The sequence below is a fragment of the Sarcophilus harrisii genome, chromosome 5 (assembly GCF_902635505.1).
Source record: "Sarcophilus harrisii chromosome 5, mSarHar1.11, whole genome shotgun sequence".
In the NCBI taxonomy this organism is placed as follows: domain Eukaryota; kingdom Metazoa; phylum Chordata; class Mammalia; order Dasyuromorphia; family Dasyuridae; genus Sarcophilus; species Sarcophilus harrisii.
The window spans coordinates 74233093-74377271 of record NC_045430.1 but is presented as its reverse complement, the minus strand read 5'-3'; the positions used below and the strand labels follow the sequence as shown (position 1 = coordinate 74377271).

At 35.0% G+C, this 144179-nt stretch overlaps 1 protein-coding gene across 1 annotated transcript; it reads right to left on the bottom strand.

The window, feature by feature from the left end:
- Nucleotides 1-26719: 26719 nt before the first annotated feature.
- WIF1 (WNT inhibitory factor 1) lies at nucleotides 26720-133032 on the bottom strand. Its single transcript, XM_031940883.1, has 11 exons — nucleotides 132863-133032; nucleotides 131870-132190; nucleotides 131320-131459; nucleotides 75197-75305; nucleotides 66367-66507; nucleotides 61329-61424; nucleotides 59729-59824; nucleotides 51190-51285; nucleotides 35187-35282; nucleotides 34134-34229; nucleotides 26720-27419 (listed from the first exon to the last, which is right to left on the bottom strand). The coding sequence occupies exons 2-11, from the start codon at nucleotides 132015-132017 to the stop codon at nucleotides 27298-27300; spliced, it is 1140 nt and encodes a 379-aa protein (XP_031796743.1). The 5' UTR covers nucleotides 132018-132190; nucleotides 132863-133032; the 3' UTR covers nucleotides 26720-27297.
- Between the last annotated feature and the right edge of the window lie 11147 nt (nucleotides 133033-144179).

The window sequence follows — 144179 nt, the reverse complement described above, 5'->3', positions numbered from 1 at the left end:
TAAAGTGGAGTGTTTGATCCAGGAGATTTGGGCTAGGAGTGTCAGTTATTTTTTGAGTTTGCTTCCAAGGAAAGGATTCCATCTGTTTCTCTTCTTCCAGCCCTTGACCAAAATATCCATTGTTGTAGTGCCAAGACCTAGAACAGTACATTGAACATAGTAGCTATTTCATAAATATTTGTTATATTTAACTGAATTGAAGTTTGCCCTGACTCATAGAGACCATACTTGGGGCCACCTTGGGTCTGCTATGTTTCCTGAAATAGGAAGTTTTCTGGGTAACAGAAACTGTTGACCACATACTCAGTTTTGCCTGACATCAACTTGTTGGTTTCACTGTTCAGTGACCAAGAAAAAAACCAATGGAACATATGAGATTATGTGTGCGAATTGCTCTGAATTCACCTCTTTCATTGAAAGGCTTTGTACCTGTGACCTTATTTATTTTTACAACACCCCAAAGAGGTAAAGGGCCAGGTGGATGGTGTATACATTGTCTTTCTTTGATAGATGGAAAAATTGAAGCAGACTAGGTTAAATCCCTTGTATGAATCCATGAATCCAGTCACATGGAATGAGAGCAAAAATCTGTCTCCTATTTACTAGGCTTTTGCCCCCTGAGCAGAATATGGGATCCTAGATTTGGAACTGGAATGTCCCTTACTTCAAAGCCTTCATTTTATGGGTAAAGAAAAGGAAAATCAGAGAGGTAGCTTGCTCAAAGTCACAAAATAAATAAGAGATTAGGTATGTCAACTCAAACCCTCTGGTTCTAAATTCAGCCTTCTTTCTCCCTTGTTACATTCCTTGCCAATCAAATCCAATTAGACTCATGGGACTTATTCTGGCTCATTTTAATTCAATATAAATACCCTGTATTTTCCATCATGTGCTTACTCAAACATCACTAAATAGATTCGTTTTCCTTCACATTCCAAAATAGAATAGATTACCCAACTGAAGTTGTGACTTGCTCAGAATCATACAGAGATAGTGTATCTGAGGTCAGATTTGAACTCTTATCTTATTGATGTCCAGGGCTCTATCCACTGAGTCACCATGCTGCCTCATATAAATAGCACTCAATTCATGCTCTGTTGCAAAGTTTCTCTATTTTCTACTTTTAAGGGATGATTTATATTCCCTGTCTGCCAACAGGGAATGGAGTTTCAATTTCTCAGAAATTTCTCTGAATTTCCTTCATTGACTGTATTTATAAGTGAGCTATTTATAGTTATTTCCCATTTATTGATATTTTCTAATCCATTCATATTATATATGTTCTAGTCATCAAGTGGTATTTAGTATCAAGAAGAAACCAGTCTAACTTTATGTCCCCAATATAGTATGGAACTTAGAGAAAACATTTTAGGAAAAGAGGTATAGACCAAAATTTAGTTGGATTGAGAAAAGAAGAAATAGGAGAAAGTTGCAGACACATTTGATTGGGGAAAATATGCTTATTTACATATCTTAAAGAAAACAAAGGAAACCTCTATAATAGATAGTACTTGGAAAAACTAGCTTATGGGAATGTACCTGACCTGGTTTGTAAAATAGTTCAATTCTTCAGTGAAGATTGTAGAACTGGAAGAGTGATCCCTATAGTAACTTTAACAGGACAAAGTGAAAAAGTAGTTACCTAGCATAATTACCTGTTAAAGATTATCTAATAATATCATCTAGTAAAATCATCTCTGTCCAGAAATATGATAACAAAATTCACAAAACAAGGATTAACTTATTATTATTATTATTACAATGGAGGTGGAACAAGACAATGGGAGAAATAGCTGGTATTTTAAAAAAATTTGAACATGTGAAAGAATAGTAAATAGAGATAGGAACAGGAAGCATGGGAAGTGGATGAGTGATGGGGGTGGTAATGGACATGGGGCTAGATAGAGCATGCTATGTGAGATTTAATTGATTAAAACTGTTTTAATAACTGGAAACTACTCAGCCTTTAGGAACACTCTGTGTATACATATATATGTATATATGTATATGTTCATATATATACATAATACATATCTATATTATCCATCTATGACTATCTCTATCTGTTCCATGTAACATCAATCTATCATCTCTTTATATATCAATCTATTATCTATCAACCAACTATAAATCTATCATCTATCTATTATCAATCTATCCATCTTTCATCTATCTAACTATCATCTTCTATCTTCTTTCTTTCTATATCGTCGAGAGAGAAAATATCACTAGACAATGAAAATTGAGTCTAGAATTAAGCAAGAGGAAGGGAAAGTAACTAGATAGTCTTTGAGAAATTATAAAGTTCCTTTAATGGCTCCAAACTTCTTTTTAAAACAATGACCCATCCTTTTAATACCAAAATTCTACTATTGTTCTTTTATGAATGTGAGACATAGAACACAATACATCTCTGAAGATTGAAAAATGCATATAATTTAGAGAGCAATTCAAGGCACAAATAGATAGGAGCAGGTGACAACACAACAAATGAGGAAATAAAAGATATATTACAAAGAAAAATCATTATAATTTGGGTGGGATGCAACAAGAACAGCAACAAGGGTATATGAGAGTAGTCATGGAAATATTATAAATGGAGAGGCAGAATGGTTTAGTGGCTAGAGAACTGGACCTTCATATGACTCCTGCTTTCCCAGGAAATTCACCTCACCTCTCTAAGCCTCAGATTTCTCATTAGTAAGATAGTGATTATTAAAATAATAACTAGCATTTATATCACACTTTAGGGTTTACAAAGCCCTTTAAACATTTAATGCATCTTATGTTCACAACAACTCTACAAAGTAGGTGCTATTATTATCCCCATTTTACAAATCAGGAGACAGAAAAGGTAAGGAGTTGAGAAGATAAGTGGCTTTCCCAGATTCATACAACTAGGTAAGAGTTTAAATTTGAGACAGGATTTGAACTCTCTCCAAGTCCTGGTCTTCCTCTCTCCAGGTCCAACCTTTTATTCCTTTCCTCACTTACCTCACAGGTTATGGATTAAATAAGATAATAGATATCAAATGTTTTGCAAACTTTAAAGTGCTATTAAGCTATTACCATAAGGATGAATTAATGAAATTCTGAATTCTTTTGGCCTAGGAAACACTCCGAAGAAGAGTACCCAAACCCTTCTCGTCAGTCACACTTATATAAGCATTACGTCAGTTTTCTACTCCCCCACAAGTGACTGGTTTTTTTTTTTTTTACTTAAAACATGGAAAGGAATTTATGGGGAGAAAATAATAGGAGGCTTGTGAACTTTGGAAAAATCAATCAGGCAAGTAATAACTCCATTCAGAGTTGTACTCAGCAATGCAAAGCCTCCCTACTTTCCTCCCACACTGTTGGGTCTACAGTAACTCATTAATTCAGCATATCACCAACCTTTGCTTTAGAACACTACTTCAAAGGGCCCCCAGTGAGCATCTTATTTCTGTCCAAGCTTCTTATTAGGCACCATTTAGAGCAGGGTATTGAGTTTAAGACTAATTCAACCTCATGCAGTAGGTATGGTACTTTCTTATTTTTGTGGTTATTTGTTTTGTTTCCCCTTTACTGGTACCACGTTGAATAAAAGATTGCAGTTTCCTAGGTCAGAATTACTGCTGTGTATTCCCTCTAGATTTCAATTCCTTGTTTGGATGGCTAATCAGCATGGATGCCCTTGGTACCCAGAGCAGCACCTTAGTAACTAGGATAGACAATTAGCAAGACCTGACAAAGCTTTCTGCTTTAGGGCACACCACATGTCTTGTTCTGTGTGATCACAACACAGACTAATACAATGAGGACTGTAGTTAGGAAAGGAAAAAAAACAACAATCCCTTGCACTCATTCCTTTCTTTACAAAAAAGAAATTTTTAATAGTTACCATTTTGTAAAGGAGGCCAGGAAAACTGGAGAGAATATTTCCTTCAGATGCTGATTGAGTTGGAGTGCCATGGCTTGGTCAGACCTAGTCTAATCTGACTAGCCTAGCCTAATCTGGCACATGCATACTCTTTCTGTGTCTCCATACTTCCTGCTAAAAGAAATGATGACAGCATTATAGGCACCTAGGGGTGGGAGGAATCAGTCATACCCCAGATCAAAGTCCTGCTGCCTGGAGAAACATGCACTAACACTGGGAGAATCAGGCTTCAGGGATAGGAATTGAAGGAGACTTGCCCCAAAGCATCTTGGAAATAAATAGTAGATTAGTGACATTACTGTAATTAGAACCCATAGATGGATTTTTTTTAGTCCTGGAAACAAATCAGCCTGGGGCCTTGAGAAAAGAAAAAAAGAAAAAAAAACCCTCCAATTTATAAACAAAGAGAGAACAATTAAATTAGTAAAAACAGGATAGAGCGCCAGCAAAAATCTGAGCATGAATTTTGTAGGCACAAGAACAGACAGAATATTGGCTTCTTCTTTCTCTTTTTTTAAACCACCTCCCACATAATTCTGAACTCTTCAGTCTTTGAAATATAGCTAAAGAAGAGCAAAAAGTCATGACTGGAAGAATCAGTGAAGTAAAGAGGAATACAACATTCAGATTTTAGTAGCTTGGATTCATCCCATGATCAGGGTAATGAGAGTAGGTAGTGGACAGAAGAAGCTATGAATTTACTCTTCATGCCTCATGGGAAAAAACTTCTTAAGATTCAGTTATGGAGAGCAATCAGTCTTTGTGATCATCACTCTGGTGACAAAGACATTTCCCTTTTATTCCTTCAGACTTTGTCCCTGAAGAAGATGGGGGAGAGAAAAGAGAACACAGAACATGTTAGAGGGAGAAAAGATTTCAAACAGACCATAAAGCACCAAGAAAGATTAATGTCTTCCAAGAAGTTTTGACACTTCCAAATAAGTCCCAGAAGCTGAACTGAATGTATCATTCATAATTTAAAGTGGGAAAGGAGATGATGCTAAGAGCTTCACTTTAAATTACTTTCCAGGGGACAGAAAGAGGTTCTGATGGATATTTGTGAAATATGTTGGATACTTATTCATAGGTTCTGATATTTATGAGTTAAAGTGGATGCTTGTTCTGTTCTGCTGCTGTTTTGTCATTTGTCTTTAAAGAGGACTGATCAGAGACATACAAGTGACTTGTATGTAAGTGAGGGAGTGCTATGCAAGGTCACCTCCCTCACTTTCTCTTCCAGAGTCATCTGGATCCAGTGGCCAGATACAAATCAGGACAACTGATAACGGTGGTTCCTTAAGGATAGGTTCCAATGGATAGTTATGATATATGGTGGATTCTTATGAGGATAATAGTATCTCACAATTACATAAAATTATTAAAGACTTATGAGTACTCTCCAAAGACTTACGGATTCTCTTCCTCCATGACCCTATGAACTAAGTAATAGAATTTACCATTTGCAGGCCATTTTGCATATTTGGAAACTAATACTTAATAATATTTTGATTCATGTTTAGATGCCAAGAATCAACTTCATGTGGTGGAGAATTCTTGAAGAGTCAGAACACCTGGATTTAAATCTGAACTCTATTACTTAACGCCTCTGTGAATTCAAACAACCTGGTTAACTTCTTGGGTCTCAGTTTCCTTCTGTGTAAAATAAAAGCATTGGCCATGATGGTCTCTAAAATACCATCTAACTACAAATCTCTGATCCTGTAGTTAAGTGTCAGGGCTAGAATACAAATCCAGCTTTTGCACTCCAAGTTCAGTGACGTTTCTATGAACTTTTTATTTCCTTCGGATGTTGCAGCATGCTGTTTATGTAGTGGGTCCAGGGATTCACTCGTCTAGAGTTATAGTGGAAAGGGAACTCTGAATATTAGTTTGAATGCTGGTTCTAACATTTAATGGCTGAGTGACCATGAGTAAACTACTTAAGCTCTCTGAAATCCAGTTTATCTGCCTATAAAATTGGATTAATGATACTTGTAAGTAACACTTGTACCTTTCAGGGCTGTTGCTAGGAAAATGCTTTGTAAGCCTGCTCTCTCACAGATTTCATCAAAGAGTAGAAGAATAAGAGACCTTAGAAATCATTTTATGAGATTATTTCACATCATAGACTAGGAAACTGAGTCCCTATTAGTCAGAATGTGACTCAAAGTCACACAGTTGGTATTGTGATCCAAGGCTTTTGACTCTTAGCCTTGTATTCTTTCTGTTATTACAAGCCCATGATTTTCCAATATTTTGGCAACATATCATGAATCTTCTCTCCAACCCAGCTCTAATGTCCTAAAAATGGGTGTGAAGTTCTCATTGTTCCACCCTCTGTAATCATAAAGAGTCTATATGTGCTCTGAGAGGGTTCATGATATCTTTGGGTCTATGAGCTATGGAGCAAAGTTAGAAGACTAGTTTTCATGTGTGGCTGAGGGAACATTAACAAGCTGGAAAGTCTATAGAAAAGGGAAATAACATGGTGAAGGACATCAAGATCAAGCCATATGCCAATCAGCTGAAGGATCTGGGGAAAGCTTGGAGAATATATGACACTGGGTGGGAGCTCAAAGAAAGAGACATAGTAGTTGTATTCAAAAGTTTTGAAGATTATCTTGTGGGAAAGGGTCTTAATCTTCTTGGCCCCAGAAAGGAATGACTTTGCAGAAATAGATTTAATTTCTCTCTTCCCCTCTCTTCCTTTCCTTCTGGCTCCATTTCCAGGTTAGTCCAGTTCCCATCTCACCTTTACTCCTTAGATTTTACCATATTGGTACTGGACTTAATGTGAATGTCTGATTGGCTTTACCTTTACTGTCCCTCAGAAATTCATGAACTTAAGTGACCCACCAGCCTCAGCCTCCCTAAATGTAGAGAATGATCACCACATCCCCACCACACCTGGCAAATTGAATCTCAATGTAGGGGATGAGGCAGAGCCAAGATGTATAGTGAAGGCAGGAATTCACCTGAATTCTCCCCCAAATCCTTCCAAACATCTTTAAATAACGACTCTAAACAAATTTTAGAATGTCAATGTAGAAAAACCTTTGTGGTTGAGTCATTTTTTTCAGTTGTATCCAACTCTTCATGACACCATTTGGGGTTTTCTTGGCAAAGTTCCTGCAGTGGTTTGCCATTTCCTTCTCCAAAGAAAAACCTTACTAGCTGTTAAAAGTGTCCCTAAGTGGAATAGGTTTCTTTATTAGTAATGGAACATCATCTTCCCTCACTAGAAGACTTCAAGCAAAAGCTGAGTGACCAATTTGGGGCTTTGTTAAAGAGGCATTTTTTATATTGGCATTGGTTGGACTAGGTGGCTTGTGAGATTCCTTCCAACTCTGAGACTGACATTTTAATGTCCTAGTATAAACTATTCATTTTACAGACGAGGAAACTGAAATGGCCCTTTATTATTTCTCAGTACTTTTTAAATAAAGGATGATTGTGGGGTGTTAGTGTCGGTGTTTTGTAGAGCTGGCTCAGTCCAGTTCAAGTTTGCCTTTCTTACCCACTTCCCACTCCCCATTGACTAGACCCCCTGGATATGCCCCTAACCACACCCTTAGCCACTTATTTTAAAGACTTTTTCTCCTCATGTAAGATGGCTCCATGTGTGGTCTTATTTTTAACTTTTAATTTTACTAGAAGCATATGGGGTAACACTGTCTGAAATTCATTGCTCTCTCCACAAACCGCCCTCCTTTCTTAACCCTGCTCTCATGTGTTTTCTCTCTCTCTTTCTCTCTTTCCCCATGTTGTTGTTCCCTTTCTTCTAAGCCTTTTTGGAATAGGTATAATGACCACTTCTTCTAGGCTGCATAAGTGTGGTTGACCCTAAAACCCCTTTTACATAGAGAACAGAGTTGTCAGTTCTCACAAAGGCACTCAGTGTGCAATACGGGACAAATTTACTCTCCCTCACAAGAAAAAGAACAGTGAATATGCCAAGAACTCAGTGGTGCTCAAGAATTAACTCCTGAAACAGCCTATCTCAAATAACCTATCAGTTTCCTCTAGACCAGTCAAGTCCCAGGGACAGCTTCTCTTACTCTTTTTTTAAGGTTGAGAGGGAGAGGAAACAGCTGGATTGACCTAAATGGCATCTTGCACTAGAAGGAATTTTGGGTAGAGATGCTCAGATAAGAATTGGGAGGTGTGGGATGGAAACACGCATTTATATAACCCCTATTATGTATCTGGCACAATGCTAAATGTTTTACAAATATTATCTCATTTGATCCTTACAACAATCTTGAGCGGTATTACCCCCATTCTACAGTTGAAGAAACTGAGGCAAACCACGGCTAAGTGATTGCCTAGGGTTAAATAGCTAGGGAATGTCTGAACCTGGATTGTACTTAGATCCTATCCATTGCGTCACTTAGATAGCAAAAGAAAGGAAGCAAAAACAAAACAAGACACTCCAAGGACAACAAAACAAGACACTCTAAGGACAGCCCCATCATGGGGACTCACATTTAGCAGAGAGAAGGAATATGAACCAGCAAAGGAGAGCAAAAAGGAACAATCAGCAAAGAAAACAGTTGTGGAACTTAAAAATATCAAGAAATAGGAGGTGGACGATAAATACTGTCAAATACTACAGTGAATTTAAGGAGGCTAAGAACTTAAAAAGAAAAAAAAAGTCACTAGTTTTGTCCATAAGGAACTTCTTAGTGATCTCAGAGGGAATATTTTAGAAGAGTGATAGAGACAAAAGTCAGATTCCAAGGACTTGCTGGAGAGTGAATAGGTTATCAGAAAGTGGCAGCAGAAAATGTAGATCATTCTTTCTAAATGTTTGGTTTTGGCAACTGGCTTGACATTTAAAGAGTGATTTACCAGTCATTTCTTCAATATGGGGGGACTTCCTACAGTTAGAGAGAATACAAAATTTAGAAGGAAAGTCCTAGTACATTTCTTGAATCGTATATAATTTTAAAATTTCCAAATCCAGTGACTTTTTCTCAGTTCTCCTTTTTCTTCATCTACGTAGTCTTTGATACTGTCAATCACCCTCTTCTTTTCGATGTTCTTTTCGCTCTAAATTTTCAAGACATTACCTTTTCCTGGTTTTTGTCCTATCCTTTAGAACACTCCTTTGCTAGATGCAGGTTATGCTCTCTAACTATAGATATCCTATAGCATTCTGTCCTGAATCTTCTTCTCTTTTTCCTTTATCCTACTCTTTGCTTGATGGTTTCATCATCTCCTTTGAATTTAATTTTCATCTCTATGATAATTATTCTTAAATCTATAAATCCTGTTTTAATTTCTCTGTTGATCTCCAATCTCACATATCCAACTGCCTTTTAGTCATCTCAAATTGGATGTCCTGTTAAACGGCTTAAATTCAACATGTCCAAAACTGAATTCATTATCTTTTTCCCTAACCTGTCTCTCCTACCAATATCCCTATTATCAAAAGCATCAATATCCTCCCAGTTTCCCAGGCTCACAATCTAAGCATTATCCTAAATTTCTTACTCTCTCTTATCCAGTTTTTGTCGGTTGTCCTCATCTTTACAATAATGTAACAATAATGATGATAGCTAAAATTTATATAGAGCTTACTATGCTCAAGACAGTGCTAAGAGTTTTACAATTATTATCTCATTTGATCCTCACATAAACCTGGGCATTAGATGCTATTATTATCCCTATTTTACAGATAAAGAAACTGAGGCAAACAGTGTTTGAGTGGCTTGGCCAGGATCACACAGCTAATATGTGTCTAAGGCTAGATTGAACTCAGGTCTTCTTGACTCCTGGTCCATTACTTTACCCACTGTCACCACCTTGGTGTATGTCCTTATTACCTCATCCTTGTACTATTACAATATTTTGCTAGTGAGCCTGCCAGCTTCAATTCCTCCCTGCTCCATTCCATTCTTCATTTAGCCAATAAAGTGATTTTTCTAGAACATAAGTCCAACCACATCATCCCCCTACTCACAATCTACTTATCCCCTTCAGGAGAAAATACAAAACATTTGTTTAGCATTAAAAGCCCTTCATAACCTTGCTTCCTGGCCCCTCCCTCAGCTTTCCAATATTTTTGCACCTTATTCCCCACCATGCATTCTTTGATGACCCAGTGACACCAGCCTCCTTGTTCCATGAACAAGGTACTCCAACTCTGGGCTCCCAGAATTGTTTCTAGCTATATCCCTTCTCAGGAATACTCTCCTTATCTCTGATTACTGGCTTCCCTGGCTTTCTTCAAGTGCCAGTTAAATTCTGGCTTTCACAGGAGCCTTTCCCAATCCCTCTTAATTCAAGAGCCTTCACCCATTAATTATTTCCTAAAACATACACACACATATATGCACATATGTAGAATATAGAATGTATGTATGTAGAATGAGAAAGAGGAACAGAGACAGAAACAGACAGACAGATACACAGAAAGAGAGAGAGTGCTGTTGATATATATTCTTGTTTCCTATATTAGAATGTGAGTTCCTGGAGATCAGGGACTATCTTTTTTGTTTGTTTGGGGTTTTTTTTATCCTTAGAGCTCAGCACAGTGTATATTGTTGGTACTTAAAAAATGCTTATTGACTACGTGATATAGAAATTAAGAAGGCCATACCATAATAGATGCCAGAGGCTGGGTTGCTAATTATCCATAATCCTGAATTAATTCTTTTTATGTGCTTATTAGGGTAGAGGGCAAAGACTGTATTAATGTTTGTAACTAAGCAACAACTTCAATTACCTAGATCTTCTGATTCCAAAATGACTGTTCTTTCTATCATATTCTTATTATTCTATATTAATATATATGTATATATATGTACATATGTATCTTATACTATATATTATTCTATTATACTATTTTAGTCTAAATAGACATTCAGTGAAGTTTGATTTCCAAGTATATTAAATTTTGTGTTCTCTTTATATATGTTCCTGCTAAACCTTGTAAATGTTTCTGTTTAGCTGTTCCAAAAAGAATGATTTCTTTTTCCAATAGAAAAGGCACTCTTCAATGCAAAATTGCTACTCTCTGCCCCAGTTAACCACACCTAAGAGTAATATGACTGTTACAACCACTCAAGGCACAAGAAAGATGTCATCAAGCTCCCTGTCCCCAGAGCCTAAGAAGCCTCTCAAAGGCTACTGGGAAATGCCAGAATCAGGTTCAAAACAAGCAAAGGTCATTCACAGAGAAGTGTGAAGGAGATTAACCCAAAGTCCAAAGGGAAAGGAAGGATCAAAAGGCAATGACAGCTCTAAAGGCTTTGACACTAATGTGCGAAGTAGAGCCAGCAAGTCAGGGTCAAGAAAACATCGGATTCAGGTACAAGCAGAGTTCAGACCAGAACACAATGAATTTACACACTGACGTTGGCGCTTTTTTGCTCACTGGAGACCCCTGGCTTCTGTGCTGTTTTATCAGTGTTCCTATCCCGTTGGAACCTGGTTTTGAATTGTCTCCCAACCAAAACACAAGGAATCACTTTTCACCTTTGGAGAATTTGCCTTAGCTGCAAACAAAGAAGCCTTGAGGAAATCACACCTTCAGAGGGCTGGTTTTATGAACTGAAGAAAGGGAGAAAAGGAGGAGTGAGGGAAGGGAGGGAGAAAGAGAAGGAGAAAGGGAAAGGAGAAAGGAGGAAAGAAGGAAGGGAGGAAGAGAGAGAGGGAAGGAGGAAGGAAGGAAAAGAGAAAGGAAGGAAAGGAAGAAGGAAGGTAGATAGGAAGGAAGAGAAAAAGGAAGGAAATCAGATAGGCAGATACGAAAGAAGGAAGAAAGTAAGGAAGGAAGGAAATAAAGAGGGAAAGAAATAAGGAAGTAGGAAGGAAAGATTTAGGAGGGAAGGAAGGAAAGAAGGAGGGAAGGGAGGAAAGAGACTGAGGGAGGGAAGGAAAATAAGAGGGAGGGAGACAGAAGGAGGGAGGGAGGAAAGAAGGGAAGGAGTCAGAGAGGAAGAAGAAAAAGAAGGCAAGAATGAGAAGAAAAAAGGGAGAGAGGAAGGAATGAAAGAAGAAAGGGAGGCAAGAAATGGAGAGAGGAAGGGAGGAAAGAAATAAACAAACTCTTATGCCAATAAAATGTTCTGGAAAGTTACCTAAACAATGACAAGAAAATAAGTTTTCCTCCATGATAAAGATAGTTGATCTCATAGTTCCATACTGTAGACTGAATTCCTTTTGCACAGTAGACTCTGAAGGATATTCAGAGAACTGTTTCTTGTTGGAAGAAATTCTGCTCCTCAAGCATTAGTTAATATGTTGATATGCACTTATTAAGCAATAGGCTTGGAATCAGGAAGACTTGAATTAAAAAAAAAAAAACCTCAGGCATATATTAGCTGTTTAACTTTGGGCAAATCACTTAATTTTTGGCTATCTCAGTTTCCTCATCTGTAAAATGGGGATGATAATACTAGCACCTACAGTACTCCAGGGTTGTTATGAGGATCAAAAGAGATAATATTTGTAAAGTACTTAGCTTAGTGCCTAGCACATAGTAGGTACTATATAAACACTAGCTATCAATATTGTTATATGCTGGGAGAGGGAGGAAGGGGAAGATAACAAGCATTTATTAATTGCTTACTATGTGCCAGGCACAGAGCTAAGCATTTTACAAATATTATCTTATTTGATTCTCACACTACCCTATGAGGTAGATGATGTTTTTATCCCCATTTTACAGTTGTGGAAACCAAGGCAGATGGAGATTATATGACTTGCCCAAAGTCACACAGATCTGAGGCTATCTTTGAACTCAAGTTCTCCTATCTCCAATACCAGTCTATGGCACCATCGTGAAGGTAAGGCTCTCTCTTTTCAAGGGACTAAGTTCAACTACCAAAATGGAAGTTAGAATGAGATGCTGGAGAAGTGAGATACAAGAGTCATGAAATTCTATTTCTAAGACAGGTGGGACGAAAGTCCTGCTTGACTTTGCTTTGCCAGAAATTTTCCTGAACACGTTGCTAAAATAAAATATTCCCCTTGTTGTTTGTGGGGGCATTCTTGTATAATGTAACCTTCTCAACCTTTTATAGAGATTTGGGAAGTTGGATTAGGCAACTTTTCTCTTCAATCATTTCAATAATCAGATTTCTATTGGACAGATTGTTTCCATCATCCAATTAGGAATTCTTCTGTCATGATTCTAGCTGATTATTGTTAGAGACTATTGGCAACAGTCACATTGATAAACCACAGGATGGATGCTGCCAAACTCACCCAGCAAATATCAGTACCTTTCCTTTCTCCTTGAGCCCTCAAAGCTCATAATTTTGTTGGATCAAGATATTCACTGACATTCACCTTAAAAGTAATTTGGAATCGCCCATGAGAATTGGCAACCTAGACTAACCTAAAATCCCACAAGATTATTTCTGATAGGAGGCGTCCTATCAAAGGACTGTATTGGGAGAGCACAAACTTCCTACTAAAAGACTCATGAAATACAATTTCTTAAAGAAGTTGTCACACAGACTGTCTTCATGTTAATCTTGGCAAGAAATCCAAGGCTATTGGTAGATTCCTTTGTGAATAACAGGTTATTGAAAATGATGTGTATATTTGTATGGGCTCTCTGGGATAATGCTCCCTGCCCCTCTGAGGACATTTAGTCTCCTGAAAGAATCTAGTTTTACTGGATTAATAAATTCTGCTTGTTGGGAACTGGAAAAAGGCAAAAAGGGATGCTTTTTTGGAAGCAGATGGATGCTGGAGACTAGAATTTTAAGGGGAATGGGCTTTCATTTTCCTTCAAGCATTTAATATCTATTGAACATGTAATATTGTATTAAGCCTTAGGACACAGAGCAGTTTGAAGGGTGGGAATAAATAAAAGATAAACTTTTCTCCTCAAGGAGTTCATACTTGGAACCTCTTCAAAGACTATTGCTTATTTCAGATGAATTTCCTGACTCCCAAATGTCTTTGTTTTATAACTTTATGATATTCCTGTCATGTAAACTTGAAATATTCCTCAACAGTTGTTGGCTCAAATAAGAAATGATGAGCAGACAGATTTCAGAAAAAATCTAGACAGATTTATATGGACTGATGCAAAGTGAAATGAGCAGAAGCATGAAAACATTGTACATAGCAACAACCACATCGTGTGACAATATACTATGAAAGAGTTGGACCAGCAATACAGTGGTCCAGGACATTACAAAAGATTTATGATAAATATTTTATCCACATCCAGATAAAGAACTGATGGACTCTGAACACATACTGTTTTCTTTTTACTGTTTTTTTAAAAATTTTTGTCTGTTTCTTCTTTTACAACTGTGACTAATATGGAAATGTGTTATATATGATTGCACATAATCTATATCAAATTGCTTATCATTTTAGGAAGAAAGAGGGAGAAAAAATTAGAACTCAAAATCTTGTAAAAATAAATGCTAAAATTATCTTTTCATATAATTGTAAAAATAATATTAAAAATTTTTAAAATCATACCATAAAAAAAGAATTGATGACTCAGAAAACTAAGGATTCAGACTGTGGTGTCATTTCATCACTTGAGAATAAAGTAGTTGAGGACAGTTATTTGGCTGCTGGATCAGAATGAGATATTCCCTTAATTGAATTAATTCAAAGGGATCTTAATCTTGTCTTTTTCAAATATCCTTCTCCACTCAGGCCTACCCTGAATCAAGAAAAAAAAAGTTTTAAAAATTTCTGTTTTTCTACCTGGGTGCTAGAAATCGAATATTGAACCTATAGAAGAACCCCATAAACCTTTAAATCCTAATTTTAAGTTTTTTAAAAGACCTTTTTTTGTTTAAAAATGCACCAGGCTTATAGACATATCTACAAGAGAATAGACAACAAAATACTTTTTATTATTGAATTTTTTTCTTATTTATTAATTGATAAGAATTTTAAGAGGAAATTTTAATCATTATTATATTTATATTGTATATTTTTTGCTTTTGGAAATCATAATAAAAAGTGTTTGATAAATGGTAGTGAAAGATTTTAGCTTTTTCATTTTGTGCAACTTGAATGAGCTTGGAGAAGTTATTTATTTTTGTTTTACTTTTGTTTTTAGGTTTCATTTATTTATTTATTTCATTTATTTATGTTTCAGTTTCATCTATCATGTATGCAGACTGGACTAGAAGACCTTTAAGTCCTCATCTTTAAGGGTTCTTCCAGCACCAAATATAAGATCCTAATACTCATACTCCTCATAATAAGGCATAACCATAGTGATTTCACCTCTCCAATAACACAAGTTGCATTTCTTTCCATTATAGAATCTCATTATTTCATTTCCTTATTCTTTGCAACAAAATTTGAGGACCAGAAATCAGTATTGTGTGAAGAAAGAATGTTAAATTTTGAGTATGAAGATCAAAGTTCAAATCCCAATTTTGTTATTTTCTACCTGTGTGATCATGAACAAGTCAACCTCTATGAGACTCAGTTTCCTTCTTCAGTAAAAGGATGAGGTCGGATAAATAATTTTTATTGTCACTAAAAGGTCTAAAACCAGGATCTTATGGAGATGAAGACCTCATTCCTCTGCAGTAGCAGTATTGCCTGCTTAGAACACCCTGGATCTTTATTGAGTTAATTAATGTGGGCTTCTTAACAAGTGACTAGTCTATAATTCATATATTTTATGGGTATTGTTAGTTTTTGCTTAGATAAAACTGAAGGAGTAAATCATGTTTTAGATGAGAAAATATCTATAAATACCAGGTTATTTTTTAAATGACTAACACTCAGATCAATAAGAATCTATTCAGATCAAGTTGGGAAACAGAAAAAGGAAAAAATCAAGTAGTTGAAACTATAGAATCATGATAGGATCATAGATTTAGATCTAGAATGAAACTTAGATCTCATCCAGTCCAACAGCTTCATTTTACAGATAAGGAAAGGAAGACTTAAGTCAGTTGATTTATTTCAAAAGGAAAAAAAAAATACAAACATTGTTATGTAAACCAGAAATTCTTCCTGTTGTCTATTTAAAAAAATTTTTTTTGAAAGCTATAAAAAGGTATAAGGCTTATCATTTATCAGTACATTTAGTTATTTTATTTTGTTCCAGTTAATTTGTATATCATGAAATACGATACTAAGTGAGATAGACACTAGTCCTTGAATTAGGCTGAGAATCCTTCAATTCCCAGAGAAGCAATTAATATCTTACACTTGTATAAAAGTAAAACACTTTCCCAAATGTTGCCCTATGTTATTATCAGAACAACTATGTAAGGTAGGCAAAGCAGGCATTTTTATCTCTACTCTACGAGTCTGAAAGGGGACAAGTACTTTCCCCAAAGTTACAATTAAAGATGATATCTGGATCCTAGTTTGAAACTTGGATCATATGTCCAGGGATTCATTCATCCATTTATTCATTTCAGCCCCTATTATATGTCAGGCTTGTAGATCCTTACAGAGCCTTGTAATCCCAGTCATGTCTGCTCCATTTTGACTGCAGAATCAATAAGAGATCTCATTTTACAGATGAGGAAAGTGAGACTGAAGTCATTTGATTGCCTTTTCTCTCATCACTCCAACTACAGTTCCCATCCTGCCTCTTTAATCAAGGTTTTGGGCATGCCCAGTTTGGCTAAATGCCAGATTTAGCTGTAATGCACTCCCTAACCTCATAGATATCAGATGCCTTAGGAAATCCTAAATTGGCATCCCTACAGTTAAACTGAAAGTATTAGAAATGAGCTTTTAAACAATTTTCCACCTTAGTTATTTGAGCATTTGGTCCTGGCTTGGTATTACATATTACCTTATTTCTGAACCAAAACCAGACAGAAGAGGCAATGGAGTAGTAATGAGGTGTGTTTTAATGTAACTGCCAACCTGGCTCCAAGGGGGACAAATAGAATTCTAGTAATCTATTTTCTCTCTCTCTCTCCTTCTCTCTCTCTCTCCCTGTCTCTCTCTTTCTGTCTGTGTCTGTGTCTGTGTCTGTGTCTGTGTCTGTCTGTCTGTCTGTCTCTCTCTCTCCTTCTGTCTCTGTCTGTCTGTGTCTGTCTGTCAGTCTCTTCTCATTGCCCCTGATTGGCAGTGAGCAAAATCTTCCTTGGAGAAAGCTAGATCAAGGAGACTTGAGATATCTATTTACGCTTCCCTGTGAGCCACCTCTGGACATATTCATATAGACATATGTAGCCTACCTGGATAAAAACAAATAAAAACATACCCCCTACTATAAGAAGTACTATAAGAAATACGTCTCTTGGAAAAAGCTACGATTTTAATTTGTTTTCTTGTCTTGTCTCTTAATCATAGATTCATGGATCTAGACCTCATTCTTATGATTGTAATAGCAGTATTGCATTCCTAGAATACCCTAGCTCTTTGATGAGGGAATTACATGAGTTTCCTAATCAGTGACTATTTCTTAATTAATTTATGAATTTTGTTTGCCTATACTTAGGTGAAACTGAAGGAGTAAATTATGATCTAAATGAGAAAATTTTTATAAAAATTAGGTTGTTTTTAAATGAACTAACATTTAGACATTTAGGGGTTTATTGGAATCAAATTGAGTAAGAATTTTTAGGTTTGAAATAAAATCTTGATTACTGTGTCTTAATATGGGAGTGCCCCACGCTATATATATATATATACATATAAACATATATACATGTCTATTATCTATCTATATCCAAGGGATTCCCTTTCCAACAAAAACCAGTTCCACAAAGAACATACTTAGCAAATAGCAAATGACGTCACTTGTCCAAGTTAACAGCAAACCAGAAATCAGAGAAGGTATCATACATATGAGAATATGCCAGATAATATATAGTGAATAAACTCTACAATTGGGAGCAAGATAGCTTAACCAAGAGAGAAAAGTTCCAAATTTAAACCAAGGGGAACTTCTCCAAAATCTATTGTAGTAATCTATGGATAGAGACATTATTAAACTGCCATCTTCTCTAGTTGGCTTCTTCTGAGAGTCTTTCTCTTTCTTTGGGTACTTGAAAAGAATCTGGAAACCTGTGTCTTCTCTCTGAAAACTAGAAACTACAAGAACTAGGAATTTCCCTTTCCCAAGCTCTTGTTCACTTCACCCCTGACAAAGGTGTGGAGAACTAAATATCCAGTTTCTACCAAGGCAAATAAACTTTAAGCAACAGATTACTGGTGGGAAATAACATGTACAACTAAATAAATACAAAAAATATAAAATAAATACTGTGTAAATTTTTGAGAGAATGGAGGAGAGAATTAGCAAAAGAAGGGATTCGTCCCCCAAAAACTGAGCCTTAAAGGAACTTGGGATCTCTAAGAAGAAATGAAGAATAAATTTGCAAGTGAAACCTCACAAAATGAATGTCAACTACACTTCTAGTGTCCTTACTAATATGCTCATCTAGTCATAGATTTAGAGCTGGAGAAGGCTCTAGAAGTTAGTGATTATATAATTTAACCTGTCACTTTACAAGTGATAAAACTGATCCTAGAAGAAATGCAGGATCCAATACACTTTGTAACCCTCAACCATTACTACAAAAGGTAATAACCTCAGTTTCCTCATCTAAAAATTTAAAGTATTGGACTAGGTGACCTCTATGATTCTTTTCTACACTAAATCTATGATAAAGGGAAGAAGAAATAAAAGTTTTGAATCCAGTTATCATTAAGTAAAAGCCATCACCTCAAAAATCTAATTATCCTTCCTTGGTAGCCATGATTTTTGCCTTGCTCACTCTTACTATATTGTTGGATAAGGCAAACCCAGCGCAACAATTGCTTCCATTTCAAGTCAATCATCTTTTCAAATTTTCTGCCCCAAAGAGCAATCACTTCAGGAATTCCAGACTGTATACTTTTAGCTCCCACTCTGAGACAGTATGTCATAGAATGACCTATTTTTTTTTTTTTGCCAACCAGTCTAAGTGTGGCATAAAGCTGGAGCCTGGGTGGTTGTTACATTAAGACACTTCATTACCGTGCCATTGCCTCCTCTGTCTGGTTTTGGTTCAGAAATAAGGTAATATGTAAGACTAAACCAGGAGCGGATTTTCAAATGACTAAAGAGGAAAATCATTTAAAAGCTCATTTCTAATACTTTTATTTTTAGCACTGGGGATGCCAGCTAAGGATTTCTGGAGGCATCTAATATCTATGAGGTTAGGAAGCATATTACAGTTAAACTGGATATCTCAGCACTAGTTTTAGTTTAACCACACTGAGCATGCTCAGTTACACAGGCAGGATGGGAATTGTGGTCAGAGCTTCGAGAGAGGCAATCAAATGAAGCAATTTTGGCCATTTCTTCCTCTACCCCCAGTCAAGCTGCACCATGATGAATGTAGAGTTAAGATGGGAGCTTTCAAGTCCTTGATAATCTCCTAGGAAGTTATAGGAAAGATAATCTAAGCTCTAGAAATATTCTCTATCACTCTTTTAAAAAGTCTCAAGGATTGAGGGTGGATTTGATTATAAGTCCCTCAGAGGTATTAAAAAATTATACCTTTTGTGTAGAATGCAGCAGATGTTTGATTACTTGATTCTCTTTCTTGTTCCTTATACTGTTTCATTTCTTAATTAAATTCTTTTACTACTGGATTTATGAATTTCAGGTGTGGCCTGGCAATAAAGTTATAAACATTTACTAGCAAACCTCTGCTTATAGCATATTTAGAAATGGATAACTATAGTGGTGAGAAAGCTCACAACCCTGTCATGTCATTTTTTAAAAAGACATGGAACTATTTATATCTTGGAGAAGAGATAACTTACTAGGGCCATGTGAGTTAGCTGTCTTCAAGTATTTGATGGAAAATGGAAAAATCAATCAACAACCATTTGTGAAGTGCTTACTATGTGTTTAATGGGGCAGTTGCCAGCACAGTGGATAAAGTGCTAGCCCTGAAGTGAGGAGGACCTGAGTTCAAATGTGACCTCAGACACTTACTAATTATTTGATCCTGGGCAAGTCATTTAACCCTGTTTGCCTCTATTTTCTCATCTGTGAAATGAGCTGGAGAAGGCAATGATAAATCATTCCAGTATCTTTGCCAAGGAAACCCCAAGGGTGTCATGAAGAGTCAAATCTGACTAATTGAGTAAACAGCAAAAATGTGTTTAATATGTAGTAAGCTTCATGCCATACTGTAGGAATACAAAGACAAAAATGAGATAATCCCTTCCTTCAAGGAGCTTATGTGCTACCAGAGGAGACATACATACAAATACAAAGGAATTTCCATCTTTGTGGATCATGCACATCATTATGGCTTGCTTGTATATAGCTCTGGCTGCTTGGAGATCTATAGTGTTTGCTGTTCTTGGAGATTAGAATTGGGGAGAGAAAGGATCCCAATGCTTCATTCCCTTGCATGCCTTTGTGTATAAGCACATATATAAGTATATATATACATATATATATGTGTGTGTGTGTGTGACACACATATATGTACTTATATATGTGCTTATATATATGTATATATATACACACACACATATATATATTACATTGCTATATAAATATTACATTTTTGCTGATTTTGAGTATCTAGTGTCAGTCACTCAGAAATCTCCATTTTCCTGTTACAAAATTGCTTTTCTTCTTCCTATTATTAGCTAGTACAGTGGGGAAAGCTCTGTATCTAGAAGAACTAGGTGAAAATCCTATTTTTGATACACTACTTATGTGATCTAGGTATAACCTTCCACTATATGAGGAAGTGACGTGGCTGGGAAGGTCTAGCCTTGAGGTCTATGAAAAGCCCATGGAAGTGCTTTATCTCCTTGCCCCTCTACTTGCTGTTTACCATAATCCTGTTCTTTGTTCCTCATACCTGCCTACTGGTATTTGGAAAAGCTAGTGAACCCTTGATATAAAATTATGACTGATCATAATTTCTTTGTGACTCGTGTTTGTTCTTAATTTTAAACAGCAAGTCTGCAAGAGTGAGCCAATGAATGATTCGTGGCACAGAGATTAAACAGGACAGATTTTGGACTCTCAGTCCAAAACACTTGGGTTTGTTTTTCCCTAGCTTGGGGGCAAAGCTGATTAAGAGAAAAACTTATGGCTTTGATTTTATTAATAAGTCTTATAAGCTCCTCAATAACAAAGGAGATTAATCATAGAACTGGGAACTATTTAATCCTGGCTTTTGCAGAAGTTCTGGGTAAAGAACCTTTTAGCAGATGAGGTAAAAGTTGAGCTTTTCTCTGAGGCCAGTAGCTTTAGGAGCAATTTATTCTCATCATTCCTTTCCTTCAGAAGCAGGTCTGTGCCTGATGAGGGATAGGCCACTGGAAAGCAGCCTTTCCCATTATTTTCTCCCTAGGAGAGGAAGTTGACTAGGAAGTAGATTGGGGGGAGGGGAGGGAGGGAAAGGTGCAGTTTGAGAAGTGACCATTCCTACATTCCAAAATGGGAGCTGGAGGAGAGAGTGAGAAGCTATCTCCATTTCATTTTTATTTCCTAATTTAAACTTCTGTATCCTGTTAGAAAGGGCCACCATCCTGTTTATATAGATCTGAAACTTGGACATCACCAAATCAGTAAATTGTGGATGGCTCAATTGACAATCATTCTAGTATTTCTAGCATCAATAAGTGATTTTACAAGGTGAACCAGGGATTGAATTCCAAGAATATCAATGGAATGAATTAGGTTTTTAGACAATATTTTTGAAGTATCCACTGAACATCATTCTAGGAAAAGGAAATTAGATGTAAATTCAATGCTTATATGTCTAATTACACTTTACTTTCTATACCTTGGGAACTAGGCCTAAGATTATATTCTGTTGGGAAGATCAATATTGAGGTAACCACCTGCTCTCTCTTTTTTTCACCACTTATCTTAACCATTGCTTCATATCATCCCTTAGAAACATACTCAGGGATGTCCTATTTTAATGAGAGAAGCTCTGAATCCCTTGTTTTTAACTAGTGCCTATATAAACATCTCAATTATCTATGGGGGGATCAATCACTTTGTAGATGAACTGTGACAATTTATCTTCCCATTCTGAATTTTCCCTGATACCCAGTATATTTTTTGGCTTTTTGCCTTCTATTGGTTATGTGTGTTCTCAGGGTATGAAAAATAATTGTAATATCTACTTAGGCAAAACACAATTAGGAAACTATTTTTTTCTATCTCACAATGCAAAGGACAAATAGAATTGAATTTTATTAACTTGTGGTTTTAATTGTTCATGACACTAATATAGATGCTTACCACTGATGATGATTTTGTACTCAGTTATTATCACACAAAGGCAAGAAATATAAAGGAAAGCCTCTAGAGTACTGGATGAACAAGCCATGGAGCATTTGGGGGAGGAATTACACAGTTTTGGAATACAGATAGATTATAATCTGCTACAATAGGAAATATCCATATCATAGAAACAGCCAAAGAAAGATCAAAAAGGGATGGATAAAATGCATGTGAATGTACTCATAAAGAGGCATGCTATGAGCTCCTTCTTGCCATGCAGAGTTTATTATAAGCATTTACTTATTTGCATAAAGATTTCAGCTTTATTAGTATTTTACTGAACATGACTACCGCTTATGGTATAGTATGTTTCCTACATAGGGTTTCTATTATATCTGATGCATTTTTGCAAATATTTACTCAATGTATTTATTCAACATTGATGTTTAGGCCATCTGTATGAGGGATTTGACTTTCTCTGCTTATGGTGATAAGACACCACATTTTTATAGCATCATTTGATTATTTTATTCTTTTTTTGCATTTCTATCTAGTCTCTTAACTTCATACAGACACACACACACACATATACACTCACACATAGAGATTGAATAAGAAAGCTACAATTTGAACCCAGATCCTCTGAAGAGAGAACACTTTACATACCATGCTGACTAAAAAAAGAATAAATGACAATTGAAGACTTCCCACCAAGTCATGGGTCAGTCACAAATTGAGGAACCTATTTCTTTGCCTCTGAATTTACTCCAGGGCTTTCTCTCCTGCTCTGGATACTGTTTCCAGATCAGATTCACCTTGAATTCCAACTTCTTCTTTCTGTTTGCTCCTCCACCCCCAAGCCATATCTTCATTTGTTCCTCTTTGTTTATGAGATGGGCCTCTTGAGTCTCCAAAGGTACCTTATCATTACCTTCCTTGAATAATCTAATCATCTGTCTCCCTTAACGGACCTTTTTTCAACCACTAATTTGCTCCCTGTATCTATTCTGGGATCATTAACACACTTGGACTCCCTCATGCTTCCCCATCCTAGGGATTCTGAACCAATCATTTTAGACTTATTCCCCCTTCCATTGTCCCCTATGGAACGAGAATTCTATAATTAACAAACTTGTTTTCCTTTTAAACCTTTCTTTGTCAGTCCTTTCATCTTCTAGCTTTCACTGAGTCTTGACTCTTTTTTTTTCTTTTTTTCTGTTTTTTGCTGAGGCAATTGGGGTTGTGACTTGCTCAGGGTCACACAGCTAGGAAGTGTTACGGGTCTGAGGTCACATTAGAACTCAGGTCCTCCTGACTTCAGGACTGATGCTCTGTCCATTGCAGCACTTAGCTGCCCCTCTTGGCTCTTTCTTAATAATTCTTCACCCCAGTCATGCTTTCCAGTAACAGTTGAACCATCACTCATATTTCTGTCACTGTTCTTACTGAGGGAATTAAAATAGTATTTATTCACCATTGCCATTCCCAACTTATTCCTCTTCCCAGTAACTTCTCTTCCTTTGAGGTTCATTAAATCCAAACATATCATATCTACTCAAGATTCTGGTAGCTTAGTTTAGTAATCCTCAGGACACTGTCCTTCCACCCTAAATGGAGTTAGTCCCTGATTCACAGACTTTTTCCCCCCCATGCCAATTCTTGCCCTTCTACCAGGAATAGTTCTTATGATTACTCTTCTGTTCTACTTCAGCTAAACAGAGATGTTCATACCCCTGACCTTGCCATCACCTTCAAGTGTACTTCCATGCCCATGAACTCTGAAATTCCTTTATTTGATTAGTGTTTTCTCATTCCATCTTCTCCTCTGCCTTACCACCCAGTAACCACGCTCTTTATCTTCATTGTGACTTCTAACTTCTACAAACTTCAGTTCTTTCCCAACATGTTGCTCAGTCTTGCCATTTCTATCTTTAGAGTACCTCTCACATTTATTCCTTTCTCTCCACTTGCAAAATGGTCATGTTGTTGCAGTTCCTACCCCTCACCCTTATTATCCCTCTGGAATACTGTTCTCCCCAAGTTTCCCAAGTCTCTCCTCAGTTGACCTATCCTACAGCTGCCAAAATGACTGTCCTCAAATGCAGGTCTGACTGTGTCAACCTCCTGTTTCAAATATAAAACCCTCTATTTGAATTCCTTCAGAACCTGACCTTTTCCCTACCTTTCTAAATTTCCACATTTCTTACACTTTACCACCCTCCACCTGTTATTAGAAGCACTACCACCAGCATTCTTTTTGTTCCTGAAACACAATATTCTAACTTTTATTTCTATACCTTTTTGCTGGCTGTCCCACCTGCCTAATATTCCCCCTCAATTCTCTCTCCTGGCTTTACTGGATTCCTTCAACTCTTACCTCTAATCCCACCTTCTGAAGGAGAACTTTCCCAATTCCCTCCACTGAAATGCCTTCTCTCAGAGCCCACACTCCATCTACTTCGTATGTGGGACAACTAGGTGATACAGTGGATAGAGAAGACTCATCTTCCTGAGTTTAAATGTAGCTTTAGACACTTACTAGCTGGGTACTCCTAGGTAGGTCACTTAACTCTGTTTGCCTTAGTTTCCTTATATGTAAAACAAGGTAGAGAAGGGAATGGCAAATCATTCCACTATTTTTGCCATGAAAACCCCAAATGGAGCCAGGCACAAGTGAAACAACCCAACAAAACTCTGGATGTATCTACTGTGTATGTACAAAGTTATTTACATGTTGCCTTCTCTTTCACAGACTGTGAGTTCCTTGAGGGGAGGGTCTACATTTTGGTTTTTCTTTGTATCCCCAGTGTTTAGCATATCATAAACACTTAATAAATGTTTATTGGGTACTTGTATGATGGAAGACAGAAGCTAGGGTGTGGAATTTTACAGAATAAATGAGTAGATAATAAGGAATTGGATCTAGAGGAGAATGCCTGGAAGTCTGGCAGTAAAGGGAATCATTATGGGCACACTGCTGGACATTGTGCTGGAACCTCCGGTGCCCTAAGCACTGTACCACCAGCTGCCTTGATGGTATTCTAGCATAGTAGTCAGTACAAACAGAGATCTGTCTTACAATGCTATAATGGGTGGGGTGATTGCAGGTAGCAACAAGTGTACTTAGTCTCCTTAGGAAGAAGTAATTGAAGTCCGAAGTCCCACCAGGTGGCACACTCCTACCTGGCAGCTGCCTCCCAGGTAAACTGTGCTCAGCTCTGTCTTGTCCTCCACAGTGATTTCCATTTAGATTGGCCAATGTCCCACAATCTTTGTCCTCCCCCAAGAGGGCTCTATTTTCTCAGATCGTTTCTTCCCAAATGAATTTTTCTTTAAAAGCTGATTTTGGGAAACATTTCATGCTGCTTGTCCCATAGAGACCAAAATTGCTAACTACAGCTCTTCTATAAGTTCCTATATATAAAGCAGTTTATTCCTGGATGGCTATTATAATGTTTTTCTTCTTAAAACACAGTTTAAAGACAGCGTGTTCTTTTATCCTGGAGGGATTTGCTATAACATTTTAAGCTAGAGGTTTAGTTAATCAGTGTACCCATGTCTTTAGTTTCAATTTTTAATACTGAGAATTCAGGAAAAATAGGAAAATCAAAACATTGTGCTGAGATTTTAAAAATTTTCATTCATTTTCCCCTTTTTTCTTCATTCACTCATTTTTCTTTAAAAAGTAATAGTTTTGAATGTCTTGAGTCTGGCATGAGTCTTGAGATAGAGCAAAATCAAGAGCTAAAGTTTCTTTTATCTACATGATATCAAAATAAATGTCTCCTATTGCTCATACATCCAATTTTTAAAATTTGTTTTTATTAATATCTTTTTTTACCTTTATTTCTAAATATATTGCTCCCCATTTTCCTCTTCAGCCAGTCATCCCCTGAAACAATTTTTTTTTTTAAAGAAAAAAAGCAATTCGGCAAAACCCACTGATACAAAAGCTGTTTCTAACAGTGTTTGCTGTATTCAGGGGTGAGCTGAAGCCAGCTCATATCAGCTTGCAAAGATCAGTTGTTAAATTTCCAGTGCTAGTGCTTACACCTAGGAAATTGGCAAATGCTATAAGTCAGAGATTAATTTATTATTTTGTTGTTTGTCTAGACTTATGAAAATGATGAAGTGTTAGTAATTCAGGTTAAACTTAAATGTGTTGTTGGTACATTCCCCCTTCCAGATCTGATTGTTTACCAACACATTGATGAGTATATTCTGTATCTACAGTCTCCAACTTCTATTAAGAAAAGAGAGTAGCTATTTATAATTCTTATAATTCTAACATATAAAATTCTTACACATGAGACTAATTATAACATATAAAGTATATAAACATATAAATATATAATTACAACATATAAAAACCACATCATGCAACCTCTGAGAAAATTAAAGCCTCATCTTTATTTTATACATATCAGTCAGTATACAGTTTATTACACGAGTTGTGCTTTGTTTACAATATATTATATTGCTTCAAGCCAATGCAAAAATTCATACATTATATTTCTAGTTTGCTGTATACAATATATTATATTGTATAAATGTGACTTAAAAGAATGTTTTTTATACTGAGAATTCAGGAAAAACAGGAAAATCAAAACATTGTGCTGAGATTTTTAAAAATTTCATTCATTTTTCCCCTTTTTTCTTCATTCACTCATTTTTCTTTAAAAAGTAACATAGCTTTAAATGTCTAATGTTTAGATCTAAATATCTGATTTTTAGATTTAAATAACTGACATTTAAATCTATATCTAAATAATAAAGAGGTTTTTTGTTTTAAAGAGCAAAACATAGTAGCCAATCATAGCAATCATTGCCTTGCCCAATCTATCTCTATGATGTGTGTGTGTTTTAAGTCAAGGGTGCCCCTCTATAATGTGCCCCCAATCTCCTAGCTTATCTTTGCATTTTCAGTTTTGGAAAATCATCTGCAGCTAAGTTTAACCTGGTCAATGGACTTTCTAACAGAAATGTCGTTAAAAAGAATCTAAATGAGACCTATACCATCATGCTAAAGAAGCACATAGAAGACTTAAAAGGAAAATCAGCTTGGTGATTTATAATGAAGCTAATAAAATTCAGGCCAGTATTCTTCCCTGTAATGAACAGCATTTTAACATTCAACACATGAAAGGTTAACAAAGGCTATGAACTTGGTGTAACTTAAAACGTTTCAGATGCTGGGGGTTCACCAGATGTAATTGGATTCAGGTGGAACATGCTTCTCTTCGGCCTTTTTAAGTAAAGGCGGGTGCTGTCTGTGCTTGATAACTGGTGGCTTTAGGGCATGCATGAGGCTGGCTCCGTACCCTGAAAAATTAACCACAGTTTAAGAGAAAAGAAACTACAAAACCAGACCCTTCAGGTTCATGGGGAACCATTCTGATGGGATCCATTTTCCCTTTCTGGCCCAACTGGCCTGGCCACAAAAACCACAATGTGGAGCTACCTGAGTGAGGACTGTGGGAACAGTTTTGAATTGAAGGATGTCAGAGGTCATCTGGTAAAAGGGTTCTTAGCCTGGGGTCCATGAAGTTAAAAAAAATATGTATATATATATATATATATATTTTTTTTTTTTTGATGGCTGTATTTCAATATAATTGGTTTAGTTTGTAATCCTATGTATTTTTATTTTATGAATTTAAAGACATCCTTCTGAGGAGAGTTATCACCAGACTGCCAAAGGGTTCCATGAGACTAAAAAAAAAAAGGTTAAGAACTTATTTATGATCTAGTCCAAATATTTCACCTTACAGATAGATGATGAGGAGACTGAGGTCCAAAGAAGTGATTTGCCTAATGTTACATAGGTACGTACAAGTTCACAGGAGTTCTTTGATTTGTGATGTGATTTGATTGTATCAAATCAGATTTATCTTTATACAAAGTCCCTGCCAGAGTAACATAATTTTGATAAGCAAAATGTTGGATTGGATATTCTAGGAATTCTTATCAATGTCAAGGGCAATTATGAGGTTGAAAAGAAATGCGTATTTTTCAACCAAGGGCCATTAAATTCATAATGTTGATTTACAAAAAGAAAATGTTAACCTCTGCAATCTGAGCATAGCCTTTCTTTTGCTCCACTTGATAATCAATTTAAGCTAAAGTGATAAGAATTATTTTATACTCCTTCCTTCCCCTCTGCTCCCAAATGACTAGATCTATCTTGCTGTTCACTTGCATGACCCTGTTTGGAGGTTTTTCTTGGCAGATACTGGAATGGTTTGCCATTTCTTCCTCAAGCTCCTTTTACAGGTGAGGAAATTGAGTCAGGAAGGGTTTAGTGGCTCATCCAGGGTCACACAGCTAGTATCTGAGGTCAAATTTGAATTCAGGTCTTTCTGATTCTAGATCTGATGATCTATCCACTATACCACCTAGCTGCCCCTGGGTCTATCTACTAGAGCCATAGAAATAACCAAAATGAAAAACAGAAATAATCCTAGATGAATTTAGTGCTTATTTACCAGTAGAGTTAAAAAGATAATTCTAAAGAGTTTATTCTCAATAATGACTTTCATGCTCATGGAAATAAGGGTGGGGATGGGGTAAGGATTGTATCTGTTTGGGAATTTCCTTCCCACCAGCCCAGGCCAGGAGTGCAGTGATATTGATATATTGGGAACCAATTGGTGCCATGGAAAACCTGCTAGATGAGAAGCAATTTAGTTGTATGACCCTGAGAGCACTTAATCTTTTTTTTTATTATTATTATAGCTTTTTTATTTACAAGTTATATGCATGGGTAATAGAGCACTTAATCTTTTTAAGCCTTAGTTTTTCTTTCTGTAAAATGGGGAAGATAATGTCATCTACTTCATGAAGTTCTTATGAGGCTCAAATAATTTCATCTTCGGGAAGTGCTTTGCAAGCCTTAATTTGCTATATAAATGTCAGATATTCAGCTATTACTATTTCAAGTAGTTCGACTTGCTCCAATTCTGTCTGTGAATTCTCAGAGTGAATTCTCTCAGTATAGGGAGGCAGGATATTTCAGATGAAAGACTGCTGAGTTTGGAGTCAAAGAATGAGGGTTCAAATATTTGCCCTGGAACCTTGTGACCTTGTCAAGTCATGACCTTGCTGGGTCTGTTTTGTCATGTGTAAAATAAAGAACTTGATCTAGATGATCTAGGAGATCTCTTTCAACTCTATGCTTACAATTGTATGACTTGTGCTTAGCTTGATATCAGTTCTTAATTCTAATTCAATTCACTAAATGGATTTCCTCCAAATCTAAAAAATCCGGCTCTGCCAGCAACATCTTCCTGTATAGTAACCAATTTTGTTTTACTTTAATGATCTTTCTTTTGCAAGCAACGAAATGTCATTTAATAAATTTTATATTTTTTGATGGAAAAAAAGTTTAAAGATACACTAGTGAAGGCTTATTAAAAATGAAAAAACAAACAAGACAAAAGTAAGTTTATGCCACCAATCAGAATTGGTATCTTGTTTGGCAGTTTTGACTTTCTAGTGTACATAAAATCCAAAGTTAAAAACAAAGTCTGCCACCTGAAATCTACCCACTTCCCTCTGAGAAAAGGATGACCCTGGGCAAAGTTATGAAGTAGATTACATTGTCAGGGTTCTCCTGTTCCCATCCAGGTGCCCAGTATTCTCATGCTTCTGTCTATATGGCCAGAACCTATTCCGGTTTTGCTTTACTGAGATCTCCCCTTCCTTGATAGCACTACGTATCCCAAAATTTCTCTATCACTCTCTACCCCCAAATCAAAATTTGCCTATGCCCTGTTTCCTCAGGGCCTGAGGAAGTGTTGAAGGACTGATGTGCTAGCATAATTGGATTACTTAGTTGATTTTTAATAGTGTTCTGGGTACACAATGTCTTATCCCCAAAGAATGACTTCTAATGGAGGGAATTTCAGATATGTCATAACAATGAGTGGAGGAGACTATGGATGGGACTATTTGGAATATTCTTTGCCAGTTTTTTCAGCCAGTTTTTTTCAGTCAATTCAGAATATTTCAGTCCTGATCAAATCATCCTATTTGATGATTTCTTGGTGATGCTTTCTTCCTTTTTTCTCATAGTTTGGAGTAGGTAAACTATCCTCTGACTTGGGAACTCAGAGATGTGAAAGTATTAATCACATCAAGGTGAATAACATTTCTTACTGTCTCCTTCAGCAATCATGAAAATCATGTTTTCTTATATATAAATGGAAGATGGGTCCATATCATTGAGGTAAAAATATTGGAAAGACTGAATGACACAGGGGACAGAGTATTGGAGAAGAAACTAAGTTAAAATTCTATGTCTAACTCTGTCACTCTGGACTAGTCACTTAAGTACTTCTAAGATCAGTTATTTTTTTTTCAGTCTTTAAAAGAGGGGAAATACTATGGATAAATGATCAAAGGATATGTACAAAATTTTCAAATGATGAAATTAAAGTCATCTATATGAAACATGCTCTAAATGACTATTAATTTGAGAAGTGCAAATTAAAACAACTCTGAGGTACCACCTCCTACCTCTCAGATTGGTTAAGATGACAGAAAAAGATGTCAAATTGGAGGGGATGTGGGAAAACTGGGACATTAATGCATTGTTGGTGGAGTTGGGAACTACTCAAATTATTCTGGAGAACAATTTGGAACTACGCCCAAAGGGATTTCAAACTGTTCATATCCTTTGACCCAGCAGTGTCATTACTGGGTCTGGATCCTAAGGAAATCATAAAGGAGGGAAAAGGACCCACATGTACAAAAATGTTTGTAGCAGCTATTTTTGTGGTGAAAAAGAATTGGAAAATGAGTAAATGCCCATCAATTAAAGAATGGCTGAATAAGTTATAATATATGAAAATAATGGAATATTATTGTTTTACAAAAAATGATAATCTGATTTTAGAAAGGCCTGGAAAGATTTACAGGAACTGATACTGAGCAAAACAAGTAGAACCAATAATACATTGTACACAATAACAGCAAGAATGTGTGATGATCAACTATGAAAGACTTGGTTCTTTTCAGTGTTTTCGTATCTAAAAGTAATCCCAATAGACTTTAGACAGAAAATGCCATCTGCATCCAAAAAAGGAACTAAGGAGACTGAATATAAATCAACACATACAATTTTACTTCATTTTTCTGTTTTATTTTTTAAATCTCTCCCATGTTTTTCTCCCTTTTGCTCTGCTTTTTCTCTCCCAACATGATTCATTAAGTAATGTGTATTAAAAATAAATAAATTTGTTAGAAAAAATAAAATAAAATAGGGGAAATAGTAACAACTACTTCACAGAGTTGTGAAAATAAAATTAACTAGTACATGTCTAGTACTTTGCAAATCATAGAGTTCATCAAACTGTGAACTCCTCAAGGATTATTTTTGCCTTTCTTTGTGTTCTCATTCTTTAGTTCAGTACCTGGTACATAGTCAATGTTTAATAAATGCCAGTGGATGGAGTGTCATGACTGAAGCCAGAGAGATCTGAATTTAAATCTGACCTTGGACATTTACTAGCTGTGTGATTAGCAAGTCATTAATGCTGTTGGTAAATCACTCTTGTATCTTTGCTAAGAATACCCCAAAAGTGGTCACAGAGAGTCAGCCATGATTGAAATGACTGTACAAAAAGAAGTATAGAAATATGAATTATATAGTTAGAGTAATGCGATGGGAAAGCCACAGAATTATAACCAGAGAATCTCAGTTAAAATTCCAAGTCAATCAGCATTGAGTTTTAATTTATTTAAAGTCTATCATTGATTTGTTATATGGTCTGGTATAATTGACACAAGTTCTCTAGGTCTCATCTTGATCATCTGCAAAGGGATTTAGCTGGTATGTTGGCCATCTGTAATCCCTAAGGCTAAGAGGCTGAGATTAGCAATCTCTTGAGATGGAAATTTAGGAGATGCTCTAAACTAAACCAATTGGGCATGGGGAGAATCTGTTTAAATCTAATATGGAGCAGGTCAAAGCTCCTATGCAGATAAGACTAGCTAGTGAGTGGCTACTGTGCTTCCAACCTAATAGAGGGAGGGAATATCCAGTGTGTATTTATTTCTGTCTTTTCTTTTTCTTTTTTATTTATCCAGTTTATTTCTTAAAGTAATATTTTCTCTAATTATATGTAAAACAATTTTTAACATTTTTTTTTTTAGTTCTGAGTTCCAAATTCTATCCTTCCCTTTCTCTCTTACCCTCTCTCTGAGATGTTAAAGCAATCTGATACAGGATATTGTGTGTGTGTTTTTTAAAAGGGTGGGGGGGATAGGGGTTTGATGGAACGCATTATTGATGAATTTGGAGTCCCAGGACTTGACTTAGAAACCTAGCTTTGTGATCTTGGGCAAGTCACCTAACTTTTCCAAGCTTTCTATGCTTTTTTTTTTTTTAACCTGTAAAGCAAAGTGGTTGTACTAGTTCAGAGATGTCTCTCTATGTGCCTCTCTGTCTGTCTGTCTCTGTCTGTTTGTCTGTCTGTCTGTCTGTCTCTCTCTCTCTCTCTCACACACACACACACACACACACACACATGCGCGCGCGCGAACTCCCAAATACTCACAATTGCAGTTAAACCAGATTAAAATGTAATTGGGAAATATTTAGCAAAATAAATGAAAATACAATATTGCTAATATTCCATTTTAAACTGTCAATATGGGGGCTACAAGGATCCTCTTGTATAGATTGGTGGCCCTTTGTACTTGCTTTTGATATCATTGTACTAGATCAAAACTTCTTAAGCTGTAGGTTGTGACTTTGTGTGGGGGTCATATAACTGAGTGTGAGGGTTGTAAAAAATTTGACCACAGTAAAAGGTGTCAAATATTCTGCTAGGATTTCATTCTTTATGTCAAAAAAAAAAAACCCCAAGCACATCCATCTCATTAGTATGCAAATTTGCTTTCAATTAACAAAAGGGAAAAATTATATGTATAACAAAGAATAGTTTTAAAATGAATTTCTTTATGATTTATTATCAATAAATGTTTTATTTTATATCTATTATATGTTTGTGTATGCGTAATACACATATATTTATTATATTCAGAGTCATGTAAAAATTTCTCGATTGAAAAGGTTGTTAGTAGGAAAAAAAATACCTTTCAATGCACTCTAAACCTAAAGTCCTAGGACTCAATAACTGCTGAATTCACCTTTTAGTCTAAATCTATGATTATTCCAGATTGGCTCTAAATATCCAGGCTTACTAGTCCTTAGTGATCCTTTAAACAAAGGACTTCTGGGATATCTGTTTGATTTTGAGCCTACTAAAATTACCTGCATAGACTTTCCCAAATTTCATTTTTCCCTCAGTGGGTTCACTCAAACACTACCAAATGAGTAGGTGAAAGGGGGGATGTGCTTCTCCCCCCACCCTCTGTGATCTAGAAAATCCATGTAAAATTTTTTTGTCCATCCCTTCATACCAGAGAATTTTTCTTTTTTCTTTTATGGGATACTTACAGTACCTTATTATAAAATTTGGGTTATTATTATATAATACCATGCATATATGTTATTCATTTCTGAGTTGCCAAAATTTTGTTGTGTTGTCTGATGACTTCTGTGTGTTATTTGTGGCTTCTGCAAAATTCCCCTCAAATTTAATTTTTTTATGCCAACCCACAGTATATTGAAACCAAGATGGGGAAAGTCGAGATGTGGAAGTGATAACTGTATCTTTGACCCTACCTACAACTTTTCATAAATTCTCTATTAAAGTTGCTAAATCCATTGTACAATATCTCAGTGTTCCATGGGCACAATGTCATTTTAAAATTCCAGAGAAGACCTTTATGCTAAAGAGTCAAGACCATTGGAATGCCAATTTCAAATTTGATTTAAATAGATCTAAATTATGACTGACAAGTATTTCATCATTTGCAATCTGCTGCATCAGTGAGTCAAAAGTTACTTTAACCGGAGGCAGTTTTTAATTACAAGATAGCCTCACCTCTGGAGCTAGTGGAATGCAAGTGACAGAAAGTTAAGGGAAATTCTGGGGCACACGCTAACATATATCAGTTCCCACTCACTTTTGTTGCAATGTCGTCCGTGCCAGCCTTCCCTACACTGGCATTTATTGGGCTCCTGGCAGGTCCCATGTGCTCCACAACCAGGCTCACAGACAGCTAGAATCAGAGAATAGCACAAAGAAAGCTTTCTGAATGTTTGTTTTTGGTCTAAATTACACAGTTACTTTTCCTGCTGCTCTGTACAATGTGTTAGTTTTGGCCTAATCCCTCTCACTTGAGTGAGGAGAGGTGTTTTTTTCTTATGTCATTCTCTGGTAGAATTAGCACCCAGTCCTCTCAGTTCCCTAAGAGATTAAACTGTGCATGATGCCGTGTGGCCACAAAAGGTGACTCAGTGCCCAGTGCAGGACAGTGACACATGATTATCTTTTAGGAAGTTTATTATCTTTAGAAAGTTTTGTATGTACTTTCCCCCTTTCTCTCCCTTCCCTCTTTTGCTCTCTTCCTTCCCCCTCTCTCTCTCCATCCCCCCTTTCCTTCCTTATTCCATTGCCTCCTTCTCTCCTTTCCCTCCCTCTCTCCATTCCCCCTATGCCTTCCCTCCTTCCCTCTCTCCCTTCCCCCTCTTTCCCTTCCATCTCTGTCTTCCTTCCCTCCGTCTCTTCTTTGCCTCCTTCTCTCTGTTCCCTCCCTCTTTTTCTTTCCTCCCTTTTCTCTTCCCTCCCTTTCTCCCTTCCTTCCCTATTTTCCTTTTTTACCTTCTCTCCTCTCTCTTCCTCTACTCTTTTTTCTTTTCTCCTTTTCTTCTCTCTTCTTTTTTTCCTTTCTCTCCCCTTTGTCCTTCCTCCTTATCCCTTTTCTTTTTTTCTTCCCAATTCCCTTTCCTCTTTCTTCTCCTCTCCCCTGTTTTTCTTTTCTCTCCTCTCCTCTTCTTTATAAGCTTGGAATTTACCTAACTCTAAGAACCCACATAAATAAAACTGACACATTAGTGAAAACAAATTAAAATGCTATAAGTGTAGCAATAACATATAGCAAATACAAAAGTGATATTCCAAGAGACATCCTTAATTTACCCCTTTACCAAGTGGATTAAGTGTATCAGGTACTCACGTTTAGAACAGAGATCTCCTTGGTAGCCTTTGGAACATTTGCATTTATTTTTACCAATACATTTACCACCATTTCTACAGGTTTGCTGACATTTGCCTAAAAGAGAAAACCATATATTAAAAGGAATCTAGTATAGCTAGGCCTAGACTTTAGATCAGTTCTTGCCATGGGCATAACTCGCATGATCCTAGGCAAATCAATTAAAGTTGTGAACTGATCCAATCATTCTGGAGAGCAATTTGGAACTATGCCCAAAGGGCTGTCAAACTGTGCATACCCCTTTGATCCAGCAGTGTTACCACTGGGCTTGTAATCCAAAGAGATCATTAAAAAGGGAAAATGTTTGTGGCAGCCCTTTTTGCAGTGTCAAGGAACTGGAAACTAAATGAATGCCCATCAGTTGGAGAATGGCTTAATAAGTTAAGGCATATGAATGTTGTGGATTATTATTGTTCTATAAGGAATGATCAGCAGGATGATTGCAGAAAGGCCTGGAGAGACTTACATGAACTGATGCTAAGTAGAACCAGGAGATCATTGAACATGACAACAGCAAGATTATATGATGATCAATTCTGAGGGATGTGGCTCTTTTCAATAATGGATGATTCAGGCCAGTTCCAATAGACTTGTGATGGAGAGAACCATCTGTACCCAGAGACAGAACTATGGGGACTGAATGTGGATCGCAGCATAGTATTTTTGCCTTTTTTGTTGTTGTTTGCTGGCTTTCCTCCCCACTTTCTTCCTTTTTTGAGCTGATTTTTCTTGTGCAGTATAATAAATGTGGAAATTTGTATAGAAGAAATGCACATCCTTTAACCTGTATTGGATTATTTGCTATCTAGGGGACAGAAGTGAAAGGAAGGGAGGGAGAAAAATCTCAAACACAAGGTTTTGCAAGGATGAATGTTGAAAGCTATTTTTGCATGAAGTTTGAAAATAAAATAGAAAATTTATTAGAATAAAAATTCCCTGAGAACAGGACTTTCCTTACCCAGCTTATTTGTTGCTAGAGGTCTTTGTTGGTTTCTGCATTATGGTAATCATTGCTATTATTATTACTATAATTATGATTTCTTGTTCTTCCTTCATTTTTGAAGAGAATCACATGGTGTCAAAGTGATTTAAATGAGGTAGAGTTGCACAAAGTTGTCAGTGGCAAGATAAAAATCAAAAAGCTATAATTAAAAATAAAAGTAGTTTATGTCTATCAAAGTCTTGCAAACTGAATCAAAGAAGTTAGAAGTTGGAAGAGATCTCAGTGGACATACAGTCCATCCAGTATCGGAAAAAGAATCTTTTCTTTATAATAATAACCAATCTTTGTCTGGCCTTTGCTTAGGACAAAGAACCCAACACCTCTTAAGGTAGCCCATTTCCCTTTGGGAGAATTCTAATCATCAGGAAATATGTTTCTGACATGACACTTAAAATTTGCTTCTTTGCAATATCAAATCATTATTCTTAGTTTCATGTCTTAGAACAAGTCTTATCCCATTTCTATGAAAAAGCCTTTCCAGTACTTGAAGACAGTTTTTATGTTCCCCTTGAGCTTTCTCATCTCCAGAATAAACATTCACAGTTTTTTCAGTTGGCATAGACTCCACTCCAGTTGACGTATCTCCATTCTAGTTGCTCTCTGGTTTATAAATGTTCTTTCTAAACTGTGGTACTCAAAACTGAAGATAATACTCCAAATGTAGATTGACCAAGACTTAGTATTGTCACCTCCTTATACCTCTCTTAATGCAGCACAAAATTGCATTGGCTTTTTTGTCTGTTATATCACCCTACTAATTCTTATTGAGCTTGCAGTCCACTAAAACCCAAGATCTTTTTCATATAGACAATTTAACTATGTCATCACTTTTTTATACTTTTGAAATTGATTTCTTTTGGGGGGGAGAGGAGGGGCTTTTAAAGTAGATTTCTTGAACATAAGCATAAAAATATAAGTTTTTGTTCCTAATAAATTTAATAAACTCGTATCCCTTCATAAATTTCAAAGTGGAACTCACTTTAAATCTCTCTAGACCTTCTTTTCCTGGGCTGAAGCTGGCTCATTCACCTTGCCTGAATCCAGGCTGGCAATTTAGGATGTTTCCTCAAAAGGGATGGCTATGCTACTAACGCTCACTCTTAGGGCCAGGTTTTCCCCTATTAGATATAAATTCCTTGAGAACAGGACTTGCCTTATCCAACTTATCTCTTGTTAGAACTCTTTGTTGGTTTTTTGCTTTGTTGGTTTTTTGCATTATGGTTATCATTGCTATTATTATAACTACGATTTTTCATCTTCCTTCATTTTTGAAGACAACCAAAGATGACATAATGATTTTAAATGAAGCAGAGTTGCCCAGAGTTGTCAATGACAAGATAAAAATCAAAATGATTGGCAATTGCCCAATATACAGTAAATGACTTTGGCAACTTTAACATTTCATCAAGTTCTAGGTACTCCATACAACCTGTTTCAGGCACCTTTATGGCCATAAGAACAAAGTTGTTCTTATCTGCCCTTTCTGTTGGATCATATATTAGGATAGACATGCCCCTAACTCACTGATAGGTTTAAGGCCTACTACCAGTTATCTTTATTACTGTAATTATTAGTAATGATCATCATAAATCTCTCTGTCCTCTTTCTGTACAAATTCTATGTCAAAAATCACAAATAAATTTCACAATTTGATTTTTAAAATTATTTTGAGCTTAGCACTATTCTTAGCACATCATAAAAGGTTAGCAATTATCTTCACTTATTCAATCACATGCCACTACAGCCTTAATTCCAATGAACATCAAACAATTAATGATGAATTTTTTATTCTAGTCATCTCATTTTGGTTGTACTAAGAGAACGCACTTTTTACAAGATCCATGTAACCAATACTTTTTTTTCAAAGATGAAGGTTTTTTTTTAAGAAAATAAATATTTCAAATTTCCTAAATTTCAATGTATATCAAATTTTCTTAAAATAGGACACAATTATATTTGAAGAAATCTGTATAGTCCTCTGAATGATCCAGGTTTCTCATCACACATCTATCTTCTTTTTAAGCCAAACAGGTTTTTCTGGAATTCTCATAAATTGTAGCCTCATAGAACTTTGAATTGAGAAGATACTTTAGATATCATAATGATATGCTGATTTTTTTCCTCTCTGGAATTTACTTTAACCATTCTGTGGCAGAATTTTTCAAGAGAGAAGAGGGAGATTAAGCCCAGTATAGACCATTCAGATTGGATACCACATCAAGGAACTTGGAGGAAAAAATTTCAGAAGGATTTACCAATTATTAGCTTTTCATAGCTCAAGGCTTGAAATATATTATTTCCCCCCCACACACCTTTTTTTTTTTTGTTTAATATTCATTGAAAAAGCGTCTGGTATATACACAGAGAAGGAATGAAACTGTTGTTTCAAACAACTTCCCTCCTTTAGAAGCTTTTATTCTTCATCCCCCATTCTATTCTTCCTGGCTAGTTAATGTCTTGGGAAGATAGAATCACAAGTCTAAGGACCTATATATTTGCCTGAGGAAGGAAACACATTATAGCACCTAGGATTATGAACTTCTTCCTCCTCCCACTCTTCAAACTTTTGGACCTATTCAATAATTAATCAGATTGCTGGAACAACAACAAAAACCCTTTAATTGCCATTAGGGGCCCAATTTACTTTCAAACATCCTATTAAATAAGGTTCAATTAACCTGAGAAATTTCTAAAAGAGGAATTGCAACTATGTACCCTACAAACCTCCTTTATTCAACCACTAAGCCTGAAAGAGAGATTTTGCTAGCTTTGGGTAAAATTGAGAACCATTCTCTATGTACTTCTGGTATAACTGATACCTTTTAACTTCTATCTAAAGAATTATTAGCCTTGGTGATATATTAGATCAAAACTTCTTAAAACTGTGGGTTCTAACCTTATGTGGAATAGTGAAAAATGAAAGTGAGGATTGTGAAATTATGATTTATTATCAGTAAATGTTTGATTTGTGTCCCTTTTTATATACCTATATCCCTGGGGTCATGTAAAAATTTCATGGGTGAAAAGGAGTCATGAATGGAAAAAATTTAAGAAGCTCTGTATTAGACAATCCCCTAAACTATAAATTAAAACCCAGTCTATGCCAGGTAGTTTTATGTCTTTCACCATCCAATCTCACTCCTCAGCAAAATAAAAATAAATCAAACAAAAAACTTACCCTATCACCAACTATGTCATTATGAAGATAAATGATTTTCAGAAAGACAGTGGGAAGAAGTATAAAGTATAATGATTCTGGAGTCAAATATCTAAATTCAAATTCTAGCTCTTATGCTTGTATGGCCTTGTTCAAATCATTTAATCTGTCAATTTTCTCTTCTATAATATCACTAGTCTAATCTAGAAGTCCTTTCCAGCCCTACATCCTTTGAATATTGAAGTGAGAATTTCTCTTTACTTCCTAATAAATACTAGGTGACAGTGGATATAGTACCAGGTCTGGAGTCAGGGAGATTCATCATCCTGAGTTCAAATCCAACTTTAGATATTTAATAGCTATGTGACACTGGGCAAATCACTTAATCCTGCTTACCTCAGTTTCCTCATCTATAAAATAAGCTTGAGCTGGAGAAACTCCAGTATCTTTGCCAAGAAAACCCCAAATGAGGTCACAAAGAGTCAGACACAATTGAACAACAATAAATATTTTATCCTTTCAGCACATAAAACTGACTCAGGTATTTGACTCCAGAATTACCTGATTCTCCCAAAAAGAACACACCACCATTCCCTGAAGTATGGATGAAGAAATTATTCCTCAGGAAAATTTTATTTTAAAGTTCATGAACAATAAATGGGGAGGAATTTTGGTGTTTTTTATTTTTACACCTTCTTAGCTGATGAGCGCTAGTTCAGATTGAAGCCAGTCTAACTTCCAGAAATTCAGCAAAGTTAAAATACTCAGTATTCTACTAAGTGTTCTACCAAGATTTTAAATACAAATCTCTTGATTCTAGTTCTAATGGTCTATTTACTCTACTATATAAGGGTAATTTCCCTACCTCTACACTTTACCTCTTCTAATTGGCCTTGATGCTTTTAATCTTTGCACTTCCAGGCTTATATGAAAGGATGAACAAAAAGTGAAGCAGAGATGAAAGATATTCAATTGGCAAACTTATATATTGCCAGCCTTCATGATTCTCTACTCCTACCTTTCCACCTATGTTCCTTGTTTAGTCATTTCAGTTGCATTTGACTCTTTCTGTCCCCCATGTGGGGTTTTCTCCAGCAAAGATTCTGGAGTGGTTTGTCGTTTTCTTCAGCTCATTTGTGCAGGATCACACAGCTAGTAAGTGTCTGAGGTCAGATTTGAACTCAGGAAGATGAATTTTCCTTACTCCAGGCTTGCTACTCTATCCAATGTGTCACCTAGCTGTCCCTATCGATGTTCCTACCAGATGAAATGATCTCCCTTTTCCAAAAAGCTATTTTGTAATGGTAAAATAAATACAGATTAGGATTACAGGATCATAGCTCTAGAGCTGAAAAAGACCTCAGAAGACATGTAGGATCACCTTTCCTCATTTTGTAGATGAGGAAACTGAGAACTAGGAAAGATAAATGGTTTGTGCAAAGTAATTTCCATACGTGGAATTTGAATTGAGCTCTTCTAACATTTCTGGATGAGGATGAGACTATTAATACTATGCTAGCAGCAAACTTGATGACGAGAGCATTGGATTTGAAGTCATCCCTCTCTCTTGGTTAGAATTGTTTCTTCTATGTAACTTCAGACAATTGGGCTTCAATGTCCTTATCTGGTAAATTGAAAGGACTGGAAAATAATGTCCCTTCTAGTTCTAGATATTTTGATTCTCTTTTCAGCAAAGGAAGGAGGGAATAAGCACTTATATAGCACCTACTATGTTCCAGGTCCTGTAAAAAGTGTATTTATAAATATTATCTCATATGATACTCATAACAAACCCCTCATTTTATTGTTGAGGAAACTGAGGAAAATAGAGGTACTCAAGGTCACCCCTTGTGTATGTGTCTAAGGTCAGATTTGAACTTTGATTTTTCTGATTCCAGTTCCAATATCTATCCAATGCTGCTTCTGCCTCAGAAGGAAGGAGTAGGGGAGATTAGGAAGGAGTAGGAGTAGGTAGGAAGGTATTACTTGATAAGACAGTTCAAAAAACTTTTTTTTTCTAATTGAGTTTAAATAATTTGAATGGTTTTGTCCCTGGAGAATCATTCAAGTTTCTTGGGAAGTTTGCTAACTTAAAGTTACAATCCCAGTCACCTCCTTCTCCCTACCTAATCTATATCTTTGCTTTTGCTGATAGGCTGTTTCTAACTAGCTTTTTAGTTGTTAATATCTTTAAGCTTAATAGCAGAATCCAACCAGATTTAAATTTAGGAAGCCATTCTGCTTTATTAGACTCCAGATGAGAAGAGATTAAAACCAATATTAGGAATCTAAACTTTCCTATTGTATATATATTTTTTCCCTGCTTGGGGTAGAAAAGGAGATGGGGCCATGTGAATAACCCTTCCTAGCTCAGGCACAATTTCCACAATCTTTTCCTGTATCATAGGGCCTATTAAATTGTGATTTCCATGATTCATTTCATAAGGTGTATCCTTGAGCCTTCTTATTACATGCATAGAGATGTTTATTTCTTAGGACTTTCTGTATATACTTTCCTCTGGGGCCTGTAATGGAATTGATATTGCAACCAGGTGGTTCAGTAGATGGAGAATTAATTAGACCTGGAGTCATAAAGAGCTTCAGATACTTAAGACCTATATGATCCTGGAGAAGTGACTGCTGTGTGCCTTGATTTCCTCAATTGTTAAATACAGATAATTTTAGTATCTACCTGATAGGATTGTCACTAGGTTCAAAGGAGATATTTGCAAAGTACTTAGTACAGTGCCTCACACATAGTGATTGTTTGTTCCTTCCATAGAGAACATGAACACATAGATGTTATATACACTGGGGCTTTTTTCCTTTAACATTAGATTCCTTGTAAAAGTTTCCTCCTTTCCCTGTGGAGAATGAATTAGCATTCCGTGTGCAGAATCCTGAAGGAAAAAGCCATAAACCCCTCCCTTTCCTTCAAAGGCTTACTCTGAGAGAATAATACAAGACCCTTCTCTTGACATCAACTAGACAATTTGTGACAAAATCCCCTGGAAAGATTCATGACTACTGGCTGGTATCCTGTGTTAATTGTTTCTTGCTGCCTTTTGCTTTTATTTCTAGAACCAACCAAGAAAGTTCTTACCTCATTTCCTAATAAAAATTCCATAGGTAATTGTGCATCTGGATCCAAATGGCATCATAGCACCTAAGACCCTCCAACATCCCAACACCTCCCCCCCCCAGCCAGCTAACGCTGAATAAATCAGGAAACTCTCCAGTCTTATCCTCTCACTCTCCTCAATTAATAACTGTGATTAAATATCTCAGAACATAGATATTGAAGCAAAATGAGCAATAATGTTTCACTCCCCATCAAACCCTGAATCAACTATGCCACATGTCAGAGATGTATTTTTTCCTATAAAAAGGGAAGCTTTGGATATGCCATACCATCACTCCAATCTAGGGAAATGCCATGCTATTACCCAAATCTGGACCCAGATCTAAAGGTCTGCAGCATCTAACTCACATTTCCATCCAGCTGTAAATAATATTCTTTAATAAATTTCTTTTGGACACACAAGCCTTATGTGTAGCCTTCCTTTTCCCTTCTCTAGTGTTAATGCTAAGTTAACACATAATCATTCATTCAGAGAGACTCTTGCATCCAAAAGAAGAAATTGAAATGGGGTGGGAGAAATTGATGAAGACCCCATTCTCATTTGAAACTCCCAAAATTCAGAGGGCTTTTATTCTAATTGCTGTAATGAGTACCCCTAATTAATCTGTAACATACTCGCTTTGGTAGAAATAAGAATTTCTTTAGAAGATCCTAGAAGTGATCGGTTAGCAATATCTCTAAGACCCCATCTCATTCAAAATATGTGAGGACATATAAAATAAAGAGAAAATTCAACTCCTACATAAATTGAAATGGAGAGAGAAAACAAACACATGAGTAAGAAACTTAGAATCAATTGCCTACTCTGTCAATTCTAAATGTGACAAGAAGTGATGAGAGTTAAGTGGGACTATTAGAGCAAGCTTCATCAAAGAAGAATAATTAATGATATGAAACCACATCCTGACAATTAAAGATCCATGTCCTATGCAAACCATTGGTATAACATATTAGCGCTATTAAAGAAAAATAAAGGCTTCTTCCAAATCATTTCATCTTCTACTGCAAGTACAAAACAAATAAATTAGGGGTTGAAAGTTTAAAAAAAAAGGAAGTCAGTGTTTTTCAGGCTTTGAACTTTCTAGTGTCCCTGGCACTGTGACTGTACCAAGACACAATGGTATTTGCAATAGCTATAACACAGCTGGGACAAATAAGGACCTGCAAGTTTCCATTAACACATACACAGAAAAGGAGGGCAGGAAGGCATCTTCCTAGGCAGACACAGGAGCCAGGGGAGGAGGGAGAAACAATGCATTCTCTCTGCTCACTAGGCTATAGTTGTAGTCTATTTTCTGGACTCTGGATGCTCTATGAATATGAAATAATATAAGCTTCATTCACAGTGAACTGTGCTAGACACCTCTCTCCATAAAGATTAGCTACAAAGAAAAATGATTGTAATGATTTTTTTTCTACACTGAGATCAATGGGAGGGAGCCTTTGCCTAAGCTACATAGAATGTGGTTCTCTCTGCATTTAAATGAATTACTAATAAAAATTCAAAGAAAGAATGTGAGCTGTTTTAGCAACTAATTAAATTTGTCTGTGGCTAATATTCCAGGTAGAATTCTGTGATAATGAGGCTGCCAGGGTCAAGGGTTCCAGATCTCCATGGACAATGGGTTTCTGTCTGTTTTAATGGCCACAAACCACCCCTCTGTCCTGCACCATTTTTCTAAGAAATGCCCACTATTCATAAGGGATACTTGGTAGGAGAAAGAGGAGGAGGGAATCTGGGCAACACCCTACCATCTTGTTGTTTCACTTTGTACATAAAGATCAATAAATGAATTAGTTGCCCACTTAGAAACTACACACTAACTTCAAAAGGTCATAAGAATTCAATTGAACAAACATTTATAGGTTCCCTAGGACCATTAGTTGAGGGACCAGAGACCAAATTAAACATACCTCTCAATGCCTTTAAGCAATTAAATACCCAGGGTGTATTCAGAGTAAGAGAGAAGGGAGCCCCCACTAAAGAGGGACACTGTGTCCCACAAGGATGGTAGTTATGGGAGGAGGACAGATGCCAATGGGGAACAGCATGGGTGGCCACCTCCCCTCCCATTATTCTCAGAATACAACCAGGCTGGTGGTTTTGCATTCAGCAGAATGAGTGCTACGACCACAGGTCTCAAAGTCACTCAGGTCTCAAATTTACACAGAGAATGTTCCAAAAAACAGTACAGTTTTCAACTTTTCATAATTTAAAACTACATGAAGACTTCTGGTACACAAAAAGCTATCAAACTGTGCATATTCTGATCCAGCAGTGCTATTACTGGATCTGTATCCCAAAGAGATCAAAAAAGAGGAAAAAGGACGTGTATGCAAAAATGTTTGTAGCAGTTTTTTTGTGGTGACAAAGAATTGGAAATTGAATGGATCTCATCAATTGGGGAATGGCTGAATAAGCTATATATAGTATATGAATGTAATGGAATACTACTTCTCTATAAGAAATGACAAGGCTGGCTGATTTCAGAAAAGCCTGGAAAGACATGAATCGATACTTGGCGAGGTGAGCAGAACCAGAACACTGTATACAGTAACAGCAAGATTGTATGATAATCAGCTCTGATAGACTTAACTCTTGTCAGCAATATGGTGATCCAGGACTATTTCTTTAGATTTGGGATAGAAAATGTCATCCACATCCAGAGGAAAAACTATGAAGATTGAATAAGAATTAAAGCATACTATTTTCACTTTTTGGGGTTTTTTCTTTCTTGTGGTTTTTTCCCTTTTGTTTTTATTTTCTTTCACAGCATGACTAATAAAGAAAATTGTTTAAAATGACTGTATATATATAAAATCTATATCAGATTGTTTGCTGTCTTAGATGGAAGAGGAAAGAAAGGGAGGGAGAAAAAATTTGGAACTCAAAATCTTACAAAAGTGAATGTTGAAAACTATATATATAATTGGAGAAAATAAAATACTATTAAATGAAAAAAAATTTTTAAATGACTCTTGGGACAGTCTCTAGCACCTTATACAAAGAGCTAATATGATACAAATAGGAGGTTATCATTTACCTGTGGGGCAAGACAGTGGGCTAGTCTAGACCATTGAAATCAAATACCTTATGAATTGCCTAAGAAGGAATAAGGAATGAGAGGCAGGGACCCAACAAGCAAGTGGTTGGGGAGGAAGACTGCCCAATTTCTGGGTCATTTAAACTTTAGTATTCGGGCATACTGGGAGCTGAACACACATCAGCAAATTGTTTTTCACCAGGTAACAATGAATTGCATTGGTGAAGAGAGGTTACATTCCCAGAGTGAATTATACAAAAGAAATTGCAGGTCTGGACCAGAAAACAAACACATTTACTAAGATCCTCATATGTGCATACACTGCCCTATACACTGGGGACCCAAAATTATAACCATTGTTGGCCTCAAGATGATATTCTATTGGGGATATAATGGAAGCAAAATACAAAGTTGTCAGTGATAGGAGCAAAAGAAAGATTGCTAATGAGGAGAGTGAGAAAAGGTGGAGGGAATCAAGGAAGGATTCCACAAAGAAGGTGGAAGTTAGGCTTAAGAAAGAAAAGTTTTAATAAGGAATTTAACTTCAGTGAACAAGTAATCTGTTAAGTCAGCCTGGAATTTGGGTAAAAACATTCACACACTATGGTCTCTCTGTTCCCCAAATCATACAAAAGATCCTTTATCTAGATACCAAAACAAGGGAACAAGATGACTCCTGATTTTGTACAAGGCCTTCATTTGGGTAAGGATTTTTTTGATTTAAGACAGTCTAATGACTGCTTCACTATGGATTGCCTTTTAAATTTGTTTTTAGGTTAATGTTGATAAATACTTTTTTTGTTTGAACCCAGTTCAGGCTTTTCTGATTCCCAGCAGCAGAAAGTGATCTCTTGTTTCTCAGAATTCTTATAATTATCTGTAACCTGAGCTTCTCAGAGCACTGCCCATTTCTGAACACCTGGGAGAGGTTTTTTGAGCATGCCCTATTCACCTAACATGGAGCCATTTTTCCTTTATCTCATGGGTGGTGGTAGCCCCCTTTGACTGGCTGCAGTGTCATTAAAACTAATTGAGCTATGGACCCTTTCCCTCTCTTCATGTTTCTCTCTCTCCCCCCCCCCCCCCAACTCTCTGCTGTACTTAGCATGGACACCATGAATTGAAACAATGAGAGTGGATGAATTTAGATCCTCTTCTCCCTCTCTTTTCTCTTGGCTAGGGAGAAATGAGTCTCGGAGTGTTTTTTCAGTTCTCTATTTTTGCCTTTAGTTTCAGATACTAACTGGAGGTGATCCCTGCAGCTTTCTGGAAGCCAGGACAAATCAGCATGCCTGTAACCTGAATCTGAGGAGCATTTTGGACTTGGAACTGGGAATGTGCTTTATAGGAATTTGAGCTATGAAGCTCATCCCCTCCCCCTCCCTAGAGATGGAGGTGTGTGTGTGTGTGTGTGTGTGTAAGTAAGTTTATGCATTTATAATTGTACCTTTTACATATTTCTATATTCCCATGTAAATTTTTTTATTTTTTAAATATTTTTAAAAAATTTTAAAAATATTTTTACTGTTTATTATTTTCTTTGTCCATTTTCCACAAAGCATGGTAGATGGCTAGATTTCTCAAAAAATATCTGAGTATGAGTTCTATCCCTAGCATCTACCACTTGCATCTATATGGAACTTCTCTAAGTCTGTTTCTTCATAAAGAATAAATGAGGATAATACTTGTACTACCTATAGGTATTAAGTACCTGTGTGTATACACACACACACACACACACACACACACACATATATAAAATATAAAACAAGGAGGCTAATATCTGAAGTATCTACCTTCTAGGGTTGTTGTGATACACACATACATATAGACATACATGCATATATACACACACACATATATATATGTATATATAATTTTAAATTTCATAAAGTGCTTCACACAGGATTATTTCATTTATCATCCATGTTAGATATATTTTATTTCATTCATAAATGTTTACAGGTATATTTACTCACATGTGGGTATATATCTATTTGTGTGTATAGACAGAAAGATGATAGTTAAATATACATATATGTAACAGAGAGGTAGTGAACATGTGCAGTGTGCTCTTCTGAGGCAATTCCCATGTGAAAGAATCTGAGTAACCTGCTTCTGAAAAGGTGTGATAACAAGTCCTGGCTGGGGAGGGTAGGGGGAGAAGCTACTTCCTGATTTGCAGCATGCACATTCATCCTATAACTGGTTTGGTTCACTACGTGGTGAACTAGAGTCTTTTTAATGAGACCAAGTTCATTCAAAAATACTAACTAGCCAAAACAAGTCTCGTACTCTGTCTCTTCCTCTCCCTGGAAAAAAGGATGAACCACTAAGAGCTTTGTTTTGAAGAATGTGTTCAATGTACCGGTAATAAGTGATTATCACAATTTTTTTTAAAGAGGTACTGTCCAGCAAGAAGTTCCATATTTGCTGGATTTTGGCCTGAAGAACCAAAACAATGAATTGTTTTGGCACAAAGCCAAGAATTAGTCCATTCTGTCCAGCTCCCAAGTAAAGGTTATTAGAGATGGCTATGACTTTACAAGCCTTAAAAGGTCAGCAGAGAAAGCCACCAGAAGTCCAGGAGCTAGATCCATGTTGGGATTTGTAGAAGCTTTGGCTTCTACAAAGTAAGGAATGAAGTCCCAAGACATCAGTTTGACTCAGGCCAAAGGTAGCAGAGATGCATAGTCATCAATCTACTGGCCCTGCTTTTTTCAAAAGTAAACATGGTGGGACAAATACTGTATGCAGAATGCAATAGAAACTGCATTATGTCTGAAACTACTCTCCCCCAGAGACTGAGGTGATGTAGAGAAGAGTATCCCTTTGAGTGAGAAAACATTTTAAAATTTCTATTCTTATGCAAATTAAGACAACTCTGAAATACTACTACACACCTGTTAGATTGGCTAGAATGACAGGGAAAGATAATGCAGAATGTTGGCGGGGATGTGGGAAAACAGGGACACTAATACATTGCTGGTGGAATTGTGAATACATCCAACCATTCTGGAGAGCAATTTGGAACTATGCCCAAAAAGTTATCAAACTGGGCATACCTTTTGATCCAGCAGTGTTACTACTGGGCTTATATTCCAAAGAGATTTTAAAGAAGGGAAGGGGACCTGTCTGTGCCAAAATGTTTGTGTCAGCCCTTTCTGTAGTGGCCAGAAACTGGAAACTGAGTGGATGCCCATCAATTGGAGAATGGCTGAATAAATTGTGGTATATGAATATTATGGAATATTATTGTTTGGTAAGAAATGACCAACAGGGTGATTTCAGAAAGGCCTGGAAAGACTTACATGAACTGATGCCGAGTGAAATGAGCAGGACCAATAGATCATTTTATATACTTCAACAACAATACTATATGATGATCAATTCTGACGGTCGTGGCCATCTCCAGCAATGAGATGAACCAAATCAGTTCCAATGGAGCAATAATGAATTGAACCAGCTACACCTAGTGAAAGAACTCTGGGAGATGACTAAGAACCATTACATAGAATTCCCAATCCCTCTATTTTTGTCCACCTGCATTTTTTATTTTCTTCACAGGCTAATTGTACAATATTTCAGAGTCCGATTCTTTTTGTACAACAAAATAATGATTTGGAAGTGTATACTTATTTTGTATTTAATTTATACTTTAACATATTTAACATGTATGGTCAACCTACCATCTAGGGGAGGTGGTGGGGAGAAGGAGGGGAAAAATTGGATCAAAAGGTTTGGCATTTGTCAGTGCTATATAATTACTCATGCATATAACTTGTAAATAAAAAGCTATAATAATAAAAAAAATTTTCTATTCTTGCAATATCTCTGCAACAAATATCCAAACAAACCAATCAATATACATTTATTAAATGTCACTATGTGTTGGGACAGCTAGGTGATACCCCTCACAGAGGGACCTGGGCTCTCTTCTTGGACAAGTGGCAGAGTGGATACTGGGATTGGAATCAGCAAAACTCATGAGTTCAAATCTGATCTCAGATACTTCCTAGGTGTGTGACTCTATGCAATTCATTTAATCCTATTTGTCTCAGTTCCTCATCTGCAAAATAAGGTGGAGAAAGAAATGGAAAATCACTACAATATCTTTGCCAAGAAAACCCCAAATGGGGTTGTGAGGCATCAGGTATGACTGAAAAACAACTGAACAACAGCAGCTTTCTGACTCCATGCCCTATCCACTCTGCCACTCGATTTGTCCAGGGAAAGGGATGCCCTGGCCAATAGGCACTAGTGATGGGAATTAGCAGTCACATAACTCAGAAGAGAAGGTAGCAATAAGAGCCCCAGCAGGAGTGGAGTGGCAGTGTTAGGGGTCCCAGTGGCAGAGGAATGGGCAGAGAGAAATCTAATCTGGCAGGAATATATAGTATGTGAGGGGAAATAAATGAGATAAATTTAGAAAGATAAATTGGACTCAGACTGTTTGATACCTTGAAGGCCATGCTAAGGCATTTTTATTTTATTCTCTAGGATAGTGGGGACTGTACAACCCTAGGAGAGGTATGACCCTAAGAGATATGTGCAACTAGATAGTATATTGAAAATATAGACTACTACTCTCTGTGCATGTCTCCAAAACAACCACACCATCTCCTTCACCAGTTTTTGTTCATTTTTTCTGGCTTTGTCCCTTTCACTACTGGTGTCATGAAGCCTCAATGGGCATTGACCCCTTGGATCAATTATAGCATAATTATGACCAAGGTAACTGAGACATCCTGGAAGGCTGAAGTCCTCACTCCTCTCCTATCACTTCTAATTTCTGATCCCTCAGATTACTTTAAGGTTGCAGCAACATCCCTCAGTGGCAGGCCCAGGGTTTCAGAGCAATAGCTAGTGATTTTAAGCTCCCTTGAGATTAGTGCCTGGCTTATTTCACTGTTGTATCCCCAGGACCTAGGACAGTACCTTGTCTTAGATCTTCATGATTTCATCTATATGGGTACATGTATAATCTACACAGGTTATAATCTCTGTATCCCTTAGTAGGAAGTCTTTGTGGTATTATCATAGCCTAAAACATCCATCTCCATAGGGTCAGTTTCCTTCAGATAGTCCTCTGACAAACTATCCATCACAATAGGCCTTTAAAGGATGGCTTTCTCTTGGTAGGAATAACTAGTTTGGGTTCATTGAAATAGCAGTCAGGAACTAGGAGTCATCCCCATGCTACTATGTTCAGTCTTTTTCAGTCATGTTCAAGTATTCATGACTCCATTTGAGTATCTTAGGTATCTTAGCAAAAATACTGGAGTGGTTTACCTTTTCTTTTCTAACTCATTTTACAGATGAGAAAAGTGAGGTAAACAGACCCAGGATCACACAGTTAATAGGTATTTAAGATCAGATTTGAACTTACCAAGATAAGTTTTCCCAACTCCAGGTCTAGAACTCTATCCACTGTACCATTTAGCTGCACATGCAACTACTATAAGGAAGAATCTATATAAAATGCTAGGGTGGGACTTTGTACAAAACAGACAATAAATATTTTTAGAATTAAATGTAAAGTCATTCCCATGGACCCTTCCAAGCCTGAAATTCTATGGTTGTATAGAATAACAAAATACAGAGAATCAAGTACTCACTTATTTCACATTGGTCTCCCTCTAGTCCTGGTGGACAAATACACTTTCCTAAGTAAAAGCAAGTTCCTCCATTGAAGCAGGTTGTAGAACAATTAGCTAAAGGATAATAAGAAAGTACTTTATTAGACAATGAGCTTAGACCAATGACCTCAAACTCAAATTAGAAACTGATCCCTGCTACCCATATATTGATTTAGAAAACCACAAATCAACATCATCTATGTTGTGTTTTTATTTATTTTGTTCAACATTTTCTAATTACATTTCCATCTGATTCAGGTGCACAATTAAGGCCCTCTAGTTTGACATTTGTCTTAAATTTAGGATAAATATGATTTTAAAAGTAATCATTCTTTCACTTTGCTTTGTGCTTTTCTGAACAGCTGAAATTTGCTCACCATTTTAGAATAGAAACACTTTTTTGGTCAATATTGATATTAGCAATTGTATCAATTAAAAGAATTTCTTCAATTTGGTGTTTAAGAGCCACTGACAGAATATTTGTTGTCAGAGAGTGTTACAGGAGAATGTAAGCAAAAGATTGAGAATCAAGAACGTGACATTAAATTGCTAATAGTTTATTAATTACCAAAGTGATCCTTGACATGTCATTTATCTACTCTAGGTCTGTTTTCTCATCTATAAAAATAAAGCAGTGGGAATCAGAAGACCTGAGTTCAAATTGTGGCACTACCTGTGTAGTATAGACATACAATATAATACACATACTGATGCGGGAAAGATTCCAATCTTTGATTCCCAACCCCCATAGCTAATGTAAATTACCCTTTGACTCACAAATCCTGGACCCTTTGAATTCCAATAGAAGATCCGGACTTGTCCCAGCCCCACCCAGATCTGAGCCAACTTTGGGGCTACACCCTTGAGCTAAGTCTCCGATTTAAAAGGGCCACACTGGGAACCCCTCTTTGCAGAGATTCCAAACATGGTGGCCATGTGAGGACCCTCTGTCCACTGGACCCTCTGTCCAGTGCCCTCCTTATCTCTACCTTCACCTATCTCCTACTTCTAAACTCAGTAATAAACCTTTTTTATTAATCTAGCTCTCTGGGCCAATAAATGCTTTTATTGGGAATTCCACGCCACTACTAGACCTCATATACCGCCGTATCCTTGCGCCGAATCTAAGAGGGTTGCAGGGGAACTCTGTTTGACTCCCTGTACCCCAAACCTGCCACTAGACCTTAACTAAATCCTAATTTCATTTAGGTACCCCAAATGTAGACCTCAACATGTGGTCTACACCTCAACATTTGGTTCCTGACCTCAACAATACTACCGGAGTGACACTGGGCAAGTAATTGTATCTCTCTTGGTTGCTTATTTATAAAACGAAAGAAGTGGATATTATGTAAAAAGTCAATTACTAGGTATAAAACTAACTGAAAAAATGTGACCATGCTTAAGGGATCCCTTTATGAAGTGTGAATGAGTTTCTTGCATGAATTAGAAAGAGAGCAATGACATTAGTCAAAGAATGTCTAGTCACGCTCCCAAGTCACTCTTAAAAGGTAGTGGAACAATGTTTGATGAAGACTGTTTTAGTAAATACAGGAGATCGCATTTCCTAATGATTTGCATAGATTCTGGGAGCTTACATAAAGCTAAATTGGATTGAGAGGATTTATGAAGTTGGGAGCTCAAAAGTATGGGAAAAGGAAGCAAGGGGTCAGACCTTGGAGAATGGAGGTTTAGTAATTCTGTATTTTCTTTCTATTTTGAAGTCTTTCCCTTTCAGATGTAGGGACAATCTGTTTACTTTTCTTTGTTACAAATGTTTACTTTGTTTTCATAAACTGTGTGAACTATAAACACTTGCCAGTCTAGGCACACTTATTGGGAATATGGTTAGAAGGTAACAATTAAAGGGAAACATCCTCAGGGAAAAGATGTTTTACCACAGTCCCCTGTGTGACTGGGGGCTCAGAGCTAAGAACAAAACAAAACAAAACAAATACTCATTCCTCTGAAGTTTTAGATTTTTTAGGCATAATTTCCCCTAGTAGAGAAAGAATGTTTATACTGAGGAAAACCATTTAGGCAATGTGTTAATAATAATAAGATAAAATGAAACCATGTATAAAATGCAATTAGTATAGTGAGAATCAGTACCAATCCAATACTGTCTTTGAATATTAACTCTATTGAGCTGCCATGTGAATGCCTCCATTTTGTTGTTTTTCACTTATTCATCCATGGGAAACTAGATTATATAAACCAACTATTGTTTGATACAGGAAGGTAGATGTAATTAATCAACACTTTTTTTTATTTTATGAATAAAGGACACCAAAACCTACTGGAGCAAAACTTACTCTTTCCCCTTTTCAATTTGGAAAACCACAAAACTTTCCTACAATTAGAAATTAGATTCTTTAATTTTGCATTCTGGTTAATTGTTTTTGTGATAATTAATTGTTAGGGGAGAATATAAAAACCTGCTTTACTCTGTATTCAGGGTTTTTGGATTAACTAAGCAATCCACTGATACATTCTTTTGAATGCCTAGCTAATAAATCATTTATGCTTGAATTGTTTCATTAGTTATTATTAATTGCCTTTTATAATAAGAGGATAGGTGTGAATAAGAATAGCTAAATTACTCTGTTCATCACAGCATCCTAATGTTGCTATATACTCTGATCTTCTAACTAGATTAACCCTGAGGTCCCATTCTATCTCTAAAGCTATGTTCCTTTTGGGGGGGAGGGGAGAAATCAAAATTTCTGCCAGTAAAAGTAAATATTATAGCAAAATGGGTCCTAATATGAGGAGAAATTGAAGCATATAATTTTATTTTAAAATTTTTTCTAATTTATTTTATTATTACTTATTTTTTTAATATGAAGTTTTTACAGAAGATACATGTAATATCATGTATTAAACTTCTTGAATGACAAGTTTGATATGGTGTGGAAGAAGATCAAGACATGAATGAGAAATTAGGTATGCTAAGGTAAGGTTAATATGACTGAGTTAAAAGAAACATATGGTGGAGGACCTAAAAATGTGTCAGGAGGAAGTAGGCTGTTTGTGTGGTTTAGGAGACATAGTGCCATCAATTTGAACTTGGATCAAGGGGAGTTTTTAAGGAGGGACAAATCATGATGAAAGTATTAGAAGATAACAAGGAAAGAGAGGAGATAGAGGAAAAAGGAGAAGAAGAAAGAGGAGAAGGAAGAGAAGAAAAAAAGGAGAAGGAAAAGGAATAAGAGAATAGAAGGAGTTACATTTTGAGTTAATCTAAAAGAGTTCAATTTAAGTAAAGCTCTCTCTTCTATGTCTGGCATTCAAAGCCTCCATAACATGACACCATCTCACTTTTCCAGCCTTATTTCATAGTACACATTCTGGATACTACCCAAACTAGTTTACTCTCTATCCCCATACATGCCCTGTGTTTTCCTATCCCTGTCACTTTGCTTATTCTGGTCCCTATATCTTGAATTCTCTGTCTACCTTCTTTTTGCCTGTTAAATTTTACCCATTTTTAAAAGCACAAATCAAATGCCACATTCTTGAGGAAACCATGTCTAACTCCCCCATTAATAATAAATTTTTCTCTCAGATTTCATGACACTTTGTTTATGCCTTATTAATGCAGCTATTATACAGTTTTGGATGTTATAATTATGTGTTGGTCTGTTTCTTCTCTAGGACCTAACATGATATTCTTCATATAGTAGGTGCTTAATGTATACTGAAATGAAATAAAATATGAAATTCCTGGGAAGGTAAAGTTGATTCTATCTAGTCTACTATGCCATGAAAATGCTTGTTTTATTTCTTAAGTTCAGAAAAAATAAAATTTTTTTAAAAATCATAAAAAACAAACTAGAGATTTATCTAAGATGAGATCATCAGAGGATTTACCCAAGTTGAGATTGAGAATTTATGAGAAGACATTGATTCATCATACAGAAGCCAGAATGATAGATTTGAGTGTGAGGTCCAGGGATTGAATCCCACCTCTTCCCCTGATTCCCAGACCCTTTAGGACTTTTCACCAGTCATGGAACTATTGGCCTTTACTTTCCTTATCCGTAAAATGAGGAGATACTAGATCACCTCTAAGATCCCTTTCAGCTCAAAATCTGTGATCCTTTGAAAGAATTGATTTTATTAGAGAGAGAGGGAGAGGTTAATGGCTAGATAGCTAGCCATTATCAGGCTTTGAAGCCAGAAAGCCCTGAGTTCAAGTCTCACGACAAATACATACTGGCTATATGATGATCCTGGGTCTTCTCACTGTCTCAAATAATTCTCTGATACTATAATTTGCAGAGAATGTGATGAATGCTCTCTATTACTAGAAGGACTTTCCTCATCTGGACATTTCCTATACTAATAAAATCCCCAGTCCATGTCCTATTCTTATAGAGGGAGAAGTAGTGAAATTCAAAGCAGATTGGAGAGTGTATTGGAGCCAGTTCATACTTCTTTAGAGAACTGATTATTAAATTTTCAGTGTGAACTTTTCCAAATAAAAAGTCAGAAAAAAAGAAAAAGTAAAAAAAAATCAGCAAATGCTACAAATTAGGGCTTGATTTATTGTTTTGTTGGTTGTCTAGACCTAAGAAAGTGATAGAAAAAGACAATGTTGCAGAGTAAATTTTAAAATTATGATTTGCATTTTCAGAGACCTTCTAATTAAACATTAATAAGTACACCACTGGAGCAGACAGAAGGAAAAACACAGGAAAGGACACTAGATTCTTCATTTGGAAATGAACAGAATATCTATCAGCCAGCATGATGTAGAAGCTGGATGTGATAATGTGGTAATGTGCTGACTTTTACTCATCACCCTGGCAAGGGATCATCCTAGGTCAAGTGCTTCATCTTTCCCTCCCCCTTATTTTGTTGCTCAATATGCCAGAGGAAGGAAAAAAAATGAAAAAAGATCTAAAAACAAGCAATTTGGTTATTTATTAATAGCTCTAATGGCTTTGGGCATAACTAGGTGGAGCTGTGGATAAAGAACCCATCTTGGAATAAGGAGAACCTGAATTCAAATCTGGCCTCATACATTTAACTAGCTGTGTAACCCTAGGCAAGTCTAGTCTGTAAAATGACCTGGAGAAGGAAATAGCACATCATTTTTGGCATCGTTGAGAAAATCCATTTAAAAGGCAGTTATGTGGTACAGTGAATAGAGCAATGGCCATGGGCTTAGGAGGAGCTCAGTTCAAATTTGGGCTAAGGCACTTAACACTTACAAGCTGTGGCAAGTCACTTCATCCTGATGTGTGTGTGTGTGTGTGTGTGTGTATGTGGTTCTGTGTGTGTGTGTGTGTGTGTGTGTATGTGTATGTGAGAGAGAGAGAGAAAGGGAGGGGGGGGAGTTGGAACTCAATGAAATGAATTCTAATTTTTTTCTTGACATGTAAGTTGGGAGGAGGAATTAAATATTATTTGAAGGAAAAAAGATATTCAAAGACATTGTTTTTTTAAAAAAATCAAATAGTGTCACAACTGAACAACAAAAGTACAGTATTTTGAAGTGTGAAAAGTACTTTATACTTATGTAATTCTTACAATAGTCCCATGAAGCAGGATTTGGTTCTGAGGGGCAAAAGTGGAAACACTTAGTGAAAATTGAAGAGAAACAATTTTAAACTTTAGGATAGGAAAAACTTCCTAAAAAAATCAGATCTGTAATTGGGATAGATTACCTCAGAAAGTAATGTTTCTCCAACTCCTTTTTTTCATCCTCCCCTTCATCTTGGGTCACTTGTCATATAACATACATTTCCTTTACAGGTCTAGATCAGAGATTCTTAAACTTTTTTCATCACTTATATACCTTTTTCACCTGAGATATTTTTATGTGACACTGGGTATATAGGTATATAAAATAGGTATACAAAACAAATATTTACTGATAATAAATCATAATTTTGCAACTGTCACATTCAGTTATGATTGCTAATCACAGTTTAAGAAAATGAGGTCTAGATGACAATTGAGATGTTTTTCAACTCTAATGTTCTATGACTTTGTGACTTCATTTCACAAAACCATTAGACCTCCATTTAATTGATTATGCACATTAGCACTTTTATAAGATCTTTAAATCCCTAAATAAAGCTCCTAGTCTTTTGGGGAAAAAGATCCTTTATAATTCGTAGGTAGAAAAACTAAAAGAGAAACAAAGTGACTTTCATTAAGGATGAGAGTTAGCTAAATGATTAACTTCTGTACTCCTAAAGCAGAGGCACTTAACTAATGGTCCTTGAACTAGGTTTTAAAGTATTTTGATAACTGGATTTCAAGGTAATTGGTTTTCTTTCTAACCTCGTTTATTTTATTTTATACATTTAAAAACATTACTCTGAAAAGAAATTCATAGCCTTTTCTAGACTGCCTAAGGGAGTACAGAATACACAAAAGTGGGCAAGAATTTCTGTTCTAAAGAGATATTTCCTTTTTTTATTGACTTTTTTTTTTGTTAGTTCACCTTGATTTCTCAATATATTACTTTCTCCCTCTCTCATAGATCCAACCCTAATAATAAATATTTTTTTTAAAGGGTGAGAGGAACAGTTCAGCAAAACTACTAGCATAATAATCAAGTCTAACATCTGGCACACTGTGTTAGAGCTAGCTTGTACCAGTTTAGTCTGTTAACTGTCCCCCTCCCCCTTGAAAATTTAATCTGCTGAGCTGGTACAAGATAGCTCTAGTTAACAAACATCATAAATCAGCTTGATTGTTTTGTTGATTATCTAGATAAAGTGATGGAGATAGTGATGAAGTATATATTGTTTTTCTGGTCCTGCTTGCTTTACTTTGCATCACATCATATAAAGCTTTCTCATACTTTTCTGTTTTTTTTTAATTACTCAATTGATGATTTGGTTATTTTTAACAAGATTTTCTTCTAAAATTTTAAATTTTCTCACTTCCTTCTATCCTTTTTCCTATCTACTAAAGAGGCAAGCAACATGGTATTTATTTCTCATGACTCAAAAACTAGAGTTATTTATTAACATTTCTTCAAATATGTATAAAGTACTAACACCATGCCAAGTCTGAAATGAAATAACTTTTCAGAAACTGCTTTTTTCCCCTTTCTGAATAACAAAAACCCCTTTTGTTTGAGGAGATGAAGAAGACTTTTTTTTTTTAATGTTCTCAGCCTCTGCAGAGGGGCCAAGAGGAATTTCACAAGATTTTCCAAAGAACAGTCTAATGTGAGCTAAAAGTAAAGTAGGAAAATTTTCAATCCAAGAGATGAGATATTCCAAAAAAGTAAATGTACTGGGTTTCCATAGTAGATGCTCTTTCAACAATGTGTGAGTATCATTTATGACTAAAAGATACCAGAAGGGAAAATACATGCACACACAAAATATTAAATTGATTATCCTTTGGATTAACCAAGTCAATAAAATTACATTTATATAAACAAGTCACCAAAGTATATGTAGTATACTTTGTAATGTAGATTACATTTTTTTTTTTAGTAATGTAGATTAGGAAGATAGATGATGCCAACCTTTAAAAGTATGAGTCCTAAATTTTAATTTCATGCTGATGAAGAACATAACGAAAAGATCTCTTCTTTTGTATACAAGACTGTGAAAACATTAATGGCAGGAGTCCTTGTTCAAGAATGCCAAATTGCAATTGTCCATGGGTGAGGTGATATGAGACTATGCCAGAGCGGCAGCCATGTGAGTGGAGAAAAGGGAACGTATACAAAAGATGCTCTAAAGGCAAAAATGACAAGACTTGGCAAAGATTGTATATGTAACATGAATCAAAGTGAAGAGTCAAAGCAAGGATGTCATTAAGATTGTGGGCATGGGTGAATGGAAAGATTACTTTCAACAAAAATAGAAAAGTTTAGAAGAAGGGCAGGTTGGAGGTAGGAAAGGAGAGCCTTCTTTCTGGACAGGCTGACTTTGAGATCCATAAGAGTCACTCAATTTGGGATGACTAAATGGCAGTTGGTGATGAGCCAGTAGTTCAGGATAGAGTCCAGGGCTTGATATTTAGATATGGGAAATTCAAGAAGTGGATTTAATATGTTAATTGAACCCATGGGAACTGATGAAAACAGCAAATGAGAAAATATAGGGAAAAGAGAAAAGGGACCATGGCAGAGCCCTAAGGAACACCCTTATTTAGTAAAAAAAAATGATATAGATGAGAATAGCTAGATGATACAATGAATAGAACACTGGTCGTGGAGTCAGAAGGATCTGACTTCAAAACCAGCCTCAGAAACTTAACATTCATTAGCTCTGTGAGCCTGAACAAGTCACTTAACTCCAATTACTTTGATAAAAAAAAATTGATACAGCTGAAAAAATTAGCCTAAAAGGGATACAATAAGTTGCTCCATGAACCTGAGCTGTTACTCTCCTTTAGAATAATTTCTAACCCATCATTTACCTCTTGATATGAAGATCAATGAGAAGATGTTTTTCAAAGATGCTAATTTTCTGTTACAGACATTAAATAAATATAAAGGACTATATTGCTTTTCTAAGACAATAATTTTCATTACCTTTTTCACAGTTTACACCATAGAATCCAGGTGGGCAGATGCATAAGCCAGGAGTAACACAGAGACCACCATTCATGCATCGTGGCATGCAGAGTGCTAATTGAAAGACAGAATCATGATTAAAGGCAAATAACATTTGGGAACTTGACCATTTTGGTATTAGGATAGGCCTATTCATTTCCTGAGACCTTAAAAGTTTAAGTGTCATATAAGTTGCAATCAGATAGAATTTTTCTGTTGGAAATTATGCTATTGCCAACAGTTTTAAAGAAGATAATTGAGATCTTTTCATCAGAACAATAGCTTGATCACAGAACATGACACATATCAGAAGCTTAATAAGTTCTTGTTACCATAAATTGGTTGCGTATGTTTTTGCCTGCATTATTTCTTTAATCTTTACTGCAAATACCCAAGTTATCCTCCCCATATTAAAATACTAAGGAAAAGAAAATTGTCTTACCTAATGTTTTAATGTTGAAAGTTTCCTTTAGTCAAATGAGTTAATAATTAGACATTTGTAATGATCAATTATTTTCTTGTTTGTGGTTTTTTTTCCTTTGTCTTCTGTCTCTGTCTCTATTTGTCTGTCTCTGTCTCTCTGTTTGTCTCTGTCTCTATCTGTCTGTCTCTTTCTCTTTTTTTGATCATACCCTTGAGTTCATTGGGTTTTTTATACTTCCCAGTGAAAGCACTCCCTCTATCAAAAGAAATAGGTGGAAGAGTCAGGTGGCACAGTGGATAAAACACTAGGAGAATGAGACAACCTTAATGAACTCCAAAAAAGAGAAAGAAAAAATAAGCACCTTCTTTGCCAATGAAACTCTTAAGAAATTTCTTGGGGCACTAGGAAGTGAAATGACTTGCTGAAAGTCAATGTCAGAGGCAGGGTTTGAAAACACATTTTTCTGATTCTGAAGTGGGCTTTCTATCCATTCGACCATATTGCTTCTTTGTATTGTTGCTTTCTTCTTACAAGGGCCTTTAAACAAGCCATTTTTCTTCAAAGGCAAAAATCTCATTAAGCATTTCATTTTTAAAAATCAGTTCTTAGATTCATTACCATTTTATAATATATGGTTTATTGTGGCCAAAGCTACTTCTGAAAAACTGGAAATGAGCATTTTTGAAAAAAAATTAACTTGGGACTATTGGCTTTTAAAACACTCCTTAGGATATAAGAAAGTCCTGGACATATTATATGGACCTTTAACCTTATCCTGAAGTAGTTAGATGCTTTCAGCCTTAGGATCTTTCATTTTCACCATATACAACTGATTGAAGAAGTCAGTAATCGTAACTCTTTAAGGAAAGAATTACCATTTCTCATATAGACTTTTTGTAATTTTCTGAGATTTCACTAATGTACCTTGAAGTAATTACAATAAAGTATCTTAAAACAAAAGGAGGTATGTTTGTAGTATCTTTGGGTTTCTGTTTATATATAACTATGTCGTGACAATTTAAATGAAGGAAAGAAAATAAATAAGATTAGTCCGTCAGCAAAGCTTTATTAAGTGCTTACTAAATTCCAGGAATTGTACTGGTGTCCTGGGACCACGAGATAAGAACAAAACAGTGAGATATTGATCTTACCTACCTTTCTCACAGTGAGGTCCGTAGAATCCATCAGTACATTTACAGACACGTCTTTCATTACAGAAGCCTCCATTTCTGCACCCTCCTGGGCATTCAGCTTGAACAAACAGAAAAATTCTAATATTAAGGCTCTGGACATATTTTTAAAAATTAGGTGACTTGTACTCAACATGAAAAAAAATCTGAAGCTCTCATTTTCTTATTGGTAGCAATAGCAATAATCCATTTGACAATGATGTTCTGAGTTTTCCTGCATCTTTGCTTGGGCCTTTTATTCTTCCCACCCACTTTCATTCCCATGCAGGCTTCTCCCTCAATATATGAAAATTCACCCATTCTAACTTATAACAGAAAATGGAACAAGTAAGGAAAGAATAGGATGTCTTCTAGTATCCAAAACAGTGTTCCCTTTAAAAATTCTCAATTAAATTGCATAGTTCCAGCATGTAAATATTTACATTTGGAGGCTGGAATGACATTTCAATTTCAAATTCTATTCATTTCCTTGCACAAATATTAACAGAAGCATGCATTCACTGTCCCATTTATTTAACTGAAATTTTAATATTTTTATAACATAATTCCCCCCCTTTGATATCTAGCAGTCTACCTGATAGCAAGGAAGAAACCAAATGAGATGGGAAGAATTCATAAACTTCAGTTTGTCAACCTTCTATCCATTCCATGCAACAGTTAATCAATCAATAAGCATTCATTAAATAATTTACTATATGCTAGGGACTGTGCTAAGTATTAGGAATACAAACACAAACATGAAAGTCTCTGCCTTCAAGCAGTTTACTTTGACTGGTGAGAGGCTATCAGAAGTATACGCAATAGTCCCTCCTGTGAAGGCTCTGACATTTTTTCTGTAGTTTTAAGAAAGAATGGAATCTTGAGGGGTTACTGTTTAAATGTTTTCTGTGAGGAGTCACTGAAAAAGAGGCCAGTTTCATTGTAATTCTTCAATCTGTTTCAACTGGGGTGGTTGAAGAGCAACTAGGTAAAATACTATCATAAAGAACTAATAGAAGTTCTTTCCTAAGGGATTCTGATCTTGAAAAGAAACATTATAAAAAATTTTTTTAAATCACCTTGGCTGTTATCCTGAGAGACCTGAATGAGAGAATTGCATTTCCGTAATTTAAAAATTGGCAATAGCAACAACATTGATTTTACTCATAGTTACTATATTGTAAATAAATATCTATATCTTTATTGTTTGATATATTATTTGTATAGCCAATAAATTTAATATTTGTTTGATGGGGAATGATGCACACATACATGAATATATACATGTATACATACATAAATATTCATATACATATATGTAGATAGATACAGAGAAAAATGAAAGCTCATGGAAAAAAGTTTTCTTTAATTTATTTAATAAATAATATTTAATAAACCACATTGGTAGCTTTGAAATTATTGATTAAATTAATGATGACTATTTTGTCATTTTGATAACTCAAGAGGATATATCCAAACATGCTTCTTGATTTCCTTAGAATCTAAAGAATGAACAAAATAAGTCAAATAGAAGAAGGAGTAATGACCTCACCACTTAAGCTACATATGAATCATCAGTTGTTTTTTTGTTTGTTTGTTTTGTTTTGTTTTGTTATTTTGCTGAAGCAACTGGGGTTAAGTGACTTGCCCAGTGTCACACAGCTAGGAAGTATTAAATGGATCATCAGTTTTTAAAAACTTGCTACACATGGTGGTCATAGCCTGTTTCTTGTAAAATAAGCTTTGCAATATTATTAATAAGGCTGGATTTTTCATTTTGAAGTTTCTCAAAATGTGGAGTTATTCATGATACTTTATAATTTTTTTCAACTATTAATTTTAGACAAACATTTTTGTAACTGCTTCAGAATGCTCTATTTCACATAAATAAGAAACAGTTCTTAAATGTGTATGATTTTTTTGATAAGCCAAAAACCTCTTTATTCATCCATAGTCAAAATATCCAAAGATTTTCTGTTTCTCCTACTTGTTTCAAGGAACTATCCCTAAATAAGTCTATGGATTATTCTTCTTTTAGATAGAATAAAACTAAATTTGGATTAATTGAAGGAGCCAGAAATGTTTAGTCTCGGAACACTGAGATTCATTATAGCTATCTTTGTGTATCTGAAGGATTATCCTGTAGAGGAGAGATCATTTTATTTGGTCCCAAAGGGCAGAAATAGATTTAGTTGCAAAAAAAAAATCAAATTTAGGCTTAAAAAATTGTTCAAATGTAGATTGAACTGTTTTAAGAGGTGATAGTGAGTCTTCTGGAAAACTTTGGATGACCTCTTGTCAAGTATGATATAGTGTAGGGAGATTCTTTAGATTAAACTTGAGGTACCTTCCAATTCTCAAATTTTGTGATCCTCTGTGTTTCTGTGAATATTTCATTATTTTGCATTGGAAATTGATTATTTATCCATTCATATTTAAAAATATCAAACTTCAAAATAAAATGAAGTTATTTATAAACCTTTCTTTATTTTCTCCTATTTCATTTGCAGGCCGAATATTTTAAAAATTGTAAAGCACATGAAAATATTATTTTGTAAAATTATTAACCACAACTCTAACTTGTTCCATAAAGGAAGCTGTTTTATCTTTATGGGGTCTGAGAATTAATTTGAGGAAGTTGTTGATTTATTTAGATCACACATTTAAAAAAAGTTCAACACATCTATGAGGAAATTTCTGATATGGAATGGATATGATTCATTGTTATGAATACCTCTAAGAACCTTGAAAGTGCTTTGGCTCAAGAAAGTCAGTATGTTTGGCAATTATACAGAAATGCTCTGTGCCCTAGTTGGCCCTATATTATTGGACAATTTTGTTAACATATTTTTTAAAAATAGATTTTTAAATAAAATAATGTTGACCCTTAAAACAACTATATTTATTAATACAAATGGGTTTCTATGAAGCATAAAAATTGCATAAAAGACCATATTTTGACTAGTGTTTACAGAGCTATATTTCATCCTGACATTAATTGAACTTCATCAGTGAAGAGTCCAATGCAATTCTTCCACAATATATCATTTTCGTTTAAAAGTTTCATCAATTACATTGAAAATGTTTTGATTTGTTGTTGCCATCAATAGGTTTATGAAATAACAAATCTTTCCTCCGAACATCAGTTTCAACAATATATCAGGCCTAAATAACCAAAACAGCATCTTTTAATTAAATCTGTTACCTCATCCATTTGTAATGCAAAATAGCAATGTTTTAGTTTCTCAATCACACAGATCTTCATACATATAAGCAATTCTCCTTCCCATCATGTACAAGTAGAATCAAAACTGTTTTGCCCTTGTTTTGAGAAATATTATTTTAATTACATCAATAGATGCAGATAGCACCACTACATATCTCCTAATGAAATGAGGCTTTTTCTCCTTAACAATACTGTAAGCAACTTTTTATCATGCAAGCAATCCTTTTGAAGTTACAGATAGATTTTGAAAAACTTTGCTTTTGCAAATGAAAAGGGGCTGGTTTTCTCTAAAAGATTATAATTTCTTGCTGTATATACTTTCAAAACACCAATTGAATTAATTAGATTTTGTGTTGTCTGCAGCAAAAGTATTCATCCAAAGGAAAGAATTGTTTTTCCTCTCCATTAAAAACAGTATTTGCAAATTCCAATAATAAATAGATCACACTTTTGGATTTAGGAGTTTTACTTCATGTTTATTTCAGCTACTTAAATTATCTTTATTATCTTTTTATTGGTTTTAGTCAGTCTAATTATCCTATGAAACATAAAATTCTCATTAAAAAATAAATTACAAAGAGAAAAACATTCCATTAAGCAATTTTAGAGGTGGTAGGGAAGAAAAAATAGAAGACAGGAGTGTTACAAAATCCAACAAATGGGGACAGACTTGTACAGATTGGAAATCATTACTGCAGAAGGAGACATAGAGCAAATAGCCCTGAACCACATCTATCCCTAAGTTTCTCTGCCCATTCTAATGGTTACAGGCTTCATTTCATACACAGCTTTCTGGCATCTACTACTTCTACTTCTTTATTTGCTTCCTTTCTTAAAATGTGAAATATAAAATGCTGATTACTCCACACAGTGCTTTTCTTAGTTTTGTCCTTTATTTGGTAATTTCCTCCTGTCTCTTCTCTACTTCCCATCCCACATGTCCGATGAATCTGAGGTACACGCTCAGATACTTTTCTCCTTTTTTTTTTTCTCCTGACACTCAGGTATTTTTATTTATGGCTTGTAGCTCCCTTAATAGGAATTATCATAGAGAGAGAACTACTGGATTTGAAGTCAGAAGACTTGGTTTTACATTTCAGCTCTTTATCCCTTATTCCCTTTATGAGCCCAAATATGTCATTTAACATGTTACTAAATATATCTCACTCTTCTCATCTGCAAAATGGGGGTATTGGATTAGATGACATCTCAAATCTCTTTTGAGTCCAGAGTTTTGGGAAAGGAAATTCTCTTTTGGTTTCTCCACCTGGAAATAGAATTCCTGATCTTCCAACATAATAGTTAATGCTTGTGTTCATTGGTCAATACTGAATGCAGGTAGGATCTCAATGCTATTAAAAGCAAACAAACAAACAAAACAAAAAACTAAAACAAAAATGTTTCCTGGCTAAGTTAACTGGAATAAGCTCAGACTTACATAGTTGTCACATATGTAATCAGAAGAAGAATTTTACAGGTCTTTCTGATTTCAGGTCAGGATTCAATAACAATACACTGTTTCTAATATCCTTGCACTTTTTTTAGCTAACATTGCAGAGGTTTGTGACAACTTAAAGAAAAGAATAACTTTCTGGGAAAAAAGAACTAATAGATAACATAATTATTAACTGATTAACTAGGTCATTAACTAGTTAACTAGGTAGCAGTTAACTAGTTAACTAGATAGCAGTTAACTAGATTATCAATAAAGAGAATCAGGATAGAGTAAAAATTTCCCTTAGGGCAGATTATATTCTGGGGTTTAGTAGTCTTTATTCAACCCATCAGTAATTATTACCTTGTTGACATGTTTTAAAGAAGATGGCATTCTGGGGAGTCTGGAGGATGATATTGCCTTCAGAGTTCATTATGATCACATTCACTTCAAATGCTGCAACTCCATCTTGTTTTCCAAGACATGGGAATCCTACTTGAACAACTAAAAGAAAAATCAATAAAAATTATGACCATGCTTTAAAAAACAACATTAGTCTGATTCTAGCTCTCTGGAAATTTTGGGATGGGAGATGTAGACTAAGTAAGAAATGCTACATTCATTTGAGTGCTGCTTATTTGGAATTTGCAATAATGTAGTGATAGGTTGGGTTGGTTTTTCTCAGAAAATCAGTAGTGAAAACATGGTTGCAAGGAAAATGATTCTTTACAATTTCATGTTTGGCTTTGAGGTCAGCTCTCTACCCACTATCCCCAAGGGTGGCAAACTCAAATAGAAACAGGCCAATAAACTGTACATAAGGGTTTGCATAGTGACTTAGAAAACCCATGTTCATATTATCTATATTCTAGAATCTATATTCTAATATAGAATATATCTATTCTGTTATCTAGATATACACTATCTATCTACATATCTATATATAGATATATAAAATGCTATATCTAGTATTTTAATTATTTTTCTGAAACATTTCTATATTAAATTTTAGCTTGGCTGATTGACACTCAGTGGAGAAGATGTATAAATGGAGTGTGATCCCAGGCTTCAGTATTAGGAGGAAATGATTGGTAAAATGACAAAGAGGCAAATAATTCATGAATAGAGAATGGTGCCCTTCTTGCGTTGGTTAACTATAGAATCAAAATGATTATAGTGTGGCTAAAGGCTCAAATAGCTCTCTAATGGATTTCCTGTTGCAGGGGCTGAGCCCCTTTCTTGGGGAAGAGATGTCCCCCTGTGAAAAATCCAAGGGAGAGCTGTCCAAATGCCAAACCATATGCTATGTATTCAGAAAGGAGAAAGAAGAGTGCAAAAACAGGAATTGTCTCTCCATTTAAAGTCTAAGTGGGCAATCCTTCCTGATTGAGTGAGCAGTCCTCATTGAAGTAGTTCACCCCTCTCTTGCTAACATGGTACCAAGAACCTTCAGCGCTGAGCATATGTGTTCCCCAAAGTAGTCTGGGAAGTTCATTTTAGTTCCATAAATATTTCATGGAGTGTGCGATAGCCATCAAAGGTGTGAGGATTCCTCTGATTGCCCCCATTATACTATGAAGAAAGGAAAGGGATGTCAGAAGGAGAAGAATTTTAGCATAGAAGCTAAATGGTGTAATATAGGGCAGTCAAATGCATTGCTCCCAGCACCCAGAGGACTGTCCAACTAGACTAAAATTTAATTGAGAAATGTTTTAAACAAATAATTAAAAATACAATGGAACATCTGTTGTTCAGTCATGTCTCACTTTTCATGACCTCATTGGGGTTTCTTGGCTAAGATACTGGAATAGTTTATAATTTTCTTTTCCAGCTCATTTTATAGATGAGGAACTAAGACAAACAGAGTTAAATGACTTGCCCAAAGTGACACATCCAATAAGTCTCTGAAGTCAGATTTGGACTCTGGGCAATGAGCCTCTCTGATTCTAGGGTTGACACTCTATCCACTGTACCATCTAACCACTCATGTTATTATGAGGCAAGGCTAACTTCCCGACAATAGACAATAGATGATGTTAATAGATTTTCTAAATCAATGTGCTGCCTGAAGGGACCCATATGTACAGTTTATTGATTTTTTTATTTGTGTTTGTTAGAAACCATTGGTAGAGTAGATAGAGAGCCAGTCTCAAAGCCAAGAAGACTTGGAATCAAGTCTTGATATTCTCACATTCTGAATATGTGACCTTGGGACTTAACCTCTCAATGTTTTAGAGAGATGCCTACAAAGTCTAGATGACTATCTAAGACAATAGGTTGTAGATAAGGTGCTGAATTGCATTGAAAGGAATTTTGTCACATAGGAATCATTTCCCAGAAAACAACATACTATAGTATAATCAGGAAGAGACTTTAGATATCATCTGTCCTCTATCCCATTTTCCAGATAAAGAAACTAAGCTTCCAGAGGCTGTAATTTTCCCAAAGTCACATAAGTAGTAAGTGCCAAAATTTCTGTCTGAACTCACATCCTTTACCTCCAAGTTCAGCCCTCCAAGAATTTCCCTTCGTTTTAGTTTCTGTCTGCTTGCCTTGTCATTGCCAAGCTCAGGAAAATTATCTCAGATGAAGGCAAGCACTTTCCCTTTTGGGTTTTCATAAAATTGCTTACATTTATAAAAAGAAATGGGCTGGTAACCAGGCTGTGTTTTTCTATAAAGTACTGTCTGCAAGTCAGTGCCAAAGCTTTCCCAATGTATTTAGCAATTCAAAGAATTACTTAGGATTTTGGTATTGTCAGCATTCATTAGAGGGTAGTTCCCAAAATAACAGGTAATTTTAGTTTCTCTGAATCTTTGAGACTTGAGTAATATAAATAACTGATTAAATGAAAAAAAAAAAAAGAAACAGCAACAATTTTAAAAGAAAATGTAAAACCAAAATTGGTCTTGGGGATTCAAAGATAGAATTTATCCCAATGGAACTATGTCTTGTTTAAAAAAAAAAAAAGATGTATGAAAACCTCTACTTATAAAACAGTAAAAAAAAAAAAAAAATAGGAGGAGACAGGGAATTATTTGAATTGCAGAAGGAATTTTTTTCATTTCACCAACAGACTTAACCACTATATAGTGGTTGACATCCTTCCCTTCTCTCCCACAGCCAATCAATTGGCATGCCTTTCAGGTTTAGTTCTATAATTTCTCTCCCATCCATATTTTCCTCTTGCCTCACAAGACTACACATCCCTGACTTCCTTTAAGTCCCAATTATAATCCCACTTTCTACAGACGCCTTCTCCAATCCCTCTTAATTCCAGAGCTTTTCCTCTATTAATTATTCTCTATTTATCCTGTATATAGCTTCCTTTATATATACTTAATTTGCCTATTTTCTCCCCTGTTAGTTTGTAAGCTCCTTGAGAACAGTAACTATCTTTTGTCTCTTTTTATATTTTTATATATGTTTAGAAGACCTTAGCTTAAAAAGGTCAAGGTCTCTCATTTCATCCAGGACCATCTCCAGTTGTCTTGATCTACATCAACCACTGGTCCCAGATGACTTTGGAAGGGAAAGTGAAGCAGGTGACCTTGTACAGCTCTCCCTCACTTAAATCCAATTCCCTTTCTTCAAGAAAAAACAATTATACCTGGCACATAATAGACATTTAGTAAATGTTTATTGATTGATTGATTTCTGGGTCATTTCTGGTTCTGAAATCTGGGTCATTGCAATGGTCTCCTAATTGACCTCCTTGCTTCTCCCCTTTGGCTGTTAAAATAACCTTCCTAAAAGGTTATCCACGGCACAGTGGATAGAGCATCAGCCCCATAGTCAGAAAAACCTGAATTCAAGTCTTGGGCAAGTCACTTAACCCTGATTGCCTCAAAAATAACATTCCTAAAGCATCCTGTTGAGGATCAGCCCCTCTTTAAGAAGCTTCAGTGACTTCCTCTTATTCCTAGGATAAAATGAAATGCCTCAGCTCCTTACAATTTATATCTAGGCTACATTGCCAGACTTATTTAAGCTTATTACTTCCCTTCACACACTTTTCTTTACAGTCACACTGACCTACTTGCCATTCCCCAAACTTAGTATTTTTTTTTTTTTTTTTTGTCATTCTCTGTCCCTGGAATGTACTTTTAGATTCCCAAACTTTCTTCAAGGCTCAACTCAGCTGCCACCTCCTATAGGAAATATTTGTTGATTTCCCCTAGTCACTGGTATTCTCTTTCTCCTTGAATTATATTGTTATTCCTTTTTTTTCTTGGGGGGGGCAGCAATAATCAGAGTCACACAATGATCAAGTATCTGAGGCTGGATTTGAATTTCATGTCTCTTGACTCCAGATGATATAACAAAACACTGTGCTAGGTACAATGTTCCTTCTCTTAAGTGACATGCAGAACAGAATAATGCAGAGTGACTAGTGGACAGTGGTGGGGAACTCTGGCTTTCTCAGGGTAGCCTAAGATTACTCGACTTTCTCAGGACACAGAATGGCAAAACTGCTGAATTGAATTAGATTGAGTTGAATTGAATTGCACTAAGTTGAGCTGAAATTTCTCCTAATGTCTGTGTGTGGGGAAATATAACAAAGAATCTATCAAAGTGGAATGCAATTATTGTCAGGCAGGATTAAGGGCCCAGCTAGGTTATAAAGCATGAATTTCATTAGAATGACTGGTTTTGCTTTGTTTCTCAAAAAAATACTGATTTTGTTGTTGGGTTGCTTTTCAGTCATGTCTGTCTCTTTGTAACCTCATTTGGTATTTTCTTGGCAAAGATACTGGCGTGGCTTACCCTTTTCTTCTCTAGCTCATTTTACAGATTTTTTACTCATAAAAACTATATATACTTATATTTACAGATGTGTTCAAAAGAGATGAGGTAAAGTCAGTTGAATGAATACTATAATAGTAACATACTAGGACTTACTCCCACATCTGCCTTCTAGAGGTTCTAAGTGAACTTTATATGCTTGCAGAAAAGTGTGCTACTACTTTGCATGACCTCTTAAACCACTGAAATTAAGATTAGCCACAACATACCATTTCTCCTTTTTCTGGTACATCAGATTCATGGAATTTTAACTAAGGTTCTACTCTGTTACCCTCCTTCATGAACTTTCCATTCCAAATAGCCTATTAATTCTTCCCCTAACCTTAATATAGTCACTATCTTTACAAAAGTTGCTCTTAACTACAATATCTGAAATACTGACCCCTTCCCCACAATGTCTCTGGGAATCCTTTGCTCCTTCTATAACTCTTCAAGGTAACCCAAGAACTGGAAACCTTCCCTTATTATCGTAGTAATAAGTGGGAGGAACATTCTTCCTCCTCAAGTTATATTATCCAGATCTATACTCCTATCCTATTTTCATATTATATTTTCCAGCAATCCCCTTGAATGTGGGATTGTTTTATCTTAGTTATTGCAGTCTCAGCAACCAGCACCATAGCTTAAACATCATAAACCCTTAATAAATATTTCTGGAAAGGTGACTAAGGGTTCTTGAAAACTATGCCAGTGTAACAATATTTTTGATAAGTCTTGCCAAACTAAAAAGACTAGTATTGGATTATATATCTTTTCTCCAAATATGAGCTTTAGGATAAGTTTAGAGTTTACCTATTGGAGCTGATATTTATTCAAACACTTCATGGGATGAGAAGAAATGTGGGGAGGGAAGTTTTTAACCACTCTCAGGGTGTCCACCCCCAAATTTTAAAGTATTAAAGTATGCAGGGGCAGCTAGATGGTACAGGATAGAGCACCAGCCCTGAAATTAGGAGGACCTGAGTTCAAATTTGGCCTCAGACACTTAACACTTCCTGGTGGTGTGACCCTGGGCAAGAACTTAACCCCAATCTCCTCAGCAAAAACATAAAAATAATAATAAATTAATTTTAAAAATTAAGGATGCCGAGGCAGCATGATGTTATTATGGCCTCTGCTTTGACATAATAATTGTTTTCATCTCTATTGTGCATTATAGTTGTGAGTAGTTTCATATTCACTTATCTCATTTGAGGTTTGGCAGGGGTGAATGTTGAAAACTATCTTTGCATGTACTTTGAAAATATTAACAAAAAAAAATAAATATATTTTTTAAAAAGGGAGGCACATAGGGTTTTGTGATTTACCACAGTGCTAGTAAGTATCTGAGACCAGATTTGATTCAGGAAAATGAGTTTTCCTGATTCCAGTGCAGTGCTCTATCCACTGCATCACCTAGCCACCTGACCTAATCAAAACCTCTTGGCTTGTCTACAATTAGGTTCTGGCTTTGTTGTTTCAACATATGTATAACCTTCCACCTTCTGAATTTTCACAGAGAGGATTTATATATCTTTCTCTCTACTATGGGACCAGCGCAAGCTTTGGTTCTTCATTTTATTATGGACCTAGGATGCTGAAGCAGGGACCATTATAAGTACTGTTGAAAAGGCTCTCATAAACCTTTTGTTTAGGATCTGGTACTCCCTGGCTTCCCAGGGTAACAGAAACAATGTCCAAAGAGAGCCCGCCATACTTTTATGTAAATCTTTTTTTTCTTTTATATAATGAATAATTTTACTGAAACCACCCTGCAGTTTGTAGTTCCTGTTTTTATTCTTTTTAGATGCCAGAGAAAGCAGACCTTCAAGAATTGTTAAAGATCAAGAGTTTCTGTCATGCAGGCTTTTAGGCATATAGAGGTCCATGGGACCTTTTTTTTAAGGACCCAAACACTTTGAGGATATAAAAGAGAACACGTGCTTTGTTCTGAGCAGAATAATGAAAGCTACCTGGATGTTTAAGAGTGCAGACTCACTTGGTTACTTTTTAATAATTCAGTCCACCTAAACATGCTTCCACTGTGGAGTCTGTGCTAATTAGGCTAATGAATAACTGCCCTGAAACAATTACAGTCTCTGGGGAATGGGATAAGGTCCCAATAAAACCCTTGCACCTGCATTTTTGTGAAGGAGTCCTAAATCTGACCAAGAAACCCTCCAAACTTGTTCCTAGACATCACTTCAAAGGGAACTAGAATGAGTCCCTCCCCCTTAAATGTTTGGTGTCTACCTTCATCTCCTTCAAAGAAACATAAATTCTCTTTGTTATTAAGACCTGGATGCCTTGGAATTTGTGTCTGAACAAAATATATCCTATTCAAATAGTCTCAACTATTCAACAAATTCTACCTATATTTATTCCTAGTAAGTATGTTTGAAATTTAGTATCTCTATGGCTCAGTTTCTTCACCTGTATAATTAGGCGATAACTAGATGACCTGTCCTAAATCTCTGATACTGTAACTGCTCAAAATCTGAGAGTATTAATATTCTCCCTCAGAGAACAAGAAACCCAGCATGTAATTTTACTACCTTAGATGCAAACTTGAGTGATACATACAGAAACAAAATTGAACAGATGAGGAAGCTGAGGGAAAAAGAGTTAAATGATCTATCCAGGGTCTCACAGCTAGTAAGTGTTGGAGGATAGATTTGAATTCAAATTTTCCTGACTTCAGGCTCAGTGTTCTAACTATTATAAAATCTAGCTGCCTTTTAGTCTTCACCCAAGATCATATAGCTAGTAAATATCTAAGGCTGGATTTGAAGTCAGGTTAGCCTGACTCCAGGTCTAGTGTTTCCTCCACTATACCAATTAGCTGCCATATAGGCACATGGGGTTATAAACTTAGATTCAGAAGGGATTGTAGATTCTGACCCCTTTATTTTACAGATGAGGAAACTGAGTCCAGAGACTTCAAATTCAACACTCTATTTACTGTCACATCCCAAAACTGAATAACATGAGAATTGTAAGTAAAAAATAAATCATCTATTCAAAGAAAAATTAATTGAAAGGAGTGGGAACTAGAAGACCTTGGGGAGATATTTCAGACCCCAAGGAGGGGTAAAATATTGGGAGTATAGGGAGAAGGGGTCTTGGTCATCTTTATTTTCAGAAGTATGTGTCATTGCAATTTTCTTTATGGGTCAGATATTGACTAATAAGACAGCCAAGAAATCCTAGTATGGCTTCATGGAGACATGCTTCCCAGGAAATGATTCTCAGTCAACTTGATCTACTTTTTCCTATCTCTGAAAAACTGGGTAGAATAAAAAGGATGGCTCTGTAGTATTTTCAAGATGTAGCCAGGAAAAAGTATGTTTCTACTTAAGATCCTCTTGAAACTTAAGTGTTTTAGACTGGAACTAACTAGGATAGCAAATGTTGGTCCTTCAGAAAGGAGGTTTATTGGATAAAGAATGTAGCTCTCTTTTCCCACCATTCCATATCTTTACTCTCCTTCAAAACCTTATTTTAAACTCTCAGAAAAAACTTTCCTTAGCTGACCCCAAAAGTTTCTTTATTCCACATGTCTCTTATGAATTACCCTCTCTGTGAGGGCCATAGCCAATCATTCTGATCTATATCTTGTCACTGGACCCAGATTTCTCCAGAGGAGAAAAGGAGGCTGGTGATTTTTCACAGCCCTCTCTCACTGAAATCCATTCATTTGCATGTCATGGTATCACCTCCTTGATGTCATGATCATCTTTAAGAACTAAGGAAAGCAAAAAAAAACAACCCTCACCATATTAATTTGTATCTCTCTGTTGGTCGTAAATAGTGTCCCAAAATTCTTAATGCAGTCTTGAGTTTTAATATCTTATTGTAGTCTTAAGTTGTAATAACTTAACCTTAAATAAGACTTTTGGTAAATTATATATAATAAGCCAATAGTCAAAGACAGCTAAAACATTATTTAGGAGGCTCAAAATAATTTTCCTTATATTCAATAATATTAAATTTCTAGAAAGCTATAAATTTTTTTCTTCACTTCCATCAAATTCTTTTTGCCTAATGGACTTGAGATAAAATGAGAAGTAAAGTATAGTAGATTGGATGCTAGTTCTGAAATTAAGAAGAGAGGGATTCAAATTGTCTTCCTCCCCTCAACCCCAACTAACTGTTTGTCTAAAGGCAGGTTATTTTCTCTGAAACTCAGTTTCTCCATCTGTAAAATAAAAAGCTTGAATTGATGACATGAAAGTATCCTTTAGTTCTATATTTCTGACTCATTTTACTTATGCCAAGTGGCCTGAAGCTCTTGGACCTTATATTCTCTAGTCATTACAAGAGCAATTACATTTAAAATAAAGTTTAACACACGAAAGAGCATTTCGTCATTTTCACAATAGCTTTTCCTAAGTTAAAAGCTACCAACCTGATGCCTTGTGGGGAACTGAGCCAAGCAATGGGATATTGATAGTGGGGTCATCCATGATGCCTTTATCCAGAGATCGTAAGGATAAGAATTCATAGAAATATTCCGCCTACAATAGAATACATTGAAAAATCAGTATTTATGGAAGTCAGCATCCAATGGAATAATTGCTCAATGTCTATTCAATAGAAATTTATCACATTTCAACAAAAAGTCACTGAACCAAGCAAGAACTGAGGCATTATCCAAATGCAACTCCCCAAAATGAGTCCTTTCATCGAAATTCTCCATTTTGAGGTGAGTTTTAAAAACTCAGCAAGAAACCATGTGTTCCAAAGAATGAACTTATTCAATCACCTAAAGGAATTCTTTGGCTAGTGCATTCTGGAAGAAGTTTCCTTAGACATGATAGATTTGTATCTGGAAGGAACCTAGTTTCTTTAAAAAAATTTTTTATTAAAGCTTTTTATTTTCAAAATATAGGCATGGATAATTTTTCAACATTGACCCTTGAAAAACCTTGTGTTCCAATTTTACCCCCTCTTCCTACCATCCCCTCCCCAGATGGCAAGTAATCCAATATGTTAAACATGGTAAAAAAAAAAAATATATATATATGTTAAATCCAATATAGTCATACATATTTATACAATTATCTTGCTGCACAAGAAATAATCAGATCAAAAAGGGAAAATTAGAAAGAAAACAAAATGCAAGCAAACAACAACAAAAAGAGTGAAAATGGTACATTGTGATCCACATTCAGTTTTCACAGGTCTCTCTCTAGGTGTAGATGTCTCTCTTCATCACAAGATCATTGGAACAGGCTTCATTCATCTTATTGATGGAAAGAGTCATATCTATCAGAATTGATGATTGTGTAATCTTGTCGTTGCCATGTAGTACCTACTTTCTTAAATTGTGTTTGCAGCCTTATAAGGGGTCCTGAAACTGAATGTGGGGATTGTGAAATGATTTATTATTATTAAATGTTTGATTTATATTTCTATTTCCCATAGCTATATACCTCGGGCCACATAAAAATTTCTCAAGTGAAAAGAGGTCAACAGTGGCAAAAATTTACAGCTAAAGATATTGAAGGTCAGAAAAGTTAAACAATTTGCCTAAGATTACATAGCTGACACCAGTAGTAACTAAAAGAGCTGGAACTTGAACCTAGATCCTCTAACTCTAAATTCCCTATTCTTTCTATTTCCCCACAGTTTCTTATACAATTTTTTGACAAGATGCCCTTATAGATTAATGACTATAAAACTCTCTGACTAACCATTAGGAAGGCTTTTAGCAAAGGAAGGAGAGGAGTACTCTCTGGGTCATTCTTTGAATCCTTTCAAATTTGTTGCTCTAAAATGGAAAGCTATAAGCAACAACACTAATGTATAGAACTGATGGCCTATTGGGAATGCTTTGATTGTCAACAAAGTGAATAAAATAAGAATGTCAATATTTTACTACAATATGTATTTTTTCTCTTTGCCCTTGGGAATATTATATTTAAGGCCAAAATTTAACCAAAGATATAAAAGGATAACAAGTCAATAATCAGTCACAGTATGAAAACAAATCATCTACCGTTTTGTTCTGAACATTTATATTTTTTCAACAAATTTCTATTAAAAAAATTGCTTTCTATTCCTCAAATATCCATGGTATGCTGACTAGTTTGATCTCATAGCCTAGTTTGACACCTAATTGAATCTAAAGCAGATTCTAAATTAAAAGGGCTATTATTGATGTGAAGGAAAGGATAATCAATAAGCAATTCAAATATGAAGATGAGAGATGGGCAATAAATGTGCCTTCCTAAATGTGCACGTGTTCTTTCTTCAGAATTGAGGATTAAGGAAGACTAAACTATGTACTAAGGTTGCAGCTATGAATTTTTAAAGAAAGGGGCTTTAAAAAAACTCTACATACAAAATTTATTTTCTACTATATTAGTCATAGAACTCAAATTTCTGAAGAAATGAAGTTAAAAATCATTCCAAGAGGAGCATTGATAGGCTGAAACATATCACAAAGAAAAGAGTTACACAGAAGTGGTTTAAAGGAGGATTTCTTCAACTTTTTCAACTCATGACATCTTTTCTTCCAAGAAATTTTTATGCAATCCTGACTATAAAGGCATATAAAATAGATATACAAATCAAACATTTAGTGGTAATAAATCATAAAAAAATTATTTTAAAACAATTCCTTGGTATACATAAAATTTTATTATTTATTAAAGACAAAGGCAAATTTCATACTGATGAGATGAATGTGCTTTTTTATTTTTACTTAAAGAATTAAATCTTGGCAGAATATTTGATACTTTTTAATGTTGTCAAGTTTTTCACAACCCTCACATTCAGTTATGTGACCCCATATGAGGTCACAACCTACAGTTCAAGAAGTTTTGGTTTAAAGGATGTCATCAGAGAAATGTATAATTGGAAAAAAAGAGCTGGACCAAAAATGAAGAGAACTGCAGGAACTCAAGAGTGGCTCATGTACCCTGTTGGTATCCTCATAGTGTCAGGAGGATGAAAGGAAGCTCTTCAGTAGGTTAGGGGAATCACTGCAGGAAATCTATTTGAGGAAATGGAAGAAGGTCAGACAGGATGAGAAAGCAACTAGGTAGCACCATAATGCACAGAGTGCTGGGCCTAAAATCAGGAAGATCCATCTTCCTGAATTCAGATCTGGCCTCAGGTCACACTAATTGTGTGACTGTGGGCAAATCATTCAATCCTACCTGCCTCAGTTTCCCCAATTGTAAAATGAACTAGAGAAGGAAATGGTAAACTACTCCAGTATCTTTGCCAAGAAAACCCCCAAAAGGAGTCACAAATAGTTAGACTGAACTGAAATAATTGAACAACAGTGAAATTGTGATGTGCATCATTGGAGGGAATGAATACTCAAATTGGTGATATCACAGATGGTCTAAAACAGGTAGGAAACCTTTTTTTTCTGTCAAGAACCAATTGGATATTTATAACATCATTAGTGGGCCATACAAAATTAGCAAACTCTAGAACTCAAGCAATGGGAGATTGGTGTATCTAACTTTCAGCTTATCATCTCCTGTGTTGCCTAAGCAAATGATTTTGCAGGCCTTATAGGGCCCTCAGGTCATATGTCTCCCACTCCTGATCTAGAGTATTGGACTATGAAAGATCCTTCCTCCCAGCTCCCCAAACCCAGTTGATTTCTTCTCTGTTTACTTAGAATGCTCTCTCCTCTTTGGTGAAACACCTTGAATTTTGCTTTCTTCCTGGTTTTATAAAAAGCTCATAAAATGTTACCAAGTTTTCTTAGTCAGTGTGAACATATTTTCTGTGCAACTTCATTCCAGCTGATCAAGGACATTTTCCTCACTTAGTCTATCATCTACAATAAGTTGATTATGATGAGTTCACATGTGGTAAAGGAGCCAGGGCACAGTAGTTTATTTCTTATTTTAAATGAGGTGGGATGACTTGATTGATTTCCTCAATTGGCCCTGACTCTTACATCACATACTATCAGAGATGTGGTAAATATTAGAAAATTTTCCTCTAATCTGAATCACAAGAGCAAAGGTATGGAGTTTCGTTTCGATCAAGGAGGAGAACGGAAGAGAGACAGACAAGGAGACAGAAATAGAAGAACAGAGAGACAGAGAGAGACAGAGGCAGGAATTATTACATTATACCATGAGAGTCACTGACACAAGGATTATATATTTTTGAAAATAATGGCCCGAAAATATTTTTCAAACATTCAATTTTACCCAACTCTTCATGACCCAATGTGAGATTGTCTTGCAGGGATACTAGAATGGTTTGCCATTTCTTTCTCCAGATTATTTTACAGATGAGGAGCTGAGGAGCTAAAAGGCATCTTTCAAATACTAAATAACTGTTGCCTTTTAGCTTTAACTATTTAAAATTAAATCTACCTTCTTATTAGTGATTTAAAAAAAAAACTTGTGATTTTATCCTCATAGAGATTTATCCTCTTTTATCCTCATAGATAACTTTTCTTCCTTTTTCAAGTTATGTTTTTATTATGAAATTGAAAAACATCAATCAACATAAATATTTCAATATTAAAAATACTTCAATATACAAAGAACTGAGAGGATTGCATATTATTTTTATAATAGCTAATGTTTATATAGCTCTTTAAGTGTTTTACATCTTATTTTATTTGCACAATAACCCCGGGATGCAGGTACTGTTATTACTTTCATTTTACAAATGAGGAAATTGAGATCGATAGAAATGAAATGACTTGCCCAGTATCATACAACTAGTAAATATCTGAGGCCACATTTAAATTCAAGTCTTTTTGACTCCAGGCCCAGCACTGTCTCCACTGAGTTACCACTATATTACCAATGAAATGTGAACTCTTACTATGAACAGTTTTTATGTACATACTAAAGCTAACAAAATAGTAAAAAAAAAAAATTGCCCTGTTTGCTTACCCATCTGAACATCTAACATTTTAAAAATATTTTTTGATGCTTTTTTTTCTTTCATTTCTTTTTTCAGCATCATTATCACTACTAACTGATTCTCCTTCTACAACTCCATCCCAGGAGAAGCTCTCTCTTGAGACCCATAAATATCATTCAATAAAACAAACCCATACATTGGCTATGTCTTGAAATCTATGTGCTATTCAGTACCCTTAAACCTATCACCTCCTCAGTTGGAGGTAGAAACAAGCTTCATTGTCACTCACTATAGATCATGGTATTTTTAGAATTGGCTTTCAGAATTGCTTTCTTTAACATTATTTTAATTATTTTATAAATTATTATGATGGTTTGGTTCAATTACCTCCTACAATTTCATACAGGACTTGATAGGATTCTCTGAATTTTTTTGATTATTTCTTATAGTGAGATAATATTCCATTATGTTCTTTCACTGTAATTTGTTCAAGCATTCCCCAATGTATTAGTGCTCCTTTTGTTTCCCTGTCTTTATCATAGCAAAAAGTGATACTATAAATATTTTTTAACCATATGGATCCTTTTAATCTGTCTATGGCTTTTTGGGGGTTTGTACCTAAGAGGATATGCACTGTTCAGTGTCATTTTAAGTGCAGTTCAAAATGGCTTCAAGCATGTCAACAACACATTAGTGTGCTCTCTTTCTTTTCCAGCCTCTCCAACAATTGTTATTTTTCTCTTTTTCTTTTTGGACAAACTAATGAATGTGAGGTAGTGTTTTAAGTTTAATTTGCATTTTACTTATTAGTTACTTAGAACATTTTGCATCATATATATGGTTACCATATAAAGTTCTATTAATATCCTTCAACCATCTGTCTGTTGGGGAATGGCTCTTTTTATTTATATGTATACTAGTTTATTCTCTATGCATATATTAAAAGCAAACCTTTAGCAGAAAAAATAGTTTCCCTTCTAATCTTAATGTTCTACTCCTAATATGTTTGTTCAAAAACTTTTTAATGTTATATAAGTAAAATTGTCCTTTTTAATAATTATCTTTATCTTTTGTTCAAGAATTCTCCTTAGAATAATTGTAAAAGTTATCTCCTTCCCTTCCCTTTTAATATATGACCATTTCATTTAGTTCATGTAGCCATTTGGAGAAAATTATGGTTTATAATATATGAGATTTTGATCTGTCTAATTTTTGCCAGACTGTTTTCCAGTTTTCCCAGCATCTTTTTGTGAGTGAGTCCTTACTGGAATAGCTAGAGTTTTTGGTTTATTTAATATTATGCTAATATGTTTAATGTCCACTGGGTCTTGCTTGCCTAATCTGGCCCAATGATCAATCTTTCTATATGTAATGGATACCTGGCACATGTGCAGATCCCATTAACTTGCTCAGGTGACTTAATCTTCACATAGAGGAGGACTAGCAACATTACTTTTAGGAGAATCCAGTTGGTTAACTGAAACTAGTTGGGAGAAAATTTTTACAACTCGCTGACTAGGTATAATTGTCCATGTCTTCAAAAAGATTCAACACAGCTTTGGTACCTCTTTGATTGATTCTCATCTGAGGAAGCTTGATGATTTATCTCTTCCAGTGAATGACTCTTCTGTAATGGGAAAGGTCTCTGGGCTTTCTTTCCTTCTGAGGTTATGTAAACCCATGAAACAGATCAAGGTTTTTGACCTTTTTGTTCAGTCATTCTTTCCTGTTCCAAGTGCAGAGTGGAGTCTCTGACCTTGGTTGGGAAAATAAGTCACAGAAATCCAGGAATCAAAAATCAATTTGACAGTTGCAGCCATGCCAGCATTAAAGTCCTGAGGAGATGGGAGCAATCTGCAGGGATGACATTTTGGACCCCAGTGCAATATTCTTCCAAAAGTCATATCACATTTGGACATGCATTGATTGAACCAAGGCTATGTAAAAACTGAACTAAGTTTTTATTCTACTATCTTAGAGTCTGAGGTGTTATGGAGAAAGTATACCCTGAAGGAATTGGTGAGTAATGCTTATAGCTTGTTTTTGCTATATCTTTAGAGCTATCCACGTACTTTTGTAAAAACAACCTCATATTAAATAGTTAGATGAAACTGGGAGTCCTAATCACAGGTCTATAACAAAATAGATGAGAGAGAAATAATACCAGTAGGGGCTCAGACCAATGGCAGAAAGGATAAACAACCCCTAAAACTCTTAGGATACAATAGTTTTGATTATTATTATTTATAATAAAGTTAATATATAATTATATATCTTAATATAACTTTAATTACAAACTGTGACATGGTTTATAATATAATTAAAATTTACAATTGGTCATCTTCCTTTATTCCTCATTTTGTCATAATTTCTATTAAAAATCCTTGATCTTTTACTTCCAGATTAATTTTTATTATTTTAAAATTATTTTCCTGGTACAATCAGATGTAGTCTCATTGCTTATTGCTTTTGCCTTGTACTTGCTTGTTTGGATTCACCTAAGGAATAATAAATGCTCCTCTAGTCCCTCATTTTAGCTCTGTAAATTTTTATGTTTCAACTGTTTCTTGTCAACAACATATTGTTTGATTCTGTTTTCAAAATCACCTATTACCTTTTTCTGTTTCATAAGTGAGTTTATCTCATTCACATTCATAAAAACGATTTTTAATTGTCTTTTTTTCTTTCATCATATCTCTTTATAATTTTTCTTCTATCTGTCACGCCCTTCTTTAGTAAGAAAGAGAAAGTGGAGTTAAATAATGGGATCAACATTCAGAAATTATAGAGTTCAACCACCACTACCTTGACCACCATCTATCTCCTCTTATACATTGATAGAGATGACTCAGGAATCTCAACCCAAGAGCCTTGGAATATCAGTATTTCTAGCCCAATGTTCTTAGCCATTACTCTGGCAAGCAAATTTTATGGAAATGCATCCTGGAAAATATATCTGCAGGTATTATAATCACAGCTACTGAAGACCCAGAAAAGAAAGTTTTAGCCACCAGCATCCTTGGACCCATCAAATGGTTCAATACCAGAAAATTATAATATCCATGGAAATGACATTAAAAAGAGAAATTATCATCTTCTGTACTGCTGACCCTAAGATGCATGGGATCTTTCCATCAGACCTAATGTCAAAACTTTTCATTATGCATTGTCTCCCCCATCAGAATGTGAGCTTTTTAAGAGCCTTATTTTTCTGCTTCTATATACAGTGCTTAACACAGCGCTTTACACACAGTAAGAACTTAATAAATGCTTTAATTATTCATTCATTCATAATAAGAACTATGCATAAGAAAGATGATTCTGTCAGTGATATATAAAAGATGGTTCAGAGTAGAGAAAGAGAGAATGCAGAGCAGAGAACACAGCAATAGTCCAAGTGGGTAATAATAAGACATTATTAGTAATGGGAGGGAAAAAATAGGAATGAAGGTGAGAATTGCAAATTTGGGGAATGAGATAATAAATTTAGTTTTGCATCCACTGAGCTGGGATAGCCATGTGAAAATGTCTTGGATATATGGAGATATGGGTCTGTAGCTCAAAAGAGAATTCAGGAGTAGAGACTAGAATTAGAAATGATCAGCAGAGATAATAGTAGTTAAAAGAAGCCCTTGAAAATGAAACTGATATCTCAGTCTTCACAATTGTGTAGCATTTCCTTGGAATTCCTTTCATAATAAAAACTCTCTTTTTGATATTCACATATCCCTATTTGTACCTACTTGACACAGTACCTACTGAGTAGACTGTGCGTCTACTGACGCACTTTTGCAAACATTTGCAAAGGAAATTATTTCTAAGAGACTTGCATTAGCATCAAGGTTGTTCCCTCTATTGGAGATCTGAACAGGACTTATACCCTAATGGAACATCTTACTAAGTCTCATCACTCCTTTTGGGTAGAACTGAGAAAAAGAACCACAGAAATGGAATTCAGAACTTTCTAACAATTAAAACTTTGGACTCCGACATATTCTCAGGTATGCATGTTCAAGAACTAGACGCACAGTCTGCTCAGTCTAAGAGATTTGTTACTCTTTATAACACAAGCATTTACACTGGCTTCCTTAAAAATTGACCATACTTTTTGTAAAAAAAATTTTTAAAGAGCAAATATTTTATTGGAGTCTAGTTAGTATTTGGTACAATGGCTGGTACATAGAATATTTTATGTATTTATGAATATTTATTGATAAATTGATTGATTTTCTAGAAATCTGTGATCCATGACATGAAATACAGGAGGGAAATGCCTACATAAATATTATAATATGCCTGAAGGAGGGAAGCAAACATTAACTTCATTTAACTTCGTTCATAAATTCTTCTCCCAAGGTCACAGGAAATAGTGATGAAACCAGTAACATTAATAGTTTAGTCCCTAGACAGGGCTTCCTGTTCTTATCTTACTTAAAATATAATAAATATTCTAAACTCAAAGTCTCTGCATCAGAAAAATATGCCTTGAGACAAGTAAGACCAGTGCCAATAAAGAAAAGAAAGCTAACTTTTGAGTTTGAGAATATAGAATCACAAATCAAATACTTATTTAAGTAAAAGGGAAGCAAAAAAAGTTTGAAAATTAGTGTTTTAAGAATAATTTAAAAAAAAGTCTATCAAGGGGAAAAAAGCACATTATTTCCCTAAGAGATATGACTAGACATTTTCAAAAGAGCAGGTAAAAATATTAGTTGGAAATAAATATTTTTTTAAAAATCACTCTCTCATAGTTGAACAGAGAATGGAACTGAGCATTTATAAGAGTAAAATAATTTCTCTGGTCTGTTTTTTATGCAAAGTGATTTTTTTCATTCAATTAGTATGAATGCATATTCCTTTAAGAAGTTCTGGGGAAACAGGAAATTATTTCTTTTTAAAAATTTTTCTTTTATTTTTTAATAATAACTTTTTCTTTTTCAAAATACATGCAAAGATAGTTTTCAATATTCATCCTTGCAAAGTTTTGTGTTCCACATTTTTCTCTCTCCTTCCCTCCCTCCCCCCCTCTACTACACAGCAAGTAATCCAGTATAGGTTAAACATTTGCAAAGGAAATTATTTCTAAGAGACTTGCATTAGCATCAAGGTTGTTCCCTCTATTGGAGATCTGAACAGGACTTATACCCTAATGGAACATCTTACTGAGTCTCATCACTCCTTTTGGGTAGAACTGAGAAAAAGAACCACAGAAATGGAATTCAGAACTTTCTAACAATTAAAACTTTGGACTCCGACATATTCTCAGGTGTGCATGTTCAAGAACTATAGACACATTTGATGTCTTAAGATTTAGAGAGATAAAACTGCAAGAGAAAACCATGTCTGAATCCTCCCTTTATTTGATACATTATCATGACAGTCAAATCACTTTAATTCCCTATTCTTATCTCATATATTAATCTCCAAGTACCAGACTATTCTTTATTCTGAATCACTTGTTTTGTGATCCCATTTGAGGTTTCTTGGTAAAGATACTGGAGTGGTTTGCTATTTCCTTCTTCAGCTTATTTTTACAGATGAGGAAACTGAGGCAAACTGAGTTAAAATGATTTGCTCAGTGTCACACAATTAGGTTGGATTTGAATTCAGGAAGATCATTATTCCTGACTCTAAGCCCAGCACTCTCTCCTGCACCACATAAATCCCTATTTAGCCCATAATAGGTGTTAATAGATGTTTATTTTTTAATTATATAATTTTTTAGGTTATATGTATATTCATTTTTAACATTTTCCCATATGAGTCATGTTGAGGAAGAAAAATCAGAACAAAAGAGGAAAACCAGGAGGAAGAAAAAAAAAATAAAGGAAAAAAAAGGTGAAAATTGTATGTTTTGATCTGTATTCAATCTCTACAATTCTCTCTCTGGATGCAGATGGCATTTTCCATCCAGAATTTTTTGAAATTGCCTTGGATTCCTGAATTGCTGAGAAGAGCTAAGTCTGCTATAGTTGATAAATACATAATCTTTCTATTGCTTTTTATGATGTTCTCCTAGTTTTGCTCACTTCACTCAGCATCAGCTTATGTAAGCCTTTCCAGGCTTTTTTGAAATCAACCTGCTCATCATTTCTTGTATAACAATAGTATTCCTTTATTTAATAAATGTTTAGTGACTAATGAATTGATTGATGATGAGAACCTAAACTGAGATGGTAACTGTAATTAGAGAAAAAAAGATCTGATACAAGAGATGCTGTAAAGATAGAAATGGCAAAATTTGGTGACTAATTGGTCATGTGGAGTCAGGAATAATGAGGATTATAGAATAAGGTCAAGATTAAAAACCTGAATAATTAGAAGAATGGTGACAGAAATAGTGGAATTTGGAAAAACAGATGGTTTAGATGAAAAGATAATATATATTCAGCTTTGGACAGGGTTAAACACCCATAGTAAGGGGTTAGTTGTAGGAGAAAAGGAGAACTGTATTAATGATTAAAGTGACCTAGATTCCTTCAGGAGAAGATGGGTTTCCCATCATTTTAGAAATATAAGCAGATGATTAAAAGTCAAATGTACTGTGTACAAAGTAACATCAGTATTGTAAGATGATCAGCTGTGAATGATATAACTATTCTCATTAATGCAATGATACAACTCTGAAGGACTTAGGATAAAAAAAAATGCCATCCATACCCAAAGAAAGAATTGATGGTATCTGAACTCAGATTGAAGCACACTTTTCAAATCTTATTTTTCTTGAGGTGTTTTTTTTTGTTTGTTTATGTTTACTTTCACAACATGACTATTATGGAAATGTTTTGCATGACTACACATATATAACCTATATTGAATTGCATGCATTTTCAAGGAGATGGGGTAGGAGGGAGGAAGGGAGAGAATCTGGAACTCAAAGTTTTAAAAACAAATGTTAAAAAAATTGTACATGTAATGGGGGGGGGGAAATAAAATACTGAATCATGGGGGGAAAGGAATGTAAGCAGAGTTTGGAAGACTTTTGTCAGAGATATTTTGTCAGAGAAAAGATTCTTATTCAGTTACAAATTGAATGCCTTCTAACTTCTATGATTTTCTTTCTCTCCCACAATGCTTAGCATAGTGTGTATATTTATGCACACTTTCAATAAATATTTCTTGATTGAATGATGATACAGCTGAAGAACATCTCAAAGCCTAAATCTAATGTTTTCCAGAATCCCAACTGAAACACTAAAATAGTTTCAGTCTCTGATTTTTCAGAGAGATTTTTTTTTTTCTCAAAGCACAACATCCAAATTACCTTTGGGGTCAGGCAATTCTCTATTACCTTGATGTTTGGCCAGATACCCAAACAACCAGTCACTCTGACCAAAAGGACTAGCATGTGCCATGGTTAAAATTTTTTTAAGGTAATCAGCAGAAAAAATGAGCATGGTTATTTGATATCCTGCCAAGCAGCTTGTAGTTTGTGATGATTACTTGTTCTTTCAGTGACAAATGTTTGGCAACAAGGTTCTCAGAAAGAATGTGAGAAGATAATGTGAAGGAAGTCCAGATCTGAAACAAAACTTTCTATAAAGCTGTTCTGTACTCCCATTTCCTACAGGACAATCTAGGCATTTTGTCTTGTGTAACCATGAAGACATAATTAATTCATCACTGAGCAACTGCAAATGGGGGTTACTTGTTCTTTCTGTCTTTGTGTCTCTGCTGTCTAAAAGGCTAGTGACCAAGGACATCTAGGTGACCCAGTACCCTCAGAGCACCTGAACTAGAATCAGGAAGACCTGAGTTCAAATGTGATCTCAGACACTCACCAGCTGGGTGTACGTGGGCAAATCATTTAACCCTAGTTTACCTCACTTGCCTCATTTGTAAAATGAGTTGTACAAGGAAATGGCAAATGACACAATATCTTTGCCAAGAAAGCCCCCAAAGAGGTCACAAAGAGTCGGATATGACTGAAAAATGACTTAACAACAACAAATGCTAGCTATTATTAAATTAATGAGGAAACTCTACTGATATAGATTGGCACTTGTTCTACAAGTTACAGTCTTAGAATGCTGTCTAAAGCATTGAGAAGTTAAATGCCTTGCCTAGAGATATAAAATATGTGTAATAAGTAGATTTTGAACTTGGGTCTTCTGCCAATAGCTTTCTATCTCTTAAATCCTGTTATCTAGCTGACATGTTTCTTGCACATAATACCTATTGAATTGAATCAAATCTTATTTAGCTAAAATTGATTATATTAAATGAACTCTTTACTTCATAGTTGATAAAACCAAGACCCAGAGAGGAAGTGACTTGTCAAACAAGAAGTAACAGATGAATGGACAGTTGAATGTCACAGTAGAGAGAGCACAATCCTAGAGTCAGAAGAACCTGAGTTCAAATCCAGTCTGAGATACTTGACACTTACTAGCTGTATGACCCGAGGCAAGTCACTTAACCCTGATAACCTTGCCAAAGGGGAAAAAAAAAGTAGCTGATGAGAAATCCAAACCCAAATTTTCTGCTTCTAAACCCAAGGACTCTTTATGCTGTACTAGGCTGCCTATTTCTTGAATATTTCCTTTTCAAAATCTGGTCTAAATGTTGACTGTTAGAAAAAGTAGACTATGATCAGTTCAACCCTTCCATACAAAGAGCTAAAGTGTCAAATAGAGAGATTATAACTACTGGCATGTAAATGTAATATTAAAATTTAAGGATCAAGTAAACACTATTAAATCCATAAGGGTTTTGTAAACCAAAGCTGGCAAGGGTTCACAGGACTCATTTTCACATGAATCTGAAATGACCAAGGCATTCATTTCTCCCCTTCCCTTTTAGAATTCAGGATTGTCTTTGCTTTATACAAACCAAAACCAGACCTAGGCATTTGAGGATAATTGGCTTTCCATATTCCCTTAAGTATTACTGAATGGTTGAAGACAATTCCTTAAGTTGTTGATAATTTGGTTATCCCATATTAAAATGAAACAAAATGTAAGATGTTTTGAAAGGGAACAAGGAATAGGAAATTGAGATTTGGGAGTGACTAAAGTGATTTTCCCTAACTTCCACAAACAAGCTAACAAAAGGATAAAGACATGATAGGACAGTGAGTCCAAAGGTCCACATTGAAGAAATCAGCACCATGTAATCAATAAACCAACCAATCAATCTATAAGCATTTATTATGTTGGCCCTTGGAATTAAAAAGACAGAAAGATAGACCCTATCAAGAGAAAACTTACATTTTACTGAATATGGAAAGGAGAAAGGAGTTCCACATATTAATAGTAACTAAGATATCTAGAACTTAATCTGACTGATTTCCAATCCAGTTTCTGTTTACATGATTCAATTTCCTTAAAACCTTTTCTGAATCATACCTCCATCCCACATTCCACTACTCATTAGGCTTAATAGACTCTGGACTGTTAGCTCTAGAAGAGATGTGAGAGATCATAATGTTTGAGGGTCAGCATACTATAACTCAAGGGCAAAATCCACCTGACTTGTGTTTGTCTGCTTCCTGCTAGAAATGGTTTTTACACTTTAAAATGAAATAAAACCTTATTTTAAAATGTAAAAATTATTTTTAACTCACAGTCTGATTGTAAAAACAAACTGCAGGTTGAATTTGGCTCCAGGACCAGAATTTGCTGACTCTAATGAGGTCCATTTCTTTCATTTTATAGAAGGGGAAAATGAGGGTAAGAGGTTAAACAAACCATATAAAATCAAACAGAACTGAGCTATGGAACCATACATTTTGAGGATGGAAGACACCTCATTCAATATTTATTCTAGTTTATAACTCCTCCATTATGCACTTTAATAGGAAAGATTAAATCTGAGCTTTCCCATCTGCCTGGGAGGTGGTAAGCCTCAGAGACTAAGTCTTGAGAAAACAAAATATATGTTCCCAATATTATTATAATGACCTTTGCTATTTCTAAAGATACAGCAGAATTACAGTTGAGAACAATAGATAAGGCAAGAAGTGTATCCACTATATCTCTCAATGATGATCAAGCCTAAAAAGTCCAATGAAACAATCTGTTCATCAGAAACACTATGCCCTGAAGGGGAGAAAGCCCATACTAGCAAAGGAACAACTTGTGCATTAAAAAACAATGTGAGTACATCATGAGATGTGCAAAGACCAAGTAGTATTGGAGTTGTGAAATGTCTTGACAATATATGTCCTTTAAATGTATGTTTCACTATTGTTGTATTCTAAATTATATATTTGTATATATGGTTGTCATAGCTACTATTCTTATTATATCATCTCAGTAAATGCCTTTGTTTTGAACTATTTTTTTTTTTTTTGTAGAAGGAAAGTACACTGGGAGGGGCTCATAAGTTACAGTTTTAGAAGGGCAATCTGACTGAGAAAAACCCTAGAATCTAAAGTAGCAGTTGTTCTCTGAAAATCCAATGTACACATGTGGGTATAAATTGGGAAAGTAACTCCCCAGAAAAAACTGAATTTAACTAGCTAATGTCAAGGAATGTCACTTATGACTTCTCTCGTATTTAACATTAGATTCTAGTTTTCATAGTTTAAACTTAAACTTGTTTCCTCAAAGTGTTAATTAATTAGCAATCAATAAGCATTTATTAAACTCTTAGTATATGTTATGTATTGTGTTAAGCTCTGAGAATACAAATACAAATATTAAATAGTTTTTTATATTCTACTAGAAGGATATAATATTTGCATGAATAAGTAGATACAAGACATAGACTTGTCATTGGTCAGAGCACCCTAAAGTTCTCTGGGTTCACACAAAACGCAAGTTATCTGCATCTTTGCCTCTATCTGGAGTTAATTTAGGAAAATCTCCCCTAGCTTGGGTCTAAGTTTCCCCAAATGTTGGTAATAGGGTTTCCAACTCCTGCATGGGGACTTAACATAGAATATAAATATAAATATTGGGTATGGAACAGCTTTTATTTCATCCCAGGAGAAAATGTATATATCGCTAAGGATTCATAAGAGACTATAAACAAATATAGAAATTTGAAACTCCCTCTGAAAGAGAAGTGAAGCTGGGATTGCTATGAAAGCACTCTTCTATTTATTCCCTCTTCCCACATGGTCTTCTAAAGGTTCATAGTAGCACCCTATGGATTAGAGTCCCCTTAGAAAATCAATATTTTTGGAGTTTGCTGGATAATCTAATTTAGTCCTTTTCATTAGACATGTAATTTGTGAATAACTCACTAACTTTGCTTTCTAAGTAAATAATATTAATTATTATATATAGTCATATATACAACTACTAATGATAGTAAATAATAAGTAAATAAAATAAGATAAAGGAATCAAATGGATTGTTTTCTCCTTTCTCCAAGAAGCTCTCTTCATTAATAAATCTCTTTAGAAAATCTGGTCTCTGTACACAAGCATTTAAAAAAACTCTTGAACAGGGATTATCTATGAGGCAAATTTCAAAGCTGATGCTGGCCAGGAAATCTTGCTTCTTTGGCTAGAAGACAAGTGTGGGATCACACTACCTATAGAATTCTAAATTACCCATCCTCTCCACAGGAAATCAGGATTTAGTAACAGTGAACTTCCCTTTCATGTATGATTTGATTTGAAAGAGTAAAAAAAGACAGAAAAAAGCATGTCAGCAAAACCAGCAGACACATTACTGGAGCCTGACAATATATTCAATGTTCTACACCCATAATCTTCCACCTCTACTAAGAAAGGAGAGAGGGGTCTTTCCAGGTAAACAGTATCATTTTTGTAGGATCACAAGATTATAGGATTTAGAATTGAAAAGGGATATAGATTATCAAATCCAATTCCTTTTTTATAGATGAGAAAACCAAATCCCCAAAAAGTTAAGAGAAATAGAAAAGGGACCCATATGTAAAAAAATAACTATAGCAGTTTTCTTTTTTTGTAGTGGCAAAGAATTGGAAACTGAGGGAATATCCATCAATTGGAGAATAGTTAAACAAGTTATGGTATAAAACCATATGATGAAATATTATTATACTGCAAGAAATGATGAAAATTATAATTTCAGAAAAACTTGGGGAGACGATTATGAATTGATACGAAGTGAAGTGAGCAGAACCAGTAGAATAATTTATACAGTAATAATAATATTGTAAAGATAATCAACTGTAAAAGACTTATAAATCAGGTACATAGAGAAGTAACCCTGCATTAACAGCAATACTGAAGGTTTCAAGAAGAGCATTTGAAATAGGAAGACATCTCCCTAGCTTAGCTTATCAATGACTCTACTAAAGGTTCCCTCCCTCAGTGGCCCATGGTGGTATGATGGTAATGAGGGATTCTCAGATGCTTAGCCAATAAAGAACAAGCTCTGCTAGGTCCTATCAAGCTCACAAGGCTTGGAGGATATGCCAAGTAATAGACTATTTCTATTCCAAAATCCAAGCTAGTCTCATTATGAAATGCTCATCACCAGAGCTGGCATATAATAGTGAATTTTTCTGCTATTTCTTATTATTCGGTTGTTCTCAGTCATTTTTTATTTTCCATGACCCTTTTTGGGGTTTTCTTGGCAAAGATACTGGAATGGCTTGCCATTTCCTTCTCCAGTTCATTGTACAGATGAGGCAACTGAGGCAAACTAGATTAAGTCATTTGTCCAAGATCTCATAGATAATATGTGTCTGAGAACAGATTTGAATTCAGGAAGATGAGGCTTCCTGATTTTAGGCCCAGTGCCTCTCCACTGTGTCACTAAGTTTTCAGTCACAAAAGTTCTCGAAGACCTATTTATGTCATAGTGGAATGGTAACCTGGCAAGGACCACTATCAATGAAATCATAGGTCATGGAGATAAGGGAGTAATAAAGAAAATCTAAGGATAGGATTTCATTGTGATTTCATTGGTACAAGGAACTCCCAAACATAGAAACTCCTTCACTGCAATTTAAAGACCTTCTTAGAATTCTGAGTGATTAAGTAAGTTACTTGCTCAGGATCACACAGATAGACATCAGCTTCAGAACTTGAACTCAGGATTTCATGGCATGTTCCCATCTACTATGACGTACTGTTTTATATGGCAGTTATATTGCAGTTAGGCAGCAAATTTTCTGAAGCAACTAGGTAGTATAATAGATAGAACTCTGGTTCTGGAGTCAGGAAGATTTGAGTTCAAATTTGTCCTTAGATACTTACTAGCTCTGTAATTCTGGACAAGTCACTTAATTTCTACTTCCTTTAATTTACTGGGATAGAAAATGGCCCACCACTCCAGTATCTTTGGCAAGAAAATCTATGGGTAGCACTGGTGCATTATGGTCCACGAGATCATGAAGAACTAGATAGACAACAACAATTAATTACTTTCTTTACAATGAAATATATTGATTTTTGAGTAAAATGCCCTTTAAAACAATTATGAAACTAATAGGAACCAGCATTGAAGTTAGTTAAGCTAGTTCACATAAAACAAATTGACAAATTAAAGATTTTTAATCTGTCCTCTTTTAGCTTTGATAGTTGATCTGATGTGATGAGACAAAGTTCCCAGAAGTCAAATAGGTACCTTCAATTTCTAGATAGTAAGTGAGATCATAGTTAAGTCATATAGACTGGCTTTGGCCATACTTCAAAATCCTGATCCTTTGTTCTTGTGATTCAGAGGATAGCTTTGAAGTTCAGGATAAAGCTCTTCTGACACACTGTTACAAACAAATAACCTGATTGTGATCTCAAGAAAATATAATCAATAACGTATAGTACATAAGTTAAAACTAGGGCAAACAGTGATAGGGTGGTAATTGGACCTTTATAGACTCCACGTGTTCTGATGTCTGCATTAAGCAAGAAGCCCTACACAATAAATATCTATTCCCCAAACACGGTAATAGTACTTTCTCAAAGTACTCAAAGTACTCAAACTACAAACTTGTAGTTACAGTGAACCTTACATTTTTTCATGTTCCCAGGATGAAGTCTGCATATCTAATGAATGAGTTTGGAAAGCTAAAATGATGAGAAACAAGCTCTTTTAAAGAACGTATTCATAAGATCAATTGAGATGGACTTGGCTCTTTTCAACAATAAAGTGATTCAAAGCAATTCCAATAGACTTGCAATGGAAAGTGCCATCCCCATTTAGAGAGAGAATTGTGAAGACTGCATGTGGATCAAACCATAGTATTTTCGCCTTTTTGTAGTTGTTTTTTGTTCCCTTTTTTTTTATTTTGATAAATAAGAAAATAAATAAAGAAAGGAATAAATAAGGAAACATGTTTAGAAGAATTGCATGTTTAACCTATATTGCTTGCTGTCTTGAGGAAGAGGGTGGAAGGGAAGAGAGGGAGAAAAAGTAGGAACAAAATATTTTGCAAAAATTAATATTGAAAAGCATCTTTGCATTTATTTGGAAAAATAAAATACTATTAAGAAAAGAAAAAATAGAATCATAGCATCTCAGAATCAGTTAGAAGGGTATTCAGAACTTATCTTACTTATACCCCAAACCAGGTAAAAATCCCCATTAGTGAGACAATCAAAGGAATATTGCTAACATCGCAGGAGTAAACATTCTACCTTCTTTGTTTTTGTGTTTCCTCCAAGACCTCATACACAAGTCTCATATAAAATAAGTGCCTAATAAATGTTTGTTAGATGAATAAATTAATTATAGACTTTTTAAATTAAAAATCAATAAAGAACTCACCTGACCTTACATTGTTGTTTTTTTTTGCACTTCTTTGTTTATTTTAAACATTAATTTATGATTTTTATATTTTAGTTATTTGTGTTATGTCATATGCTACTATTAGAAAGTAATACTGTCTTATCTAATCTTTGTGTAACCCTAATGAAGTGCTCTTTACAAAACGGCATTTAAATGTGAATAAAATGAAATGGAATTCCAGGACAGATAGAAACTGGAGCCATTCATCTCTGAAAAAAGAACCAAACATAAAAAGATGACAGCTTATCCCACCCTGAAAAAGAGAGGAGGGAGGTTCAAGATCAGTACAAGTTGTGCTGACTTAAGATTCTTCTTCTATAGGCATCGGATAAAAGAAGAAAATCGAAATCTAAGGAAAAAAAAAACTTTTGGGAATTGAGCCATTATGGAGAGAGGCCAGCTTTCAGGGGCGAACACTTCAGTCACAAAACAAAACAAAACAAAAAAACAAACAACTCCCCCCCACAAAAACCAAAAATGGATGCTATTTCGCATCTTTTTAACATTGGCCAGATTGAATAATTGAGTTAGATAATCCATATCTTCATGCTTTTTGGTCATCTTCAGCTAAACTCCTCCAGTTGTAAGCCTCAAAGAGTTTTACAAAGCATATCCATTCATACAAAGACCTCAAGGAATAAAATAATAGAGCACAGAATTTTAAAGCTGGATATTACCTTTGAGAATATCCAGTATAACCGTATCATTTTATAAATAATGAAACTACTCCCACAGAGACCAAAAGATTTATCCATCATCATACAGCTGGTTAGTGGAAGAGTACGAACAGACCCCAGAGCTCCAGACTTCTATTTTCATTATACAATGTTACCACCCCATCTATCATTTCCAGTCTACAGTTGTTTAAATTAAAGACACATAAATATTTAATGTTATAGCTTTTTGATCAGAATAGCTAAGTTATGGCTCCAAGACTATACTAGTTATTGTAGGCAATAGAAATATTGTAGAAAAGAGTTATAGAATAAGCCCTGGGTTTACAGGCAAAAGTCCTGACTCTGAGTCTTGATGTTACCAGATAGTTTTAGGGAGGCATTCACTTAATTTATTTGAGCTTCATTTCTCTTATCTATCAAATGGAGTTATTGATCCTATCATAAGAAGTATTATTGTGAGAATCAAAGGGGAAAATACATGCAAAGTGTTTTACTTTACTATATAAATGTGAATGTATATATTAGCAATCAGAATAATAGTAACAACGATAATACTGATCATAAACATCTGGATGTTCCATCCAGTTAAGCAATGCAACACAGGTAGTCATTTAAAGACAAAAAAAGAAAAATAACATACCATTAAAAAAAATTAGGAGATTATCTTTCATAAGTTGGATGGGGGGGGGGGAGAAATTCTTGAGTAGACAAGAGACAGAAATAAAACCCTAAATGGGCAGCTTTGATTTCATAAAATGTAAAAACCTTTGCATGAATAAAATTTAAAAATGTAGAATAAGAGGAAATATCATAGAGAAGGGAAAATATTTGCATCAAATATCAACAGTAAAAGTTTGATAATTAGGATATATAGGATAATGACAGAAATATATAGCACCAGGAGCCATTACAGTTATCCCTTTCACACTGTGACTTTCCCCATGTGGGGTTTAGGTGTATCAGGGTAAGCATAAGAAATAAACTGAGAATTTTGGAGGAGTTTTGTGGAAGCTGAAGCTAACATATGAAGGCTAGCAGATGACACAGAGACTATGACCAAATATTTAATCAAAATTTTTCAATAAAGTACTGTTAACACCCCATAAAAGAAAAAGAAAAAATTCAAACTTCTTTTCTCACAGGAAGAGAGAGCTAAAAAACCTTTGTGGATTTTCTAAATCATGGAGACACTGGGGCCCTAATCCCTGAAGTGTGAAAGGGATAACTGTACTTAGTTCTGTCCCCAAAGGGTTTGAATGGTTTTTAAATGAAGAACAGCAAACTATAAAAAACTATAAACTATTTGAAAACATGTTTCCATGCTACTATGATTAAGAGAAATGGAGTTTCTGGTTAGGATAATGACATGGAAAATCACCAGCTGTCCCTCAAAACCTCGAGATTAGGGTCCCAGGAAGATGAGTGATAAAGAAAAATGGGAGGAGGGGAATATATGTCTCCATGCACTTCAGAACTGCACAAAAAGATTGGCAGAGGTGAAATGGGAAGAAGAGCTTCACCAAGGAAAACAGCATGAGCTAAGGGAGATGCAGAAACAGGTGGAGGTGGGGAGGGAAATCTAAGTGAAAGAATCCAGCAGTAAAATCTTGAAAATGGATTTATAGCCAGCTGGTGTTCTGAACAGAGGAATTGTAAGCTCAACTATAAGAATTAGGTACCTGAAATCAATCTCAGCCTTGGACTATCAGAACAGAATCAGGAAATAGGATCAGTCTCCACAGGTACAGAGATTTAGGGCCCAGATGTGCACTCCATAAAGCAACATGAGTCACTGAGAGCCAAATTGGTGACAGTACCAGTGGTGACAATGGGAGGGTTCTATAACAAGTCTGAGACCAATATCATCTGTAAAATCCCAGTAAGATCTGTCAGTGACACAGTAGAGGACAGAATCAACTCTCCATTGTGAATTGTACAAGAACAAGGGGACTGAACACAGCCAGAATCCACAGTGAATCAATTTCCTGAAGACAGATAAAAATCACAGATTATTGGCAAAGAGAGGGACCTGCTGCCAATCATTCCATCCTTTAACACAGGCAACAGCATTCTGACTAAAGCTCAAGTTACCTACCTCCTTCTTCCCTAGCAACTGTCTTGTTCACTTTTGGGTTCTGTCCTATCTACTCATTGATAGGTGAATACTTACTGGGGACTGCCATTTCTTGAGAAGCCACAGTCATGTTTCTTACTGGCTCTGTAAGCCAGTACTCCTGGCTCAACTCTGAATTGTTCCAAACTTGCCCCTATGCTCAGATACTTCTCTCATTGCCCTTCCTCCTTCCAACTTCTCTTTTTGTTTTTATCTTGCTCTTTAAGAATGCAAGCTTTTTGAGAGTAAAAATCATCTTCCAAAATCCAGAGCAGGCAATTCAAATTAAAAACAAAATGCTATGGGCAATAAGAAAGCATTCAAATATTCAGGGACCATAGTCTGTTGCACAAGACTCAAGAGTAACTACAACAAAGAAAAGAAAAGAATGGAATATGATATTCCAAAAGACAAGAGGATACCTTGCAACTAAGAATACCATCTTGCAAAACTGAATATAATTCTACAAGAGAAAAATGGATTAGCTTTCAAGAATTCCTGATGAAAATATCAGAGCTAAGTAGAAACTACTAAATACATATCTGGAGAAATCTAGAAAGTATGTTTTATGCATTTGGAAAAAAATACTAAGTGATGATAAAAAAAATCATATTCTAATGAGGAATAACAAAGAAGTGACCCTTTGGAATTTTAATGTTTTCAAGAGATGAAGAGGGAGTCATAGGGTATGGTTTTGTTGGTTTTAATAGTGGGAAAAAATCTAGTATGAAATAAATGGGAGGGTGAGGATGGGTTAAAACTAGCCATTTTTCATAAGTGGGATTTTTGAAAAGAAATATACACAATCTGGAGAAAGAGAGAGATTAAAAAAGGAGAACTGAACATAAACACATGTGCAAGTGCACATGCACAAATACATACACAAAAAGAATTTAATATAAAATATATATTCAATTCAATAGAGATAGGGATATGGAAACAAAGGGTCTGGACTTAGTGAGGAAAGGAGAGGCTGAGAAATATGAAAAAAACCCTCAATTATTAATTAGTGTTAATAAGCTTCTTTCTTTTTTTTCATCTGATTATGCTTTATAAAGTCATCAAATTTGAATAGAAACTAAACAATTCAATTTTAAAGAATCTCCAAGTCAAGGAACAAATCATAGAAACAACAAATAACTTCATTAAAGAAAATGACAACAATGAGCCAACATTTCCCCAAATTTGGGAATTCTGCCAAAGCAGTCCTTAAGGGAAAATTTATATTCCTAAGCGCTTTTATCATCAAAAGGAAGAAAGAACAAATTAGATGAATTGTATGTTCAAGTGAAAAGTTAAAACAGCAAATTTTTAACATTTAAATTAAAACTCTCAAAATAGAAATTCTGAAAAATGAGAAAGATAAAATTGAAAAAAATGAATTAAACTTGGAATTGGTTTTACCAGAACAAAAACAAAGGAAAGAATCTGAATAACTCATTATCTCAAAAAAGAGAAATAAAACAATCACCTAAAAGGCAGGATGAAAGAAGAAAACAGGACCAGATGGATTTCTAAATGAAAGCTACCAAAGAAAAATTAATTCCAATATTACACAAATTGCAAAAATCTTGCAAACTTCTTAAATGAGACAATACTGTCATGATTCCTATACCAAGAAAATATAAAGTAAAGAAAGATATCCAAGGTCTAAAATCTCAAATGAAAATAGATGCAAAAATGTTAAATAAAATATTAACAAAGATGCTATATCAACATAATACAATTATTTGTGCTATGGCCTAGTTGGATTTATACCAGATGAAGAATTCAGAGTTGGTTCAACAGTAAAAGAGCTATAATGTAATTTTTTTTTGTCGTTCAGTTATTTCAGTCATGTCTGACTCTTCATGGCCCTATTTGGGGTTTTCTTAGCAAAGATATTAGAGTGATTTGCCATTTCCTTCTCCAGCTCATTTTTCAGGTGAGAAAAGTGAGGCAAACCAGGGTTAAGTTACTTGCCATACAGCTACTAAGTGGACTCAATAAGAACAGTTTTCCTGACTCCAGGCCTGGTATTCTATTTACTGTGCCACCTATATGCCCAATAAGCATAATAAACCATATTAATAAGAGAAGCACAAATCACTCAATTGAAGGTTGGGGGCTGGGAGTTTTTTGTTGTTGTTGTTGCTGTTTGTTTTTTTTAGAAATTATATCTGTGGAGACAAGTAGCAATAAAATATGTGTATATGCATATATGCATATATATATTTGTTTTAGCTAAATTGTTAGTAGATAAAGATATATTTTTAAAGAAAGGATTGTATGAACTGATTTGGTTACATGTTCCAGATATAGATCATTTGCTTAAGAATATGATGACTGTGCCTGTGGATGAATAAAAGTTTGATAGTGGGAAAACTGGATTGGCCCTAAAAGTATTTTAATATAGTTATAAAGGGTGGGATTGAAATTACTGCACTCTATTTTAGCCATGATATCTTCTTTTGATTTTTAAAATATTGTTTTATTTTTTAAATACATGCAAAGATAGTTTGAATGTTGAATGTTGAACATTCACCTTTGCAAAATCTTGCATTCCAAGTTTTCTCACTTTCTCCTTTACTCCCTCCTATTCAACACAGCAAGCAATCCTATACAGGTTAAACATATGCAGTTTTTAAAAAACATTTCCATATTCATCATGTTGATCAAGAGAACTCAGATCAACCAGATCAAAAGGGGAAAAAAATACAATAAGGGAAAAAAATTAAAAAAGGTGAAAATACTATGCTTTAATGTACATTCAGTCTTCATAGTTTTCTCTCTGGATGTGGATGACACTTTCCATCACAAGTCTATTTGAACTGACTTGAATCACCTCAGTGATGAAAAGAGCCACGTTCATCATAGTTGATCATCACATCACATAATCTTGTTATTATGTATAACATTCTCTTGGTTCTGTTCACTTCATTTAGCATCAGTTCCTATAAGTCTTTCCAGGCTTTTCTGAAATCATCCTGCTCATCATTTTTTATAAAACAACAATATTCCAATACATTCATATACCATAATTTATTCAGTCATTTCCCAATGATGGGCATTCATTTATTTTCCAATACCTTAACACTACAAAAAGGGCTGCTACAAACAGTTTTGTACATGTGGGTCCTTTTCCCTTTTTTATGATTTTTTTGGGATACAGACCCAAGTAGTGACACTGCTGGCTCAAAGTCTGTTGCAGCTTAATAGCCCTTTGGGCAGAGTTCCAAATTAGCGTTGATAAATAGGGAAGAACCTGTCTCAGTAAATCACCTCTTAGCTACCTCCAAATAACAATGATATTGCATAGGAAGCATTAATAAATTATCAAGCAAATGGAGAAAGGATTAAATGACAAAAACTGGAGCAAGCATGGAGTTCTGGCTCAACTTCTTTGAGAAGGAATTATTTTGGGAAGGAGGTTTTAGCCTTGGTGAGACTCCCTACCTCCTACCCTCTTTGACCAGAGAAGGAACTTCAAAGTATCAGCGTTAAAGCAGGCGCCCAGATCACTAGCAACTGTAGCTGCATCAAGAACCAAGATCTAATTGATAGTTTCACCATACTTAAGAGGGGGCTTCTTGAGCATCTTATAAATGTGAAACCAGAAACTGACATACCTTTTTACCATATGTACTATCTAATCTTGAACTCACTTTCCCCTGAAGTCTATCCATACTTGTGGGAGAAAATATCACAGAATTTGGGAAAGATATTTTGTAACATCCAAGTAAATATCCCTTCTAAAACCTACTTATGGTTAGCTGATTCTAAATTGCTAATCTTTAAGGGTATGAGCTCAAGATGAGAGCATTAAAGATTTATTTCTCACCCTTCACCTAGAGGTACCCTAGAAAAACAAAGAGAAAATTTAGCCTACCTAGTTCTGGGAACCCTTCTCCTCAGAGAGAGTGGGAATTGGGATGAGGGGTCCTTGGCATTTATATAATCTATATAATATTTGTTTTAAATTGCTCAACATAAGACTTTTTTTTTTGGCAAAATAGCTTGTTGGTGGCTAATCAGAAAAAAAAAATTATATACCTAAAAAATAGAAAGGACATTAAATATCTTGGCCAAAATCCCATAGATAGGAAGCTTCAGAGGTATTATTTGAATTCAGGTCCTCTCAAGAGGAAGGAAGAAAGGAAAGAAACAGCTGTTTATAGATATTGTCTCACTTGATTCTCACAATAGCCCTGTGAAGCAGGTGCTATTTTATCCCCATTTTATAGTTGGGGAAACTAAGGCAGACAGAAGCCAAGTACTTGCTCTGGATCACACAGCTAATAAATGTCTAATACCAGATTTGAACTTAGGTTTTCCTGATTGTGTTTTATCCACTCTAGCATCTGGCTGCTTCTTAGAGACAGTGTTCTTTTACTAAATCATTTTACCTTCTCAATATTTTTCTAAATAAGAGATCATTCTCATGATGTGTTGGTAAACATGTATTTTGTATACATTCTATCTAGAGCAGCTAGGTGGCACAATGAATAGAGCACTGAGCTGGACCTGAACCAAATTGTCCCACTGGGAGTTTAAGCTCAATATTGGCCATTCAACAATTGACAAAAAGTTTGTTTAACCATTGCAAAAGACTTTGCAACAAGGACATAACACTCAGGCTTTTTATGCCCTTAAATGACCAGGTAGCCATACTAAAGTCACTAAAGTGACTTAAAGCCACTGGGAAGGGAGGGAGAGATAGAAAGAGGGAAGGAGGGATGAAGGAAGGGAGGGAAAAAGGGAGGAAGGAAGGAAGGAAAGAGGGAAGGAAGGAAGAAAGGAAAGAAGGAAGGAAGGAAGGAGGGAGGGAAAGAAGGAAGGAAGGAAGGAAGGAAGGAAGGAAGGAAGGAAGGAAGGAAGGAAGGAAGGAAGGGGTAGGGAACAAATATGAGAGATTATTAAGGTACTCCAATGGGGTAACTGAGAGTTCTTCAGCACTCTAAAAATTGCTGGTTTCCCTTCTGTTTCCCATGTGTACACAGCAGGAGAGGTCAAGGAAAAGTCCCTGTCTCTGGCCTTTGAAGTAGCCATAGAAGATGCTCATCAGTAAAGTGGAACCAGCACTTTATCAACAATGGTATTTGAGTCTACCTGCCAGACTCTTTCTTTTCCACTGTTTGACTCCAAAGAGATCAGCTTCAACCACAGCCAAAGGACACTTCAAAGACTGAAAGGCAAGGGATTTACTCAGTTCTCAAGACTGTTGCTTCAAGGAAAACCGAGTGATTTGAATGCCTAAGAAGTTCTGTTAGTAGCTTATCTTTATCTTCCCTTTTCTCATCTCAACTCTTCTCCTTTGAATACTCAGCTTCAGAAGTTCTCATAAGCAAATAAATTGCTTCATTTCAGCACAAATGAAAATATTTGTAGGTCACTGAGAGTTCTCTTCCCTTTAGATAAAATTTAGCAAGCTATGCCATTCCAGCTTTTAGGAAGAGATATGATCTGGGGTTCTGTCTTAAGTCCCCAGGAACAATTTAGACCCTGAAATGGATTCCTTTGATGGTTTTGACCAAGTCTCTAAATTACAGCTTTGGCTTCTTTCTGTGGAAAAATGGAGGGGGGGGTGGATAATGTGACAATGGGGAAGTAAAATTACTTAATATCTTCAAAACAACATTTTAAAATATTCAGAGAGAAATGCTGACCCATATTTGTATGAAATTTGTAGAGAAGAGTAACAGAAAACTAAAATTCTCCTCTCTCTCTCTCTCTCTCTCTCTCTCTCTCTCTCTCTCTCTCTCACACACACACACACACACACACACACACACACACACACACACTTCTTCAGTGCATAATATTCCTGGCATGGAAATTCCCTCATTAATAAAGATCAACAATGATGTAACTTCTGGTCTTAGAGACTTGATTTGAGCATAGAAATGTTGTCCATAGACACTCAGCTTGTAGCACCTTACAGAAATAATATTTGGACTCAGATCTTTCCTATTCTGGACTGACTCTTCGCTACACTCCCTTTGCTTCTTAATAATATGCATGTAAAATTAAATGTCTTTGAATAGGATACTTAAAAGAAAATTATTTCCCTTATATTGTATACTTATATGTGTATTACATTATTTTTTACTTTTTACTGTTTTAACAAGCCTTTATTCTCTTTCTTCCTTTTACTTCTCCATCCTTTCTGAATTTAAAAAGAGACAGAGACAGAGACATAGAGAAAGGATGAAACAGAGACAGAGAGAAAAAGAGAGGCAGAGACAGAGACAGAGTTAGAAACAGAGAAATAGAGAAACAGAGAGACAGAAATGGAGACAGAGACAGACAGACAGAGAGCAAGAGACAAAGAAACAAAGAAACAAAGAAATACAGGGAGAAAACCCTTCAAACAAATGCATATAATCGAGTAAAACAAATTCCCTCATTGGCCTGGTCTGAAAAAAAAAATGTATGTCTCATTCTACATCTTGAGTCCATCGTTTCTGTGTCAGAAACTGGTAGCATGCTTCATCTTGAGTTCTCTAGAATTCTGGTCTCTTGAATCAGAATTCAAAAGTATTTCAAAATTATTTTTCAGTATAATGTTATGTATAAATTGTTCTGCTGGGATTTCTCATTTCACTCTTTGTCAATTCATTCAATTCTTCCCAGATTTTTGTGAAATACCTATTTCATCATTTCTAATGGTAAAGTAATGTTGCAAGACATTTTAATGCCATATTTGGTCTACTCATTCTCCAATAAATGGTCAACTCTTTTAGCTTCTAGGTTATTTTTTTTTTTACTACCACATTAAAAAATGTTGTTATAAATATTTTTGTACATTTGGATGCTTTTCCTCTTTTTTTGTTCTCTTTTGGGTATGTGGCAGGAAAAAACTGTCTCTGGATCAATATTAGTCACATTTAGTAACATTTGGAACTTAGTTGCACATTGCCTTTCAGAATGGCTGGATCAATTCATAGCTCCATAAGCAATGTACGAATATGCTTGTTTATTTTTCCTCCCACAGGCCATCCAATATTTGATATTTTCATTTTTTAAGCCAACTTTGTCAATTTGATGAGTGTGAGGAGGAGCCTTGGAGTGGTTTTAATTTGTATCTTTCAAATTTGGAACATTCTTTAATATAGCTGTTATAGTTTGCAATTCCTTTTTTTTGGAAAATGGTTTTTCTTTATCTTTGATGACTTACTGGGGAATGGCATTTATTGATACAAATTATAATTAGTTCCTCATATATTTTTGGATAAAATTATAATTAGTTCCTTATTCAGTTTTGAATAATAGATTTTTGTCAGATAAACTTGCCAAAAAGATTTTTTTTCTCTTGGAATTAGTTTCCCTTCTAATTTTGTATTTGTGCAAATACTTTTAAAATTTTATAACATAGCAATAACATATCATTTATGTATATTATGTTTATATATAACATACAATTTTATATAATTAAAATTGCCCATTTAATGTTCTATATCTTCTCTATTTTTTTTTTTTTTTGGCTAGAATTCTTTCCCTATCCATAAAGTAAAGGTAATTCTTGTCTTCTAATTTGTTTATGATATCATCTTTTATGTCCAAGTACAACTTTTATGTACCCATTTGGAATTTATCTTGGTATATGATGTAAGATGTTGGTCTATACATAATTCCTGCCAGGCTGCTTTTTAGTTTTCCCAGAAATTTATTCACAAATTAAATCATTATCCTAGATGAATTACTCCAAATTAATTTTATCATTTTTTCTAGTTCTACAAAATAATCCTTTTGTAGTTTTGGCCAACGAATAAGTAAATTAATTTAGGTAGTAGGTAGTATTGTCATGCTTATATTACATTGACCCAATCTACACTTGAGAAATTAATATATCACCAATTATTTGTCTTTTCCTCCCATAATAATGTTTTACAGTTGCATTCATACAGATCTTATGTGTATCTTGGTCAATAGATTGCTGAATATTTCATAGATTCTCTAGGCCATTTATTTTTTACTGAGGTTTGTGGGTAACATACATGAATATTGATTATCTGGATTTATTGTATATCCAGTCCCTTTGTTGAATTTATTTTATTTCCTTTTTTTAGTTGATTTTTTAGGCTCTCTAGTTTAACCATGATATCATCTGTGCTAAGTGATAGTTTTGTTTTGTTTTTTATCCTGTGATTTCTTTTCTTTGTTAAGTTTGCAAGTATAGCCCTATTCTTTGATTTTTCTAGTGCATTATCTTAATTGTAACTATCCAAAATATAGTTCATTATTTGAAATCTTTTTCAATGTGCTAACAATTTATAATCATAATTAAATACATCTTTTACACAGATGGTCCTTGAGAATATTTTTGGTAAACTTATAAAGGCATATATCACTCACTTCTACTGATGGAATTGAATTTCCAGAAAGTTGGACTTAAAAAAAAATTCCAGAATAGATAATGTCACAAATCAGTAATAATAAGAGCTGATATTTAAGGTTCGCAAAGCATTATATATGTGTGTGTGTGTGTGTGTGTGTGTGTATGTATGTATGTGTATATATACATATATACACGTGTATATATGTATGTATAAAATCACCTCATTTAAGTCACATGATCTGTTTGATTGAAGAACTGTAAACAGTGATGACTTGCCCAAATTCACATGACAAAGACAAGATTCTCTGTCTCCTGCCAAACCACACTCTCTTATAACAAGCTATTAAGGTAATGTGCCTAATAAGACCTCAAATTCAAAATTCTTTTCTGTGGTCATAAAAAATTATCAAAAAATTAAAAATTATAAGTTATAACATAAGGTATGAACTCCTTTCTGATCCATGTTTGTGAGTAAAAGATTGCTTGCAATATCAGATTTCAACATGTAGCAAAAAATGGACTGAATTTTTTTTCCCCAACTCAAATCATTTCTTTATTTCCCTAAAGTGCACAATTTACAATTATTTGGAATTTATGAGATGGACTTTAAAAATAGTTTTAGAGAGTGAATGAAGTTTCTGTCCTGTCTATTTGCCCCAAAGTGCCTATTTATGTCAATCTCATTAAGGCAAATAAAGCTAAATTGAAGATCAACCTAGATAAAAGATACAAATGAATCTTAATAGAGCTTGCCAAAGGGAAAAAAAAAAGTGTGTAAGATGAGGACCTATTGGTACAAAAATATGTATAGCAGATTTTTTTTTTGTAATGGTAAAGAATTAGAAATTGAAGAGATGTCCATCAATTGGAGAATGATTGAACAAAATGAAGTAAGTGATTAAAATGAAATATAATAAGCTGTGGTTTATGATTAAAATGAAATATTACTGTACTATAAAAAGTGATGAGCAAGTAAATTTTAGAAAAAAACCTGGAAAGACTTAAATAAACTTATGCAAAGTGAAGTGAACAGGACCAGGAGAATATTATATAGAATAACTGCAGTACTATATGATGATCAACTGTGAATGACCTTGGTATGATCTAAGACAATCCTAAATCCATGATGAAAAATTATATCCACCTTCAGAAAAAGAATTGATGGAGTCTGAATACAGGTTGAAACACATTATTTTTTCATTTTCTGTATTTTTCTATTTTTTTGGAGAGGGGAGTGTCTATGTCTTTTTTCACAATACAGTGACCAATATACTAATATGTTTTCCATGTTTGGATATGTATAATTTACAACAAACTGCTTACTCCCTTTCCATGGAGAAGAGAAGTACAAGAGGGAGAGAGAAAAACTGGAGCTCAAAATTTTAAAAAAATATTAAAAATGATCTTTACATTTAACTGGGGGAAGCAAAATATTATTTTAAATAGAACATTTTTAAAAATAAAGCTGACCAGCATTATTTAGATCAGGGCTTCTCAAATTTTCCCCACTTGTAACCCCTTTTCCCTTGAGAAATTTTTATGTGACACCCATGTATATAGGTATATAAAATAGGTATGTAAATCTAACATTAACTGATAAAACATAATTTTGTAAAAAGACCCATTTAGTTACAATGGTTTTTGCCCTGATACCTGAGCTCTTATTTTATTCCATAATCTTATTTCAAGTACAAAAATTTTAACAATAAAGTTAAGTGCCAATGGCTAATCAAATAGAATGCCAGAGTTTCAGGATTGTGAAGGAAATTCAAGGATTTATATAACATATGTAAGAGATGAAAAAATGGAGTTCCAGGGAAATGAAGTAATTTATGCAAAGTCACACAATTAATTAGTGGTAGAATCCAGACGATAAACATGGTCGGGAGCTTTTTTCCCTACATCAAGCAACTTGAAAAGCATAAAATTGTCTCTTTTGAATTCAAAGTGTTTTCATATAAACAACCGATTATAAGCATGTGGATTTCAGTAACAAAAAACTTAAAAGACATTCTCTTGTGCAGTATCCATTCCAATTTATTGAATATCAAACATACTAAAACCTTATGAAGGGAAAAAATGTTTTCAACTTTTTCTTCATTTCACTGTAAAAATATCTACAACATAAGGTAGAGTTGGGGAACAAAATTCTAATAAATATGAAATGTTCAGATATTGAGTGCAAAATATATACAGGAATGTTAAGTTTTCCAAAGAAAATGTTACAATTCTAATTCAACAAGTGATTGTTGAATGCCTGTTATAAAATTCCTAATAGAGCACTAGTCCATTTCTGTTAAAGAATAAGAGCAAGGCTTTTGTAATGATTCAGGTCATAATTTTAATGTTTTTGGCCAAAGGTTGTTATGAGTAGTTGTATGCAATCCTTATATTCATTGCTATCTTATTAAAGGTATTAATTAATTTAGGAAAGATGGTAATCTTTGGAGCTCAGAGGAACATATACTATTCAATTTTTAAAAGCAAATCTTCAAATAGCCAAAAAGTTGAAGATGGGTTTTATAGCACAAACTTTGAGATCAAAAGGCTATTGGATCCAAGTGGCTTTGCATTAACTCTGTTATTGTCTGTGATTCAAAGAACTTGACTTCCTGACCAAATTCCAAAGTGAGTGCATGAGTACATGCTAAAGTTTTAAATTTTTGACTTATATTGCTTATTTAAATGTTTTTCAGTCATGTTTGACTTTTCATGGCCCCATTTGTGATTTTCTAGGAAAGGCAAGGCAGTTGTTTGCCGTGTGATTATCCAGCTCATTTCATACAGGAGGAAACTGAGGAATGAGGAAATGAGGGTTAAATGACATGCCCAGTTAATAAGTGTCTGAGACTGAATTTAAACTCAGAAAAAGATGAGTCTTCCTGACTTCAGGTCCAGCACTTTACCTAACTGTACCATATAGCTGCTTTTTGTCTTACAAAACAGTTTATAATGAAACTCTTCAGTTGAAAATTGAATTGCATTGATTGGCTAACTGACCCATGAGAGAAATACTAGTGTTCTTTTATTGTAACTACTATAGTCAAACTAGTATGTTCTCCTCTTATATTACAAGTTCCTAGAGACCAGGAGACTGATCACATACAACACCTAACACAATACCAACTGCCTTCTTTTAGTCAACAGATATTTATTCAGCACCTAAAACTCACCTTTACATAGAACTTGGAAGTTTGCAAACTTCTTTACATATATAATCTCATTTGATAATCACAACAACCCTATGGGTTAAGTGTGATCCCTCTTCCAAAGCTATATTTGATGCTGGAAGTGGATTCAATAATACAGGAGAGCATAAATTATTACTGGTTTCCAGGACTTTGGACCTTGAAAGGACTTCTTTCTAAGAAGAAACAATGAAGAAAATGTATAGTTACATTTAAGTCCATACTATTTCTATAACATTTGGTAGGGAGCTTGGGAAGAGTACAATAGTTCTCCTGATAGTGAAGGCAAGAAACAATGGAATTAAGACTAAAAGCAAAAAAGTGATTCAAAATAGAGTTTCTGTCTTTTGGATGAATTTGAGCATATTCCTTCTTGTTCAACTGCTTATGAACCTGAAGAAAAAAAATTAACAAGGAAATGATCCTGTAAGCAGAGAGTTGGGGTGTTGGTAGAATCCAAGTGTAGCCTCTAGTATAATGTACTTCGCCTTGGCATTACCTTGCTAATAACATTAGAGGATGCCCAATGTTACTATTTTTAAATACCTATAGTCCTTGCAAAAGGTATGGACCCAATACTTACATAAGTATTATGATAATACCCATTTTACAGAAGAGAAAACTAAGACACAGGAACATTAATTGATTTACCCTGGGTTACACAACTAATAAATATTTGAGGTAGAATTTGAATGCCAATTTTCTTGAATCTAAATTCAACATTGTATCCATTATATCACCTCTCCATAATAAAATGTTTTTGTTGATAATAGATATTCAGTATGAGCTGAAATTTCTCTAAAAACATGTATTCATATAAATGTTTATTTTGAATTTCAAGTAATATTTTTTTATAAACTCAGGGAAAATAAATCGTCTTTCTGTAATATATTAAGAGCTAATAATTTGCTCACAACATTCCCATCATATAGGCAGTATTAATATTATCATTCCCATCTCACAGATGAAAAAAATCTAAAGTTCCTAAGAGAGGTTAGATGATTTTCAAGCATTTTTTTCCTACTACTACGACTATTCTGCCTATGAGTAGATAAAATAGGCACATAAATTAAAAACTTGAACCCAAAGTATTACATTTAGGCTATTTTTTTAAAGAAATAAAGTGGTTACATCAAAAATAAAAATAATGAAAGAGCAGTGAAAGGTTTTACTTACAAAATACTAGACACAGAGCATGGCATATTGTGGGTACTTAATAAATGCTTATGAATTGGTTAAAAGTATCTAGTAGTTCTGCTTGATTGTTTGGCTCCTCTAATTGACTAAGGAAGCAAAGTGTAAAAGGAAAGGAATAAGTTGGCTAATTATAAAAGAATGAATCTAGAAAGAAATCCTGAATGAAAACTGGAAATAATTTTAAATAAGGAGTATATCTATCAGAATATAATCAAATGATTCACATGTCTAGTTATGCTAGAGTAATTATCAATGATGAACTTGAAAGAAATAACATACTATTACAAATAAGGGTACCCAAAGAGCAAATCCCCCTAAAAATGGAACTATCTGCTAGATAATTGCTTCAGGACATTTGTAACCTTAAAATCTTTGTTCAGATCTTTAATATCTATTATTTAGATAGTGTGAATGTTTCCTTGACTGACACGTATTTTAGCATATTGGTGAGCCTGAAAAAAAAATCTTCATCTGGTGATGAACATTTTAGTGATGAACCTGTCTGAATTTAGCTTGGCAGGCCTTTAGACAACAGATACACAAGGGGGCTCTTACTGATCCTGGGAAATATTTCCAATTTGTAGGACCCACCAAAACTTGTGCTCTGCTAGCATAATCTCAGAATTCTCAAGGTTACCTATAAATGATGAGGATACTACCAAGTTGGATTTTAGTGAATTAGGTGGGAGAAATCAGTCAAGAAGCAACTTTTACATTGCCATCTGCTGGATACTAAGATAAATGACTTAAATTTAACGAAGGTAAAAATTCCCAACAGTCACAAAAGAATTCTGAAACACATATCAAAGGATGAAGAGAAAATTTGTTGGATTTTCCAATAAATGGACTGGCATTCTTTGTGAAGTGCTCGAGTGATTCTTTCAAGAATATTTCTATAGAAAAGCACTATGTCATAATGGAGAGAATAAGTCTCAGAAAAACCATCTTTCAAACTCTAATCTAGACTAAACTGTGTGACCATCTCTTGGTGCCCAAGGCAGTGTACTTAGATTAAGGAATATTAAATTATGGGCTGTCTGTCAAATTCAGCCTGCTTGTTTTTGTCCTTCTAGTCAGCTAAGAGTGGTTAGTTGAATAAAAACAGGCGGTAGGCTGAATTTGGCCATAGGTCATAATTTACTGTCCCTTTGTAGTTGTTATTGTTCAATCACTCAGCTGTGTCTGACTTTTTGTGACCACCAGGCTCTTCTATCCTCCAGTATCCTTAGAAGTCTGTCCAAGTTCGTGTTCATTGTTTCCATAACATTATCTATCCATCTCATCCTCCGCCATCTCCTTTTCCTTTTGTCTTCAATTTTTCCCAACATTAGGGTCTTTTCCAATGAGTCCTGCCTTCTCATACTTAAGTTTCAGCTTCAGTACTTGACTTTCCAATGAATCACCTGAATTAATTCTTTTAAGTTAATTTAAATAATTTGATCTCCTTCTTGTTCAAGGGACCCTCAAAAATTTTCCAGTACTACAGTTAAAAAGTTTTGATTCTATGACTCTCAGCTTTTCTTACAGTCCAACTCTCACAGCCATTCATTGGTACTGGAAAAATCACAGCTTTGACCATATGGACCTTTGTGAGCAAGGTCTTTACTTTTTACTGTGCTATCCAGATTTGCCAAAGCTTTCCTTCCAAGGAACAAGGGTCTTTTATTTTCATGGTTGCAGTTGCTATCTGCAATGATCTTTGAGCCTAATATAAAATCTGACACTGCACCCATTTCTTTTCCATCTCTTTGCCAGGAAGTGATGAGATCAGTTACCACAGAAGGAGTTTCCCATCCTGGTTCTTTACCAGCAAAATCCCTGGCTTAAAAAAAAGAAACCTTTTGGAAATAGATTAGCCACTACCCTAATGAAGATTTTTCCTGTCTCCGAAGCCAATAAATATTGCTGAAAATATAATTAGAATTCAGATGCAAACACTCCTGATATTATTTGTTGTTGTTTGCTCAATTTTGTTATGTTCAACTCTTCATGATCCCCATGAACCATACTGTCCATGGGGCTTTCTTGGCAAAAATATAGAATGGTTTGCCACATCTTTTTTCAGTGGTAATGGAGATTTATGACTTGCCTAGGGATATAAGTAGTAAGTATCTGAGGCTGAATTTGAACTGAGATAGGCCCAGTGTTCTATCTACCATGCTCCTAGCAATCACTAAGGCTCTGTTAATATATCTTCTCTTTATCACTACTGACCATGGTCCTAATGGCCTAGAACTTCTGCGGAACTAAACTCAAGTTCACCCTCATTACACATGTTTGTTTACATTAGTTCCAAACCAACTCATATTTACATCCATATGCCATTCTGCAATTTAACTTGTCCCAGATCAAAACCAAGAACTCAGTATCTCAAACAAAATCCCTAAGAAGAGAAACTCAGCTCTGTTATATATTATCTGTTCGATTTGAGCAAGCCATTTAGTTTCTCTGGACCTCTCCTCATTTGAAAAAATGAGGGGATGGATGAAATATTTTAAAGACTATTCCAATTGTAAATCTATGATTTATGGTTTTTTGAGACTAGAGGCTTTATTTACACTTGGCCTCTTCTCTAGAAGAAACATCACAAAACATCCACCAAACTGTCCATCACTTATAAAAAAAAAAAGGAACTTATGTAAAAGTGTCAAAAATTGACCAACGGGTTGCTCATTGAGTTATATAAAGGGCAAAATAATTTTCTCTTTGATTTAAAGGGAAGACCATAATTTGCTTTCAATTCCATCAAATGATTCTTGCAAAGTTTACTTTTTTTCTCTTATTCTATTTTTTTTTAATTATAGCTTTTTATTTACAAGACATATGCATGGGTAATTTTTCAGCATTGACAGTTGCAAAATCTTTTGTTCCAATTTTTCCCCTCCTTACCCCCACCCTCTCCCCCAGATGGCAGATAGACCAATACATGTTAAATATGTTAAAGTATATGTTAAATACAATATATGTATACATGTCCATACAGTTATTTTGCTGCACATGAAGAATTGGACTTTGAAATAGTGTACAATTAACCTGTGAAGGAAATAAAAAATTCAGATGGACAAAAATAGAGGGATTGGGAATTCTATTTAGTGGTTCACACTCATTTCCCTGAGTTCTTTTGCTGGGTGCAGCTGGTTCAATTCATTACTGTTCTGTTGGAACTGATTTGTTAGCATCTCATTGTTGAAGAGGGCCATGTCCATCAGAAATGATCATCATAAAGTATTGTTGAAGTGTATAATGATCTCCTGGCCCTGCTCATTTCACTCATCATCAGTTCGTGTAAGTCTCTCCAGGCCTTTCTGAAATCATCCTGTTGGTCATTTCTTACAGAACAATAATATTCCATAACATTCATATACCATAATTCAACCATTCTCTAATTGAGGGGCATCCGCTCAGTTTCCAGTTTCTGGCCACTACAAAGAGGGCTGCCACAAACATTTTGGCACATATAGGTCCCTTTCCCTCCTTTAAGATCTCTTTGGGATATAAGCCCATTAGAAACACTGCTGGACCAAAAGTTATGCACAGTGTGATAACTTGTTGAGCATAGTTCCAAATTGCTTTCCAGAATGGTTGGATGTATGCACAATTCCACCAACAATGTATCAGTATCCCAGTTTTCCCACATCCCCTCCAACATTCCGCATTATCTTTTCCTGTCATTCTAGCCAATCTGACAGGTATGTAGTGGTATCTCAGAGTTGTCTTAATTTGCATTTCTCTGATTAATAACGACTTGGAGCATCTTTTCATATGGCTAGAAATAGTTTCAATTTCTTCATCTGAGAATTGTCTGTTCATGTCCTTTGACCATTTATTTATTAGTTGAGAATGGTTAGATTTCTTATAAATTAGAGTTAATTCTCTATATATTTTGGAAATGAGGCCTTTATCAGAACCTTTAACTATAAAAATGTTTTCCCAGTTTATTGCTTCCCTAATCTTGTCTGCATTAGTTTTATTTGTACAAAACTTTTCAATTTGATATAATCAAAATAATCACAAAATTGATTTTGTGATCAATAATGATCTCTAGTTCTTCTTTGGTCATAAATTCCTTCCTCCTTCACAGGTCTGAGAGGTAAACTATCCTATTTCCTTCTAATTTGTTATAATCTCATTCTTTATGCTTAGGTCATGACCCATTTTGACCCTATCTTAGTGTACGGTGTTAAGTGTGGGTCAATGCCTAGTTTCTGCCATACTAATTTCCAATTTTCCCAGAAGGTTTTGTCAAACAGTAAATTCTTATCCCAAAAGCTGGGATCTTTGGGTTTGTGAAACACTAGATTTTTAAAGTTATTGACTATTTTGTCCTTTGCATCTAACCTATTCCACTAAGCAACTACTCTATTTTTTAGCCAGCACCAAATGGTTTTGGTGACTGCTGCTTTATAATATAATTTTAGATCTGGTACAGCTAGGCCACCTTCATTTGATTTCTTTTTCATTAGTTCCCTTGAAATTCTTGACCTTTTGTTTTTCCATATGAACTTTGTTGTTATTTTTTCTAGGTCTTTTTTGGGACTCTCATTGGTATAGCGCTAAATAAATAGATTAGTTTAGGTAGTATTGTCATCTTTATTATATTTGCTCACTCTATCCAAGAACATTTAATATTTTTCCAATTGGTTAGATCTGACTTTATTTGTGTGGAAAGTATTTTGTAGTTTTGCTCATATAATTCCTGATTTTCCCTTGGCAGACAGATTCCCAAATATTTTATACTATCAGTAGTAGTATTTCTCTTTGTAACTCTAATTGTTGGATTTTGTTAGTGATATATAAGAATGCTGATGACTTATGTGGGTTTATTTTGTATCCTTCAACTTTGCTAAAAGTGTGGATTATTTCTAATAGCTTTTTCTTGCATAGTTTACTTGGCAAGTCTTATCAGTTTCCAAGTTACCCCCTCTTATTCAGGGACAGCAACAACAACATAATATTTTGGACAGCTATGTAGTACAATAGATAGAGTGGTGGATCTGGAAGACTCATCTCTCAGAGTTCAAATGCAACTTTAGATGTCCTAGCCTTGTGACTGCCTCAATTTCCTCATCTGTAAAATAAGCTAGAGAAGGAAATGGCAAACTACTTCTCCTTCTTTCCCAAGAAAACCCCAAATGGGGTCACGAAGAGTTAGACATGACTTGAAACAATTCAACAACTCTTCACACACTTTATATTCTGACCAATTGTTGCTTAATAAAACGTACCATCTCCTGCATGTCTTTGCAGAGGCTACCTTACATTCCAGGAATGCTCTCTCTCTCTCTCTCCTCCCTTCAAAGTTCCCTTTAAGCACTAAGTCCATGCTTTCCAAATGTCTACTGGATACCCTCAAATGGGATGTTTACTAGGCAAATAACACTCACTATATACTTTTGGATTTCTTTGTTATTCCCCCAGGAATCTTTTCACTGGAAAATCTCATTAGCCTGCAAAGTCAATCAGCCTTAGTACTGATAACTCATCAGTATCCTTGCCTATGGAGCCCTGAACTCCATAATCTCCATTTAAAAAGAAGGCTCAAAGTCAACCATATCAGTATTTCCCAATGACTGCCCTCTCTTTAGACTTCTTTGAATTTCTCCCTCCTACCCCACCTTCTCCTTCTTACCCTACCCCTTTTCACCTTCCTAACGAGAATTGTCTTCTCCCATTAGATTGTAAGTTCCTTGGGGGCAACAACTGTCCTTGTCATATTTATATCCCTGGCACTTAACATAGTCAGTACTTAATAAATATTTATTGATTGGTAAGGCAAAACTCATAGAAACTACCATGGGAAGGCAAGATTTAGGTTTAAAGAAATACCATAGTTCCTCCATATATATATATATGTGTGTGTGTGTGTGTGTGTGTGTGTACATATATGTATATATACACATATATTATAGACATACATGTGTATATATGGATAGTGAGTTAGATAGGAAGATGGATGGATGGATGTCTTGTCACACACATATGTATATAAATATAAACATATATTTATATACATATGTGTGTGTATATACATATAGCCCATAATGCCCACATTTCATGGAGAGGGGACCAGAAGAGAGGAACTGAGATTCTTATCCCCTCTTATTTATAAATAAGCCTCATAGACACACTGTTACATTTGATATGGGCCTCTCTGGATTGTCATAAAATATCAAATTTGTCAGTTTTTAATGTTTTTGGGGGGGGTCAGTTCTACATAAACACAGGAAGAAAAGAGTTTTGTTAATTAATCTAGCATATGTGGAGACTAACAATAGCATTGAAAAAAGCCAAAGACTAAGTTTAACTGAGTGGAACTTTTATACTTTTTAAGAATTCATCTAGAGGCTATTTAAAATTTAAAAAACTTCAGTTATTTTTGTTGTTCATCCTTTCTAATCTTCAAAATTTCATTTGAGGTTTTCTCAGCAAAGATACTAGAATAATTTACCATTTACTTCTCTAGCTCATTTTACAGAGGATGAAACTGAGGTAGACAGTGTTAAATGATTTGTCCAGGGAAACACAACTAGTAAATTTGATCCCAGGTTTGAATTCAGGAACTGACTCCAGGCCCTTGGTTCTATCCGTTGCTCCACCTTGCTTCCCTGGCATCAACCACATCAGAAGGCAAATCCAAGTGTTAGTAAACATTCCTCACCAATGAACTATAAGAACACAGAATATTCTTCAACTTATTCTTTTTAGATAGAGTTTTAAAAAAATCTTTCTACTTTTCTTCCCCACTCATAAGCCTGATTCTCTTTTTATAAATAAATTTATTCCCATGTCCCATGTGAGCATGTGACCAGAGTATGCATCAGGGGAGAGCCCTAAAGTATCTTATATTTCCCAAAGAATATAAACTCTGCACAGAGGTTAAAAGGTACACACCCTCCCTTCTCTCTCTTATCCTTACCCCTGAGCAGAGCTAGTGAGCTACAATTTAGTTTTATGAATGATTCCCCAACAGTCATAACTTGAACTTGGAGTTGACTGACTTGGCCCTTTGAAGAATGAGCTAGTTGTGATTGTAGGTATTCTTACCTGAAGAGCATGACATTGAGAGACACTGGAGTTAAATGCTCTTTTACTCAGCCCCAGGAGAAGGGCACTAGCATATGAATTTTTGAAAATGAAGAAAAGTAGAGATAACAATATGTGAGGGAAAGTAAGGACATTAACATATAACTATATAATATTCATATGTCGAATATGAGGGAAAATAGGGATAGCAATATATGAATATGTATTTTCATATATTGTCCATGCTGGAAAATAGGAATAGTAACATGTGAATATGTGATATCCATATATTGAATAAGAGAGAAAGCAGAATAGTAATATGTGAATATGTATTCCCTCATATTCAAAACTTTGAAGCTAGCAGGAGCTAGCCATTTTGCCACATAAATAGCTAAAACTGATGGAGATAGATAAAAATCTCAATCAAGATATGAATAGACTTTCTGTTATTGTTTGCTTGCATTTTTGTTTTTCTTTCCAGGTTATTTTTACCTTCTTTCTAAATCTGATTTTTCTTGTGTAGCAAGACAACTGTATAAATATGTATATATATATATTGTATTTAACATATACTATAATATATTTAACATGTATGGTACTACCTGCCATTTAGGGGAGGGGGCGGAGAGAAGGAGGGGAAAAGTTGGAACAGAAGTTTTTGCAAGGGTCAATGTTGAAAAATTACCCATGTATATGTTTTGTCAATAAAAAACTAATAAAAAAAGATATGAGTAGAAGAGGTATGATTATATTAAAGGAAAAACAGACAAGAAAAGATAAATAATTATACAACTACAAATATGATGAACATTTTAAAAGTTCTTACTATATCTGGAGAACTGTACTAAATTCTGAAGAAAAGCCTAGGTTGACATAAGATATAGATCTTACAGGCACCAATACAGATGTCTATGAACAATATTATGTGATAAATGAAATTATAGAGTTTCAAAAAAGCAAAGTGCTATCTAAGATATACAGTGGAAAGACTTTACTGACCAGGGAATTACAGATTTCTGGAGGAACTGACATCTGAATTAGTTTTGAAGAAAAATAGGAATTTAGAGAGTGAAAAGGAGAGGGGGGCATTCTAGATTTAGGGAACTACATGAAGCTAAGAGAATATAGGTCATTTTGGGGGAGCAATGTGGTTGCACTATAATTTGTATGGAAGGAGGTAATATAATGTAAGTTTGGAAAAAGTAGAATTGAGTCAGATTTTAGAAGACCTCAAATGTCAGGAGAGTACCAGAAAATATCTCTTCTGTGATTAAATAGAAAGGGAAACAAAAAAAAAAATTATCTCTGGGTGTCCATTTTCTATAAAATGAAGGTTATTGGATCAAATGGGTCCCTTCCTATGGATTCATGCCAGATTAACTCAATCAACAGGTATTATTGAGTTTCTGGTAGGAACTGGTAATCCAAGGACAAGGAATGAACCCATTCCTATTCACATGGATCTTCTCAGTGAAATAAAAGGTTAGATCATTTGCTATCAATGTTGATAGTGGACAGAAGTTAGACTTGAAGCAGAATGGTCTGGGTTCAAATCCCAACTTTGACCCTAAATTGTAGTGTTTTCATGACTAATTATTACTAAATCATGACCTTTCTAGATTATAGTTTTGTCATTTATAAAATATGAAGGGTTGGACCAAATAGCCATTAAGTTCCTTTCCAGGTCTAAATCTATGTCCCTATAAATCTATGCTCACCTTTAGTGCATGATGGAACTTGATAACAGATGTTAATCATAACCCACATGGAGAGACTTGCTTTGTTCTGGGGAACAAGAAGATTGCCAGAGTTAGCTAGGCAGTGGTTAGAGCAATTGATCTATAGTAAGGAAGACATGAGTTAAAATCCAATTTCAGACACTTAATAGCTATGTGATCACTGGCAAATTACTAAATATAGCTGCCTCAGTTTCCTCAACTATAAAGTGGAGATAATAGCTCTTGCCCTTCAGGGTTTTTGTGAGAATCAAATGAGATAATTTTAAAGTGTTTAGCACAGTGCCTGCTTCACAGTGTTAAATAAATATTTACTTCTTTCCCCCTACAAAACTCTTGTCTGCTCATCTTATCAACCCATAACAAGAAGGCTGGTTAAAAATCAAGACATGACAAAGAACAAATAGCCCTCATTTATAGGTCAACAGTAAGACCCTGATTGTGCTTTATGTGAACCTGTACATTTTTTTAATTTTAATTTTTAATTTTATTTTTAGTATCTTGTTCCGACCCCCCCACCAGTTACATGTAAAACAATTTTTAAAATTTATTTTTAAAACTTTGAGTTCCAAATTCTCTTCTCCCCTGTCTTCCCTACTTTGCCAATGAGAATGCAATTAAGAATAGAACCTGCTCATTTGTACTTTGACCCCAACAGGTCCAAGTCTAGACTTCCTTTTTTTTTTTTTTTTTTTTACCTTCTTAAAATTTTATTTATTTTTAATATACATTGCTTTATGAATCATAATGGGAGAGAAAAATTAAAACAAAAGAGAAAAACAATGGAAAGAGAAAAAAACAGAAAAAAGAAGTGGACATTGCATGCGTTGATTTATATTCAATCGCCATCATTCTTTTTCTGGATGCAAATGGCACTTTCTGTACAAAGTCTATTGGGATTGCTTTGGATCACTGAACCACTGAGAAGAGCCATGTTTTTTAATAGTTGATCATCACACATTCTTGCTATTATTGTGTACAATGTTTTCCTAATACTGCTTGTTTCACTCAGCATCAGTTCATGTAAATCTTTCCAGGGTTTTCTATAATCAGCTTGTTCATCATTTTTTTAGAATAATAATATTCCATTATCTTCATATATCATAACTTATTCAGCCATTCTCCAATTGAGGAGCATCCACTCCTTTTTCATTTCTTTGCTACCACAAAAAAGTTGCTACAAACATTTTTTGCACATATGGGTCCTTTTCCCTCCTTTATGACTTCGTTGGGATACAAAACCAGTAGTGGTCCTGCTAGGTCAAAGGGTATGCAGTCTTATAGCCCTATGGGCATAGTTCCAGTTTGCTCTCCAGAAAGATTAAATCATTTCACAATTCCACCAACAATGCATTGGGGTCCCAGTTTTGCCCTTCGACATTTATCATAATCTTTTCCTGCCATCTTAATCAATCTGAGAGGTGTGAGATGGTACCTCAAAGTTGTTTTTATTTGCATTTCTCTGTTCAATAGTGATTTGGAACATTTTTTCATATAACTATAGATGGTTTTAATTTTGTCATCTGAAAATTTTCTGCTCATATACTTTGACCACTGGGGAATTGGGGAATGACTTGTATTCTTATAAATTTGACACAATTTTTTATATATCTTAGAAATGAAACACTGGCTGTAAATTTTTTTTCTCAGCATTGTACTTTCCTTTTAATCTTGTTTCTGTTGGCTTTGTTTGTGCGATTTTTAATTTAATGTAATCAAAGTTGTGCATTTTACCTTTAATAATGTTCTTTAGTTTTTCTTTGGTCATAAATTTCTCTCTTCTCCAAAGATTGGATAAGTAAATTATCCCTTGCTCTCCTAATTTGTTTATTTGTTTATAGTATCATTCTTTATGCCCAAATCATCATTTTGACTTTATTTTGCTAAGGGATGCAGACTTTATTTCTTAATGCTCAATTTAAAACCTTGAAAGTTGACACTCTATTCAGATGCTTGGACTATGCTTCTGACCTTGATTCCCTGTGGCCTCTGGACAAATACCCTGCCTTATGAATTATGGTTATACTTTCCCTCTATAATGTACCTTGGACATCTTGTCCAAGTTTTCTACCTATATTCTATGTCTTGTCTCTTCTTTGACTTCATCCTGAACTGTAGACTCTTGACATAGACCTTGTCCTCTGTTTTCTTGGTACTCATGTCCTTTCTTTAATCAATGATTATGACCTCTTGCCTGTACACTCCTTGGTGCACCATGGCACTCTGTCCTAGTCTGACATCAAATCCTGGCACTTTTTGGACTATTCTATCGTGGGGCCCCTCAGGAATTTAGCTATAAAATTCTTCCAAAGTCAAACATGTTTTCCAAAACATTTTTTCCCAATCTTATTGTCCTCTTTAGGCTATATAAGCTACCATAGGTAGATAGATAGATAGATAGAAAGGAAGGAAGAAAAAAGGAAGGAAAGGTGGAAGGAAGGAAGGAAGGAAGGAAAGAAGGAAGAAAAAGGGAGAGAAAGAAAGAAAGAAAGAAAGAAAGAAAGAAAGAAAGAAAGAAAGAAAGAAAGAAAGAAAGAAAGAAAGAAAGAAAGAAAAAAGAAAAAAGAAAGAAAGAAAAAGAAAGAAAGAAAGATGGATGGGATGGATAGATGAATGTGTGGATATAGAGATATGATAGATAGATATATATATACACACATAACACAAATACACACACATATATCAGTTCTCGTACTTTTTTACTTTCAAGATCCCCTTGAACTTTTAAATATTAAGGACTCCTCTAAAAATCTGTTGTTTATGTGGGTTACATCTATCGATATTTATCATATTAGAAATTCAAACATTTGCTAATAATGGAAAAAAGGATGGTTATTAGGTTTTCTTCCTAATGACAACATCCTAGCATAGACTAGGTCAGGGCACATTTACAAATCTTCATATCAGCTACATGGGCAGATAAGTGCATATTAGCTCTCACAGCCTCAAGCAACTGGTGAAAGCACTTGGATGACAAAATGTTATAGAGATGTAGTGACAAAAATTGTTAAGTATTCATTTTGCTTCCATCTCTCTTATATGTGGTGACTCAGACAATTTTAACTCACCTTTTTCCTCTATGTCTATAAAAATGTTTTGTATTGACATTGTCTTACATCTTAGATGTATTATTCTGGTGAATCTGGGCAAACCTTCTCTGTACTGCTGCTTAATGATTCTGCTTACAAACTTTGAAATGCTGCTTTTTGAAGTCTGAAAAAGCATCACAGATACAGTGTATAAATCAAGTTAGAAAAACTATTTCTGAGTTTAAGATGGATGGATTTAATGCAGCCATGCCTATGCATTAGGTTTGAAGTAATAAATAGTAGAAAGTGATCAATAGTGTCACAGGACACAGAAAAAAAAAATCAGAGAAGACTAAGAGTTAAATGCTCTTGAATTTGACAAATAAGTCAAAAGTGACTTGGAACAGAGCTGTTGGAGAGGGGTGATAAGAACCCATGTGAATTGTGGAGGATGAAGAGTTGGCGGATAAGAAAACAATACCTACAATCAACAGAGGTTACTCTTTCTAGAAGTGTCAATTGTGATAAAGAAGAGGAAGAATTTGAGAGGGTAGCAAGATCAACATAAGGTTTGCTTTGAGGACACAAAAGATCTGAGCACATTTGCAGGAAGAAGAAAAAGAAAGAATAATATGAGATTGAAGATGGAAGTCGGAGAAGAAAAGGACAGATGAGAGGGGCAGGGAGGCGGGAATTGTTTGCTGAATGGTGGATGAAGTTCCCAGAAACAAGGCAAGGAGTAGGATCAAGGACAGAAAGGGGAGGGACAAGTGCCACATTGGCATTCAGGGGGAGACATCACTTGACCGTCCACTCCCTCTTTCAGACTAGAAAGACTGTGTTTTACTAATTGTCAAGCTGCTTAAAAGATTCAATTACGGCACTTATTTCTTCATTTCCTCCCTCTATATTTTCAGAATACTCCCTTAATCCCAGATGTTTTCAAATCACCACACCTCTCCTTTTTAATACGGATTCTAATGCATCAAACACCAAATTCTCCTGTGAGATATTTTCAGTATAATGCACAACAGTTCTCTGTTTCAACTCTGCAAGCGACCAACAGAAAAAAATATAAGAACAAACACCCATGGATGCCAATGAAGGATTTATTTACCATAACTTTACACCACTACTTAAAGAAGCAATAATGTAGTTTACATTTATCCCATGTAAATTACTATGGAACCAGATGTAGCTTACAAGGTGCCTTGTAACTCATCTCCTCTAAGCAATAAAGTCTTTTCTTTTTTTTTTTTTCCTCTGGCAAAGGTTCTAGAAACTGTTTTCTATCAGCAGATACAACAGATGGCTGGCACATGCCTGCTTTCCTCAATGAAGTGGGATCTCCACAGCAATACTCTTTGATCCCCAGTGGCATGTCTACAACACCACGATGCAAAATACCACAGCAGAACAGAATCTAAATATTAAAGGTTTTAGGCTGTGCTTTTGATATGAGAACCTCCTTAAAAAAAATTCATGCCCACAGTATGTAAACATATTCACATTCCCACTTTGAAACTGTGGTACAGAGGTCAGAAAATGAGGTATTTCCTCTGTTTGGTGACAGAAAACTACAGTAAAGACACTACTGTAAATCCCAGGAGTGCAAAGGTATGCAGCTTGGTCTGGAACTTCCAAAACAATCCTAACTCCATTAAGAAAAAATGTGAGCAGTACCCATTATGGGACTTAAAAAATCATAAGTGTTACCATAACTTCAGAAATGGAATGAGGTGTTTAACAGTGGTAGGCATTTCCTTTGAAGATTAAGGGGAAGTACACTTAAATTAAAATTCATTCTCTGTGCCTTTGATTTGATTTTGTCAAAGGCATGGGGGTAAGGAAGAAGAAAATATTTCAATATAAATCTCCCCAGCTCACCCAGATCAATGGGACCTCTTGGAGTGACTGAAGGCAGCAAACCTGAGTGAGCTGAAGCTGTTATATAACACTGAACAGTTGCTTGGGGCTCAAAAAGACTCAAGTTTTGAGACCACCAGAATGTATGAATGTGATAATGGCTGATTATATAGTAATCATTTAACCATATAAACATTTTTGATCCAAAAAAAAAGCCTAGATTTCAATAAGAGGATCTGATTCAAATTTCTCTTCTCATACATTTGTTTTAGTTTACTTTGTGATGAAATTCAGTTTGGGTGTTAAAGAGTAGATTTATTTTGAAAGATGTGCACAGCTTTCAGTACTCTTTAGTTCTTCTCTTATTAGACATTTCCTTATTTCTGATTATATTTACTAGTTCAAAAATTCTTACACTTATATTTAGAACTTAGAGCTCATCCAGTCTAAGATTCTCATTTTAAAGATGAGGAAACCGAGTTTCAGAGGGATTAAATGGCTTGCCCCAAATCATACAAAGTCAGCAAGTCAGTTGCAGAGCCAAAATTGAGAGTCATATCCTCTAAATCCAGCTAGAGGCCACTTCCCATTGTCCAACACTTTGAAATTGCCAATCAAATTAATTTTATTTACTAGAAGCAGGTGTGAAAAGCTGAAGGGTGAGTCATGTAGAAAGGCCAGAGAGAAACAGACCAACTAACAAAGTGGTTCCCATAGGACCACAAATTACTGGCTATTCAGGAAAACAAAAATATAATGGAATCAGCCCAGTAGCCTAGCTCTTTAGACAATAAAAAATGGAAAGAAGACTCACAAGATCAATTCTGGGGTCAGTGGCTCCAAGATTCCATCATGGTGAGTGATTAGAATGTGACTGAAGATTTGCCCATTTTGATGAAAACATGAAGTCTGTTCCCAATCCTTCAAATATTGTTGTGTTGTTATTAATAATGCAGAAGAATAAGATGAAAAACAGCTTGGTGCATGAAAAGAAAGATGACTGAATCAGTAAGACCTGGGTCCAAGTTTTATCTCTTATATATGACTCTGGACAATGAGGTGAGGCAGTAAGTAGATAGAGCCTCAGACGCTTCCTAGCTCTGTGACCTTAGCCAAGACACTTAACTGTATTTACTTTAATTTCTTTTTCTGTAAAATGAGCTGGAGAAAGAAATGGCAAACCCCTTCAATATCTTTGCCAAGAAAATTCCAAATAGGGTCAGAAAATGTTAGATATGATTGAAACAACTAAAAGACAAGAAGTCACTTAGCCAGACAACCACATAAGAATGTAAGTTGCAAAGCAAGTGCCCACCTGACACCAATGAAATTAGAGGGTCAATTTTTTTTTTCAAAAAAGGACTCTAGAACATACTAATGTAGAGATGTTCTAGAGCCAATTTGGACTATCTGGAGATTAATGATTAGATTTTCGATGTGAACACTTAAATCATAGGACCAACAAACACTATCAGGGCTTGATTTGTTGTTTTGTTCCTTGTCTAGGCTTGAAGAAAAAATGGCAAAATCTTAATATTGCAGATTAAATTAAAAAGTGTGTCCTGCATTTCCAGGAAGCTGGTTGTTAAACATTTAGCAGCATACCCTTAGACCAATGAGCACACATTTGTGTCTGTTCTTCAGGGTACAAGGTCCTACAGTAAAGCCCTTTAGGCAGAAACAAAATATTTTCCTTTTTCCTCTTCCCATATCCCTTGCAAAATATCTCAATTTTGGTTTTGGAACATTTTGCAACTGAACAGATGAAACAACACCACTGACTTCTAGTGGTTATAAAGATGTATGAACAATACATGAATATCACAAAAGCTTATGCTAAGCTCTGGATGTGTTATTGTACTTGTCCAAAGAGAACAAGACCCAGGTTATAGGTTTGATCTCAATATGGGCCAGTTAATATGCATGTAGAAGAAAAAACCTGTTCCACAAGCACAGATTTCAGCCCTATGATCAATTACCTTAATAATAATAATAATAATAAAAGGTTCACCCTTACTTTGAAAAAAAAAACTCATTTTAAAGAATACAGATAATTCCACATGAACCCATGGGTCAATTAAAAAAAAAAAAGCAACTCAAAAAAAAATGCTTCACTGAACTGGCAACAGGAATATCATCCTGTGTGAGGAAAAAGATATTTTAAAAAGATATTAAACCCAGCACGGTGTAGAGACTAGAATCAGCTCAAAAGCTGTAGGAAGTGGGTTCAAGTCATATCAAGTCAAGTAATGCCTACTGACTATGCATTTGCAATGTGTCAGGCATTGTGCTGAGTGCTGTGCATGTTACTGCTCAGTCATTTCAGTTGCAGTCAGCTTTTTGGAAGCCCATTTGGGATTTTCTTGGGTTTGTCATTTATGTTTCCAGTTCATTTTTAGATGAGGAAATTAAGGCAAACAGGGTTTAAGCACCATGCCCAGGGACACACAATTTGCAAATATGGGAGGCTAGATTTGAAGTCAGGTAGATGAGTCTTTCTGACTCCAAATCCAGTGCTCTTTTCCTTGTAAACCTTGCTGCTCAAGATGCTGTGGGTATAAATTAAATAAGTGAAACAATCTGTATATGGAAAAGCTCACATTCTCAGTAGCCCAATTAATACAAATCTAAAACTATTAGTTGCAGAACAGGTACTGATCTATAGTGATAAAAAGAATTAACTTGCTGGAAATTCCTTATATTAATGAAAAACAGATTTAATTCAAAATAAAGGCCAAATCTGCATCATGGCAAATTAATATTTTGTCAAGTAATAAATAAATATAAAACAGGCAGCAATGGTCCCGTGTTGATATATATATATATATATATATATGGAAGTAGGTTGTTTTTAAGATAATATGATCAACTGTTTTCTAGTGCAGGCTTCCAAGAGAGATGACCTGGCAAAATGGATGGAAGGCTGATCTTCTAGGCAGGAAAAACCTGCTTCAATTCCTACAGGTTAGCTCTGTGATTTCGAGCAAGTAACTTCTCCACTCAATAGCCTCAAACACCTCTGAGACACAAGTAGCAAATAAGCATGTATTGATGCAGAAAGTTTCTAAATTCAGAGTTCTCTTTATTGATAAATTCATCAAAGGTATAGGAAAAGAAAAAAATATCAAATGAGGGATATTAGGCATCCTAACAGGTCTCCTAGCTTAAGATACAGCTCCTGTCTTGATGTATGTTTAAGAATTTGTGGAGGCAAAGCAAGTTGAAGTAGTAATGAACAGTGTTGAACTGAAAGAGGAGAAGACCTGAATTCAAATCCTCCTTCAGTCATTGGCTAGCTGTGTGATTCTACATAAGTCTTTCTGTGCCTTTGTTTTCTCATCTAAAATAACGAGATTAGATTCAATGGTGTTAAGGCTCTTTCTAGCTTTAAATCTATGGTTCTAAATTATTTCTGACAAACCCTTACAAGATGCTAAAATGAATTATAGTTTTTAAAAACTGGACCTTTGATTTTATTGATTTAGGTAGCAACCCATAAAGAATCTCCCTCTACCACTTCAGATGCAGGTCTATTCTTCTATTCTGAAAGATCTAGCCTTTGAGAATTCCCAGGAACGCTGAAAGATCAGGATTTATTATTGTGCAGTCGCTTCAGTCATGTCTGATTCTTCATAACACCATTCAGGGTTTTCTTGGCAAAAACACTAGAATGGTTTGTGATTTCCTTCTCTAGCTCATTTTACAGATGAGGAAACTGAGGCAAACAGGATTAAGTGACTTGCCCAAGATCACACAGCTAGTAAGTGTCTGTGGTCAAATTTGAATTTCCTCACTTCAGGGCTAGCACTCTATCCACTGTATCACCCAACTACCCAGGTTACATAACCAGTCTATGTCAGAGGCAGAATTTGAATGCAGATCTTCTTGACCCAGAGGCCCATTATCCACTTCCCCATCCCTTTACCTCTGCCATGATATAACTCATTAAAAAGTTAGAGATATCCATCAGTAAAAATGCTCCTCCAACCTAAAATCTCATGGGAAAAGGAATTATGGAAGAGAGAAAAGAATTGCTAAGAGTGCAAACAGGCTGCTATGTTATTGGAAAGTAAGTTTTCAGAGACAAAGGTGAGATGTTTTTAGGTAGCAGAGGTATTTAAGGGTTTTAAGGAGGCTTAGAGAGAATTAGCAAGTGACAAAGAGGTATGTATTAATGAACGCTTTGGAAACTATTTAAACTCACCCCACAAAAATTATTTATTTGCTTACTTTCTTTAATTCATTGATTGAATTATAAGATCATAGATTACAGTGAGAAGGAAACTTTTGTTATTGTTCAGTAGTGTCAGACTCTTTTAAAAAAACATTTATTCTACTTATTTCATATTTTCCCCCAGTTACATTCAAAACAACAACAAAAATTTCTACTTTGTTTTTAACATTTTTGAGTTCTTGGTTCTCTCCCTTATTCCCATTCACAATTAAGAAACCACATGTGAAGTTATGCAAAACATTTCCATAAAAGTCAAGTTGTGAAAGAAATCATAGATATCCCATGCTAATGAAAATAAAAACCCTCAAGAAAATTTAAGTTTAAAAAAGGGAGATAGAGAGAGAGAAATAGTGAATGCTTAAATCTGTATTCAGATAGTGTCAGACTCTTAATGGATCATAGCATGCCAGGCTGTTCTATCCTCCACTATCTCCTGAAGTCTGACCAAGCTCATGTTCATAGAAATAAACTCACTGATCTCCTAATCCAACCCCTGAGGAATCTTAAGGCTATGGGAGATAAGCGACTTTTCCAAAATCAAACAGATAGTAAGTGGGAGAGCTAGATCACTAATGTGCAATCAGAAAAAACAAAATGATATCAAAAAATTAATTCAGCTACACACTTAGGACATAGTTAAGACCCTCATAAAATTGATCACATAGAGAGAACATTGCATAACTGTTAACTCTTAAAATCTGATTTTTTTCCTTAAATGCATTTTAAAAGTTACTAGACTAGTTCTTAAGTAAAAAAGAAGATAATAGTCTCATATAGTAAGTATTCTTTCTGTGATTTTGCCTATGTAATACCAAAACATTTAGTTAAAAATATTGAAAAAAATCATCTAATTTTCCAGACTTTTTGTGGCTTTCTGGGAACATCTTAATATTCAGCATCATTTGGACAAAGCACCTGCATAACTTCAGAACTTTTTAAAATCTTTAATGAATATGAAAATTAATACCATGTCTTAATTATCTTTGTATCTCCCTCTATGCTAAGCAAAGCGCTTTACTCACAGGGTATATTTAATAAATTGTTTACTGAATGGTTAGCTTGATGTCATATGAGCTCAATCAAAAATGATTTATAAATAACCAATCAATATTCAAGATACTATTTTCCTTTCATTAAGTTGTTATTCTATTATGTTTTGGTTCACATGAATAATCAATATAAAATTGCTTGCCTTTTCAAGGAAGGAGAGAATTTAGAACTTCAATTTTAAAAAGTAAATGTTAAAATGTTTTCACATGTAATTGAAAAATAATTAACAAAATGAATAAAAATATATTGAAAAATGTCATTCCAATGCACCTTTTAAAGAAAAAGTATGGTATAGTGTTCCTTCCCAATACTGAAATTATGTAATTTCATTTACTGAAATTTAATCGATATAATTTCATATTTGAGATATTTAGGAACCTCTGGTCATTTGGTATTTTATCCAGATGACAGATGAGGTATTGTGGTGTAGTAGGAAAAGATGTATTTTTTAAGATAACCTAGGCTTGAATCCTGACTCTCAGGTTTACTTAATACTACTTAATAACTGTGGGTTTAAACTTTCTGCACTCAGTTTCCTCACCAGTAAAAAGAAGTTGGACGACATGATCTTTGATGTGACTTCTAATTCTAATTTCTATGATCCTGTTAATCTATTTTTATCAGCTTGTTGTGAGATGATAAAGAAAAACTTCGGTCCACTTAACCATAGAAGCCTGATTTCAGCAAACACAATGAAATAATTTAATATTTGAGCTAAAAATCTCTGGCTTAAAATATCAACATATCTAAACATTTTGGCTATAAACAAAGTGTTGAAGAAAAACAAAATGCTGACTCAAATGCTACTCTTTTTTTTCTATTCCAGCTTCACGGACTAACAAAAAAGTACCAGTTTTGAGATTAAATAATAGCCTAACCTTTTTAATATTCAATTGATCACCTAAAGTCCACAAATCTTTGCAATGCTTAAAATACATGAAGGAGAGAAAAGATAACATTTCAGCTTTTACTCAAAAATTCCCTATTTAGTAGGTTGAATCTCAACCAAAAATTCGATTGGTTATTTTTGTCTGCTTCTTCAAGGGATCTCATCCATTCCCGAGGTGTTATTTAAGCTACCTTTTATTTAAATTATGAAGCAGTAACATGATAGGTCCAATTTATTTTTTAAAACAAATTATAATGTTAATACTGAGATGTTGTTACTAACTTTTAAAAGATTTTAGGTAAAAGAATTAGAACATAGAGAAGGGAAATTGGCCAACTTGTTTCAATTATTCAGATTTCCATTTGTAGATAGTTTCCATATTTGTGTTTCTCTTACCTCAGTGAAATAACAGGTCTGACACTCTCAATACTTCAATAAATTTTTTTTTTCTTGTAAGGTATGAAGAAATAATAAAAGTGAGGAGGATAGGGTTCAATATAGTAAAAGAGAAGACAGTTACATTGCAACTAAACTGTGTTATTTGTAGTTTGAATACAATAGAAGATGAAAAGATATTATAAATTTAAGCAGTTTTTTTTTTTAAAGCAAAGTTGAAGAGGGCAGAGCCAAAATGATCATACCTGTGCTTTTATAAAGCAATTAAACTGAAAATGTTTCTCATATAAGAGTTGTCATCCTAGGAAATACACAACACTGGATAAAAGTGGTCATTTTTGTAACTTTAGAATTTAAGCTGAAAAGAGAAATGTTATCATTACTGTGAATAATAGACTAAAATTTTACAAATTAATAAAGTATTACTTATTTCACATTTCTAATGCTAATTCCTTGATTATACAAAGATATGTAATCAACACATTTTAAGCCTTTACCATCCCCACTTTCTTTCCTAAAATTAAGTCATTGATGTCCAATTCAATTGTTGATGGATATTTATTCATAAACCAGACAGAGAAAGATAAATGTGATGCTAAGAAAAAAATACTATGATTCCTCATAAGAATAAACCATGTTGTTTTTCCATTGTGATGCAAAATTATTTAAAGTAGTAATTTTTAAATCAATTGGTCCTCCCCCTAATATTCACATTTTCATCCTCATCTGAGATTTTTGGCAAGTTTGCTCTCAGGTGAAATGTAATCTATCAATGTATTACATATCATATATCATATCATCTTCACATAAATTGCATAACATGAAAATTACTGCCTTCATTCATGCAGTTTAATTGTAAACATGGTAAACATTGGAATTTTGCTTAAAGTTAAATAATATAGCAGTATTTAGTCCATATGAAAAGTTCTTAGCATTGATTATTCCTCTAAAATTTAATGTTAAGGAATTAGTTAAAAAAACAAACAAACACCAAAGTCATATTAGCAACTAGTTTCTGGTAATGCATCTTAGACATACATTGTATTCCTGGACATAATTTGCATTACTTTTGTTATAATTCTGAATTTATGTGATTGATAATTCTAAAAACAAGGAATCTTGTCTTTTAAATAGTCACAAGAAAATCATGTGAGAAAATAATTTCCTGATTACAGTTTTCTAAAACGATCATACTAGGTATTCTATAATATTATTTCTGTTTCATTGAAGGGAATGAGATCCCCTAAAGGACAACATTTCACAGCCTTTAGAAATTATCAGTACTTACTTTCCCTGTGGCTTGCCAGGTAAAATTCATGGAATGAATATTAACAGGAATAGCTGGCATTCTCTGTTGAGCTTTTCTGAAATCATGAGTGAATGGGGCCATTTTCCCCTCTGAAACAATCAGAATATCCTCTTCGAAACCTGTTTTAGAAAACAAACCAAAATGTGTGAACTTGTAAGAAGGAGGTCATATATTTCCAGAAACACCTGCCTTTCTTATCTATTTCTTAGGAAGTAGCAAAGCTAAAGAGAAGACCATTCAAGTACATGGAACAAGAGTGGTAGTTAGAATTAAGGGAGGAAATTTAAATTTAAAGTGAATGAAAACAATGCTGTTAGACATCATCTAAGATACCTAGAAAAGTGAGATAGAATGTAATTAAGGAACATGTTCAGGGAAGTTCGTTTGGGTTTATAAAACTGGAATTTAAAGAGTTTTTCAAAGATGATTTTGAAAGCCTTTGTTTAAAGACTGCCTTGTTATAAAGACATGTCATTGCCCAAGACCCTCCCCGCTTAACTAAAGTAGGAAAGGTAAAGGGTGATCTTACCTATGAGAACTCTTGCTTGGTGAGCATCAATCCACATGTACAAACTGTCTTCTTGCTGTGGCCCAGCTTCAGTCTGTAGGACAAAAAGCCACGGGAGGATGCTGCAGAGTCGCACTATAAGTGAGGAGAGGAAGCTTTTCCTGGCCATGCTGGTCAGCAGTATTTATTGTTGGTACTTCACTGAAACTCTGGCGGCACGAAAACTCTCGCCTCTGCCCCACCCGCTGGAGCTTGTTCCCTGCTGGTCTCGCTCTCCTACTCCCTCTACCCGGGCTGCTCCTCCTTACACCGCTCAGCCTGTCTTTTGGCCTCTCTTGGCTTCTGAAAAAGCAAGCATATGAGCTAGCGAGAGAGGGAGGAGGGTGAGGGAAGAGGAGGGCGCGAGAGGAAGAAAGGGGGAAAGAGAGGAGGAGGGACTGGAAAAAGGAGAGTGAGAAAAAAAAAAAACTCTGGGCAGAAAATCTGAGAGAAGCAAGACAGTACGGGAAAGGAAGGGAGAGAGGGATGAAAGGAATAGATAAGGAAATAGGAACAGGCAGGGAAAGGAGAAAGACAGAGACAGAAACAGTGACAGAATCAAAAAGAAACAGAAAGACAGAAAAGGGGAAAGGGGGGAGAAGACAGAGAAAAAGACAAAAACGAGGAATAAGAAAGCAGAAATAGAAAAAAAAAAAGAAAAGAAAAGAAAAGAAGAAGAAGAGCTATAGACCAAGACAGAGACAGAGAAAGAAAGAAACAGGATAGGAAAAAGAGATAGAAACAAACACAAAGAGGCGGACAGGGCTAGAGAGCGACAATCAGTCAAACAAGGAGGGAAATAGAGACAATTCAGAGAGACAGAGACAGAAAAAGAGAGATACACAGAGAAAGACAGAGTTAGAGAGACAGAACTCTCACTGTGATTCTGGGAAAGCTATGTTAGTCAGTGCCTCGGAGTGAGATGCCAGGGGGAGGTTGAAGCCCAGGCCAGGGCTCCGGCTGCTGTTTCAGCACCTTTTCGGTGGCTCACGAGAGCTGCAAAGTTGGGCACAGACCAAATGCAGCAGAGTGCCAAGAGCCAAGTTCGCCCTGTAAAGTCTAGCTGATTGGGAAGGGACACGAGAGAAAGAAGAATCTGCCGTTCCCCGAGAAGCCAGAACTGTGTTGGTGGAGGCTGTAGGCATGAATGCTAAGGAACAAGTGTTCTTTATGGTCCCAGTCTCATCGAGTAAGATGGTCCCACCCCCTTACCCTAGAGAGCTCGGACCCTGGGACTGACTGTTCCACTTCTTGACTTCCTCCAGTGAAGAATTGGGAGAAGGGGAGAAGCAAACGAAAAGGGTTAAATAAATAAAATTTGTGGGGTGCAAAAATCTACAAGGAACAATACAAAAATCCACAGGGTTCTCCCATTCATACTTTTAAAGCTATATATTCACATCCCACAGCATCTCCCAGCACATTCTTCTGCCTGCACAAGAGCAGCAAAAGCTGTTTACAAAGATTTCATCTACAACTACTGCCCATCCCCATCCCAACTCAATTTCTATGCTGTACTACAAGCACCCTCTCTCAACTCTTAACTAGGACAGTCCAGTACTAAATGGACCTCAGTTTCCTCCACTGTAAAATGAAGGATTTAGATATCATTGCCTCTAAGGCTCCTTTCAGATAAAACTCTAGGTATCACCTATTTTAAAGCTGAGCCTCTGCCTATGTAGGAAAAGCAGTATGGAGTCAACTAGACCTCCACAGCCAATCATAGAATCATATATAAAGAGTTGAAAGGCACTTCAAAGATTATTAAATCATCAGTTCTTAATTTTTTTGTGTGACATGGAGCTCTTTGGAAGTCTGGAAGGTCCCTTCTCAGAGCAGTGTTTTTATGTGTACAAAATAAAAAATGGAAGCCAATTATATTAAAATTCAATTATCAAAATATTTTTAAAACAAGTTTTCAGGGGATCAGGTGAAGAACTTCTGATGTAGTCCAATCCTTTTATTTTACAATTGAGAAAAGGTGAAACCGTGACTGCTCTTAGCAGCATAGTTTCACATTTGTTGATAATTTTTGTGTTAAATGTTTCACATAAAATCTGAGCTTCCTGAAAATTTTCTCTAAACCTAGAACTATATCCCTGAGACCTAATATATACACTCAACTATACTAAATGCCCAGAAATCACGAAAAATTTTCAATTTACTTGGGCTTTAATGGACTTGGAGAGAGAGAACATGAATAACTCAACAGCACTGAAACCTTAAAGTTTAGAACAAAAACTGCATCCAAACCACAGGTGTTTTCAGGATTGTACTGGGATATGCAGGGCCCCAGGAGAAATGCCCTACTCTTAACTTTTCTCCTGACTCTCTGGACCTCCTCCCTCCCCCATAGCAAAAGGAGGCTAAAGTTTTGTTTTTTTTTTTTTTTTTCCTTTTTAATGTCAGAAAGTTATGGTACTGAGAAAAAACTTGTTTACTTCTCTTTGTTCTTTAGCACCCTAACTCCCCCTGGACAAATGCCACAGATTGAGTGTCTGGGTTAGAGATTGTGTTTCACTTAGTTCTTTGTGGGAGAGTGGATCCCTAAAGAAGAAAAAACAAACAAATCCTGAAAACACAGAAGCAGGAAGCATACATTAAATAAAATAAAGGACACTGGGCCCTTGGATCACAGAAGTCATTAAACACCCCCAAAATGAGAGGTTTTCCAATTAAGAGAAGCTATTGGTCCAAGGGGAAAGTTGATTTAGGGCAGGTCCTTGAAACAAGTCCCTTTGACTACACACAAATATTGTCAGAGAGTAGTTTTTAGAAAGAATAAAGACCCATACTGTATTTTCAGTCAGCCATGAACAAACTCAGGGTTTTAAAAAATAAATAAAATTTGTACATTTACAATATTTTTCAACTATTCCTATTTAAAAAAAAAAAACTTTTAATCTGTCTTAAAATATTTTCCTTTACAAAGTGGAATGAAATTTTTTTTTTATTTCAAAGAATTCATTTCATTTACATTATGGATTAAAAACATGTTAGGCAGATTTTAAAGGATTTTTAACGACATAGTCTCAGTTGGCACTTGGTTATATGTCTTAATATCTCAAAATAACGTATTTCCTATTCAACCTTGCAGGTGCGATTTTAACACAATGTTTCAGTTAACGGAGATGTTGCCTAAGGCTCTATGGCTCTCAATGCAAGGAGGCCCTCTACAGGTGGCCCTGGTCAACTACAAGTTGATAAATTAACCAAAAAAAAAAAAAAAAAATACTCGTGTCAAAGATGTTTTCTTTTGTATTGAATGAGGGCTAAATTCTCTCCCAACTAAGCCCCTTCTGGGCATAGTTCTTTTCCATCAGTAGAATTTAATATTGCTATTATTATTAACCACATTGCATATAACCATTATATAACCATAATCCATATAGCACAAGGTTTGATTTGAGATGTCCTGGGTTCAAATCTCAACTTTATCTTTTTTTGCTGTAGGATCTTGAACAAGTCACAACTTCTACTTGTTGGTTTGGTACCTTTGGCACCCTTTGGTACCAAGAAGAATAAGATTTTTATCCAAGGCAATCTCGATAGACTTTGGACAGAAAATATCATCTGCATCCAGAAAAAGAACTATGGGGATTAAATGTAAATCAATACATGCTTTGTTCATTTCTTTTTTGTTTTTCTTTCTCTCCCATGGTTTTTCCTTTTTGTTCTGATTTTTCTCTCCCAACATGATTCATAAAGCAATGTGTATTAAAAATTAATTAATTTTAAAAAGAAAGTATAGGAATTGTGACATCTATAACGTTCAGAAAAGAAACAGTAGTAAAAGCCCATGGCCATAAATGTCTATGCATAAATGGCCAAAATTTAAGCAACAAACAAAAGGAACTGGAGTTCTAAAAAAAAACAAACCAAAAAACAAGATTTCTTCCTTTCTTCCAAAGGATAGCCTGAAAAATATATAAAGGATTATCTATGATCCTAGATTTTATAGCTGGAATAGCCTCAGAGTACAAATCCTTCTTTTTACATGTGAGGAAATCATAGTTCATAGGGGTTGTAACCTGCCTGGGCTAAGTAGCAGAGTCAAAATTTGAATCCAGGCCTCCTGATGCCAAAGACAATACCATTTTTATTGCATGTCATTGTCTTTCATGAAAATAGATATCATGGGGACTCCTAAGGCTTCTCTTGCCCAGGCAAAATATTCTCAATTTCTTCAACTGATGCTCAGGTGATGTGAATTTAAGACTTCATTACCCTTGGGGTGCACCTCTGGATTCTCTTCAGATTGTCAATGTCTTTCCTAAAATGTGGCAGTAAGAACTGAATATCCTGCTCTATGATTAGGTGCTGCCACAGTGCATGGAGTCAGGAAGTTGTTCTTATTGCTCAACAATGTCCAACTCTTTGTGACCCCATTTGGAGTTTGCTTGACAGATATTAGTGATTTGCCATTTCTTCTCTAACCTATTTTACAGATGAAGAAACCAAGGCAGAATTGTGAATTGCCCAGGATCACACAGCTAATAAGTGTCTAAGGCCAGAGTTTGACTCATGTCTTTCCAACTTTAGACTCAATGCTACCAGCACATTTGCGTTCAAATCCAGCCTGACAATTGAATTTTGTGAATATTATTGTATCATATCTGTATAGGGTTTAATACAGTGTATATAATAGGTACTGTATAAAGTCTTATTTCTTTCTACTCACATATAATCTAAAAAGCATAGAATATGGTAACACTATCACCTTCCTAGTTCTAGTGATGACATCTCTTAATGTGGTCTAGGAACATATTTTTTTTTAACACAGTTGAATCATATTGAGTTTAAAATACATTAAAAACCTTAGATCTTTTTTTCAGATTAATTGTTCTCTAATCATGCTTCCCCTTCTTGTATATAAAAAGTACATGTAGGGAACCTCCTGTTTAGTCCTATTCAAATTTACTTAAGATTATCAAGATAATCAACATTTTAGCTTACTAAGATCTTTTTGGACTCTGACTGTATCATCTAATATATTACTATTTCTACTCAAGCATGTGTCATCAACAATGTAACCACCCAAGTTGATGATAAAAATATTAAACAACAGAAGATCCTTGAGATATTTCACTTGAGACTTCCTTCCAGGGTGACATCAAATAACCAAACAAATAAGCAGGTAAATGTTTTTGTGTTTGTGAAGAAATAACAATAACAATAATAATTGGTAATGTTTATATAGTATTTAAAATTTTGCAGAGATTTTTGCATATATCATTTTATTTGATTATGCACACAAAATAAATGCATACATACATGTATGTATTTATGAACAGCTGGGTGGTACAGTGGATAGAACACACTGGGCTTAGAAGCAGGAAAACATCAACTTCAGACACTTACTAGCTGTGGGACCCTCCTTGCCTCAGTTTCCTCATCTGTAAGATGTAGAAAAGGAAATAACAAACCATTTCCGTTTCTTTTCCAAGAAAACTCCAAATGAGGTCACAAAGAATTAGACATGGCTTTAAAAAAGCCTGAAAAACATATATATGTATAATATGAGCTTATATTTAAAATATACATAAAATATACACATATAGTTATATGGCATATGAAATGTTCAAAAGGACTAGCATCTCAGGTGTGAGGGCTTCTTGTGCATCTTTAGTGTCCACCCATCCAACTCTTACCTGTGACTCCAAGAAACTTGTGCAATAACCACATCCTGGTAAAACTGGGCAGACAGATTAAAAGTGACTAACCCATTAGTGAGTTGAAGGAATGCCCCAAGCATGTCAAAACTTCCTCTGGCTGAATGGACAAATGAGGAAAATTTGTTTCAACGGCCACAAAGATGCTTGAAGGAGCTACTGTGGAGTGCTGAGAGCTTGGTCAGACATCAAAGATGCCAAGATGTTCTGTTGCATCCCAGGGCCACGGCCAGTCATCTTGACTTCAATGATTCTGTAGAAGAGTGAAGCTGATGACCTGATGGGACTCTGTTTCACTTAAATCCAATTCAACAAGCCCTCTTCAAAAATAAAAGATGAACGACAATATACATATGTGTATATGTATTACATATGTTATATATGTGTGTGGATAATATGTACTTATACATATTCTCAGTAAACTCTTCCCTATACCTTGAATGCTCTCCTTTCCTGAATCTCATTCTCAGATTTCTTATCTTTCTTTGAATTTCATTGTTTCTAAGTAGTCTTCCTTGATCTTCCAGATCATTACTACTCCCTCCTCAAATTATCTTGTAGGGAAGGGGAAGAGATAAAGCATCTATACAGTGCCTATTACATGCCAGGCAGTATGTTGAGTGCTTTCATGAATATTTTCTCATTTAACAGATCTTTACAATAATTCTTCAAGGTAGGTGCTATTATCATTCCTATTTTACAGATGAGGAAACTAAGGCAAACAAGAGATTAAATGACTTTCCCATAGTCTCACAATTAGAAGTATCAAAGGCCAGATTTTAACTCAGTCTTCTGATTGTGGGCCCAGTACTTTATCTACCATGTCACTAGTTGCTTTGTATTAACTTATTCATGTACACATTCTATAACCCCCCCCCAACACACACACACACACACACATACATCCAGAAGAATAGAAGCTCTTTGACAGCAAAAATAGCTTTTTTTTTTTTCCCAATAGCACTAGAATAGTGCCATGAACATAATGGAAACTCACTAAAAGTTCTTAAATTGTTGAACGGAAGATAAAAGTTTTACTCTCAGGAGACAAAAGTTTACTCCCTTCATGTGACTACAGAACACTCATTTTCCCCTACTGGTGGAAGCCACTTATAAGGAGTGCTCAATGATTGGAGAACAACTTTTAAAAAGTGCAATATATAAATGTAATGCAATATTATTGTGCATCTCCAGCTTCCTTGTGTAAGAAGAGGAGCCAAAAGTCCTTTTGATTATATGTCTTATCCCTTTCATCTTTTGCTGAGCACAACATGTCCCCTGAAGGAAGTTAATATGGGGCTGAGCTGGGTGGCTTCCATTTGCCACAAAGCAATGACTTCTGTCTGTATCAGTATCAACGCAACTTTTACTTCCTTCTGTCAGTCTAATCTCCCCCAAATGAGATGTGAAGAACTTCAGGTAAACAAAGGAAACAACCTTTCCTTGGACATCAGTCCTTCCCTTGAGAGAAGAGAAAGAGGAATTTGGTTTTACTTCTACCACTTGCTGCCTTCTCTCCTGCTTAATCTCCACCCTTCAGAGGGAACAGGATAGCGATATGAGATCTTCTGTCCGAGCATCTAACTCTATACTTGACTTCTCAAACTACACTTCAACTCAATCTGTAGCACTCTTCATTCAGTAATGAACTTTCAGTAATTACTAGCCCTTTTCCTGTGACCTCTAGTTTGATTGTTCCATAGGTTCTATACTTCTCTTTATCTTAAATCTTTTCCTCTCTTACTTCTTCCATCTACTAGCTATTATTGAAACCTGGATCTTCCCTGATGATGCAGTCTCCCTGACCATCCTTTCCAAAATTGGCTGTACCTTCATTCCCTCTCCTTTGCTCACTGGTTGCCATGGGAGAAATGCCACTTCCAGGTTTTTTTTTTTAACCTGGATTTTACCTCCCTTTACCGCCATTGTTTAGTAAATTCTCTTCCTTTGAAATTCATGCTATTCATATCTACTATTAAAACTTTTAACAGCTGTTGTCTATAGACTTCCAGGTCATCCCCCTTTTTCTTCAATGAATTTTGAAATGTGGCTTACAATTTTTCTTTCCTCCCCAACTCCTGGCCTCATATTGGGGGACCTCAAAATATGTATTGATTGACTCTCTCAAACACCTCAACTACTCAGTTTTTTAAATTTACTCCATTACTATTACCTACTCCTTCATTCTGTCTCCACCACACACAAAAATTAGTAATACTTTCCCTCTTGATGTTATTCACAAATGGATCAATTCCATATTTAAGAGTTCTGAAATTCCCTTATTCAACTATAATCTATTGACTTTTCACCTACCTCCCCCTCTTGTCTTCCTTTACAAAACACTATTCTTTTTTTATTCTCATGTCTTTTTAGATTTCTTTCAGGTCATTTTTCTTGTACTAGCCACTTTTTTCTCTTTCTCCCATCTTGATCCTTTAAGGAACTAATTCAACTCTACAATGTCCTCTTGATTCCCTAGCTTTCCTACCATTTCAACAATTATTCTTTGCCAAGACCCAGCCTTAGAACAATTCCCTCAATTGTCACTTTCATTCCTATATTCACATTGCTGAACAAAGGTAGAGAAAGGCATACAACTGTTCTGAGTGGGTCTATTACAAAGGTATATTACACAATCTTATCTAATCCCCAGCTTCTGCTATATCTATATCTGCCTTATTAATTTACTCTTCACTCTCCATACCAGCTCTTCCAAATCTTTTCATCTCTTCTTAAACCTTCCTTGACTCTACATCCCTCATCCACATTCTCTCAGCTCAGAATTTTGCCTCATATTTCACAGAAAAAATGAGGCGATTTTCAGTGAGTTCTTCCTTCTCCCTTCTTCTCCAACTCCTATCATTCAAATGTCTCCTGCCACTATCTCTTCCTTCACTTCTGTCTCACATAGCCAGGTGGTCTTGCTCATTACTAAGGCTGATATCTTTATCTTTTTAACGATTGCATTGCTTCTCATCTCTTTCAATAGAACAGCTCCTTGCCATCCCCAATCTATCATTTATTATTTTCCCCTTTTGATCTCTCATTTAGTTTTCACCTGTCCTATCTACTGATACATTTTCTCTTCTTATAAATATGTCTATTTCTCCCTCATCTTGAAAAATCCTTCCTTTAATCCTTCCATCCTTTCTAATTGCCTTTCTAAGTCACACTTTTTGTGACTAAAGTCCTTAAAAATGTCATCTAGACTAAGCACTTTCACTTTCTCATCTCCTACTTTTTTTTTTTAACTCTACAAACCAGTTTCTGACCTCATCATTCCTTGGAAAGTGCTCTCTCCCAAATTACCAGTGATTCATTAGTTGTCAAATCAAATGGCTTTTTCTCAATATTCATTCTTCTCAGCTTCTCTTAGCTTTGGCACTGAAGATGACTCTCTGCTTGGTAGTCTCTTCTCTCTAAGTTTTTGTAGTATTGCTCTCTCCTACTTCTTTTCCTATCTATCTGACCACTCCTTCCCCATTTCCTTTATTGGATCCTTATCCAGATAATACCCTCTAACTGAAAGTGTTCAACGTCATTCTTTTCTAAATTCTCTCCTCTCCCTCCATACTATTTCATTTAGTGATCTCAACAGTTTGCATGAATTTAATTAACATTTCTATGCTGATGATTCCCAGATCTACCTGTCTTATCCCAATCTCTCTGCTGATATTCAATTTTACTTTTCCAACTGTCTTTCAGATGTCTCATGGAGACATCTTAAACTAAATAAATTCAAAATGGAACTAATCATCTTTCTCCCTTGATCCCTTTCATTGTTACTATGGAGGACAATATTATCCTCCCAGTTTCTTCATTTTGCAATCTGAATCACTCTCAACTCCTTGCCACATACTTTCACTCCAATGACACTGGTTTCCCAGTTGTTCCATGAACAAGATGCTTCATTTCTTGATGCCTGGCATTATCTCTGACTGTCCTTTCAATCCTACCTTTTGGTTTCCTTTAAATCCCAACTTAAATCCTGTCTTCTACAGGAGGTCTTTCCTAATTCCTCTTAACAACTCCAGTGTCTTCTCTTTCTTAATTATTTTCTATTTATCCTGTATATAACCTGTTTTGTATATGTGTGTTTACATGTTGTCTCTCACATTAAATCATAAGTTTCTTGGAGGCATGAAACGCCTTTTGCCTCTTTTTGTACCCCTGAGGCTTAGTACTATATCTAGCACAAAGTTGATCATTAATAAATATTTGTTGATTAAGAAATAACATATGTAAAGGATTTGGAAAAACATGGAAAAATCTGTGCAAACTGAGTGAAAGATGCAGCACCACATGAAAAAGGTATACAGTGACCTCAACAAGAGCCATCCCACATAACAAATAATATATTTAAAGAATGAAAAAAAAAGAGAGAAGAAAATCAGCAAAATCAAATAAAACATCAAAAAAATTGAAAATTTACAGTGTTTCATAATCACATGCTTTCTACCTTTACAAGGAGTGAGGGCGTTTTCTCTTATCTCTTCTTTGGGGACATTCTTTTCTTTAAAATTTTGCAATGTTCACATTTAACCTAGATCAGATTACTTGCTGTCTTGAAAAGGGGGGATTGGGAAGAAGAGGAAAAAAAAAATCTGGAACACAAGGTTTAGTGAAGGTGATTATTGAAAACTATCTTTGAATGTGTTTGGAAAAATAAAATACCTTTAAAAATAATAAATAAAAATAATGGAATTGCATAATTAAAGATATGTTTTGTATATATTGAAGAGCAAAATCTTTATGCAAGAAATTTGATACAAAGTTATTTTCCCATTTAACCACTTTCCTTCTTAATTTAGATGCATTAGTGTTGTTTATACAGAAAATTTCAGTTTCGTGTAAAATTACAAAAGATAAAATAATTTTGATTACATAAAACTGTAAAGCTTCTGTACAAGAAAAATTAATATATCTAAAGAAGGAAAATGGTCAAATGGAAGAAAAATCCTTTTTGAATTTATTGTAGCATATGATTTTGTTTTAAGCTCAGTTTCAGCTAGATTCCTTTCCTGTTTTCCTAGATTTTTTAAATTAAATAAGGTGTTCAAGTAATTTACGTTTTAGGGTTTATCAAACACTGATTAGATTGTTTCTGAGTTTCATTGTTTCTGGAGCTTCCTTGTATTGTATAATTCATTTATGTACTTTTCCATTTTTTAAACAAACCAGATAGTTTTTCTGTCTACTGTATTAATTTATATCAATTTGAGACATGGAAGTGATAGTCTTTTTTTTTTTTTTCACTATTTTCCCTAATCTAGATATTTTGTTTCTCTAAATGAATTTTAGTATTTTATCAAGTTCTTTAAAGCATCATTTGATGGTTTGATTGGCATAAAATTAAAACAGGAATTCAATATTAATAATATTGACATTTTTATTAATAAGAATACCTGCCTTGCAATATTTTTAGGTGAGGATTCAGTCATGACCACCAAGTATTTTGTAATTGAATCTATACAAATATTGGTATACTGTAGTGGGTTGATTCCCAAATATCTTACGGATTTTGAAGTCCTTGATTTCCCTTTCTATCATATTTCTTAGATTTTGTTGCCATTATGTAGAAATGTTATTGATTTCCTTGGGCTTATTTTGTAGCCTATAACTTTATTGAAGCTATTGTCTCAATTAGTATTTGCCGATTCTTTAAATTTTCTGAGTAAGCCATCATATTATCAGCAAATAGATGTATTTTTATTTCCTCTTTGCTTGTCTATAGGGAGAAGGAAAGAAAGTGAAAAAGCCACTATAAAGAACCTATCATGTGCCAGGCGCCAAACTAAGCACTTATTTATAAATATTATTTTATTCAGTTCTCAAAACAACCTTGTGAGGAAGGTGATATTACTAAGGAAAATGAGAGAAATAGAAATTAAATGACTTGCTCATGGTCGGTCATACAGCTAGGATAGTATGTGTCTGAGGCTGGATTTGAATTCAAGTCCTCCTCATTCTAGGCCCAGTATTCTGTCTATTATGGCACCAATCATATCATCTTTAATTTCTTTTTCTTGTCTTATTAATATCACTAGCATTTCTAGAACTATATTAAATAATAGTGAAGAGAGCGGAATCTTTGTTTTACTCCTGCTTGATGGGGAAAACTCCTGAGGAATCTCCATCGAATATAATGCTGGCTATTGATTCTGGTAGATGCTTTTAATGACATTAAAAAAAGTCTTCTTGTTGCTATACTTTATAGGGTGTGTGTGTGTGTGTGTGTGTGTGTGTGTGTGTGTGTGTGTTTAGCATAAATGTGAATTGTACTTTGTCAAAGGTTTTTTCTGCCTATTTTGAGATAATCTGTGGATTTTAGATGTTTTTGCCTTAAGTGTGATTAATTGTATTGTTTTCCCAATGATGAGTTGTTCTTGCTTCTTTGGCATAAGCCTAATTTGGTCATAATGAATGGCTTCTTGGATCACCATTCAGCCAGGCTCAATAGTGATGAGGCAGATCTTTTTTAAATTTAAATTTATTTATTTAGTACTTTTCCCAATTATATTTAAAACATTTTTTTACATTTTTTTTAAAACTTTTGAGCTCCAGATTCTCTTCCTTATCGCCACCTCCAGACCCCATTAAGAAATCCCATGTAAAGTTAT

Coding starts and splice junctions, on each gene's coding strand:
- WIF1 (XM_031940883.1), bottom strand. CDS start 132,017: ATGGCCAGGAAAAGCTTCCTCTCCTCACTTATAGTGCGACTCTGCAGC. Junction 131,460..131,869: donor CCAAGCAAGAGTTCTCATAG/GTAAGATCACCC, acceptor TTTCTAAAACAG/GTTTCGAAGAGGATATTCTG. Junction 51,286..59,728: donor TGGTGTAAACTGTGAAAAAG/GTAATGAAAATT, acceptor ATTATCCTTTAG/CTAATTGTTCTACAACCTGC.